The 144179-nt window shown below is 38.9% G+C and overlaps 1 protein-coding gene, 1 long non-coding RNA gene and 1 pseudogene across 4 annotated transcripts; 1 reads left to right on the forward strand and 2 right to left on the reverse strand.

Annotated features, from left to right (window-relative positions):
* Window positions 1–644: 644 nt before the first annotated feature.
* On the reverse strand, window positions 645–96401 carry UTP20 (UTP20 small subunit processome component). Of its 3 annotated transcripts, XM_029953639.1 has the most exons (63): window positions 96211–96401; window positions 95238–95318; window positions 91958–92024; window positions 91705–91837; window positions 91053–91241; window positions 87548–87629; window positions 86754–86891; window positions 85975–86130; window positions 85267–85413; window positions 85049–85183; window positions 83616–83693; window positions 81665–81843; window positions 76820–76975; window positions 76586–76674; window positions 75076–75181; window positions 70870–71020; window positions 70156–70218; window positions 69185–69343; window positions 68038–68114; window positions 64437–64516; window positions 63957–64197; window positions 59725–59907; window positions 55746–55836; window positions 54640–54725; window positions 53944–54069; window positions 50506–50672; window positions 48236–48444; window positions 42861–43004; window positions 42070–42149; window positions 37660–37877; window positions 37018–37162; window positions 35513–35600; window positions 34486–34629; window positions 34241–34291; window positions 33976–34128; window positions 31770–31925; window positions 31305–31445; window positions 30513–30650; window positions 28324–28463; window positions 27989–28071; window positions 25608–25921; window positions 23973–24112; window positions 23386–23542; window positions 20278–20376; window positions 19267–19434; window positions 17796–17962; window positions 16585–16726; window positions 15377–15493; window positions 13288–13458; window positions 12925–13056; window positions 12395–12505; window positions 10483–10562; window positions 9998–10067; window positions 9693–9875; window positions 8598–8729; window positions 8029–8161; window positions 5934–6121; window positions 4996–5067; window positions 2950–3019; window positions 2720–2862; window positions 2406–2532; window positions 1264–1409; window positions 645–983 (listed from the first exon to the last, which is right to left on the reverse strand). In XM_029953639.1, exons 1-63 carry the CDS (start codon window positions 96253–96255, stop codon window positions 828–830), a joined length of 8313 nt encoding a protein of 2770 aa, XP_029809499.1. In that variant the 5' UTR covers window positions 96256–96401; the 3' UTR covers window positions 645–827. The 3 variants fall into 3 exon arrangements, with proteins under 3 accessions (XP_029809499.1, XP_029809498.1, XP_029809497.1); XM_029953638.1 differs by having other exon boundaries at window positions 2720–3019; window positions 25608–25894; XM_029953637.1 differs by having other exon boundaries at window positions 2720–3019.
* LOC115303747 lies at window positions 76829–81325 on the forward strand. Its single transcript, XR_003914222.1, has 3 exons — window positions 76829–76863; window positions 78007–78145; window positions 81203–81325. It is a non-coding gene; the product is annotated as an uncharacterized LOC115303747 (long non-coding RNA).
* A 1583-nt stretch (window positions 96402–97984) lies between the features above and the next one.
* LOC115305091 lies at window positions 97985–99209 on the reverse strand (annotated as a pseudogene).
* Between the last annotated feature and the right edge of the window lie 44970 nt (window positions 99210–144179).

Raw genomic sequence — 144179 nt, forward strand, 5'->3', positions numbered from 1 at the left:
ATTTACTACAGACAGCACTTTTTGTGACTTCTGATATCTGACAAGGAAAAGTCCTACCATGCTATGCCTTTTTTTTTTAAATTTCTTTTTAATGTTTTATTTTTGATACAGAGAGAGACAGAGCATGAGAGGGGGAGGGGCAGAGAGAGAAGGAGACACAGAACCAGAAGCAGGCTCCAGGCTCTGAGCTAGCTGTCAGCACAGAGCCTGACACGGGGCTCGAACCCACGAGTGTGAGATCTGACCTGAGCCGAAGTCGGAGGCTTAACCAACTGAGCCACCCAGGCGCCCCTGCTATGCCTTTTAAGAGCATCATGGCTATTCTCAGCACATCTTCTATATGTATTTTAGAATCTGCTTATTAGGATAATATGAAGAACTCTTGGGATTTTACACAGATATCCCTCTAACCATTGGGATCCAACTTGGGAAGAACTAGCATCTTATGATACTCAATCTTCCTATCCATGAACATGTTTCTTCCTCCATTTGTGCATATCTTTCTTATATTGCCTTTTGATAAAATTTTGTAATTTTCTCCATAAAAGTATTGCAAATCATTTGATTTATTCTTTTTATTTTAAAGTGTTTTTTTAAAAAAAAATATTGTAAGCTTTTTTTATTACTTTTTTAGACATTGAAGATACAGTAATATGAAATGTTTTAATTTAAAAAATACGAGCATGATTATATTATACTGTATAATATACAGTCTATGCCATTTTAATTTAATTTAACAAAGTCTGCTGTGATTTCAAGCTAGCAGATATACTGGGAAGTTCAGGCTTTGGGGTAAATGGAGATACTTTATCAGCAGAGGGAGCACATTACTCCAGTATTGCTAAATCTTTCAGGCTGTGGCTCTTTTGTCTCTTGGCCTTATAGCCTGGACGCAGGAACTCTATCTTTCTCTTCTTGGCTTCACTTTTATTTTTGTGTTTCTTCAGCTTTTTCTTGGCAGCAATATCAGGATTAGTTACAAACTTGAAAAAAGAATAGAAATTTTATATTACTTTAAAAGTAAATATTAAATAAAAACGATATGCAGAAATGGGCCATTTTGTTCACCTTTAAATATCACACATTCAGCACATTCCCATTAAAGAAAATCTGTAGCCCCAGCAATAAAGTCCCACTTCTCAAATACAGCCAATTCCTCTTTCCTCCATGGGTAAGTGGGACACACATGCATGCACACACCCCTGGTTAAAAATATCTACTAAGTCTAAAGGAACACACTATATTTTCAAATAGCAAACATACCTCTAAAGCCTTCCTCTTTTTCCGGAGTGCCCTTTTCTCATTAGCCTGTTTCTGTACAGAGGCAAAGGCTAAGGAGAAGCTCTCAAGCCCAACCAGCTTTTTGAGTAACTCTATGATTTCCTGGGATAAATTCTTCAGCAGAGGATCTAATCACACACAGAGTAATAATTAGTCATGTAGGAAAGGACACATTTACCATCTATAAAATCAAGAACATGCAAAATTGAACTCCTGTGGCATTATCTCCTTTATTATCTGAACATTAAACACTGATCTAAAACCAGCTGCTACGTCCCTGAGATGGGAAACCTGGAAGCATTGGGCATGACACCCCCAGCCCCCACTGTTCATCTGGGGGGCACCAGGAGATCACAGATCACGAAGCCCACTTTCCAGGGGAATCCTGGCTCAGAAGACACTAATTTGAGAAGCTGACAAACACTGTGGGTTACTTTATGAACCTGCTCAACTCTGCAGACAGCAAAGGTAAGTGTATTTTCCAGGCCCTAACTAACTCATGGATCATAGATGTTTAGCTCTGGCCACAATTTTTTTTTTCTGGAGGGTAGGGCAGAGGGTAAGACTCCTGAGAAACTGACAAAAATCTTTGCTTTCTCACCCTTCCCTGCCTTCTGTCTCCCAAATACAAATAACCCACATATTTCCAACCCCTGTTCCCTCTCTTCCTATTATCAAGAGACTTTAGGATCAGTGAGGGAAATGTACAAATAGATGCCCAGGTAAGGAAAATGAAAAATAGTAAAAGTAAACATATTTTTAAAATATTTCATACTTTTGCCTTAAAGTTCACAATAAGAAAATATCATGGCATTTTATTGTTCATTATTGTCCATAGTACTACGGGGTTTAGAACCACCTCAAGTTGTAGTTTCTTTGAATAGTTAATCTATGCTTAGGAGTAAAACATCTTTTAGGAGAGAAACATTCATTCTTAGATATGAGAAAGCACACACAAGACAGTCGTGTATAACACAAAGATGCCTTACTTGTTTGCTATCGTTTTGATACCTAGCAAGTTTTCTTAAACTCTGGCAGGGAAAGAGGCTAGAAAAGAAGGAAGCATTGAGGAGAGAAGTGAGGACTCCTAATGTACAAGTATTCAGAAAACAGGCTGTGGTTACCCTGGTCTGAATAGGTGCTGTTCAGTTCTCGGAACAAAGGAGCTATGATCACTGGGAGATACGGCTTCACCTTGTCTATTCCAAGATCCATTGCTACAGCTCCAAGAAACTTAAAGATGCATGTTCTCTGAAAGTACAGATCATTCATTGTTATTTGAGGTGTTTCTTTTATTAATTTGGAAAACAAAGTCTCTTTGGGGGCAGATATTATTGCTGCAGTTTTGGGTTGAAGTTTATGGAGACTTGGGAGGATTACTAATACCACTGAAATACTTAAAATGACTACTTTCAGGCATTCTGTACATTCTTTGTACCTTTAAGGGGTTTCTAGGTGAGTAGGCAGATTCTAGTTTGGCGATCCGGGACAACTTCTGGATCAGCCACAGCAGTGTGGCTGGCTTGCTGTGTTCTTCCTTTGCCTCCTCGTTCTCTTCTTTGTCAGAGTCCATTTCTTCATCTGCACAGGACTTGTGTTTTTTAATTTTTTTTCTGGTTACCCCAGCTCCTAAAGCTAATTGTTCTTCCGTGTCTTCTTTTATCTCACCTTGCTTATCCTGAGAATCAGCTTCCAGTAAATATAAGACTTTGGCGACAAATAACAAATTCTTAACAACCTTTAAAAATGGAGGGAGAAAAAAGGGAGGAATTGGACTTTGAAACAGATACAGTTCAGTAAAATATAGGTATCCTACAATTAGGAGGAAAAACCCCAAACAACTGGCATTGCACGATTACACTGATGATTGTTACATTTTTTTTTTTTTATAGTTCTTCAGTTCTACCTTGTAGAACTGTACCCAACCCCATTTCATGTAACTTATCTACTTGGCCTAGTGCTACCCTTTAAGATCATAAAGAATAAGCAATTTCATTCCAGACTATCCATTTACATTTTTGAGAGAAATTTCATCCCTCCTCCATTAAATTCCTTCATAGAAATAACAGTTTCCATTTATTGGGCACTGACTCTCTATATAGCATTCTAATTCAACTTCAAAATATCACTATTAAAAAAAATAAAATATCACTATTAGGTACTATTATCAGGAGAGAAAAATCAAGGCTCAGAGTTACTAAATGACTCACCCGAAGTCAAAGCAAGTGGTCAACCAGGGTTGAAAGGTCTTTAGAAGTCAAGCCTAAGTTCTTAAACACTGAGTCTTGTTTCCTCAAATCCCGTCTGATCCAGTTAAATAGCCCAGGGACCAATTTTCGTCTTATAATAATGGACCCATATATTGAGTCCCTACCTCTGAAACCCATGAAATCTCTGACATAGATATTTCACATTGATTATGTGAAGGAGGAAATCAAGTTGGTTTTGAGTTCCTTTACCATCCTGGCTTCTCTGTTAGGAGTGCTGTGTGCCAAAAGTTTCCTCCAAATGTAGTGTTCAGAACCCCACACACTGTCCAAGGCTAGCCTGGCCATCAGTAATTCATTCCAAGATTATAATTTCCTTCTGGAAGCTTGGACTCCCTAAAGACAGTCCCTTTTTCCCTTGTGGCAGCCACTTCACACTGTTAACTTACGATAAGATCACAGTGAACTAAATTCAACTAATTCCTTTCATCTTGGGTTAGTACTAGTAAATCCCTTCCTGTCTCGAGTTTCTATGGTTATATCTGTCAGCCTCTTTTAAGACTGATATTGTGGGATACACCACCTGCTATCTACCCAGGGAGGATTTCTTTGGCTTCACTATGCTATCTACTGAATAGTTATCAATTCCTTCTCTGGCTCTGCCATATTATGAAGTACAGTATATTTTCATATAAAAAGTGATGGAAGTATCAGGGCTTATGGACAACCTACTTGAGATCACTCTCTGGATACAGTGTTCACCTAGTTTCTTTTGTCCCATCACTTAATCTGTATTGTTGCTCCATCGTGTCCATATTGACAAGAGTCATGAACAAGTGCCTTGCTCTTACCCAGACACCGCAAATGTGTATCTCCTCATCTACCAGCCCAAAGGCTTTATTAAAGGAGAAAAAAATAAAGGGAACAGTAGACCCTACTCAAAAGTAATTTACGTTTGCTGCATATTTATAAATGCTTCTCTATATTTACAATTTACTTACAGTTACATTTTCCAGTATGAAAAAATAAAACTTTTTAGTAATTTATCTGTCTTCTGTTAAGGATAGACAATTCTCAGGCCACATGTAGTAATAGTAACATGACTATTATTGCTTTCTCTTCAACTTCCAGGGGTAAGGGAAAGAAATTCAGTACTGTACTTCATTATAGGAACAATCAAAATCAGTCAACCAACCAAAACCCTTCAAAGCTGTGGTCACACCTTTGAGGAGATATTAAAACTGAACATGAAAAGATTAACAGTCAGCCTCTCACTGCATCATCTTTATGGGGTATTTAAATGAAACCAAGAGTAACCCCAACATGGACTCCAGAGTTGATTAATGTTCTAACTGAACATATATTTCAATATATGCCTATATTTCATTTAATTCCCCAAGCATTAAAACAGGAAAACAAAAAACCCCACAAATACCAAATGTAAGTCTATTCCTAGACTTGGTAGAACAGATCCCTTCTATTAAACCAGGAGGATGACAATACTTACCTGCTCTCCTAGAGACTGATCTAAGAATTTGGAATGCAATTGATGGCAAGAGGCCAGGGAGATACTTTTCATCTGTGAAAAGAAAATGGACATTGGCAGACACTATTCAGGATATTTCTCATTGTTTTTATTTTTATTTTTATTTATTTTATTTTTTTTTTCAAGAGTACGCCTGTTTATTAAAAGAAAAAAAAAAGAAATGTACATTTTTGTTCTTCGTTTGTTTGAAGAAATTTGATCAAGTTGCAAGGAAATGTCTGGGCGTGGCTATGGACATCCTCAGCAGGGCCACTGGCCGTGAGGATGGCCGGGCGTGGCATCTGGGTCTTCTGGCCCTCATTGTTTTTAAAAAGTCCAGGTAACCAACCATAATACTGTAACTGAAGTGCGAAATTTTGCTCTGAGTGACTTGGTCTGGAAGGTCCAAGACCAGAAATTGTGTCACTGTTAACTTCTACCTGCCCCAAACACTTTAGCCCAAATAAAGGGGATATTTTCAAGCGTTGGGGAGATTAATAATCCCTCAGATTATTAGTAGAAAACTTTGCAACATTCCAGTGTTTTTCCATTTTCTTCTCCATTTTCCACTCGTTCAGTATTTATGGAGTTCCCACTATGAGTCAGGCATTGTGTTAGGCTCTAGGAAATCAGAGATGGATATACTATGGTCTCTACCTAAGATTTTCATGAACATGATCTCAGTCATCAACAGGTTATGAAGGAGGCAGGACAGACAGTAGTGATCTTTTTTTAATAAATCTTATTTTCCAATGTTGATAAAGAACTTGAACAAATAACAGAAGATGAACATGCTAAATAAAGTTGACTAGACTGATAGTCTAAGAGACTCTCCCAAGGGCCAACCCCCAAATAGTTACATGAACTAGAATGAACAACTCATGTAGATCATGAAGGAAAAGGTTTTAGAGAAACCTTACCTTTTGTTCAAGGTCATTTGTTAGAAATCTTACTGCTACAGGTTCTGAGAACTTCTTTTTAGTTGTTTTGAACTTCAGTTTTCTAGTAAGTTCCTCTGGTTGGCAAGAGGCAAAGAGCAATCCAAAAATCTGGGCTGCAGTGAGCCACACCCAGCTGTGTGGATGTCTCAGGTGACAATGTATATAACCTAAGGGAACCAAAATGCATTTACAGATGTCTATCCCCTTTCCTAACTCTTTGGTGGTAAATATGATTAGGTTAGGCATTCACTATCGATTATGTGCTTGGAGTTAGGAACCAAAGATGAACAAAATAGTCCCCACTTTCCAGAAACTCTCAAGGAGCTAGAGAGAAGTGAGGTGGTGAGACACTGGAAACAACCAAGAAACCAACTCCTAACATGAATGACAGAAGGGGTGTGAGTAAGCCTAAAGACAGATCAGTTCCATTACAATCAATTTCAGGTTCAAAGGAAATATGGTGGCTGTAACATTTACAATTTCTAAATTAGGTAATATAATTCCTAATAATTGTTTCTAATTATTGTAATTGGTGGAGAGTTATTACTAATTTTTTTGATGTTTATTTTTGAGAGAGACACACACAGAATCTGAAGCAGGCTCCAGGCTCTGAGCTGTCAGCACAGAGCTCAATGCGAGGCTCGAACTCAAGAACTGTGAGATCATGACCTGAGCCGAAGTCAGACGCTCAACTCAATGAGCACCCAGGTTCCCCTGGAGAGTTATCATTTATTGAGGCTTTCTGTGTGCCAGGCAGAGGGCTAAGTGTGTTACATATATTTCTTTTAGACCTCACAACAGTTTGTGACCTTAGAACTATCCATTGCGTTTTACAGATGAGGAAATGTTTCAGAGGGGCCAGGTGAGGCACCAAGCTGTAATAGGCAAGACCAGGCCTGGGCCCCAGCTTGAGCTGGCCCCCAACCTTATACTCCCATGTTACATGGCCACTCTCCATATACTACACTTGAAAAATACAGTGGAAACGCCTTGTGGGTTTTAGGGAACAAGATTAAAATTCTGGATGAACCATATCATATCTGAGTTTTAGTCTATGCTGCTATATATTTCATAAGCATGGTTTTCCTTTTGTTTATATATCTTTTATTTTCTAATAACCTGGCCATGTCTCTGTGGAATCATACCAGAGTAGGCCATGTAGTAATTCAGTAATTTCTCATAGGACCACGAGTTCTCTTAAAACAAGTGGGTACTTAAAGCATTCATTCTATGCTAATGAAATGTCTATTTCCTATTAACTAATCAAAATTGAGTATGTTAAATTAAAAATTCTAGGATCTTATTTGTTATTTAAAGAGTGATATGCAGGAGTGCCTGGGTGGCTCAGTCGGTTAAGCATCCAACTTTGGCTCAGGTCATGATCTCATGGTTCAGGAATTCGAGCCCCATGTTGGGCTCTGTGCTGACAGCTCAGAGCCTGGAGCCTGTTTTGGATTCCATGTCCCCCTCTCTCGGTCCCACACTTGCTCGTGCACGCTCTCTCAAAAATAAATATATAAAAAAAGAGTGATACACAATAAGTTGAATGTCTCACAAGGGTTAAATACTTTACTAAATCATGGTATGTTTGCATGGTGGACTACTTGTGACTATTTTAAAAAGCTTTCTACTGAGTGTTTTATAGTATAATAATATTCTTATTTAGGTATAAACAAGATATAAAAGTTTATATGGAATTATGCAATCTCTCTAAAAAGCTTATGTCTATTTAACAAAAAGACAGACTGGATGGAAATAAATACTAATTATCACCAAGCAGCAAGGAAGGCTTTGAGAAACTTTTTTTCCTTTCTTTTACTTTCCCATAATTAATATTCCTTCTTTACAAATGAAATGTATTACGTGTGAAATCATAAACATATATTATTTTTCCTAGAAACATTTTCACTATAATCAGTTTGAAAAGACCTTTTAAATCTTTTTCTCATGGACTTTTCCCCTGACATTACAGACTTTCTAAGTATTTGCATTCTAATTCCCCAAATATGTTTTTAGTAATTCTGTCACAACTAATGTGTTTGTTTTTAGATTTAAATAAAAAGGAAACACTTACTCCAGATTTTATTCAGTGTCTCGGAGGGCTTGGTAAACTGAATAATATTACATTCCTTGATGAGTTTACTAATCAGTGTAAGAAAACTAAACAGAAGGCGATCTGCAGCTTTTTCTTCAGTCTCTTCCATGACCTAAAAACAGGACAGATATAAATCCGTTAAGACAATTTCAGGGTTTCTACCAGTAGTACTACTGCCATTTTGGGTCAGACAGTTTTCTGTTGTGGGTGCTGCCTCTGCACCACGGGTGCATTCATGGTCTCTGTCCACCAGATGCTAGGAGCACTCTCCACGCTCCAGCTGTGACCACAAGTGTCTCCAGATGTTCCTAAGTGTCCAGAGGGGTTGGTGGTGAAATCACCCTGCTGGAGAAACTTCGATCTTCACATATTATGGAAGATAACTTACTTTAAATCTCATTTTAAAAAGAAGATCCAGCTACACTGAATTCTTGCTTTCATTAATAAACATTTTTGAACACAAATAATATTTAAGCTATTAGCTAAACCACACCTTAAGTAAAACTACAAAAATTAGCAGAAGTTTTATTCTCTGGCAAACTACTTACATCTTTAAAGTTTTCGGGATCGATTTCCTTTTCAATCACAGGAAGAACAATTCCAAGTCTTCTCTCAAAAGAGACTCCTTCACTTTCCACAAACAAGCCACAGACAAGGGCAGCTAGTTGTCTATTTAATCTCTACCAAAATAAACCACAAAACACACACAATGTTAATAACAAAACTTGGCATGCTATTTCCAAATTCGTAAAATAAAATGGGCATGACTCTATCTTCAGTATTTCTTTATAATGCCAGAAATCAATAGAATATGGATCTTTGGTGGCTTAAAATAAACAATATGGAGAATCTTCATACCCAAGAATAACATAAAAAAAAAATGGAACTCATCACCCACATTCCCCCATTTTAAATAAAAAAAAGATAAGCACTGAATAATGTACAGAATTGTCAAGATTCAATATGTCATATACCTGAAGCTAATATAACATTGTATGTCAATTATATTTTAATAATGAAAAATTTAATTAAAAAATGGAAATAAGTTTCATAAGTACCCTCCCCATCCTGACTTTTAATACATATTACAGTCAGTATTAGTAAGATACGACACATGTTTATATTCCACAAACATGGGCCACAACTGATGGTGGTAGACTCAGCAAGTGACTGACAAACATTACATTACATTCAATTAACTGAATAAGCAAAACTGAAAACAAAGATATTCATCATTGGAGAATAGATACATTTGATAACATTCATGCAGCAGTGTAACAGGCTGACAATCATGTATAGGGACTACAGTTTTATAACTTCTTATGTTTTCTAAAGTTTTACTATAAGAATATATATTTTTAATTTTATTTCCAATATAGTTAACATACAATGTTAGTTTCAAGTGAACAATATGGTGATTGTCAACAATTCTATACGTTACTCATCGTAAGTATACGCTTTAATCCCATCACCTATTTTACCCACCCCGATCCCCACGCAGCAAGAATACATTATTAACATAATCTACTAACAAAATAAAATTATTTGGGAAAAATTCAACAATGTTTAATATGTATTCTTATTTGAAATGAATACCCAAAGCTAAGACTTTTCATTGAAGTTTGACTAAAAGCAACCTTAACCTTTTTTGCTTCAAACCAGGTGGTAACCATATCAAAGAGCCAATCTTTTTTCTCAAGGTTGATTTTACTGAGTAAGGATTTGATTGTCATGGATGCCATCTTCTTGCACGTGGCAGAATCATCGTTCACCATCATTAGACAAAGAGGAATAAAGAACATTCCACAGTTCTCATTGAGCAGTCCCTAAAAGAAAAAAGGCAGTTAAGAGCACACTCAGACTGCAAGTGTTATAGATGCCCGAACAAGGGAGGACTGTGGGCTCCCAGGGCTCAGGGAGAACACAGCTACGGCATGATTCGTGGTACCTGAGGGAATGTGTCAAAGAGATAGGAGATCATTTCCAAAGCAGACTCTCTCCCGGTCTCATGTTCATAACTAGGCAAGAACATTAGAATAGACTTGTTAGTATCTTTTAAATTACCAATAATTGTTTTTAAAAATTTTAAACATTGTTTTAAAGTGTCAGTCTATTTCTTAAAAAGTGGAAAAAAAATATGCATTTCCCCAATTTTAATACTTGTATAAATTGATCATGCTACTATTCAGCTTTAAATTGGTTAGATTTTTACCATTCTCCTTAAATAGATTCTAATGAAAATCAATGGTCAGACTGAATTCGAAAAGCACGTTACACAACTGTCACATGAAGCTATGCACACTGTCTGATAATCAAATCAATGATTCATATGATAACACCCTAAAGTATGTTTAGATTTTGTCATTTTCAAGATAGGTGCCACATTAAAATGAGAGGAAACTACTCCTTTGCCCCTGTGTAGTTTAAACTTACTTCAGTTGAGCAAGCATGAATTCCAAGTTTGGTCTCAATTTGTCACCCAGGGGATAGTCAAGAATGTATTTCAGAAAAACCTAGGAACAGAAATCACACAGATGATTAGTTGGGTCCTATCTCTCCAGGATTTCTGCTAGCCTGCTGAGATACACTGTTAAATTACAAAGACCTTTCAGAAGAGTGATCAATCCTGAAACAACTGTGCACTTTCCTTTCTTCTCCAGCTTCACTTCCGCAGGTCCCGCCCCAAGTGCCTGGTTAAGAGCCGAGTCCTAGCCTACCCCTGGCACGGCTGTTCTGGGCTCCAAACCTAAGCTCACATGTGAGAAGCGCCTCTCCTCCATATGTAGTGTGGTGTGGCGGTCTGAGAACGGGCTGTGGCTCATCCCTGATTTCCCCTTGAATGACATTGGTGGTTGATATTAATACTGATAATAGTAACAAATTCACTTATTAATTATATGCCAATTAATTCTATATGCCAAGTACTATGCTAAGTGTTTCTCAGTTGCCTGTCATCACTTCCTTGGGAGGTGGGGGATATTATCCCCATTGTACAGATGAAGAGAATGGAGTTGGCACAGAGAGGTGAGTAGCTTGCTCAGGTGACAACGCCAGAATTCCGTGACTGGTCTGTCGGCAACCGAAGGCCCCGCTGCCGAACCGTTATACTGGCCAGCCCCCCGCTGATGACCCGCAGGAGCTAAGGCGCACCATGAAGGGTAAGACCTGTTTCCCCAGCCATACAACGGAGTTGCTATTTCTGCCGAGGGGTAATCACAAATAGAAGTCACGCATGCAAAGTGCTGGACACATACTTAATAAAAGCTGGCCTTCCCTCTTCCCCTTCTTCCTTTTTCTAGAGACATGCTTCCTCCTTTCCACGCTGGCCTCCTCGGCACCCACACCTTCCTTCAACCCTGAGTTCATCTTCCAGTTCAGAGCCCTCTACCTCCTGGGTGTGAAGGCATTCATATAATCAGGGACGAACAAATGTGTCAACACAAATCCGCTCATGTCACTCTCTTCCCTTGGTTTCAATAACTTTCTGCTACTGGAATAAAGCCCTAAGTCTTGAACAAGCACACGAGGTCTTGCCTGACCTGGCTCCCTTCCCCACCTCACCTGACCTTCATTTATCTCCTCCAAGAAGCAAGGCCTCAAGCCCTGGCTGCTCCCTTCACCTGGAAAGCTAAGCCTTATTCTTCCTTCACATTTCTCCTGACAAGCCAATCCTCAGGAAAGCCCTCCCTGATTCTAACACTACGCTGGTCCTTAACCTGATATACTCTTCCATATTTTGTCAATTCTAAGAAGCAGTTTTTCATGTTTAAACAGATCTGAAATTGGGATGTTTTAAAATTGATGGCACCTTACCACTGTGTCATAGTGTTTTCCTTCTCTGAGATATATAAATAAAGGTACGTCTTATAAGTGATGAAATAGGACAGTGCTTTCTCCCTCCTGGCACTTAGGATGTCTGTAATTAAGTAACTAGAATTTTTGCTTTGTGCCTGTCTACTGCAAAAATTTCATTGACTGCTTTTCCGGCAGCACCTGACACACAGAGATATGCACAAGCAGTCGATGACGGGACCAATGGATGGAAAGCTCTGGTGCAGGCTCCCATGCTACAGAAGGAAAATGTACATCTTTACCCGTGTGAAATATCCCACATATGATGGGTTATACTCAAAATGTTCTTTGTTAAGTGAAAATGCCCGTAAGGCAAAGCAGAGATGCTTTTCACACTTGGTAAGTAAATTGGTTCCTGACTCTCATAAGGCAGCAATGCGCCAGAAAATCATCTTCAGAATTCAGTCAATGTTGACATCTATCTATCTAAACATGGAACACAAAAGACAGGGCCAACCCTTGCTATCAGAATAAGGCCTCTTTCTCTACAAACCTGTCTGCACTGGACTCTGGCAGGTTCACTTTGTGCAGAAATTGCCAACTTGGATACTTTCCGCATGACATCATCGATTTCTGGGACTAACAACTTCCTCGATAAAATGGCCTAAAATAAAAGGAAAAGACATCTCGTTTCATGTTCTACTGCAGATTGTTGTAAGCTGAACTACTGTTAAAGAAGTCATAGGCAATTTTCAAAAATAATAAAAGTAACCTTTGGTTTATGCATTTTACAATTAAAAAAAAAACTCCACAAAGTCCAAAATAGTAAATACAAGCATTTTTTAAACCTTTATTTATTTTACTCTATTTTTATAAAAGGCTCTGGAAGTATTAATAGAGTTCACGTTCAAACATTTTAATAAGTAGATGTGTTAGCTTGTAATTAATCCATCAAAATCATCACAATGTTTATAAATTAATTTTGGAAATCTCCAGCTAGTCAAAACACTTTGTTCCACATTATTCTAAGTATCTAATCGGAGGCATATAACTATAAAATTCAACATTCTGGTGACACCATACCTTCAGAAGACCAAATGCAGTGGCCTGTCTTGAAGTATCATAAATGTCTTCTTCAGCATATGCCAGGAGAACTTGAAGCTGCTTCTCAGTTATCTGGTAAGACTTCACTTTCTTCACAACTATGGTCACACACTGTAAATTACACCAGTGAGGTTAATAGCCAGGACATCCCTCGAATGAAGAACCAGTGAAATGATAAGGCCTTAATACAATAACAATACTTTTTCACACAGGATACCAACCTTCTGGCCTTAGCAAATTAATCTGGAAAAAATTCTGAACAGGACCAAAGGACAATGGGGAAACCTAGCTCTGATGTTAAACCTGGTCCTGGCTCTTTCAGTATAACTGAAAACACCTCACCTTGAAACAATTTACTACCAGGTGGAAGTTCTGGCCTCTGGCAGCTCCAAGTTTTGCATAGTCCTTCAGCAACAGGAAGAGGTGTTTTGTCAACTGTTCTGCTTTTGTTTCTATGGAAGGCAGAGGGAACCTCAAGACCCAGATCAGGCATTGTAGAGCACCTGTGATCACCTGAAAAACAAAACCAACCAATTTATGTAGTGATCAAATCCAATAGTTAAGCACCTCAGGCTAATGTTGACTCTATAAGCAACCAAGTTGAAAAAATGAAATACTCTGCTGAGCCTACTCTGGAAGAATTGTACCAAAAGTGTAAGAAGACAAGGAAGTTTCCTGTTTCCTGCAGCAGAACTTATTGCTTCTCCAAAGGACATAAAGATGATGCAAGTAAACAAGAAAGAGTGTTTTGGGGCACCTGGGTGGCTCAGTTGGTTAAGCATCCGGCTTTGGCTCAGGTCATGATCTCACAGTTCGTGGGTTCGAGCCATGTGTTGGGCTCTGTGCTGACAGCTAGCTCAGAGCCTGGAGCCTGTCTTCAGATTCTGTGTCTCCCTCTCTCTGACCCTCCCCTGCTCGCGCTGTCTCTCTCGCTCTCAAAAATAAGTAAAACATTAAAAAAAATAATAAGAAAGAGTGTACCATATTCTTAACCTATATGAGCAAATGGATGGACTGGCCAATTTTATTTTTTTTAATTTTTTAATTTATTTTTGAGAGAGGGAGCAGGGGGGAGGCAGGAAGAGAGAGAATCCCAAGCAGGCTTTGCACTGTCAGCACAGAGCCCAATGTGGAACTCGAACTTATGAACTGTGAGATCATGACCTGAGCTGAAATCAAGAGTCAGATGTTTAACTGACTGAGCCACCCAGCAGGCATCCTGAATTGGCCAATTTTACGAACTTTTTTTTGTTTCTGGAAAAGTATATTGTAAATGACTTTTCTATTTTCTAGAATGGTACTTTAATCCATTCTAAGCAATTGAATACAAGGCACTCTAAAAATCAGAAATGCAAAGATAAAGAGAATACCGTCCCTCTGTTTAGGGAGCACATAGCTGACTCAGAAATTCATCATGGGAACAATACACTATAATTTAATACAGTTAAGTGCTGTGCATAAGATATGAAAAAAGTGTGCTGGGGGTAAGCGATTACATGAGAATCCCTGAACCTCTGGATCAAACCTTAGGAGACTGCTGAGATGAGTGACTTCAACTAGTTCAGCTCTGCCTAATAGACCCACACTCCTCTGGCTGCTGTAAATGGTCTTCTTAGTCTGGATTAGATGAAGCCATAGAGAAGTCACAAAGGCCAGGGCTTAAATCCCAGCTCTGCAGTTTGTTACCTATTCATCTACAGAGATGTTACTTAACCTCCTGGCATCTTCACTGTAAGACAGGCAGTCAGAAAATGAGAGATGTGTAGGCTCTGGAGTCTGAGGGACCGATATCTTACCCTAGATGCGTGATGTAGGCCAAGTCAGCCGATAGCCTAGTTTTCTCACGGATTAAACAGAAGCATTAACAAGATGTGCTTCATAGGTTGTTATGAGGATTCATACCAGTAGGGGTAGTAGTAACAAGGATGATGATGATTAGCATTGACATGGTGACACCATCACTCAGCCTCATGGTGTTGCAAAATTCCAAGGAAACAATGTATCTACCAGGACTTGTAAAACTTAAAAAAAAATTTTTTTTTAATGTTTGTTTATTTTTGAGACAGAGACAGAGTGTGAGTGGAAAGGGGCAGAGAGAGGGGGAGACACAGAATCCAAGCAGGCTCCAGGCTCTAAGTTGTCAGCACAGAGCCTGATGTGCAGCTCAAACTCACAAACCGTGAGATCATGACCTGAGCCTAAATCGGAAGCCTATCCAACTGAGCCACCCAGGCGCCACAAGACTTATAAAACTGTTAAAGGCTATCCAAATATATGGGATTATTAAATTGAAAAGCAATGTAATGTAGGGAACAGAGGTAGTTCACAATATCATAAAGCCACTTAAGAACTCTATCATCTTTTGAAGCAGAGGCCTAGAAGTTCTGGGTATTTTGTGCAACACAGCTCTGTTGAAGGAACAGAAACTCACCTTTACATCCATGGAGACCAGGCAGTCTATGAGGAGAGAGACAAAAGGATCCAACATTTCCAGAACATGTTCACTTGAAGACTTGATCTTGGAAGTCTTCAGACTCAGATGTAGCAGCTAAAAGATTCAAAAAGATATTTCACACCAGTTGCCCATAATACCAAATGAGTTAGGTAAAGGTAAAATGATTTTAAGAGACAACCATGAAACCTTAAGATGCTTCTGTCTCAAGTGACAAAAGGAATGGGAAAGGCCTGGGAGACTCTCAGGAAGTGAAGTGGGGGAGCTCACTGTGTAGCTGAGATGCGAGTTCATTTACCAAATGACCCCTGAGCATTTACGTTGATTGGAGGCACTGGCTTGGCACACGGGGCACAGCGGTGATCAAGATGAACACGGTTCCTGCCTGACGGAGCTTAATCAGGAAGAGACTCGAGCAAATGACTAACTGTACATGCAGTGTGTCTGGGAGTTCTGTGACGGCCCTGGCAAGGGGCGGGGCTGCTGGTCAGGTCCTGGCCTGAGAAGAGTGTGGGGACTACAAAACTGAAGGGAAGCAGGGCGGCGGGGCTGTGTGTTATGAACGGCACAATGTAAGACCAGGCCCCTGTAGCCCAGATGAAGGACCAGGCTCTCAAGAAAAATGGGCGCTAATGAAGGTTTTAAATAGGAAATAAAATGATTAGATTTGTGTTTTTAGAAGCTCACATCTTTTTTAAAAATTCAAAATAATTTAGAGATGCCCATGAACCAATCAACAGTGAACCCATAATAAATGTTAGGTCAGAATCATTAATCCTCAGACTATTATATCATCAAAGTAAGTACTAGAAGAGAGAAATGGTAAATGGACCAATGCACCTTTAAAAAACTAGCCCAGGGGGCACCTGGGTGGTTCAGCTGGTTAAGATCCAACTCTTGGTCTCAGCTCAGGTCAAGATCTTATAGTTCATGGGATCGAGCCCCACATGGGACTCTATGCTGACAGTGTGGAGCCTGCTTAGGAATCTCTCTCTCCCTCTTTCTCCACCCCTTCCCTGCTCACTCTCTCTCCCTCAGACTAAATAAATAAACATCAAGAAAAATAGCCCATAATTTATTTCTGGTAAGGCATTTACAGTGGAATGAGCAGTACTGGAAATTCAGCAGAAGATTGAAAGGCAAACTCTCTGTGGGCCGCAAATCACACGTTTAGGGTTAATTCTTACCCGAAGCCCAGACTCAATAAAAATGTGCATGTTGGTTTTCCTGCTCACGACAGCTTTCTGCCCACCTCGAACTGGAGTTGGGGGGAGCAGAAGACAGCTCTGGGGTGGCAGACGTGGATCCGGTGCAGGAGCCACGGGATTTCTGTCAATCACAAAGGAAAAACAGAGGAGAGAACACTGTATGCGGCACTCTTAAGTCACATGACCCTGTCTGGTGACTGTCTGGCGCTAAGTCATATGCAGTTCACTGTGGGCTTTTTTTCTCCTTTAAACGTGAGAAACAGATTAGTAGGTTGTTGATCAGGGCTGTAGAAGAACGCCAGAAACAAACCTCAGATTGAAGAGCACATGTTTAAATTAAGATGAACAATAAAGCGACACTCCCCTTGATGTTTGAAAACAAACACCAAGGAGTTTCTTTTAGGATCCAACAGCAAAATCTTTATAAAGGAAGTTATTTTAAAACCTTTTCAGTTCTAGATATTTATTTAATCAGAACAAAAGCTATGTATTTAAAATCTATCCTAACTTTGATTCAATAAATAAAAATGGTTATCAGAGAAATGTCAAAATAACTGGCTGCTCTCACAGTTAACTTACTCATTTATCAGAAGAATCATCTCATACTGAGATTTATCACCAGAAGGACTTTAACCCAAACACCACAAAGGAGAACCATCTCATAACACAAATATATATAAGACACATTATACAATTATATGACCATATCTGTATTATGTATACAATTATAACATACAAATACATATAACTGTATATATTATAAATTACACTATTGTATAATATATGTAACATGCATGTGCAGTAAAACCTTGGTTCGTGAGGATAACTCGTTCTGGAAAACGAATTCTGGAATGCTTTTAATCCAAAGCATTTGTGTATCAAAGTGAAATTCAAGAACCATGGGCTCAGTTGTGATGTGACATTTGGCATCAAGGTACTACTTGTGTTGCAACACATCACTCTTTTATCAAGTTAAAGTTTATCCGAAGTGTTTGCTTGTCTTGCAGAGCACTCGCAGACAAGTTACTTGCCATCCAAGGTTTTACTGTTTACATGCACGTGTGATACATATACACACATAGCTCTTGCTAAGGTAAATTACTAACTGCACCCACTTAAGAGTAAATGAAAACTGAATGGCTTACACAGAAGCAAACATCTAAGGGCAGTATTTTTTCTTTCAAACTTACTTTTCTTTCTCTGTTAACAGGGGGAGATTTTCACTGATCAAACCATAACTGAGCAACAGAATGGATTCTGCTGTCATTTCCTGATTTACAATTAATCCCGCTATGATTCGGCGCAAGGTTTCATGAACTTTCCGGGCCAGCTTTAAACTTGTGGTATTTTGTAAGATCTAAAGGCAAACATAAATGTCACAGTGAGGTAACCCAGAAGTGCATTTTCATTTGCTGTGATGGTAGTTTATAAAAAATACATTTCCTTTTTAATATAGGTGTTTTCCTAAGTAAAAAAGAAACATCCTTAATAAAGTTTCAAACAGAGCATACACAGTAACATTTACACATAACCTCAATCCCAGAGACAACCACTATCAGCATCATCTATGCCTCTGGACTTCTCTGTGCTCTGTGCTGGTGAGACTTCAGGGCATAGGCCTGGAGATATGATGTGACACTTGGAAGACATCAACCTTCCACGTGCATTACAGGCAAGCACACACACACACATTAACAAAATGCAGTCAGTACTTATCTGAAACCATGCTAATAAGGTGCCGTGATGGCCAACCCTTAGGGTTGATACTAGCTACTGGGCCGAATCATAGGAACTTAAAGGGAATCCAGGATAATCAACATAACAAAACCCTTAGCACTTTATCAATGTTCCTTTGCACAGGACATGGTATTAATAACTTTAATTATTTTGGAGGGACTTGATAATATACATGACAAATACAAGTACTCTGTTAATTCTTTTTAATCCTCAAAACGTAGCTAACATTCTCAGGTTTAGATAAGATTAGTGCATTGTAGAAAAAAATTATGGAGTTAATCTGACACTGAAACATTTTGAATTATGGTTAATTCATGTCATTAAATAGTGCCTTTGTTCTAGTTTTAGTACATAAAAGTAAAAGTAAACTACAGTCCCTCCCTGATAGAAGGAAGAATGAAAACAGTGCAAAGAACGTGAGCCCTGGATCAGAAAGACCTACAAATAACACGTTACTTTTCTCCTTAACCATGACCCTTCAACCTTTCGTTGAGCCTGCATGTTCTTATCTGTAAGATGAAAGCGCCATTCGTCTCACAGACTGGTTGTGCAGATTAGAAGAGATAATGAAACTTGATGCTTAGCACATTATATATGTTCAACAGATGTCACTTTTCTCCCTCTTGGCAATCTGAGAGCAGCAATCTGTCTTCAAAAGCTATGTTCTTAAGCTGCTAACTTGAGCCAGCAATAAAATTCACTTGAATTTCAATTTTTTACTTCTGCATCACACGGTTTACATCCAGGAATCTGGTTCTTAGTTTAGAATGCCCACCTAGAGCTGCCAGCTGGTGGCACATGGTGCCTGTGCCGTTAGCATCAGAGGAAACCCTGGTGGTCAAGTGCAGCATTACTGCATGGGTCCTTTCAAGAACTCGTGATGCTGTAATATGGGGATCTCCTGTATTACATTCAAGTCCTTACCTCTTTTAAGGGAAGGATAAGTTTTGTAACCTGATCTTTCCCTACAAACTTGCCCAGGATTTCGTAAGAATCGTAACTCTTGCTTCTTCGTGCCTCCATGACTTTGGAGAGGATCTGCTTCACTTCCTTCTCTTCAGCAATGGCACCAAACAACTCATGGTTAAAGACCTTTAAAAGAGAAAAGCCAAATGACAATTATGTGCAACCAGCAAAATATGTCAACGCAGTCTCTGATCCATCCAGATCAGGGGAAGGCAAGTTGGACAGGGCTGAAATTAGATGGCAGGAATTTCTATTAGATTTCACTTTTTCAAGGTAGTTCAGGGACTAATTACTGAAAGACAAGCAAATATAGAAATACCTGAAGGTTTTTACTAAGGGGAAATAAAAGAATACTATATAAACTTATATATATGATTGTAGAACATAGAGACAGGTATTTCTTTGATATTACCAAAGAGTAGCTTCATTTCTCTTTAAGAAACTAATGATATTTGTAACAATTATCAAAACCGATGTGTTTAATACAAAAAGTTTAAATGTCTACATTTTTAAAAGAATGAACAAAGGTAGTATAGCAAATTTAGTCTCTTCCTAATCCCACCCCCCAAATTATCACATTATCAATTTTAACAGTTGATTGTTTGTTAAATTTTTTACTACTGTAAGTAAAGCTCTGGTGCACATACTTTTATATAAACCCCAGACTAAATACATCTCAGATTCTTGGAAGTGGTTGAAATTTTTGCTTAATTTAAAGCTCCTGATACACAACATCAACTTTCTTTCCAGAAAGGTTATACCAAAACTCATGACCTCCTAGCAATGGTAGAGAGTCCACCTCACTTCTGAGTCAGGTTTTTAAGCTTCTCCTAATCTACAAGATGAGAAACACACAGTACATCATTTTCATTTTTAAAAGCTATAGTTATTTCTTATTTTGCGAACAGATTTTCTGTGTCCTTTGCCCAGTTAAAAAACGACACTACACTCCCTTTTTATAAATCTTACCTCAATCATTATATCTAAACAGGAGTCCAAATCCCCAACTTGTAGCTTGTTGGTGAGGCCTTGCAGCAACATATAAACAGTGAAAGTCAGCACATGGACCTAAAATGAAATGTGTAGTTAAGAATATGAGTGGTTAAGTATACCATAGTAGAAAAAAAAAATCTCAGAAGTACTGCAGAGAGCACTCAGAGGTTCCGTCATTACTGTAGGGAGGAGCTTTTACAAATGACACATAATTATATCACCATCTAAAAGACTTTAACCAAATAATTACTTTGTATAAAAGAGACTCAGAAACACATCACCATGCTTGGGGTCTACTACTGTGACTAAACCAGGCCACTGATTTACTTTTATTTTTTATTTTATTTAAAGTTTATTTATTTATATTGAGAGAGAGGGAGAGAAAGACAGGGAGGAGGGAGAGAGAGCAAGTTGGGGAATGGCAAAGAGAGAGGGAAAAAGATAGAATCCCAAACAGACCTCACACTGTCAGCACAGGGCTCGATTCAGGGCTCAAACTCATAAATCATGAAATTATAACCTGAGTGGAAGTCGGCTGCTTAATAACAGAGCCACCCAGGTGCCCCCAAGCCACTGATTTAAAAAGAAAAGGCACAAGAGTCTTGAACTTTAAAAACCACCCTGTGAATTAAGGGGCTTGCCAATGTTAGGTGCAATCAAAGCTGTTATGAAGGAAATAGACAAGCTTTTGCTCTTCATAGTAACCATAGCTAACATTCCTGAGAGCTTACTGTGGGCTATTAATACTATTGTATTAATACCTCACATGTATTAAATCACTTAATCCATTCTCACTGTATCCATGGTGTAAGGTGCTGTGTTATCAGCACTTTTCAGATGAGGAAGCTGAGGCACAGAGAGATCGAGTAACTTGCCCCAGGCTGCATGGACAGCCAGTGGTAGAATCAGGATTTGAAACCATACGGGCTGGTGCCCCAGCTCTGCATCACTACACTGTGTAGCCTCTCAAGCTTTCTGGATTCCTCATACTGTACTGCTTCCAGTGTTACAAATTATCACAGGGCACATCAGATAATGATCATAGGGCAAGGAAACATAATTGGTTGTCAACACATAGATCGGATTTTACTTTTTAAGTAATCTCTATATTGAACGTGGGGCTCGAACTCACAACTCCAAGATCAAGAGTTGCACACTCTAATGACTTAGCCAGTCAGGCAGCCCAGAATGGATTTTAAAGGCATAATAATTTCATATGTATCCACTAGTGACCATTATGTACTTGTATATACTTAACCAAAACCAACACAACTTGGACACATTATAATCAAACTACTAAAGGCCAAGAAAAAGTTCTTAAAGCAGCCAGAGGAAAATGGTGCATTACTTAGAGGGGAAAACTGATCAAATAACTAGATTATTCATCAGAAAGGTCAGAAGGAGGTGATACAACATTTTTAAGAAGTTGAAGGAAGAGTACTAACTGTCAACAGAGAATTAGATATCCAATGACAGTATCTCTCAGGAATAAGGAGAAAAGACAAGCAGAGATGAAAGAAAACTAAGAGCACTTGCTGCCACCACACGTCCTCTACAAGACTGCTGATGCAAATTCTTTAGACTGAAGGGAGATGATACCAGAAAGAAACTTGGAAATTCAGGAATGAAAGAAGAGTAGTTGAAATGATAACTATCTGGGCAAACTAAAAGACTATTCTTCTCCTCTTGAGTTCTTTAAAATATGTTTGACGATTACAAGAATAACTCTAACATTGCCCAATTAAGTTTTCAATATATAGAGATGTAATATACAAACAACTATAAAACAAAAGAAGGGTGAAGAGATCCATATACAGTCGTAAGGTTTCCATATTCCACTTGAAGTTGTAAAACATTGTTTCTAAGTAGATTATTAAAAGTAAGGATGTATATGGTAATTCCTAGAGCAACCATTAAAAAACTACACGAGGAGGGGCGCCTGGGTGGCTCAGTCTGTTAAGCATCTGACTTCGGCTCAGGCCATGATCTCAGGGTTTGTGGGTTCATGCCCCATGTTGGGCTCTTTACTGACAGCTCAGAGCCTGGAGCCTGCTTCAGATTCTGCGTCTCCCTCTCTCTGCCCCTCCCCCGCTTGTGTTCTGTCTCTCAAAAAATAAACATTAAAAAAATTAAAATAAAAAACTATAACAAGCGAGCAGTTAAAATGAATACTGATATTTTTACTGTGTTAGATTTATAATCCACAGAATAGGAAGCTTACTTTTTAGCAAATTTAGATACAGAAGGTAAAGCTAACTACCCAGAATCTTGACTAGGTACTTGAAAAGAACAAGCAACAGTGTTTCTTAAACTTGAGCTCACTCAGGGATCTTACTGAAATGCAGACAGTACAGGTCAGACATAGGGTCCTAAATTGTGCATATCTACCAAGCTCCCAGGCAGTACTGATGGAACAGGTCTAGAATCCACACTTGGAGGAGTTAAGGAGCTGGCCAGCCAAGTCCCTACTCAGAGAGCTCTCTACTCCACCTGAAGATCCTATTATTTTTATTACTTGTATGTTTCAACCTTTAAACAAATGCTATGCTCTTTATTGTTTACATTTGTGGTAATAAATTCAATATGCATTCAATAAGGATATTTTTAAGAACTCCCAAAATACAAAACTTGATATAAAATGATTTGAGAAAAATAGACAGGTTATATAACCCTGGCCTATAAGTATCTTTATAAACATCAAATACAGGAATATTTTAAAAATATGTTTTTAAAATGCTGATTAGAAACTTGTGAATATCCTTTTTTAAAAAATTTTTTTATTTTGATGAAGAGCGCAAGAGAGAGAGAGATTGAGAGAGAGTCCCAAGCAGGCTCCATGCTATCAGTGCAGAGCCTGGCGTGGGGCTTGAACTCATGAACCTATGAGCCAAAATCAAGTGTCAGATCCTTAACCAACTGAGCCACCCAGATGCCCCAAAACTTATGAATATTCTTGATTGCTACCTCAGTGGATCAACTTTACTGAATAGAGACTGAAGGCACCATCACTTGGTAGTGTTCCAATTGCAAATATTTGAATTTCAATGCAACTTGAATGACTGTAAGGCACACAATGCGATTTACCTGATATCCACGGACAAGGGTACTCTGTAATTCTTTTAAAATATACTGTAGATAGTGCACACCCAGGTCTTCTATTATTTTTGCTAGAGTGCTGCGTGCAATGTCTCTGATTTCCTGTGCTCTGTTCTTAAGGAGGGCACACACTTTCAGCAAAATACTAGAAAATGAAAAATTAAAAAGGACTAATCAAAATCAGAAGCAAATAAAAATATAGACATCCTTTGGTCTTTTAACTACTCATTACCCAAGTTTCCCAATTAGGATTCTTAAAAAAAAATTTCTTTTGATGTCTATTTTTGAGAGACACATAGATAGAGACACAGAGCAGGGGAGAGACAGAGAGACAGGGAGACACAGAATCCAGAGGCTCCAGGTTCCGAGCTGTCACCACAGATGTGGGGACTGAATCCACGACACATGTCCTAAGCTTACCAACTGAGCCACCCAGGCACCCCCCCAGTTAGGATTCTAAATCACAGCGAGTTGTGACAGTACTTTTCTTCTTCACAAAAGAGATTCAAGAGTCAGGAAGAAAGAACCAATATTTGAGTTTCACTTAACTTTTCTAACTTGTCATCACAACAAACCTTGGCAGGTTGGCTTCCATAACTTCTTGTGGAAGGGACTGCATTAGTTTAACCATGGCAAAAGCTAAAGGAACTCGAACTACTTCCTCATCATTCACAACCTTGGATTTTATAAGCTTGTGTTCTTCCTCCCTTTTAGTCTGTAAGAAAAATTGAGGTTAAACAAAAACAAAAACAAATGGATTACGGACCTATCAACACTGAAATCTTTCATTTGAAAGATAAACTCTTTTGATATGGCACTTCTAAGTTTACGGTCTTAAAAAACAAACTAAATTATGCAATTTGAGAATAATTCTCTAAGAATTATAAAAATAATAGGTATAATAATTTTTTTTTTCCAAAGAAGAACCGAAATGTCCATCAACTGATGAATGGATAAAGAAAATGTGGTATTTATATACAGTGGAATACTACTTGGCAATGAGAAAGAATGAAATCCTGCCATTTGCAACGACGTGGATAGAACTACAGGGTATTATGTGAAGTGAAATTAGTCAGTCAGAGAAAGACAGGTATCACATGTTTTCACTCATATGTGGAATTTGATAAATTGGTGAAGACCGTGGGGAAAGGGAAGGGGAAAAAGTAGTTTCAAACAGAGAGAGGCAAACATAAGAGCCTCTTAAATACAGAGAACTAAAGGTGGATAGGTGACTGGGGAAGAGGGGAAAATGGGTGATGGGCATTGAGGAGGGCACTTGTTGGGATAACCATGGGGTCTTGTATGTAAGTGATGAAGCATGGGAATCTACTCCTGAAGCCAAGAGCACCCTGTACACACTGGATGTTAGCTAACTTGACAATAAATTACATTAAAAAGAATTAAGGAAGGAAGGAAGGAAAGAAGGAAAGAAAATTTTTTCTAAAGGAATAATAAAAAAATAGTCGTTTTCACTAATATGGATTAAGAGTGTTGTGAAATACCTAAAAAAATCATAAAAACTTTGTATCAATTGGGATTTTCAAGAGTTTGAAAGACACTGTTGGTACATAAGAAATGTAGTGCCTCAAGTAAGAAGTTATATTTACAAATATGCAAAATCTGACCAAGTTAGTATTTTACACCAGGGGCTGGCAAACTTCTATAGAGGGCCAGATAGTATTTTTGGCTTTATAGTTTCTATTGAAGCTACTCAACTCTGCTGTGGTAACACAAAAGCAGAGTTAGACAATATGCAAATTAATGAGTGTAACTGTTTTCCAAAAAAAACTTTAAACCGGCTGCAGGCTAGATCCAGCCCGTGGACCACAGTTTGACAATCCATGATTTACACTGAGAGGGAAAGACTGATTTATGAGAGCTAAATGTTATCCCAGTTAACCAGCAAGAAGATGAATTCTGAACAGCAGAGAAGTGGCCAAGAAGTAGAAAAGTGAAACATATTCTAATTTTTAAAAAGTTTTTTTTTTTTTTTTGAAATGAGAGTTATCTAATTATCTGCTTTGGAGACAAAAGTCATGTATCTACTAGACGAAAATCATACTGAAGAAGCATCGCTGCTTAGCTGCAGCAGGAGATGAAACAAAATCCAAAAGCTGACGTCAATCAATAATAGTTAGGAGCCTCAGTCTGACGGCCCCACAAACACTTAGCTTCACACAGCCATCCTGGGTCCCAAACAGAATGATTACCGTAGATGCCAGGCATTTATGTAGCCTGGGTAGGATATCCCCAGTTATGGTTCCTTGGATATTTTTAATTGTTCTCTCCAATTCTTCCTTATTCCGAGGAAGGGAAGAGATGGACTCAGTGATGCATTCAGGTCCTTTAGCTGATGTCCCTTTACAATCAACTGGATCGGGGTTTCCCAGTTCTTTGTTGTCTGACAAACTCTTGTATTTGTTTTCCTTCTCTTCCTCATCCATATGCTCTAAGTCCATGGTTTCATCCTCTGGCAACTCAATCACTTCTATTGTGTCTATGTTTAGTAAACAACAAAAGTCACCTTAAATCAAATAAGGAAATAACACAGTTGTGTTACAAGTCTTTCCCCTCCACATCTAATAAAAATGATCTAGTCCCCAATTATGGATAGGTAAGATGAAGTACTAAGGAAACAGAACTACATGAGAGGGTTGTGATTTTTTGCTGTCTTACAGTTTGGAGTCAAATGAGGAACAGAGACAGGTAAGCTGATAGTTAAGAGTGTGGGAAAGCAAGTGCAGGCTCCTTTGGGAATACACTTGGAGGCTAGGTGGGGAAGAGGGTCTTAACCAAAAGAAAGCTTCCAAAGTACTGTGGTTGGAGGTTCCCAAAAACAAAAACCAATACTCATGAGCATGAAAACCATAATGGCAGCCAACAGTTCTCATGAGAAATGTCCCTTACTATAGGGTTCAGTTTATTAAAGTTAGGCAGTACAGTACTGTGGGGCAAGTCTGCTAATACGCCATGGGACCCAAGTGAGTTAACCTAAGCCTAGGGGGCTTTGGGTTCTCTTTACCAGTCAGATGGAGAAGGCACCAACTTGCAAGGCTGTTGTCAGGATTCAATGAGAGAAACTCTGTAATGCACCCAAAATACGTTCCTGATACTTCACTGATTTTCAAAACCTGGTAGCCATTAATCTTTATTTTATTTACTGGCCCTATTAGCTTTGGGAAAGTTACATTTCTGAACTGTAATTTCAAATATCAAAAATAATGGGGTAACTAACAACTAAGGTTCTTGTAAAGTTCTTACGAGAACAAAGAAGATAATGTCTAGAAAGGCCCAGGTCATAAGAGGTGTTCAAAAAATGTTTCAAACTTTAGTCATATCTAAGAAAATAGTTAAGCAGATTATTTTAATTCTTAATATTTTTATTTATGCAAAATTGCAAAATGCAGATTCAACTGCCTGAAGATAAACCACTGAGGGACTTTAGTTCATTAATGGTTTAAAACACACATGGTTCCTACAAATTCAAGCTGATCTTTGCTCTTTATTAGTGTGGCTCTTAGGCGATTTTACTATGAATCAAAGAATTAGATAATTTTGAGTAGGAAGGAATGGTGGACTAGTGCAAACTGAGTGCCAGACTATTTCAATGTCTTTTAGCAAGAACAATTAGCCTGCTGGCCTATTTAAGTATTCATCCTCTAACAGGTTAAGGAAATTTCTATTTGTCCCTTATTTTGATATCAGGAATAGATACTGAATTTAACCAAATGTTTCCCTTGTGCCTCTTTAGAGGACCACATGTTTTTTGCATGCTACTGTTAAATTTCATTAACCAATTATACCAATTTCATGAGTTAGTGGAAGATTCCTTTTCATTAATCATCTGAAATAGCTGATATAAGGTTGAAATGATCCATTCCTTAAATATTTGTAGAACTTACCTATAAAGGATTGTGAACCTGGTATTTTCATTAGGAGATTTTTAACTACGTCAATTTTTTAGTAGTTAGAGATACACCCAGATTTTCTATTTCTTCTAAAGCCAGCTTTTGTATTTTTTAAAGAGTCTGTACATCTCACTCAAGTATTCAAATTTGTAACTTTAAAGATCATAATATTATTTTACCTTTTTAATTTAATTGGGACCTTTAAAATTTCCAAATGTTGTTTATTATGGCTATGCCTTCTATTTTCACTGACCAGTCTTGACAGAGGTTTGCCAACTTAGAATCTTTTCATATACCTATTTTTAGCTTTGATGATCCCAACTTATTGTATCTACTTTATATTTCATTAATTGTTGCTCTAATTTAATTCTTTCTTATACCAGCTTTGCTTTCATTGCTTAATGTTCTTTCCATACATGCAGGTGGTAAAATTGGATTTCTATATAAATAATTTACAGCTCAGATTTTTTCACCCATATAATTAGGACTGACCTTCTCTATTGTTAAAAAAGTTTTTGCACAAATGCTCAAAGAATTTGCTTTTAGTTCCTCCTGACTCATTCACTGGTCATTGCTCTAAGCAGAAAAAGGTGATAAGTTGAATTTTGCCATCTTTAATTCATTATTATCAATTATCCAAGAACAGAGAGGAAATCTAGTTTAAAAAAGTTTTAAAAACTTACTTTCTTCATTCTGAATTTTTCTCATTTGTTCTTCAAGAGTTTTGTGGTCAAACTGGAATGCTTCTAATACTATTACTAGCAAACTGTTAAAAAAAGAAAGTACACAGAAATGTCTGATTCATAACATCATTTGATGATTAAAGTGAAGGTTTTAAAGACTTACAAACAGTAAAATTATTTTTTACCAGTTTTAGGTGTTTTTGACTTTAACAAACATTAGCATAACCTCATTAATAACACGGTAAAAGTAACCTGAGATTAGAGAGACCACTTCAGGAAATAATCCAAAATTTATACTTTAAAAACAAAGCAAAGGTAAGTTTGACTATACATACTTGACACCCAACTTTTGATTGATCTGTCCTGTTTGTAAGACATGAATGAAATGTTTCAAGTAATATACATATGCTGACCAAGAGAGATGTTTGCAAATAGCTCCAATAACCTCTGTGGCAGCAATGGTTATATTTTCATGCTGTAAAACAAATCAAGAACATCAACATAGAATAAGTATTTGCTAATAAAGAGCAAATTTCATATATTAAAAAAGCTTACACAATAGGTGATCAGCAATTATAGAAGGGAAAGAATGCCCAAACTATATCCCACTCCCCCCACCAGCTCTAGGAAAAGATGCTATCAATTAAAGGAAAGACCATCTTTAATTAAAGAATATTAACATACTTTGGACTTTTTTCCACTAAGATCTCCCTGATGGGTTCAAGCCTATAGATTGTGAATGAAGTAAAGTCAGTGTGTAGAAGTTAAACACTAACGTTAACTTTAATGCAGAGCTCAGCATTCAATAGTACACTGCCTTGGAGATGTCTCTTTCATACCATCATAGAGAACAGGGGCTGGACTTACCCTTATACTTTAAACTAGAAAAATAGACAAAAATATATGAAACAGCAGTTTTCAGACTTTGGACATCAAAGAGTACAGTACAATGCTCCCTGAGAGAAAGGCAACAAATGAAATGTGTCTTACAATTATCCTAATTCATTGTGTGAAGAGAACGGTCAGGTCACAGCAGAGGAGAAGAAACCCAAAAAGGGCCCAGTGGTCTGCATGAGGTAAGGAGGCAGAGAGGAAGCTGTGGCAGCCTGAGTCCACAGGGCAAAGCACCAGAGAAGAGAGGGTGACACAGAGAAGCAGGCTGCACAGCCATACCAAGAAGCAGAGAAATACCTCTCATGACAAGAAAAATCAACCAGTGGAAACAGACCCCCAAAGGACACAGATAACAGACTTATAGTAGACAAAGAAAGACAACTGATGAGATTACATTCTAAAAGACCATGAAGGGAAAGGAAAGCATAAGCATGTAAGGAGAGGCAAGATATAAAAAAGGCTCAAACTGAATGTTCAGAAATAGAAAAGACAGTTCTGGGAGGGAAGACACACTGGATGGGATTAACTGCTTGGGAGTCTCTCTCCCTCTCTCTGCCCATCCTCTGCTCATGTGTGGTCTTTCTCTCTCCCTCCCTCTCTCTGCCTGTCCTCTGCTCATGCGTGGTCTTTCTCTGTCTCTCCCTCTCTCTCTCTGCCCATCTCCTGCTCATGCGTGGTCTTTCTCTCTCTCTCTTAAAATAAACATTTAAAGAGATACATCATGTTAACATAAACCAAAACGAAATATAATTTTTTTTCCATCCACACCTCTTTCCCAATTTTACTGCCATCAAACTATAAATTGGTTGTGCTTACTGGCTCTTCACATCAGAATTTGCGGGGAGTAGTCTTTTATTTATGTAGGTAATTCTTTAAAATTTTTTGAAACAATAGGGGAAACCTAAACTTACACAAGCCCATGGGATCAACACAGAATAAATTCAAGTCACGGCTCCTGATATCACCTCAAATTTGCCTTAATTTCACTTTTAATGTAATCAATAAATATCACTATTGTACAGTGTGCCAGGCACTGTTTTTTTGGGCACTGTGTAGTCTAACAGTGAAGATATGCATAAGTTCAACTATTGATTCTCATTCTATGTCTTTGAGAAAGAAAACTACCTCACATATTCCCAGTTTACTTTCCTGTAATCTAGTGACAACAATCTCACCCCATCCCCGAAGGACTGAGCTGTGGTGAGGGTGAAGGTAAGATTATGTAGAGGACTTACAATAGGTCCTGTATCTGGTATAGTGCTAAAGAAAGGTAGCTATTGTGTAACTTCATTTCTTATGAGACATGTGGGAAACACTGATTCTGCTTATTAATGGCATTTACCAGAACTAAATCCTATGATACAAAAATAAAAGTATGGTGTAAGTAATATGATCATTTCTAAGAGGGGAAATATTCTGTGGCTGGCCTTTGCCAGCTAATAATAATGAAAATAAAAATAATAGCTACCATTTATAGAGCATTTACTGTGTGCCAAGTTCCATTCTAAGGGCTTCAGAGCAATTCTAAGCCTCTAATTATGGTGACAATATCAATATGGATGTCACCAGCCCCACATGCATTTTGGAAAAGTGTGTCATAGTATGGGCATCGGTTTAATGGTTTCTTTACCTTGAGCATTTTCTCATCAAAAATTGGAGTCATGGCATAAGGCATGATGTAATTCTGGAGAGATTTAGAAGACAGCACAACTTTGCCTTCCATCAGTTGTTTTGCCAGTTTCTTCAAGGCTCTTGCTCTTCTATGGATCTGTGAGTTAGATAAAGTAAGAATTAGCTACTGAATGAATTCATCTATGACCAGCTCCATTTCTGTATCATTTTTTTTAAGTTTATTTAGTTTGAGAGAGGCAGAGACAGTGAAAGTGGGTGAAGGGTAGAGAAAGAGGAGAGAGAGAGAATCCCAGGCAGGCTTCATGCTGCCAGCGCTGAGCCCCATGAGGGACTTGAACCCACGAAACTGTGAGTTCATGACCTGAGCCAAAACCAAGAGCTGGATGCTCAGTTGACTGAACCATCCAGGTGCCCCAGTATCATGTTCCTCTTGCATGAAGAGATTAAAGGAGTGAAAGCCCACGTGTTACATGAGCAAACACCTGTGCCTTGATTTGCTTTCAGAGATATAATCCATAGCATCTGTTTAACAATGGATACTGGAGCATTTAAACTTCTTAGCAAATGGCAGAGAAAGGTGACACTGTTATTGTGGTTTATGATACCATGGAAGAAAATAGACCCCAGAAAAATGATCATTTCCTGTGTTAATTTGATTGATAATCAAGAAGATCAAGGAATGAGAGGCTCAAAACTTTTTGGAAATGTATCTTTTTAAGTGAGACAGAACAGTTTGAAATGCTTATTTTATAGGCAGGGGAAAAAAGAACAGCACAGAACTGTCTTCTACCTGAATGTGTTTCATATTCTCAAAGAAGTCCATTTCTGGATCATGGCAATCAGTAAGCTGTACCAACTCTTTAAATTCTGGTTGATTTGGAAAAGTTTGAATTAAACAGGAAAGCACTGTGGTATAATCCTGTTGAATATTCTGCAAATGCCAAGTTGAGGGAAAAAATTTTTTTTTAAGAATTTGCTTTCTAAATACAAAGAAACAGAACAAAGCCACTACTATAATATATATATATATATATATATAAACCATTCCCACTGTAGACACGAACTGTAAAATCAGAAGTGATTGCTCTTGCTCTCCGTTAAAAGTTTGGTGAGTATTTATATAATCAAGTACTTTAATTAAATGTACTAACAAGACCAACTGCTTTTCAACAACAGCATAGGTAAGGAAAAACAAAAGCAAACTCACAAACAGTAGTACGGAAAAGACAAAAAATACAATTGCAAATGCCAATACCTCTGTCTGGCTCTTCAGTCCTTTCCTCAGTTTCTCCAGGAGTGAGCGATGAATGATTTCCCTATATTCTTTCTCTGTGACGTTCAAGGCGGCTAGCTTTTTGATGATACTCATCAGGCATATGCTGGCATTATCACTTAAAGACATGTCGCCTAACTAGAATCGGGAAAAAAAGCCCCAAATTATTCTGTGCAATATCTGTAATATGGAATGGTATTTCTCAGTGAAAGAGCTTCCCACTCCTCCATGTGAAAATCCCTCCTAATGTCCCACAAGGACATCCTACCTAAGGAAGAACCAAATGTAAGGTGGTGAGGAGCACGCAGGCCCAGCTCAGACACCGCAGCACATGGCAGCAAAGCACCCGCCACAGTGAGGTGGGGGAGATGAATGTTAATGCTTCCCAGGGCACGGAAAAGTTATGTTTACACTATACGGTAGTCTATTAAGTGTGCATTAGCATATGTCTAAAAAAACAAGGTACCTTCATTAGAAAATGTTTACCGTGATCTGTGATTCAGTTAGAATCACTGATTGTAGATCACCATGACAAATATAACAATAATGAAAAAGTTTGAAGTATTGTCGGAAATACCAAATGTGACACAAAGATGCAAAGTAAGCAAGTGCTGTGGGAAAAATGACGCTGACAGACTTGAAGCAGAGCTGCCACAAACCTTCAATCTGTAAAAAACAGCATCTGCAAAGTGTGATAAAATGAGATATGCCTGTGGTACAACGTTAAAAAATCACGCTTACTGAGGAGTCTCACTCCCATTTGGAAAATATGATGCAATAGAGTTTTTGATTAGTTTTATGTCTCAACACAAACAATAACCAGTTTTCAATATTCAGAGTCATGTGACCACTGAGAACACCTAAGTTGGCTGGGGTCATCCTGGTCAGCTGTGCTCCAGTTCCTGCTTCGAACAATGCAGGCAGTGGACGTGGAGAAAGTATTTCCAACCCAGCCAACCAGGCAGTGATTTGGAATCCTGTGTTGGAACTTGACAAAATATATGAAGAATTCGCTCTGAACAGAGAGATTACTTTTTCATAGATTATATCATTGTTGATATCTGATGAATAACTATAAAATGCCACAAAGATATTACTGATTACATGGTCAACTATAAATCAAGTGGTTCCATTTTCCCCATTTTTGGGTTTTAATTCAGTTCAGCAACATGCACTTAATTATAGTCCAAAACCTTTCTATTTCTATATCAATAGAAGAGGGCGAACTGTCAAATAATGTTACAAAACTGCAAAGAACTGAGATATAATTGAAATACTATAAAATTCACTTCTTAAAAAAGTGTCTATTTATTCTGAGAGACAGAAGAGTGTGAGTGGAGGAGGGATAGAGAGACACACAGAGTCTGAAGCAGGCTCCAGACTGAGCTGTCAGCACAGAGCTGGATGCATCGCTCAAACCCACAAACTGTGAGGTCATGACCTGAGTTGAAGTCAGATGCTCAACCGACTGAGCCACCCAGGGGCCCCTAAAATTCACCCTTTTATTTTTATTTATTTAAAAAAATTTTTTAATGTTTATTTTTGAGAGAGAGAGAGAGAGAGAGAGAAATGAGGGGCAGATAGAGAGGGAGACACAGAATCTGAAGCAGGTTCCAGGCTCTGACCTGTGAGCACAGAGCCCAATGTGAGGCTCGAACTCATGGACCATGAGGTCATGACCTGAGCCGAAGTTGGACGCTTAACCAACTGAGCCACGCAGGCACCCCTAAAATTCATCCTTTTAAAGTGTACAATCCAATGGTTTTTAGTATAAAGTCTTTTTGCAAATGTATTCACCACTATCTAACTTCAGAACATTTTCATTACCCTCAAAATAAACCCTGTGCCAATCCGAAGTCCTCCCTTCTCCAATCCCATTCCTCCCTCCCCCAGAAGCCTCTCTTAACACAGCCACTAATACACTTTCTGTCTTTATGAATTTCCCTATTCTAATACACAGCTTCTGGATTTTTCAGAGTGCTTCCACATATATTATTTTATTCAAAGTACTTATCTTCTAAATCAGAATAACAATATGGTCTTCACCATATTGCAAAGTATTCTGCAACTAAAAGAAATTTTACACAAAAGCCTTTGTCCTCAAAACACAAATTAAAACATTTGGTCATCCAGTTGTATTATCAAAACAATGAAAAACAACCCATAAACTTTTGCTATAAAAACCTACCTCCAGATTATAGAAACAATTATGCATAACTGGAATTAGGTAGTTAGCATCCACAGTCTGCATCTCTTTAATATAAGAGGTAATGGTCTGGAATGCTGAGAAGCGAACATCAAAGTTGATATCATCAAGATGTCTTTGATCAAAGGCGTTAAGCTACGAGAAATAAAAACACTGAAACACTGCAAACACAGACGAAAGTATATAAATCTTAAATAAAAAAATGATAATACTTCTGAAGTAAAACAGAAGTAAGACTTTCTCTTACCTGGACAACGTCAGTAATATATTTTAATCCACTCTCAAAATCAGAAAGAGTCTAAATGAAATGAAAACTGTGTATTATTATTGAATAAAACCTTAATTTCTCTGCCCTCCTCCCTCTAACTCCCTCCTTCCACTCAGATTTATACGAAACATCATATTGGCACCAAGAAAGCTGTTAAATATGTTACATATCATAGTTATCTTTTTAAAAAGGGGTGGTTAGGGGTAAAAACGAGTATCACAGACCTGGAAAACTGTACAAAGCAACTGTCTTGACAATTTATTCTTAAGAACTGAGAAGAGTTTTGCTAGAGGCTTAAGGAAGCTTGTAGGCTCCAGACAATGTCTTAACAGGTTTTGTACTGTCACCAAAATATCAACCTCTGTATCCTTAAGAAGAAAGAGAAATCACATTTCAGTAATTTATAAGACTGATCAATTTGGCTTTAATATTTAATTTTTATTATTTAATACTTAATATTATAGCCCAGAAAACATGTAATTATGAATAAGAAGCAAAAGTAGTAATTGGAAAAGTTATTTCATAGTCTTTTAAAAGTTCTTAGCATTGCAATGACATAAATTCCACAACAAAGTCCGTGAACAGTTTCTTCATTAATTCAAATAAAAAACACACAAGGCTTTGGAACATAATTTCTTCTGTGTTTAGTCCAAAAAGAGGAAAAAAAAAAAATGAGCCTGCTGAAAAAGAAATACACACTTCTGGTGTTCTACAGATCGGTGGTCTTCTACCCTGAATTACTATGTGGTAACAGATGCTTACTGTAATGGTTTTAGCCTCATACATGAGTTTGAGCATGGGAAGACTCTTTAACTTGAGATCGAACTAAGGTTTGAAAATCATATCAGAAAATTCTGAGCTATGCCTAAAATTATTATAGTCTGACTTTTCTTTCAGTCTTGCAACTGTGATCTATATTTAAGATTATATGATGTACTTTTTTGGGTTCCAGATTTGTTATTGGTCAAAGTCAGGAAAAAAAGTTTTGAAATGGATTAAAACTAAAGAAGGGAAATGAAGGGGTTAATAACACTTTTTGTTATGACTGATGATGGTGCTTCCACCTTCTTGCTTGCCCTCATTCCCACTTCTGTCCCAATTTTTCTTCTCTATTTTTATTTTTATATTTCTATATAAAGTCTTTTCACAAATACATCACAGAATCTAACCAACAAAGTTATTGTTCACAAATAAACCTAATAATAAAGTGCTGCTTCAGAGACAAAATAAAATAGAACTGCGACTCTGTACCTGAGCAATATTGCTACGGTGGAGGAAAGGGAGGAGAAGCGTAATGAGTAGAGAACTTTGTTCTTTGTCTTTCATGAACTTGCTGATCCTAGAGATGGAAAAAACTGGATATGTAAGTGAGATTGACAACTTAAGAGTACTTTTCTAAGAAGTTCAACTTTTTGTTGAAAAAACATGACACACACACACACACACACACACACACACACACACAGGTGGCTTTTATATGTTCATCTATAAAAAGTTGAAGTGAGAGGCGCCTGGGTGGCTCAGTCGGTTAAGCGCCCAACTTCGGCTCGGGTCATGGTCTCACAGTTCGTGAGTTCGAGTCCTGTGTCAGGCTCTCTGCTGTCAATGCAGAACCTGCTTCAGACACTGTGTTTCCCTCACTCTACTCCTCCTCCAGCCTTTCTCTGTCTCTCAAAAAGAAATAAACATAAAAAAATTTTTTTTAATAAATAAAAAGTTCAAGTGACTTATTTAGCAGTGTTCACTCTTACTTCTCTCCAACTTTAGGCACATTGCTACTATTCTTTGGTAGCATCTGGTTGTGTAGATGATGCTATGATCTGACAATCAGTAATTTCTTACTTTACAAAGAAACAACATTTTAAGTGCCAAGACTTATAGAAGGCTCTCTGTACAGTTTTCACTTTAATTACAATAGCCTTCAATGTAGTAATTATTTTTAGCTCCATTTTGCCCAAAGAAAATGGGAGACTCAGACAAACTGGTGTCACGTCACTAAGAAGTAGCAGAGCAGGACTTTCAAACTCCGGTCCTTCTGGTGCCTGATCTCTCTTCGCCTTTTCACACCACACAGCCTGGATCAAATTTAATGAGAGTATTTTGTGTGGTTTCCCATTCTGCATAATTTAGAAGTACAATAGTATAAAACATTTCAAAGAAGTTCCTAAAAAATTTTCTAATGTATCATTTTTTTGCTGTTGTTGCTGAGGTTAACAGAAAAAATAAACTTTTCACAGCTAAGGCCTGGAACAATTTAGAGTTTAAAATAGAAACATTTTTTGCACTCTGGTTTACCAACCTTGCTATAGAAATCACAGTTACATATTATTAGGTCTACTGCCAAAAAGAATCTTTAAAATCCTTGCAAGATCTTCTTGACTCTTAGAAAACAAAGCGATGACAACCTTATTTTTATCAATTAAACTAAAAAAATAAGGTATGTAATCTCACATACCTCAAAATTCTAGTTGAACAAAATATGCAAAGGCTAACTAAAATCTATTAGTCTACTTTAGAATTTTGAGGACTAGTTTCTTGTAATAAAATGAAGGTAGATGCTTTACATAAAAGTTTTTTAATGAATATTCCAGAAGAGAGAAAGAATTTTACATTAACTTATAATGGAGGGCATTTAAAATACTGAAAATCTTTTCAGCTTATTATCAGATTTAAATAATTGAAAAACTCAATATAATTTAGCAGAATTAAAACCATGGATAATAATGCTGCCTTCTAAGGACCTATATATCACTTACTTTGACATAATGCCAAGTTCCTTACTGACTTGTGCCCTATTCTTCTTCTTTTTCACCTTTTCTGCACTTATTGTGGTTTTGCTGAGATACTGGAGAATTGCAGGTACGTGAGGTAGAATTAATCTTCCTCCGATCGTGATAGACTCTGAAAAAAAGTGATGTTTTGATTTTAATGAATTATTCTCTTAAAGGATAATCACACACTATCTTCATAATGACAAGGAGAGCACTCAATTATCATAAACATTTAATAAATTCCAAGTTTAAAAATGAAATAACTTTTTTCTTAGTCGCAATAGCTGTATCACTAGCTAAATTTAAGTTTATATAAGAGACCCATGAAGCTTTCTTTAACCCATTTTGGGAAGTAGTAAAAGAACTGTTTGTACAATATGATAGGAAGAATTCAGAAACAGGACAGTGGAAGTCATTTGGTATTTCCTGGTGGACAGTTGAGCTTTCTGGAGCAGAAATCATTTGAATTTCTACAACTGCAAAGACAATTCAGGTTTTATAAATTGGTATTAATTTCTATAGAAAAAAAGTTCTCTTAATAATGTAAGTCATTAAAAGGATCAAGTTGTATGGCACAAATGCTAGCTCACAAACCTACGAACCATTTGCTTTGTAGAACACACGTACCATCTGCACTTTCAGTGTATTTGCACCCTGTTACCGGCAAGCTCAGAAGTGTTTCTGTGGGTTCAAAGTCTGGAAGGTTAAGAAGGTCATCAGCTATATCCATCACCAGGGAGGCTGTGGCTTCAGAGAGATTCTTCGCTGACAGAATTCCAAAGACGTTGGTCAAGATATCATACTCTGGGTGCCCAGGTTTCTGTTTAGCCAGTAAAGGGAAATACCTGCAAGGAAAAACACTCAGTCATCGTACTTCTCAGTATGTTTGTTTCTGAAAAAATGTTCCATATGCATTTTCGTAGGGAGGTTTTTTTTTTTTGAATCTGTGCTATCTGAATTTGCCGTTTCCAAGTCTTTCCTTTTTTTAATTTTTTTTTTTAATTTTTGAGAGACAGAGAGACAGAGCTAGCAGGGGAGGGTCGGAGAGAGAGGGAGGCACAGAACCTGAAGCAGGCTCCAGGCTCTGAGTTGGCTGTCAGCACAGAGCCCGGCCCGGGGCTCGAACCCACGAACTGTGAGATCATGACCTGAGCTGAAGTCAGGTGCTTAACCCTCATATGGAGTTTAAATACATATGTGAAGGAACATTAATAAGGTTACTCAAAAGGGAAGTTACTTTAAAATATAAAATATGATGGGTAATTGTAGACACCTCACCAACATTACGTTGTTTAGGCACTTTACGTACATCAATTAAAAGCCTTCTAGAATGTGAATGTTTATATAGCCACATAAAAACCAACATACTACAACACGGGAATTAAAGAGTACAGACCAAACAAGCATTTGCTGTATCAGGATACGCAACATTCAGAGATTAGGATCCTTTTGGGGAGGAGGTGGATGAATCCATCCCCAATGAAAGACTTGCACAAAGGATAAGATCATCCCACCCAGAGGAAACACATCAACGAGGGTAGAGAGCACAAAGGCTTTCCAGCCAATGGCAAACCAGCAAGTGTTTTGCATCAGGGACGTAGTCCTAATAATCAGCAGGAACCGAAAAAATGCAGATAATTTGGCTTTACTGACTAATCATCATTGGAAAAAGAGCTCAAGCATTTTTAGCATACCAACAGACTGAGGAAAAGCTCTAAGAGGTTATATCCATACATCTGTGTCTAAAAGATATTGGGCATAGTGTGGGTAGGCACCAAGCAGGATACTTTACACATTATCACCTCTATTATCCACGAGGTAGATACTTTATTTCCATTCTATAGGTGGTGACACTGTGGCTCAGAAAGGCCAACTCTGTCAAAGAACATGCAGTCATGCTAGGATTTGAAGCTAGGTCTGTGTGATTTTGGAGACTGTTCTCTTAACCACTACTCTATGATGTCTTAACATTTTTTTCAAGCACAAAAGGTGAAGGAACTGCTTCAATTGCTGGTAAAGTCCTTGAAAGAACCCATTCAAATCCAAACCAACATGTAAGTGACCAAACTGCATTTCTTGAACAGCAATGTAACTTGATGTCACAGTGTACTGGGCACACTCCACGCTTAAGTGTGTGGCCCTATCAGAAATTTCAGTCACTCTTTCAACCTGTAATGAATATCAACAAACAATGAATCATGAGGGGGAATAACAGTAATAGTGTGAAATGTCCTCTACCCTCAGGGAGCTTTAGGTAGGTCAGCTGTTAAGAGATGAGTGTAAAAAAGGCAGCAAGTGGTCACAAGCCCAGGACTGGAAAGCTCAGAGGAGGAAGAGGTGGAGCCGTGTTGGGGTCACGGCGGTCCTAACCAGAGCCGCCATGAGAGAGGGTGGCCAGGGACAGTCCTAGTTTATTTTAGTTGTTTTAGCTTAATTATTTATAGCATTTCTCTTCACCCTCAGGAATATAGTTGGGATTATATGACCTCTCTTGTTAATGAGTAAGCTTCTGTTGTTTCAAGTTCACTTAATTTCTGAGACAATTTAACCTTAATTGTAAGCTTAAAGATACTGGCGGTAGTTCAGCTCTACCTCATCTGTCGAAACACAAAGCAAACTAAAATGCTAGACTTCTCTGCAGATGAAAACCTGCTTAAATGTCTAACTGACACTATGTAAACTGTAACCACACTTTGAAATTATTATTATTATTATTTTTTTTTTTACTGAAGAGTAAACCTTACCATCAGTTGGTTCTGAAATACTCATTCTTTAATTCTTCCACACACAGCAACAAATGCATTATTTATTGTCAGGGAGATTTGAAGTGAGATCAGTCCTTCAAAAGATTTCTTTCAGGTTAAGTGTTACATAGAAAATAAGCCACATTACTCTGTGCCTTCTATTTTCTTCCAACCCACAGTGAGAGAAACTGCAGAACACTGGCGAAAGTGGCATCCAGTGATGTGGATCTATACCTTAAGAGAGGACCCAACTAATAAAAAAAGGCAGTCACTATCGCCAAGTCTTCTTATGTGAAAATTCCTTCACGGTTCATTTGCATAAAAATCATACCACTGTAAGACATTTCTCAAGTATGCCTATGAAGTGCTGCTTACAAACGTCCAGTTATAAGACAAGATGTGAAACTGCTTTCTCAAGTTGGGAAATAAATGAAAAGAGTCCTTATTACCAGTAAAAATATTTTAAACAGGTTTTCCTGAGGAAGACAACATCAAGGTCTCTGGTTTATTTCTGATGACTATTTAATACATGGGGAAATGTTCATTATAATAATGTTACATGAAAAAAATCAGAAGCTGGTTATACAGTAGGATACCAATTTTGTACAAATGGATGCCAACATCCTAAGATCACATAGTCAATAATATTTTTTTTTTAATTTCCACCTTTCATTCTTCAAAACAGATCAGGGCAAACTCAAGTCTGTTTCCATCACTGAGATAAACAACAGAGGTCTCTATACTCCTCAGTGAACATGCATTGGGTCGGTAACACAAGCACCTCTATAGCATCTGTACATGAAGGTCCTGTAAATGGCTCATAACGTCCTCAAAAGAATGTTGATTTATGACCATGAGAGCTGTATGTATACTTAGATGTAGCTCTGTCAAGAACAGAGGACATCTAGAAAACATAAAAAGCCTGTGAAATTGTTCTGATTTTAAGTGGGAAGTGGGAAAAAGACATAGAATGCCAATTACAAATCTGTTTTTATTTTTAAGCAAGCATGCAAAAAAAAAAGTCATGTTTATATGCTGGTGTAACTACAGGCAGGCCTGGGTTTTTTGAAAGTTCATGTTATGCCGCTTGGCTTTTATAAAAAAAGCGGTAAGTGAAAACAGCCTTTGCCAATTTGTTCTGCAGTGAGCCATTACGGAGGCGGCGTGCACCCTGAGCCACGAGGAGGCCCCCGCCAGGCTCCTTCACTGGAAACCACACTCACATCTCAGCATCCAGCTGCCACAGCTGTGAATTGTGTCTGTGAGCATCTGGCTTTATCTCAATTTATTTTGTGTATCGCTTGTTAGATGTGACCCAAGGTATCAGAAAAGCCTATGAGAGGTTATTTTTGGATCTAGGAATGCTAAAATTTTTTTCCATGTAAGTTAATAGTAACAGTAATTACTTCTTTGCTTTATGCCATTTTGGCTTATGAAAAGTTTCATAGGACACTCTACTTTCAGAGAGCTGGTGAAACCTGTATCTGCCATGTTTCACATTGTTTTTCCCTTTTCCAGGCCAAACCAAACTACTGAAATAATTACAACACAATGGAGGAACATCTCTATTGATTCCAATACTTTTAATTTTTAATGAAACTATAAAGCTAGCAAAAATGAGTAACTTTTGCTATAATTATGCTCTACAACTCTAACTTAAACTACAAAATGTTATTTTACCTACTTACTTATTCCCCCTTTTTAAAATTTACAAATAAAGACTCCAAAGGTATATCAGAAAAAGTATCTCTTCCCAGCTCTGGGGCACCTAAACCTCCACATGCTACAGTAACATTAATAGTTTCCCATGTATCTCTCTAGACATTTTTTTCTTTAACTTTTTACTTATTTTTGAGAGAGGGAGACACACGTACACACACAGAGCAGTGAGCAGGGGAGTGGCAGGGAGACGGAGAATCCCAAGCGGGGCCTGAGCGGTAAGCATAGAGCCAGACATGTGGCCTGATTCCAAAAACCGTGAGATCGTGACCTGAGCCTAAATCAAGAGTTGGATGCTTAACTGGCTAAGCGACCCAGGTGCCCCTCCTTCTAGACATTTTCTACTTCATTTTATATTTATACACATGTACAGTTATTTTTCTTGGATTATATTGTTCATAGTTTTCTTTAAACTATGTATTTTGAAATTCAGTGACCTTATTCTCTTTAACCATACCAGTCCTACTTCATTGTATGGAAAGACCATAAATTATATTATTAATTCCCTTGACGCATTTTGGCTAGACTGGTCTAAAACACTGTCCTTTTTAAAGGCAGGGAGGAAGGGTCATACCTCGCATTTCTGCTCCAGATACTAATTAGTTTCAGCAGAGGAGTGGGAGAATACTGACTCTCAGATCCAAGCTTTCTGATCTAGGATACAAAATGAAAACAGAATACAAAATAAAATCACATGCAGAATTGTGGAAAAAATAAGTAAAGAGCAGAACTAGTACAAAAATCATACCCGAGGATAAAGAGCCAAAGGACAGAGATTAACATTTAAAGGACAGACGGAAGAAAGAAAGGAAAAAAAAAAGGAGTCCAAAATAACATCCACACAGGGAAAATGGCAAAGGTGGAGCAAGGAAGTGCTAGACTCTGGAAAGGAATGAGGTACTTTATAGGTTTCAATTGGGTAGAAATGACAGAGCTCTAAGTAACTAGAAATCTTTCCTAAAATCAAGCCCCGTTTATTGTCTTTTTAGCTACAGTTATCCAGGTCTGGTCAAAGTGGTTAGAAACAAGGAAATATGTAACAAGAACACCTGTGCATTTTCCCTTACGCTTCTCAAAATACAAAGGCACATTATTGAGGGGATATGACAGTTATATTCCATTTACTTAAGAGACACATCATATTCAAATTAACTTTGCGTATAAATGTCATGGTATTATAGAAACCAGCTCCTGAGCTTTAGGTGGTAGTGGAGGCAAAGAAAAGTGTTCTAAAGCTCCGGAAACAAAGGAAGACTTGGTGTAAAAGAAAAGACCAGGATATGTCTGGGGGTAGACTATGCTGGTTAAAGTAAAAACAAGGCAAGAAGCAGAAGATATCCAGCAGAATGTAGTAACCAAGTTTACCTGGGGCCAAACCACACCATGAAATACAGCATCAATTTCTTCTGTTCTGAATTGGTAAGACTCCCAATCCAAAAAGATGTCAGTTACCATTTTGATTCCAAGCCGTCTTAAATTTTTCAGTGGGTTAATAAACCTGAGCTGTATCTGTAAAAGAAAGATCTTCTTTAAAAAAAAAAATCATATTTCAGGGCACCTGGGTGGTTGTCAGTTAAGCATCTGACTTTGGCTCAGGTCACGATTTCCTGGTTCGTGAGTTTGAGCCCTGTGTCAGACTCTGTGCTCACAGCCCAAAGCCTGGAGCCTGCTTTGGATTCTGTGTCTCTGTCTCTCTGTCCCTCTCCCACTCATGATCTGTCTCTCTCAAAATAAACATAAAAAAAATTAGAAATAAAACAACATATTTCCTTTTTATCCTTGATTCCTCAGGGAGGCACGCTTGCTAAGATGGCTAAGAATCAAATTGGAAATCCTGTTATTAAGTCTATTGCTTTTTTCATTGAACAAGATAGGAAAGCAGAGACTTATAACCCAAATGGGGAGGTGTGCTCCGTTATCACTGCCCAGTAAAATCACATTAAAGTATCCTTAAGGGGAAAAAAACTCACGAGTGTAACAGCTGTTTTGTGTCCTACATTGTTTTATTTCTTTATCCCTGTAACTGTCTCAAATAAAATGCTGATTTCTTCCTATGAACAGAACATTCTAAATAAAACTTTTTTTTTTTTTTGCCATCAGAATGCCTTAGATTAAGGGGGGGAAAAAACCTAACCTAAACCTTTATTTCAAATGAAGTCACTTTCTTGTTTTCAAACTTATTTTTTTTTTTTACTTTTTTTTTTTGAAATGAGGAGTTTTCAATTATTCTTGTTAAAAAATTAGTCTAGGGGACCAAAGAATGTATGGTCTCTCTATATGGTGGGATACTTCACACAGTATAAATTCAGGCATGGGATGATCTGAAAATATATAGTTCAAAGAAAAACACAATATTGAAAAAAAAAAGATCAAAATTTGTCTTTAGATGCACAGAGGCTAGAGTGGGTGGATGTTTGAATTAACAGCAAACTTCCTTCATAACAAATACTGCTACCTCTGCCACATCTCCTTCCATATAAGTTACAAAATTACAGTTAGGTGGCCAGTTTGTTCAGGCTCAGAGTAGAGTAGTTTACTGAGCCCCCACCAATGAGTCCAATGGCATGACAACCATAGTTCTGACCTTAGCTTAAAATCTAACTAAAGGAAAACATACTGTGTGACAGACTGAAAATGCTGAAGACAGTCAATAGGGGAGGAACTATAAATTTGAAAAGAGAAATAAATGCCTCATGGGAGAGGCAGAATTTCTAGGGGATCTTAAAAAATGAAGAGGGTTAGGCCAGGCAGAGAGATAGAGCAAGTTTGCTCCCAAGCATGGAATGGTATTAAGAATCAAACAAATGGGTAAGGTGCAGCCCCTAATTGCTTTCCCATTTCATTAATACACTGTGAGCCCTAGATATATAGTGGCAACTTATTTTTACAAGTGACCTTAATTACCTATGTTGAAACCTAAAAACCACCCCGAAATTTAAGAAAATAACACAACACCCTAATATAATGAATATCAAGCTTTATAGCCATGATATTATGAAGAAAAGTAACGGGGGGTTATGTGTCATGAAAATTGGACACTCTGATCAAGAGAAGTATTTGAATCTAAAACAACACATTTTAAATTCAAGTGAATGAGAACAAAAATATTATTACTTTGCCATGCAAGTCTGAGGAATCATCGTATTTCATATAGCCAGCAGGTTTCTACCATCTATGTGTGGCTAATTATCTCTTTATAGCAATTACAACGACAGGAAATAACAGGCAAAAACAAGGTGATCCAGTTACAGCTCATTCTGCTTTGCTTCAGTTCTGGTGGCACTATTTTCATTACGAGCTCTGTGATGTTTGTTAAAAGATAAAAACTATTACTTACATTTGAAAAAATAGGGTATGATGATCCCCTGGAGCAAGTAAGAAGCTAACCTTAGCAAGTATGATGCCAAATCAGACACCCCCACCTTTTTCCTCTTCCCACTAGGCACCCTCCACATTGGGTACGATCTACACATTCCACTTAATTCGTGTCTACAGTGTCAGCTGCCCAGTTTACTCGATAATTTTAGTAAACTTGAGAAAAGCCCAGAAAGTGAGCAACTGGAGACTTCTGTTCCAAGAGGAATAGTCTTGACAGAGTTCTTGTACATTTAAAGGTTACTCCATTGTTTAATTGTTCCAAAATAATAAAACCAAAACCCTTATCATATATATGTCAGTGTCAATCAATGCTTTAGAGGAACTAAAAGACACACACACACAAATAAAAATCTAAAAAATGTATAACAGTTCAAAGATACAAATGGAGAAGTTTAACTCACTTAAGCAGTATTACTGTGCAATAATTCATTATAGCACCTCAAGGAATTCTTTGAACTTGTCCAAGAACGTTAAAAAAACCCTCCAAGCTGTCAAAAAGCTTGGCACCTCACTAACTAATGATCTACGGAATTGCATAATTGGTCTTTGGAGTTCCTGTTGACTCGAGAGTAAGGCTGCATTACTGGGTAACTGCTTCTAAGGCTTCTAAGTTAGGCAAAAAGTCAGAGAACTTACACAGAGTTTATAAAACCTCTAACCTTTCACAACTTAATATTTCCATGTATATATAAAGTCACTATCACTCCCTACCAAGCATAAATGAAAATTCGCACAGAATTCCTCCTATGGCCCTGAAGCTCTCAAGTAACACAGAGAGAAGAATTTTCCCAGACCTCTTTTCACCTTCCACTGTTGCCCCACCCCACCCCCAAGCCTGTGTTTCCACAAAGCAATCAAAATGAAATTTTAAAAACATCAAACAGACCTCATCACCCCCCGGCTTCAAACCTCTTCGAGGTTTCCCAGTACACTTAGGAGTAAATCCAGCTCAGAGCCTAAGAGGCCCTACCTAGCTCTCGACGTTAACTGTCCCTCCTTGTGCTTTAGCCATCTTGCCCTTGTGTCTGTTCTTAGAATGTGTCATGGCTGTTCTACCTCAGGGACTACTGATGATATCTGCTTAAAATGTTTTCCTCATAGCGCGGGAGATCTAAGTTCAAATACCACCTCCTTAGAGAAGGCACTGACCACCCTAGTGAAAGCAGTGCCATCCACTCTGTTTGTCACTTCCCATCACATCCCGATTTTATTTTAAAATTTTCCCATCCTCATGTCTCTCAACGTGCTCATGTTTTCCTCTACTTTTATGAATATATGGAGGGTATTCCTTTCTAACAGCTGTTTTAAGTTTTTGGCCAATTCTATCATCCATGCCACTGCTGGGTCTGCCTCTACTGTGTTTTCTTTCCTTATTATGAGTAAAATTTTCATCCTCCTTGGCATGGCTGGTAAAACTTGACTGGATGTCAGATACTGTGAATTTTATTTTCATTTAAATCTTTGAAAGCTTTTGAGTTTACTCAAAACACTCAGATGCAGTTACTTTACTTGGGAAATTAGTTTTTGTAAGCTTTGGTAGGTGTTGCCAAGACAGTGAGGCAATCCCCTGCCTAGGACTCTTCCTGGTGCCTCGGGGATTATGAGCTTTCTGCTCTGGCTGCTGGGAATTTGAGCTGCTCCTCGCCTTGAGTTAGTCGGCGGACTGTTCTCTGCCCGCTGTGGTTTTTCCGTGTCTGTTCAAGACGGATCAACAAGGACTAGATCTGGCCTTCCTTCTCAAACAACTAAAACACAGAACAGAAAATATGAAACGATTTCCAGATACTAGACCGCAGGCAGTAAAGGACAATAAGCCCTGGGACAGATGAGGTGAGTCCTTAACATTCCCCAGCTTCCTGCTTGGACTTCCAGGATTAGGTGTGAGAAGGCAGAGCCCAGGCACAGCAGCGAGAATTCGCAGGCAGAGTACCGGGGAGACAGCTCCACAGAGAATGACTCACAGATCTGCAGAGGGTCTCATTTTCCCTCTCCGGACACCCCACAAACTGACATTATTCGAATTGTCTGTGCATTTATTTATTCTTTTTCTCCCCATCACACTGAGTCCTTACCTGTCTCATTCCCCACCTAGAATGATGTCTGATCAATAGTAGGTAGGTGTGAAATAAGTATTTATTGAATAAATGAATGGATGGGAATTTTTGTTTGCTTTGTTCACTGTTCCATCTCCGGTGCTCAGAACAGTACCAATCACATGGCAGGGGCTCAATTAATGTTTGTTGAGGGAATGAATGAAAGAATAAAGAAAACAAAATGGTGCCTGAAAACATATAGGGTGTGTTCTAAATCCCTGGAGCTTGGTAATCAGAGAATATCATTTCATAACTAAAGCAGATTTATATCCACACATAGCCCCCAAAATAGCATCATATTTTGGCTATCAATTTTCAGTGATCATGACCATACCTGAAAGACAGTTCACTATGCATATCCATTAATAAAATGAAACAGATTTTGACCCAATTAAAACTGAGAATCAACAGAAATGGAAGTCTAGATCTTCAAGTCTCACTTCTCTAAGAAGCCTTCAGTCCATAAAGACATTAACTTTCCCTAAACCTCCCAGAGAATATACTTATGCCCATATACTTATTTCAACAGAACATAAATATATTTTTCTTTAATACAATTCTGAAAACATTTACTGAGCACCATCTTGTGAAGCCTCTGGCATTGAGTTAGCTGCCTGGTCTCACTGTTTATCTTTATTCAAAACACTGTACTCACAGTAAACAAGCACGTACTTTTAAAAGACCTCTGGGCAATTCTTATCTCAAAATAACAAGGATGACGGTAACAGTATTCTGTTCATTCTCCAACCATTCTGGATAAATGAGAGTTGGAAGATGTCCAATACCTCTAGGCTCTTGAAATTAAAATGTGAGACATCAGCTCAGCTATCCCCAACTTTAGTTTCTGAGTGTATATAGAACTAACTCACACGCTACCTCTTAAACCTTTTTAAAATATACAAGTGACATACAGCTGACCCTTGAAAAACACAAAGGTTGGGGTGTTGATCTCCTGAGCAATCACAGGTCCATGTGTAACTTTTGACTCCCCCCAAATTTAATTACTAATAGCTTACTGTTGACCGGAAGACTTACCAGCACCATATATCATATGTCAATTAACATATATGTGTATGTATTATGCTTTGTAATTCTGTATTCTTACTTTATAATAAAGTCAGCTAGAGAAAAGGTTATTAAGAAGATTAGGAAGAGAAAGTACATTTACATACTGTACTGTATTTATCAGGAAACAAAAAATCCCTTTTGCAAGTATACCCATGCAATTCAAACCCAGGAAGAAAAACATCTATGGTAAATGTCGCTTACCTTCTCTCGCTGGTCAAGGATGTGTGAGACTGTGGCTGTCATGCACAGCAGTATCTGCAAAATCTTTGGTAAGTAGGCACTGATCAGATGACTAATGTTCTTCAATACTATTTCAAGGCTATTTAAGATACCATGCTGACGACCTAAAGGAAGAACTTTAGACAAATCCAAATCTTCTACTGCTTGAATGACTGCAAACTGGCATTCTCCTAGTGAAACAGAGAGACCAAGTAAAAGAATTATGTTACTCTCCAATTACAGCTTCCCTTTCAATTTCCCTCAGTGATATTTTCTACTGTTAAAACAATTTATAGATGATGATGTACTTTCCTAATATATTTTCTCCTGATTCTCTTATCAAAAATTTATGAGCTAAGCACAGCAGATTTTAGTATTATCACTTTATAGATGAGGAAACTAAGAATAAAAGAGAGAGAAGCTTGTGCCAGAACCTAGTCTCTAAGCCCAGTTCCTACTTAGACTGTTCCTCAAAACCTGAGTTACTAAGTCTTCATTCCCCCTAGCAATTTTCTATATACTCTCAGCTTTCACTGTCTATGGCGATTTGAGCTGTTTCACAGAAAATGTCCCCTATTTAGAAGCTTCTTAAATGCTGAGAATCAAATATTTCCTCTTGTATCCCCTAGTGAGTAAATAAAACAGAAGTTCTTTGTAAATGGGCACCAAAATTGATTTCATAATTTACTTAGAAGACTTGAATTATTGCTTGAGCTTTACTTCAAACCAACTGGCATGAAATCATGAGCTTACTAATTCATACACCTAAATACAGTATGCCTATAAAAGTACCATTTACAGCCACCCTCTTACAATGGAGGCTTTTTCACTGAACAAAAGCCTTTATATTCTTTTGTGGGGCAATATACTGAATGAAAACATTTTAACAGTTGAGTCCATTATCATAAAAAATACAAAACGTAATGCAACACATCACCCTACATATAAATACCTATGTTTGCCTAAAGCAAAGCAATTATGGGATCACAGCAGAAGTTCTCTAGTCAGAAAGATCTACCACTTTCTCCCCTTCTTTTTTTGTTCTTGTCTTTTCTTTCTTTCTCCTTCTTTCCTCCTTCTTTCTTTTAAGATCTACCACTTCCAGGGCACCTGAGTGGCTCACTTGGTTGAGCTTCCAACTCTGGATTTCAGCTCAGGTCAGGTATCTCACAGTTGGTGAGATCGAGTCCCATGTTGAGATTGGGCTTGAGATTCTCTCCCCCGCCGCCCCCGCCCCCCGCCCCGTCCCTACCCTGTTCCTACCCTGCTCACACGCTCACTCTCTCTCTCTCACTCTTTTTAACTTTCAAAATAAACTTAGAAAAAATGATCATTTTCTACCTGAGTGGCTGTAAGTAAAATACTAAACTCTCTAAGCCTAAGTTTCCTCATGTGTAAAATGGGACCAGTCAAGTAATGATATCTCATGTGGTTATTTTAAGGATCAACTGAGTTATATGGAAAGGGACTCACCATAATGCCTGGCATGGAGTAAGTACTCAATAATGTTAGCTATTATTAATATTAATTACTAACACTGCATACCAGAGAACAGACTACAGAGCATTTCAATTCATGTTTATATACTTATTACATCCACTTTACTTAGATGGTGAGGTTAAAGTGTCCAGGTACAGAAGGCATTCAATTAATCATTACTCAATAGATGAATGTCTTAGTGAATGACTAAATATCAAGACAATTAAAATTAATTTATCAGCATGCTCTAAGTTTCTAAGGAGAAACGTATTCATTGCATATGGGTAAGTACCATTTTTCAAATGGCCTAAATGCACAACAACAAAAACGGACATTTTCTTTCTTTCTTTCTCCCTTCCCATTCCCCATTCCCTTTCCCTTTTCCTTTCTTTTCCTTCCTTCCCTCCCTCCCTCCCTCTCTTTCTTTCTTTTTTATTTAAAGATTTTATTTTTTCTAGGTAATCTCTACATTCAACGTGGGGCTTGAACTTACAACCCCAAGATCAAGAGTCACTTGCTCTACCGACTGCACCAGCCAGGCTCCCCCAGAAAAATACACATCTTCTAATCAGGGGCATACTGACACATGGAGGATGATGACCCTCTGCCTATTTCAATCAACATTTCAAATGAATTACACTTCAGCCAAAAGTCTCCCACTGAGATTGGGAGGAGCAGTCCCATGAGAAAGCTGTCCAGGAGCACAGGAAACAGCCTGAGAGAGCACAAATCTGCAGCAGACAACACACATTCAGGGTGGCCGGGAGAGCTACCATTCTTGAAGTGCTTCACGGGGTCAAACAGCAGGTCCAAGAAGGTCTGGATCTCCTCGGGTTGGGTCCCAGCGAGGAACCTCAGAACAATGGACATGCGGGTGCCTGAGGCAGATTTCCCCTGAGTTTTACTCCCAGTCTTATTCTTCATTCGGCCATACAAAATTCTAAAAAGTTAATTCAAAGAATATTATTTTGTTTGCACATGAATCCTGAAACATAATACTAGTCATTTTGTTTTCCTAAAAGCCTAGAATAACAAGTCAACAGACTTAAAAGGATATATTATAAAACAAGGAAGGATGTAAACAGAAATTTGTTACTTAACATACAAAATTTAGAAAAACAACAACCAACAAGGCTGAGGGAAGCAGGAAAAAGGAAATAATTAAGACAAAAGGTCAAAAGGTGGTTCTTTATAGGAAGAAAAAAGCAGTAAAATAGGCAAGCCAACGATAAGTATAATCAAGGAAAAATGAAAACAAGAATATATAGATTAAAAGGAAACAAGTGAATATGACTCTAAGTAAAATAAGGAAACTGGCAAGATTTCAATTAAATGGGGAATTTTCTGGAAAAGAAAAAAATGAAAACACCGAAGTAAAAAGGAACTTAAGAAAACCTGAATAGAACAGTAATCATGAGTAAACATGGAACCCATATAGTTTTTCAGATGAATGTTTTAAACGTTCAAGGAGAACTAATTCCCATGCTATAAAGTTTCATAGCTGAGAGAAAGAAGGAAGTCTTTTTTCATTTATGAAGGTGGTATAACTATGATACTGAGTTCAGCTAAGGAATAAAAATAAAATTATACACCACTCTTGCTTATAAACATAAAATCCATTCTTTTCTTTTTAAAATTTTAAATGTTTATTTATTTTTGAGAGAAAGAGACAGAGAAAGAGTGCGCACACTCATGCACACACACATGCACGAGTAGGGAGGGGAAGAGAGACCAGGAGACACAGAATCCGAAGCAGGCTCCAGGCTCTGAGCTGTCAGCCTGAATGTGGGGCTTGAACTCATGAGTTGTGAGATCATGACCTAAGCAGAAGTCAGACACTTAACCAACTGAGCCACTCAGGTACCTTATAATACTCATTTCTAAATAAAGTATCCAGTGCTGGGTTAAAACAATATTAAAGCTAAATAAGCATTATCCCAGGAATGCAAAATAGAATCACTAGCAAACCTATTAGATTTGGGTGCTTTATACTCTTAAACATTTTTGAGGTCCCCAAAGAGCTTTTGTGTATGTGAGTTTTATCTATAGGCATTTATCACCGTAGAAATAAAAATAAGTTACCATAAATAACATTTTTAATGAAAAATAATTTTGTTTTCCAAATCTCTCCCCACCAAAACTTAGTGGTGGCTAGACGCATGTTTTTTACTTTTTCTTTTTACATTTCTTTATTGTCTTGCTTATTAGAAGATAACTGGATTTTCCTATCAGCTTCTGCACTCAATCAATTGTAATGTACTTTAGCTGAAGAAAATCCAGCCTTTAAACAGATATGTAGGTGGAGAAAGGAAATATATTTTGTAAACTTTCAGATAATAACTGTGGATTTTGCACTTTGATACTACACCAAGCTTCAATGAGTCTTAAAGGGTAGTTGCAATGTGGAATCTGATCCATATTCATAAACCTTGTGATCTGTTACATTAATCTCCAACTGTCTATCTTGCACTTTGAATGGATCTTTACCCACAAATGATTCTGTACCGTGCATCGGTTATTTGGAAAATAGGCCATTTGATGAGACAACCAGTATTCAGCACAAGTGTTTTATGTACACTTCCCACATTGTCATATAAAACAACAAAAAGACAAGAACTCAAGGCTTAAGATTCATCAAGAACATTAAATGAAACTACCGTTTTTGTTTTGTTTTTTTAACTCCAGGTGTGTGGTAATGAAGAATGACTTGTACAGTTTGCAGCCACTGTCCTGATTAGTGGCAGGGCACCAGGAGTTTTACCCACTGTCGCTTCTGCCTGGGAAAAAGTAATGTTTTACTAGTACTGTGGAAAATGTCTTAACCTCACAGACCTCCTGGAGGCATCTCAGCAACAGCCTCTGCCAAGGGGCAGACCACACTTCACGAAGGGCTGCTCTAGAAGCATCCCTGTTAAATCCAGGAGCAAGACAAGGATAACCACACCCACTACCACCACAGCTCGTTCTTATATGCTGTGTGGGTTATGTATGTAAAATAAAAAAACAGAAAAAAATGTTTACTTTTGTTTTTTTTTTTCACCATAAGAGAACTGGGTTTTTTTCACCATAAAAGAACACAAAATTTATTTGACTAACATTTACTCCAGGCCATGGAGTACCTTCTGTCCGGGGAGACAAGTGATAAGAAAGAGGCTACGTCAGACAATTGTGAGGAAAAATAAAGCAAGTAGGGGACTAAAGTGTGGTTAGAGGAAGGTGCGATTTTACACAAAGTGGTCAAAGAAGGCAACATGACAACATGACATCTGAGAGGAGACTGAGCGAAGAAGAGCTAGCCGTCCCGTGTTGTGAGCACAGAGATCAGCAGGTCCACAGACTTGCAAGTGGGCTCTGAGCGGGGCCGTGAACACCAACGCTGTGGCTGGACAGCCAGGCTGCAGCGAGATCATTCCAGGCCCTCGAAGGAGGAGTGAGGACCTTCTACGTTATTTCCAGTAAAATGGAACTTCAAAGGGTTTTTTTAAAATAGGAGACTAAAAATTTGATAACTGTTATTAACTATTTTTCAACCGAGAAAATCCAATGAAAAATATTAAAACAAATATAACAAAGGTTTGTACTGTGGATGGTTCCATTATCAACACCAAAAATCAATAGCTTTTATAACTCATAATTAGTTACATATCAAATGAATGAATTATTTTTACTACTTCTCAATACAATTTAGAGGAAACTGGACTTAATTTTAACATATTATTAAAACACCTCCATGGCAAGATCTTTCTTTATGTTAGGGACAAAATTTACTTTAGATCTTATCTTATCTTAAAGTTTATTTATTTATTTTGAGAGAGGAAATGCAAGCAGGGGAGAGAAAGAGAGAGAGGGGGAGGGAATCCCAAGCAGGCTGCGCAGCACACTGTGTGAGCCCATCATGGGGCTCGAGCTCACAAACTGAAATCTCAATCTGAGCCGAGACCAAGAATTGGGACTCTTAACCAACTGAGCCACCCCTGTGCCCCAGGGACAAATTATTTTAAAATAAGTCTCTATAACAATCTGATTTCCCCAAAAGGTCCATCAAAATAAAAATTAAAATAAAATAAAAAATGAAATATTTCATTTTTATTAAAAGAATTATAACTGAAAGAATAATAATCATACAATTATAAATGAAAGAATCATAATCCGCTGTTCACAAGTATTTTTGCGATCAACTTAAAAATATCAGTTTTAAACAGTATAAATACCTCATCAGAATGGGAAACAGCTCTGCTCGGTGGGCTGTTTTCACTACTGCGTTATCTTCAGAAATGCTAAAATGCACTATCTCTTCCTTAAAGCTTCTGTCCTCAAGCAATCTTTGTAAGTTTTCCCTTTAAAAATAGAATATAGCATAAATCATCACTTAATAATCAATGGTTCTTTTAAAAAACGCAATACAGTACAGTAATCCGAATAGCTGAAATAGGTATTAAGAATACCTATACTTCGTTGATATCTATAAAGGAAAATTTTCACAGAATGACAAGTCTTCAAACTTAAAAAGGTAAAAGTGATTATAAGGAAGTAAGACTGTCAATAATTCAGCTGTTTAAAAGACATTCATAGAAAAGCTTTCCTCGGTTCACACAGAGAGTGATCATTATGATCCTCTATGTAATTCCCAGATTTTGACATTACTGAAGCAACAAAAAATAATATAACCTTCTCAACACATACTTATCAATTAATATTCTCTTTCCTACCTTATTACTATGAAGAATCACTCTTAACACACAAATATACTTTCAGTCTTCATTTCTTACCTGAAGACAGCATTATGATTATGGTAGAAAAGAGGGAAATTTCCTAGGCTTTCAGAAAATTATTTTAGAAGAGGCTCTCAGGTAGAAAGATACAAATCAGCCAAAGAAACAGCATTTCTTTAGCTTCGAATAACTTACCTGTAAGGAAGGATATGTGGATGCTTATATGTCATTATACAATCCAGGGTAATTTTCTGCACCATTTGATCCTGATGCAGCAACAGCTAAGAATGATATTTTATAGAATAAATTAATGAAGTCATATATATACATTCCATGGGATAGTAATTTACTTATGTTAATCTGTTAAAGTAGACTTCTTAGAATTTATGTTTTCAGACATGGGTAAGAGGTGATTCCTGACGACAGCCTTACCTTTTCCTGGAGGTAAAGGAGGGTGAATAGAATACATGCAATGAGCAAAGTGCAAACATAACCTTGACCCCTGAATCCAACATGCTAGGCCCTCGGGTCTATCAGTCAAGGCCAGATCCCCACATAAATTTGGGTTTATATCAGCTGGGCTGGTCCCATGAGGAGGAAGAGCTCCTACAATGCTGTGAGCGTAATGGCAGTCCGCAAGAAGCCAGGAAAGATGAGCCGGTACGTAGGCCGGGTCAGGTCAGTCAATTAAGAACTTTGCTTCCTGTGGCCATCTGAGAGTTTGAGCCCTGGCTTTATAAATAAGTTATATCTTAATTATGAGCAGAACGAAGATAAATTCTGCTGAAATCATGTAGGTTCCCTCTAAAGAAACAACCAAATGAAAGGAAATTTTGGTTCCCCAGATGGCTTAGAATGACAACCATTGCTTAGACGGCTTCTGACATTAAATTTCGTCTGCAATCTTTTCTGTAACTGGAGATCATATACTGTGATTGCAACAGATTCTTATGCCAACTATCAGCTTTCACTCCATCTAACAGATCCTGAAACCCCAGCACTCTGTAAGACTAACTTACTTAGAAGAAAAAGTAGCTAGCTCCTTTTGGCACAACCCCCATTGTTAATACTATTGATTAGTGTTAACCAAGATGTCTGTAAAATCAACAAAATCAGTAGTGCCTAAAACTGTTTCTCAAGATACAGAAAATAATTGTTAATTTTTAAAACATTGTACTGGAAAGGTAGACCTGGACCCTATTCATGAAAAATTATTAAAAACCTAAAAATTATTTTTGATAAAGTAAATGGCAAGAGAAAGTTCTCAAAGAATGATAGTGGCAAGAATTTATTTTACTTACTTGAAGATACAGCTCATATAATCTGGATTCTAGATATAAGGCTCGTGGATTCGAAAACTTTGAGAAAACTTGCAAATGAGCAATTAACTGCCTAAAAACACAGAAAAACAAAAACCAAAGGCAATACAGAATTAAAGAACAGAGATTTTCTTAAGATGATAATGCCCACCAATTTCAGTCTCTCTGACAAGTATGCCAAACACTTAGACTATAGTTAACTCACACACAAGTTTTAATTATTTGCATCTAGGAAATTATCCTACAGAAATTCTCAATCTCAGGCAGAACTTCCAAATCCAGGCTCTCTACCCCAGAAAATCATTCAGGATGTGCTTAGAATGGTTTAAATTAATCAAACATGGGAAGTAATCACACGGCAAAACATTGAAAAGTTAAACACAGGTAATTTCTGGAATGACTCCTTCTCTAGTTTTGATGCAGTAGACAGGAAGGTGGTGAAATATATTCTTCCTCACTTTCATATAACATAAACACTGATGTCAGGAAACAGAGGTCTGTGTTTGGGCAACCACGGCTCCTGATTACCAAGAAGGAGTAAGAAAGAACAATATTCTGCGGTCAAAAGTTAAATACTGGAGATGGGACTACCTCTGAGACACCTATATCATCCACCACAGCCACTAAAAGAGGCTAAGAACAAAGCTTCGGGTATTCGCTCCACTTCCTAATCCACAGGCTTCATGAGGCTTTAAAATAGTGCTTGGGATGGGCACCCAGGTGGCTCAGTCGGTTAAGCGGCCGAGTTCATCACAGGTCATGGTCTCAGTTTGTGGGTTCGAGCCCTGTGTCAGCCCCTGGAGCCTGCTTCTGATTCTGTGTCTCCCTCTCGCTCTGACACTCCCTCGCTCACACTCTGTGTGTCTCTCTCTCTCTCAAAAATAAATAAACATTAAAAAAAAAAAAGTGCTTGGGAAACAAACTGTTTTCTCTCTGTAAAAAAACAACAACACCTGAATGAACAAACTTTATAATTTGAAGAGGTTTTATTTGCCTATTTCAAGACTAAAAGCAGGGAGAAGTGAAGGGAGATGGAAACCAAGCTGCACACGACTTAACATTTCAGAGTCTCAGTTTCCTCATCATGACAAAGACACCACCTCCTGGATTTTCTGCAAGGATTAAACCAAAGGACACAACTTGTGGAGACTTGGCTCCTAAGAGTTTAGTAAACTCTGCTCCCAGGCAAAAGAATGCAAAACTGTAAAAGTCCTACTGGTTAATACAGAGAAAATAATCTGGATGTTATGACTTCCTTACATATTATGGAGAAATGGGGGTAAGCGCAACACTTGTGCTTACGTTTTGCTTCGCTGTGTCGGTTAGTCGTATGTGTCAGCCTATCTAAATTACAGTGGTCAGTTATGTAATGAAACACTAATCTATGTGTTGCAATTAAAGTATTTTGTAGATGGTGACAAAATTGGTTGGCTTTAAATAAAGGAGATCACCCTCAATAATGTGGATCGGACTCATTTGATGAGGCCTTAAGAGCAAAAACAGGTATTTCCCAGAGAAGGAATTCTGCCACAAGACCATGACATAGAAATCCTAGTCTATGAATTTTGTGCTCAAGACTACAACACCAAATCCTGCCTAAGTTTCTAGCCTGCCGTCTTGCCCTACAAATTCTGGACCTACTGGCTCCCATAACCACACGAGCCAATTCAGTAAAATGAATCTTTACACATCCACACACCTTTCATCCTGTCTGTCCGCTTCTCCAGAGCTCTGACTGATACAATGTCCCTAGATACTTATCACTGAGCCCTTGCAGTTTTACAAATAAACTTTTAAGATTTTCTTTGAAAACATCCACTCCTTCCCTCCAACATGTATTATCTTTTTATGCACCATGTGGCCTTAAAGAGTCAAAAGAAACAGGAACTAATTTATGTGTTCCATGAAGGATTATAAATTCAGGACTATGAATTTATGAGACGACACAGGAATGCGAGTACCAATTTACTCACATTTTCTTCTTTCTTTCTTTCTTTCTTTCTTTCTTTTTTTTTTTTTTTAAGTAGGCCCCACACCCAGCGTGGAGCCCAGTGCGGGGCTTGAATTCACAACATTGAGATCCAGACTTGAACTGAGATCGAGAGTTGGACACTTAACTGACTAAGCCACCTAGGCATCCCTTCTCACATTTTCACTGGTATATGTTAGCAGTATTCTAAATTTGGCTACAAGAGGCAGAAAAATTAAGACATGGACCTTATCCTTAAACACTTTCTGATTTACACAGCAGATCTATAAAAAGATCACTAATATCCAAGGCAAGGAGAAGCACCATGACAGAGGCATGAAATGGCTGTTCTGAAACTCTGAAGCTGAGATATGAGAACTTTCAGTTTAAAAGACAAGACAAGCTTCCGTGAAGAAGCAGCACAGGAACAGTTTCTAGAAGCATGAGAAGAATTTCAGTTGGCAGGCGTGAGGCAAGGGCACAGCAGAGAGAGGGGAGGACACAGCAAAGGTCCAGGGGTGAGAAAGGAAGAGGGTAAGTAGCTTATTCATTTATTCAGCAAAGAAATACAAGGACTAATCTTTTACTAGCTCAAGATTTGAAGAAAAAAACAGCAATCTTGGTCTCGGAGGGAGTAGGAGGGGACAGAATGCTCAGAGTTATGAGAAGGCAGAAACAGAAGGAAGTAGTTTCAGAAAGCATGGCCATGCTCTTTCTTGCCCCTATGCTTTATACACTATTTCATTCATTCATTCATTTTGAGAGAGACAGAGAGAGAATGTGAGTGGGGGAGGAGGGCCAGAGAGGGACAGGGAGAGGGAGAGAGAGAAGACGGAGAGGGAGAGGGAATCCCAAGCAGGCTCTGGGCTGTCTGCCAGGTGCAGGGCTCAAACTCACTAACTCAGGTGGGATCATGACATGAGTGGAAATGAAGAGTCAGACACTTAACTGAGCCACCCAGGTGCTCTCACACTGTCGCTATTAGCTGCCAAGACCTTCCCTGCCCGGAGCCGTCCGGCAGCCTTTGTTTCAACTTTCAGCTTCAGTGGGTCCCTCTCCTTTTTAACAGTCTTCTCTTTGTGGTAGAATTAAGTTATTTTTCACTTGCCCCTAGAACTCCTTGTTTTGTTGTTATCGGTGGTGGTGCTGGTGTTTTTGGATTTGTCCTGTCCTAAAACTCCTTTAAAAATACTTCTTCTATAAAAAATTTTGACCAGGCATTAGACTGTGCTTCCTTTGTAGCAGAGGCTAAGCACCCTTCATCTTTGGAGCCCAATACTTATCAAAAGGCACTCAGAACAGCTGCTGAATGGATGAACCAATAACAGCCTCATGGGAAGCCTCAACAAATAGGCAGATCAGTTTGAGAACTAAAGTGCTACAATAACACGGCAGCACAAATACACTGGATCCTTGCAGCCCCAATGCAGACAGTCTTTAAGGAAGCGTCAGGAATTTCTGAGAGCCTGATCACTTCTACTTTTTCTGAGGTTTCTTAACAATTTCGGTAAGTGAACACCCCAGAAGACAGGAAAGAGAATGTAATGGGGTAGGGGGTGGAGGGAAGCAACCAGGAGACAAGTCAAAAGGCAAAGCAAAAGTGCTAACATGTTTATTTATAAGAGATGTTCTATTACGTGTTCCCCTAGTGCACAAAATAACACCCTGATGCCATGAGAGTGAAGGGCAAAGATCAAAGAGCATTCAACCACTCCAGGACTAATTCTCTTGTCTATAAAAGGTACTTATGATTAAATGACCCCAAGAATCCCAACAGCTCTAAAGTTGGAGGCAAAATAAGTAATAATATGTAACTAAAAAACTCAGAAGACTGGAGGGTTTCTTTGGGCTGCAAAAGATGCGGCACTTCTCTAAGTAACTGTCTGAGTGGTTTGCCTTGTTCAAGGCTATGTCACGCTTAGGCCATCAGAGGTCTCTTCCCGTTTCTCCCAGAACCCTGGATCTGTGATCTTCCAGCAATGTTGAACTTACTTTGCTGCAGCTCTTCGGGTCTTCTTCTTCTGTGAGGGTTCATCCAGGGGCTCCGCCTCTTCCTCCAGCTCATCCTCTCCAGCAGCGGGCTCCTCTTCAGTCTCCTCCGCGGCCACCCGTTTGCCTTTCCGGCGCAGATCCTGGGCAGGAGCGACCTGCAGGTCTGCTGGGTAATACTCATTGCTACAGTGGAAAGAGATGCAGTTGAGAAGTCCTAATTCTGTTTATGACAGATGTCTATATGTCCACGGTTTGGTCACACGTCAAAGAGTCACCAAGGCCATCTTCGCCGAACCTCCTCACATTATTCTTTCTTATTCAGCCCCTCTTAAGTTTGGCAGGTTTGGCAAACCTACCACTAATTGTAGTTACACTTTTAAAATCCCACTGTTAGACTGTTAAAAATATTTGAAGTCTCTTTTGGCCTGAGCTCAAATCAGTCTCCTCGTCTCTGGAACCATATGGGGGAGGCGAGCATAGGCGTAGACTCTATTAAATAAGGAAAGCATAACATTAAGACCATGCCAGTCACTTTCCCCCAGACCCACTGTACTTTGCCAACCTCCTTTTGCATATACAGCGCCGCAACAAAATTCAGTCCTCTGGACGTGGTCTGCTAAGACAGATGGACCTTCGACTCCATTGCTTTTGGGGGCAGTCACAACATGACACAAAAACTGAATGTCCAGGCTATGAAAATACTAAGCCTTTGTGTTTTGCCTCTTTAAATTAAGCTTGTGCAGTAGCTATTCACGCTTGTTTTTATTAGATTCCATGCCTTTAATTTCGGTCTGCTGTTCGAAGTAACTAATATTATCTTGAAAGCTGTCACAAAGTGCATTGGTTTTGTGTCATTTTAATTCCATCATCCAACAATTATTCTTTCGTTGTCTGTTTTGTGCATGGGTGGCACTAGGCTACGGACGTAAGAAGTTGATCAGACAGACTTTAAAATCTGTTTGAGGGTAGCAGCCTACCAACACACCTGGAAGCTACTCCAGGTTAACGTGTGTTAAATTAAATTAACACAGGTTAATACACGAAACTAACCCTGGAGAGCTGGGATGCTATACTAGGGTCAACTCTGTATTTTCACCCAGCAGGACACAGCACTTAATATGTACCAAGTGGACAAATAAATAAAATGAACAAAGTTGCTGCGTCAGCTACAAACCATACCATCGTCTACTGAACAGCACCCCTTCTATGCTCCTACCACTCAGTTAACCGTATAGGACATACTCTTAGACTTCATCTCCATGCACGGCATGTTCACTAGTGTTTGTTAAGTCACCCAGAGCACTCACAAGCATGCTTCTAGTACACAGCAGGTTCTCTTAGATGGTACCTATTATCAAGGTACTGTTGTCATTGTTAGTCACTCTTGCCTCTGATTTGGTTCTTCTCAAAGAATGTTTACAAGGAATTCACAAATTAGTTCTAACACTACATTGTTTGAAACAGATTTAGAAATGTAAAATTCTAGTAAAAAAATAAATAAAACAAAGAGCCCATCATATATTTCAAAGTCAAAATGAAAGGCGACATTTGACTCTTCCAGTTTTTTTAGATTATCTATAAAAGTATTTGCCATAGATAATCACTGCCTAATAATGTTAAATATATTTAATTGTGTATCTTCTAAAAATACTGTGTATCTATAGTCTCTAAGTCTTCTTAAACTCAGAAACGATGTCTTATTACAGGCTCCTCTCTCCAGCCCCAGGAATCTATTAGTATTCTCTTTCTTCCGTTAGGGAAAAATTTGGAAAATTAACATGGCAGAAAATTTATTCCTCTTAACACCTTCAGTACTAGCTTGCATATGTATAGCTCTTTGCAATGCACAAAACAACTGATAAACATTATTTTATTTTATGTGATCTTCAAAACAACACAGGGAAGCTAAATATCATTTCCAAGTCATAAATAAATTGCAGCCTGAAGAGTTAGGTGAAAAAAATCATTAGTCTTCCACCACGGTACCTACCGACCTGACTGAGCCTTTGTTTATAACCTCTGTCAGAACGAATTATTCACGTAAACTTTTTTACTTCTGTACTGGATCCTACCCTTAACTATTCAAAGACATGACGTTAGCCATTTTATTCCCTCTCTTACATCACGAATTTCCCCCTCCCTCACTGATCATTCACAACACCAGCATTCCACAGAGGTATGCTGCTTAAATCTTAAACAGCAACCTACTAACAGCAGCTCTCTGGGCTCCCACATCTCCCTCCACCCGTCTGCTTTTTTACAAGAACTATCCACACTTGCTGTTGTCATTTTTCATCTGTTTCCTTTTAAGCTCATTTTAGTCAGGCTTTCATCGTACCAGGTTAACCAAAACAACTCTTAGTAAGATGTCTTCTAAAGCCAATGGTCAAGTCTTATGCTTCATCTGACTGATGTCTCAGGTATGTCTGGTCCAACTAACTACTCCCTTTTCGAAATGCTTACCTCATGTGGCGCCTGGGAGGCTAAACGGTCTTGGTTCTTCAGTCATTCTTTCCTGGCTTCCTTTGCCGGTTCTTTATCTACTAACCTCTAAATCTTGGTTATCAGTCCTTAGAGGTCTCCTCTCTCTACATTTACACCTCATTCCTGGTCTCATGACTTAAAAATCGTGTCTACTGATGACTCTCAAATTTATAATCTTTAGGCCAGACCTTTCCCTCCAACTTTAAACTCCAAATTCCATTGCCTATTCAACATCCCCCCTGAGATGGCTGTTCAGTATCCCACACTTCACACATAGAAAAATGAACTCCTGATCTCCACAAAACTCAAACTGTGCATTCCTCCCAATCTCAGTAAATGGTGACTCTCTTCCTCCAGCTGCTCAGCTCAAAACCTCAGAGACATCCCTAATTCCTCTCCTTTCACCTTCCTGTACCAACATTCCCCTCCTCCCACCCCAAAACACCTATACATCCGATCTGCTGGCCGACCAACAACACAGGCTGTTCTAGGTGTAATCCTCCAAAACTGTATTTTACTGAACTGAAATCCTCCCCCAGATATGCAGGATTCGACCACCCCTCATCAGCTGTACTACTACAACCCTGGTCAAGTCACTGCCATTTCCGGCCTGGACTTCCTTCGTCTCTGAAGCTGGTCTCTCTGCTCTGACCACCCAGACTGTCTATTCTCGACATGACAGCCAGAAAAATCCTTAAGAAAATTTAAGTCATGTCACCCCTCTGTTTAAGCCTTCTGATCGCTTTCTATTTCACTAACAGAAAAAAAACAAGTTCTTTATTGTCACCTAAACGTTCTACAAAATTTGGTCTCCTGTTAAGTTTTTGGCCTGATCTCGAACTACTGTCTCCCAGGGTCACTGCTATAGCCACTCAGACTTTCTTGCTATTCCTTGAACAAGCCAAGCATTCTGTGGTTTGTAGCTTGCTAAGCTATACCTATGGCACTTTCCCATATAATGAATACTATTCAAATAGTATTAGAATACTATTTCAAATACTATTAGAAAACATACTCTTTATTGAATATTAGTCCTATTCTGTACATCATATCCCTTATCTTTAGAGTTTTAAAGTAATCCAACTCGTACACAGCCTATCTACTCAAAACAAAACAATGCTGGGGTTGGGTTACTGGAAAACACATTAGAGCCCCAAGCAGGCAATGAAACAACACACAAGGCAAAAAATAACAAAGCCTTTATACATTGATTTAATTCAATGAGCTTTTCTTATTTTGTAACATGGAATTGTTATTTTTATATCTTTCAATTAAAAAGTCTTTTTAACGTTTATATATTTTTGAGAGAGAGAGAGAGAGAGAGACAGAGAGAGAGACAGAGCGCAAGCAGGGGAGAGGCAGAGACAGAGGGGAGACACAGAATCCAAAGCAGGCTCCAGGCTCTGAGCTGTCAGCGCAGAGCTGAATGCGGGCCTTGAACCCCTGAACTACTGGATGCTTAACTGACTGAGTCACCCGGCTACCCCTTTAGTTTTTTGTTTGTTTGGTTGTTTTTTACCCTGGAATTTTTATGAATACATTTTGAGGGCTAATTTTTGACTTATGTAAAATTAAGTGGCAAAAAACCAAGTTGTTATCTTAGGGAACCAGTGCTTTACAGATGAGCCAATGGTGTGAAAATGTGGTGGACATATTAAAAAAAACTCAACCTGCTTGGGAGCTTAAGACTTTGCATCTTCTCTTCCTCACACTCTACTGGGAACATGTTTCTCGAATGGAATACTTACTTGATAAACCTCAAGAAAAGCGGGGAAAGTTCCCTGGACCGTGGCTCTACCCTCTCAGGGAATTTTGCCAGAGCTCTCCAGAGCAAATATCGAAAGTTGGTGTGGTCCAGTCTTTCCTGACAGTCAGTTTTCAACTCTAACTGCTCATGATAAAGAGCCCCAACATCTCCTTCCTGAGGCTGCTCCCAACATTCATCTCCAATGGACTTCTCATCTCTTACATCATTTTGCAGTTCTTTTTCTGCAAGAAAAAAAGTCATTAGAACCACTAGAGAAGTGGTAACATTTGTCCTATGAGTTTCCTCTTGTGAGGGGATTTCTTGCTCTAGTAATATGAGGAAACAATAAAATATATCTAAAGGTTATCAAGATAATACATTACTCATTTCTGTTTATCTATTTCATGCACAATTAAGCATTAAAAAGTTAAATAGTTAAACAACTTTTTTCCAAGCCTCCCCTTCACTTCCCATTACATACCAGCATGAATAGCTGCTTTTTCTAGATGTTCATAGTAGACTTTCCAAAATTGCTTATTGTCCATTTCATGTGCATGAGAACTAAGAGAAAAGATCACAAAATAAAATATGTGGTAATAATCCTTTTTAAAGATCTCTCATAGGAAGAAGAAAAGTGAAAGGCTAAAACTAAAATTTAATTAGGTTATCCTTGAATATAGGGCTTAAACACCTTTTGTACTTTTTTATGTTTTTCAAAATGCCTGCACTGAGCTGGAATTTTTATTAATTTCAATGCAGTTGACACACACAATGTTACATTAGTTTCAGGTGCATAACCTGATTTGACAGGTTTATACACTGTGCTGTGCTCGTAAGTGTAGCTACCATCTGCCCCATTACATTGCTGTTACAATACCATTGATTGTATTCCTTAAGCTCTGCCTTTCATTCCCATCACTTATTGGTTCCATAACTAGAAACCTGTATCTCTCACTCCCCTTTACCCATGTTGCTCATCCGTCCTCCATTCCCTCCCCTCTGACAACCATCAGTTTTTTCTTTATACTTGTAGGTCTAATTCTGCTTTTTGTTTGTTTATTCATTTTTAAGAAGATTCTATAAGTGGAATCATCTATTTGCTTTTCTCAGGCTGACTTATTTCACTTAGCATAATACCCTCTGGGTCCACCCATGTTGTTGTCTCAAATGGCACGATCTCATCCTTTTTGTGGCTGTGTAATATTCCATCATGCACATATACTAAATTTTTCTCATCCACTCACCTACTGATGGACACTTAGAGCTATTGTAAATAACACTGCAATTAATATCTATCTTTTTGAATTAATGTTTTTGTTGTCTTTGGGTAAACACCCAGTATGGAATCCTTATTTTTTAAATGTTTACTTATTTATTTTGAAAGAGAGAGAGGGAGGGGCAGAGAAAGAGGGAGAGAGAATCCCAAGCGGTCTCCATGTTGTTAATGCAAGCCCAACATGAGGCTCAATCTCATGAACCGTGAGATCATGACCTGAGCTAAAATTAAAGAGTTGGACACTTGGGGCACCTGGGTGGCTCAGTTGGTTAAGTGGCCGACTTCGACTTCGGCTCAGGTGGTTCACGAGTTTAAGCCCCGTGTCAGGCTCTGTGCTGACAGCTCAGAGCCTGGAGCCTGCTTCGGCTTCTGTGTCTCTCTCTCTCTATGTCCCTCCCCTGCTTGTTCTCTCTCAAAAATAAATAAACATTTTTAAAAGAAGAGTTGGGCACTTAACTGACTGAGCCACCCAGGTGCTCCCAGTAGTAGACTTACTGAATCATATGGTATTTCAGTTTTAAGTTTTTGAGGAGGAATTATTTTTGTAGTCATAAAGTACTAGAGGATACTTTTTAAAACATAAGTGGATCCCTTATAAGAAGGCTTTTTTTTAAAGAATCTTTATTTTGAGAGAGACAGAAACAGCACAAGTGGGGAAGGAGCAGAGAGAGGGAGAATTTCAAGCAGGCTCTGTGGTGTCAGTGCAGAGCTCAACGTGGGGCTCAAACTCACTAAACTGTGACACTATGACCTGAGCCAAATCGAGTCAAATACTCAAACAACTGAGCCACCCAGGTGCCCTAAGAAGACTATTTTTAAAGGCAAAGTAATGGGAACGGGGCATCAGGTATGAGGTATGGCACGTGAAAAGAAAGTAGAGGACTCCTTAGCTAACTTTAAAGTGTGTTTTCAGGGATGCCTGGGTGGTTCAGTCAGTTAAGGGTCTGACTTTGGCTCTGGTCATGATCTCGCATTTGTGGGTTCGAGCCCCACATCAGGGAATGTGCTGCCAGCTCAGAGCCTGGAGCTTGCTTTGGATTCTGTGTCTCCCTCTCTCACTGCCTCTCCCCTCCTTGTGCTCTGTCTCTCAAAAAATAAAAGGTTAAAAAAATTTTTTTAAGTTTTGGTTTTCCTCCACCAAAATATACATATCATTAACATAAGGACAAAGTAAATAAACACATGAAACATACCTTTCAGAATTTGAAGAGAAATTAGATGAATCATGTGTTTATATAATATAGTTATCTTAGGAACAAGAGCCTCAGAATCTTTGTGTTTTCTGTCATCACTTTTCTAAGAATATGATTTTTTTCCTGCTAACATTTTACTCTCACCTGTGCCTGACCAGGTGGGCTGCAGGGAGGGGGTAAAAATTCACCAGCACCCAGCCAGGAGCATGAGCGCCCTGGCCCAGCTCTCTGGGGTCACAGACTATGGAGTTTGAAGGAGCAGGTCCGGCCCTTCCTGAGCAGCATGGGATGCCGGGTCAGAGGCACAGGTGAGGGCAAGAGCCTTTTTTTTTTTTTTTTTTTTAATATTTGGAGACTGGATATCATCTTTACTAATGCCACAGCCCAACCCATTTTGCTGCTGCAGCAGGTTGTGATTGATAGAGTGTGTGTGTGTGTGTGTGTGTGTTCCTGAACAGATGAGGGGCCAGGAGAGACTCTTAAGCAGGTCTCAGCCAACAGCTCTACTGAGCAGAAGGCAGTGACACAGGCTGGACTTCTGCCTCCCTTTCTCCTAAGCCACTTTTCAGCATTCTAAGGGCATGTGTGCGGCCCGTGCCAGCCCGGATTAAAGGGCTTCTTAGCAAAGTTCAGTCTCCAGTTCCCAGTCATCACCGCCCCTCGGAGTATAGGGATGTCCCTGGGCAAAGTACAGACTGCTAGGCAAAGGTGGATAACCATTACACAAGCCATGAACTGTATATGCTGCTGACTATCCATGAAAAATAGTTTTCAGACAGACAGATGTATCTAACAGGAAGACGGCCTTGCCAGCCATGGAGAACCATGAAAGGCATGTAGCAACCAAGAAGTCAACATTTTTGATAGTGGGCTATTACTAACACATGTATCAGATTCTTAAGTGCAATAAATGAAATTATGAAGTTGATGTTAGAAGGCCTTGTTTTCAGAAGAATGGTTCGATGATTCTGAAGGGGAGTAAAATGCAAACTGGTTCCAAATTGGAAAGAGATTTGTTTATTCTACTTCTGTCAATAACAACTAATGGTTATGGTTTTCAGAGGTCACACAAGATATATTTCTAATTGGACAAAAAACCAGAGTAGACCATCTGAAGACAGAGGTCTGCAAAAGGACAGACCACATGTGAGGCACCAAATATGTATTTTCTATATGATTATTGAGGTCCTTTTTAGAACTAAGGGAATTTTCGATACTAGATACCTAGAGTTTTAAAAAGTCATTATTTTTAAATTAAAGTTTGGCTCACTGACTCAATACATATAAATAAAATTTTACAATTATTATATAATATCTTGTCACTGTAAAAAAGAATTTAACAATACAGATGTATCATATCAAGTAAACAAAGTCCTCTGAAGTTATTTTAAAGCACAAAGATACATACATGTAACATCTGAACTGCTGAAAAACTTGATATTAGAGAGAATGACTGATGTTTATTGTTTCTTCACCTTGTCCCACAAAGGATTTAAGGTAGCTACAAATATTACACACCGATTCATTTAAATCACACATACCAGGAGTATAATACCGGCCCCATCACTCTGTAGTATTTAACATATAACATCATCCATTTAACCCATTCTTACCTTATGAGTTCAATAACAGGATCCCAGAGGGCACTGAAGTTAACATACAACATGCCTAATAAATAACGAAGCGGCACCTATGGTTATAGGAAACTAGTTTAGTAAATGGGTTAGTAACTACAGAATGCATGAAATATGAATTCCCAACTCAGACAGTCAGAGGTTGGCAAGAAGCTTGTGCTTTAAGTAACAAGTTGTAGGTACCAACCCAAATGTGATGGATAATAATTTTCTGACTCTCCCCAAAATGTCACTCGCTATTTAACAGAGAAGAATCACTAATGCAAAAGTACTCAAACTCACTCCAGATGTTCACAAAGGATATAGCATTTGAATAAACAGATCTGACTCGTGATTAAATTCCCACCTAACAGACACTGCTATTACCATCACCTTGTAAGACAAAACTTGAACAGTAGGCTGCAAAATACAGATACCAAAGAGCCCAAGATGGTACACACGTGGCAGCTGGGGCTCTGAGAGCAGATGGCTGAGTTGTCAACACTGTGCATTGGTGGCATGCAGTTCAGAGGGTCTAAAGTTTTCTCAGTCACCTTTGAGAATGACTGTCATCACTCACATCTCCACGTGCCGGGGAAGTATCGTATAGAATGGTAGTTTTAATATCATTTGGGGGTACAGTGTTTATTAGTATTTTAGCAGCAGAGCCCTTTTTTCCAAATGAAACGTAACACAGGACACTAATATAATAAGACAGGTAAAGAGCAGAACTGCTCTGATCTAACGGGAACGCCTCCACTTGGCCTTACTCCCAAAGGGATCTGTGATCCATCCTCAAGGGTCATGTCCGAAAAATCCCCAACACAGAAGGTAGAGGCCTGACGTCCCGCAGCAGTGAACACACCAGGAGAAGGTCAGGTCTTCAAAGTGCTGCTGAGCACTCACTCCTGTTGCACCTACCTTCACATATTATGCATGTATTCAGAGGGAGGACAGGAAGTTATTTCCACTTCGGGAAAGGATGGCAGAGCCATTTAATTCAAAGTATCTAAGAAAATGGAGACTTACCTAGTTTAAATGAAAAACATTTTTTTTAAACAACTTGGTATGTTTCTCTTTCCAAAAGCCAGCTAAACAGATCAAAAAGCATAAATTAAGTTTTAAAACCATGGCCACTGTTTCATACCTCCTGTAAGGGCCCCTCGGGGACGGCAGCCTGCACCACATCATGTCTGAGTTTTCTTAAATGAAGAAGCTTCTCTCTGTAATCGCTCACAGTTGCTGGAACAAGTTCAGCCTGGCGCAGTATAGCAAAGGCAGACTGACGCTCTGAGAGCCCATGATCCTGAGTGAACGGAGAAAACCAAGGAGGCAGGTCAGTACTTTGATTTCCCAAAAAGAACATGAAATGTGGCCAAAGTTCTAAAAAAGAAAAACTGGAATATGTTCATGTTGTAAATTAAATAAGCAACACTTTTTTGGGGGGTAAATGATTCATTTTTCCTCATGCAAATTATTTTGTTAGAATCTAATTTAAGAATAGTGTCTAGCAAAGAAATGACAAGGAAAAAACAGGAAACTCATTTCCAGAATGACTCAAATCGATTGGCAACATCTGTTGAAATAAAAGTGTACACATTTTTATATCTGTTGAAATAAAAATGTATACACTTCCACTATACGATTCTACTTCTATAATTTCTACTTCTAGATGTAATAATATGCATTATGGGAATATTTCCCTATTCAAATATATCAGCATAAGGATGTTCACTACTATTTTATTGGAAATGCTGCAAAACTCCAAACAACCCACCTAAAAATCCATCAACAGAGAACTGGTTATGTAAGATATTTGAAACACTGGCATCCTTTTAAACTTCAAAAAAAAAGAGGTAGGCTTAGAGGTACTGATAATGGCAAAACCTCCCTGATGCTGTTTAAATTATACATGTGGATACAAAAGATCTGAAAGAATATTCACCAACTACCTGTGAATTTTCAGTGTGGGCGGGAGTAAAAATTGTAACAACAATTTCAGTTTTTAGGATAGGTATTTCTATAACAGTGTTTGAATTTTCTGCAAAAGTATCACTTCAGAAATTAAAAAATGAGTAATGCTTTTAAAAAGTTATCAAAATTGAACAGTTAAAATACCTCCATCAGTTCTGGAAGTCGAACCTCAAAATGGTTTAGGATCCTTATGGTCAAAAGCCGAATCTAGAGAAAGTAAGAGGCATGTTTCAAACTTCAAAGTTTACACGGAAGAAACTGATTAACAGCCAGTGAGATCTAAGTTTTACAGCAGTAAGGAAAATGTAAAACTTGTCAGAGAGATACATGTTATTCTATACATTATTTCATATTGATGTCAACTAAGACCTTAATCAAAGAGTACATGGAACAAGTAATGACCAGAGTAGACGGAGAAGGTAAGGTTGCCCATAGAACCATGTTTTTACTTCAACTACGACAGTACAAGCATCTCTGTAAATAAGGGCAAAGGAGCTGATTAAATTTACAATCCTGTTGCGATTAGTGATTGTTATCCCTATGTAACAAACGTATTCAGTTATTTCTATACACTCGAGCACCCAGCAAAATCACCTAGAGGGCTTTAAAAACTATACAGATTTTTTAGTTTCGGCCCTACTTATCAGAACTCTGGCCTGTGAGGACCCAGATTTGTATTTTTATTAAGCTCCCTGAGTAACCTGGCTGCAATCAGCTTGTAGATCAATTTAGGAATCACTTCTTCAAACAGAATCACCCCCTAGCAGCATTTTCCGATCCAGGAATTCTGACAACCACTGGCAATACATATAGAATCAAAAGATGAGAGACTGAGAACACACCACAAAACACCATTACCTTGGATATGCCAGTCGAAACATTCGCTTGTAACTTGGGAAATAATTCCATTAAAGCTTCCTCAGAAAGTGGCCCTTTGCAGCCACATAAGGATAATCTCTGATAATAGAGATCGGCTAACAGCAACACAGATGGGTCCACAGGAAATGTTCTGCAACAAGATTATTTATTAGACCCAAACTGTGCCACACAGCTGGGTATTTAGACTGTAGCAGAACTACAGAAAATTATCACTGGTAAAGGAATTGTAGAAGAGACCGAGGTGAAAGTCTTATGCAGACATTCGGCACCATTTTAGAGATAAAGAAAGAATCTGAGGCCTTGCAACAGTGAGTAATGAGATCAAGGGCATACGATGGGATGAGCATATGCCATTTTAAAAAATTATTCATTTTTTAAATTTCAATCCAAGTTATAGTTAACACGCAGTGCAATAGTGGCTTCAGGAGTAGAATTTAGTGACTCATCACTTACATATGACACCCAGGGGTCATCCCAACAAGTGCCCTCCTTAATGCCCGTTGCCCATCTAGCCCATCTTCCCACCCAGCACCCCACCGGCAACCCTCAGTTTGTTCCTTGAATATAAGTGTCTCTTATGGTTTGCCTCCCTCTCTGTACCTTATTTTTCCTTCCCTTCCCCTATGTTTGTCTGTTTTGTTTCTTAAATTCCACATGAGTAAATCATATATTTGTCTTTCTCTGACTTATTTCTCTTAGCATAATACACTCTAGTTCCATCCACGTTGTTGCAAATGGCAAGACTTCATAGAATATGCTTTTTTAACTAAAACCCCATTTTTTTTTTAATGTTTATTTATTTTTGAGAGAGAGAGAGAAAACCAAAGCGTGAGTGGGTTAGGGGCTGACAGAGGGGGAAATGCAGAATCTGAAGCAGGGTCCAGGCTCTAAGCTGTCAGCACAGAGCCTGATGCAGGGCTCAAATTCCTAACCATGAAATCATGACCTGAGCCGAAGTCAGAAACACTTAACTGGCTGAGCCACCCAGGTGCCCATAATGCTGCTTTTTTAATCTACACAGTTATAAATGACAATGACATAAAAGGAAATACAGAATATTTACTAAGTGTTTTTCATGTGCCAGGAACTGAGCTAATGAGGACATGGTACAGAGGAGGAGGGTCCAGCACAGGCTCAGGGGTAGGGTCGCCCAAGTTTGAAGCCAGCTCCACTATCCATCAGCAGTGTCCGTCTGCACAAGACTACTTAACTTTTGGGTGTCATCCTCCCTCAACAAATATTTAGTGAGGATCTACTATATGCCAGTGACCTTTCTAGACACTGGATACAGCAGTAAACAAAAAACAAAGTCCCTATTCTCCTGGAGCTTATATTCTAACAAGAGAAGGTAGCCAAGATAATAAACTAATAAAGTATGTATGACACTGATGAGTGGAGAAAAGTAAACAAAGGAAAGTCAAGACTGAGAAACTGGTTGTGCAGGGCAGGAGGAGGGCTGAAAGGGAATAGATTTGATACTGGGGTGGTCATGGCAGGCAGGGCCTGAGGAGGTGAGTGAGACACTGATATCTGGAAGAAAAGCAATTTAGGCAGAGAGAACAGCAATGCCAAGTACCAGACAGGTGTGCTTATTTGAAAGAGGAGCATCAAGCAGACCAGTCCAGCTGGGAGGGAGTTAACAAGGAAGAGTGGCTGGGGGTAAGGTCAGAAGTAGCCAGGGGTTGGATCTTACAGAGCTCTAGGGAACAGGAAAAGGACCAGACTTTATGCTGAGTAAGATGGGTTTCTCATAGCGGCATGACTGACATTTTGGGCCATAAATTTTTCGCTGTGGAAGCCATCCTTTGCTCTGTAGGGTGCTTAGCAACATCCAGGGCCTCCACCTACTAGATTCCAATAGCAACCCCCAGTTGTGACAACCCAAACTATCTCCAGAATCACCGCTAGTTGACAATCACTGTCGGCAAAAGAGTGCCATAATTGGTCCTTCATTTAATAGTACCATACAGTTGGGAGACATAAAACAGAACGGCGGGACAAGGACAGATACAAGGGGGCTTGTTCGGAGGCTAATGCAATAACCCAGGAAAGAGATGGTGCTTTAGACCAGGGTGCCAGCGAGTGCTGAGCAGTTAGATTCTGAACTTACTATGGAACTTTAGTGCACCCATCTATAACGACAGCAATCCCTATACCTCATGGAGCTGCTGTGAGGATTAAATAATGGACATGAAGTACTCAGCACGGAGACTGGCACGTAAGGACACAATAAATGCAATTTGTATGACGCCATGACCGGATGTGGTGTTCAACTTAATACCTACAAGGGAAGTGCTTACTATTCCCTTTTGAGAGAGAATGAAGTTGAGGTTAATAAACCCACCCAAGGCTGCACGGCTGGTAGATGGTAAAGATAAGATTCTAATCCAAGCTGTCTTGGCTGTGAAACCTACGTGCTTACCCAGTAGCTAGCACGGCACCAAGCACAGAGGCTTGCAGCTAAAGCTTTCATGATTGCAAGTTGACGCCTCCACTTTCAAAGCTGGATCTACTCCTGTTAGAGGTTTCCAGGCCTCCAAGGCTAAATGCCACCTGGTTGGGAGGCTGGCTGGCCTTCTGCAGGGGACATACTAATCCCTGTGTTATGTGTGCCTTTTTATTTCAAAACCTCTACAGATGCTTTAAATTGTTTATACCAAAGAATATAGCAGGAGAAGTTTAAACAGATCAATAAAGTGAAAAAGGGAACGTATAATGTGAGATATAGGATATTAGCAAAGAAAAACTTAAAGGAATGTAAACCAATTCGAGGAACCATGAAGAATTGCCAGCTCTGTCCAGATTTGGAAATGGAAAGAGACTCTGGATTACTACAGTAAGTCTCCTAACTGGTCTACTTTGTTCTCAGCACAGCAGCCAGGGTGGTCCCGCTCAAGCCTAGTCATTCTCCTGCCAAAATTCCTCCTATGGCTTCCTTCCCTTTCAGTCAGAGTAGAAGCCAAAGCCCCACAATGGCCACATGTCATACACTGTCGGTCATGGCCACCACCTCATTGTCATCTTCTACTACTCACCCCTCGCTCTGCTCAGCTGCCAATCGCTCCTTGCAGGGTACACCCCGTCCCAACCCCGGGCCCCCCCCCAGTGGTGGCACTCAAGTCCCCCAGGTCAGGAACACAGAGAGCCCCAGAGCCCAGATACCCTCATGATTTACTCCCTTCTGCTCTGGGTTTCTGCTCAGGTCTCCTTCTTGGTGAGGCCTTCTCTATTTAAAATTGTTGTTGTCTCCAACCTCTAAACTCTCCGTATCCTGACTTTCCTTTAGTTTTCTTGCCACTGTCTAATGTGCTATAAATCTCACTTATTTATCGTGCTCAGTGTTTCTTTTTGCTAGAATGGCAGCTCCATGAAGGCAGGGTATTTTGTGTGTTTCATTCACTATGTCTCCCACTGCCTAGAACAGGGCCTGGTACCTAAGCAAAGCAAATGAATATTTACTGAATGAAGTAAATGAATAAATCTGTTTTGAGCCCTGCATCAGGCTCTATGCTGTGGGGCCTGCTTAAGATTCTCTTTCTCCCTCAGCCCCTCCCTCCTCTCCGGGTTGCATGCACTCTCTTAAAAAAAAAGCACAGGACTAAAATGGATTACCCTCTAGAAAAGGAAGCCAACTTTACCAGGTTTTCAAAAGGCATGACCTCTTGAAACCGCACTAAGCTGACAAGAACATGGCTCCCTAGTAACAGCCTTGAACTACTACCAAATTCAAGAGCTGGCTGACACACACTTACAAAAACAAAAAACCTGGGTTGTTTGGGTATGGAGTAAAAGGACCACAGGAAAGTTTTCCGAAATGGTGATCATATCAGGATGAGACAGAATGAGTGTAGTGGAAATGTGTATGTTGGCACCACTCAGGAGTCACAAAAGGTCAACTCTGCAAGTTATACGGTTGGGAATAATCAGCATTATATGCCCTTACCCTCTACAACCCTAGTTCACCCACATCGTAAAATCTCTCTACAAAGATGAATCTGCATTTAAAGACTATGTAAAAAATGTACTTAATTTTAAGGATTTAAATCAATAATAAATTTCTAATATGAGTACAACTTGGGTATAAAATAGATCAAAATAAGGACTTTTATTATGCCCAAGCTTTCGCAACAACAGAAGCTTTTATAAATTACTCATGATTAAGATATGGGAGACATGTTTACTTACAATACTAAATTCTTCACACGTTCCACAGGAACTAAATGCAGAATTTCAGAAGATTCTTCCAAACTTAGCAGCGTATTTACAGCTTGACAAAGAACAAATGAGTTTCCTAAGGGCAGAAAAACAGGAGAGCCCCATAACTTATTCCTGACACAATAACTTCCAGGCATCTCACTTTTCCAACATTTGCTATTTCTAGGAGTTCCTAAATGAAAGTGAAGTGGTAACAAATGTCAAAAGAAACAGGCAGGACCTGAAAAGAGAAGGTTCCCAAGTCTTATATTGTAGCTTTCTTAAGAGAAAAATATATTCAAAAATAGAGACTCGAAACGTTATGTTCCATCAACTAATAAGATGAGGAAGAAGTTCAATGGTTCTACTCACAGGCATTAGCAAAATAGGAGGAGGAGATACTTTTCAAAAGCTAATATATTATTCTTTTAATTAGGCGTTCATTTAATCTTAGACTAGAGGCTGGCAAACTTTGGCCCATAAGTCAGATTCATAGGTAACCTGCTTTTAGATGGTCTATTAGCTAAGAATGTTTTTTTACATTTTTAAAGGGTAGTTTAAAACAACAAACAATAAAGAATATGTCACAAAGACTCAATATGATATACAAAACCTAAAATATTTACTACCTGGTCCTTTACATGAAAATTTTGCCAACCCCTGCTCTAGATACCAGAATGATGCTATCTGATAAAACTTTCTGCAAGGACAGAAATGTTCTATACTTGGGCTACACTCCAATATGGCAGCCACTAGCCACATGCTGCTATTAAGCCTTTCAACTGCAGTGAGTACTTTACTCTCTAATGTGTCTGCTCAGTATTGAACAGAGAACCTAACAAATTAATATGTAAATGAATGAACTATTATACATTACATTAGAAAATACTGTATTAGAATAAAGCAAAACATACTTTCAAACTGCTGTCCTCACACTAGTAGGAGATGTTCAAGTATACAACAGGAAAGGCTGTTCTGGGCAGGGCAGCCCAATTCTGCCAGGAAATCAAGTAGGTGTTCCTGGAGGTGTTGTGCTTGAACTGAGTTTTGAACAAAAATTAAGAGTTCACCAAGTGACAAAGGCCTAGAAAGGTCTGGTAGAAGGAACACATGTAAAAGGGTAGCTGTAAAATGTAGAATCTTGCTTGGGATGAGCAAATGGAAGCAAATGGAGTATAAGGTGTGCACCAGGGATAGAGTACACATGGGAGACAGAGAACAATTATACAAGCTGGGGCTTGAAAATGAGGAGTCATACATCATGGCACCCTCCTAACACTTCCTCTTCAGATTCAGCTTGTGTTCAAGCCGCCCTGAGCCGGTCACGCATTCTGAGGGACAAGCACAACACGGCCATCTTATCTTCTTTCTTCTGTATTTACCACATCGGGGGCTATGCCAGAGCACAATGCTAGCACTATTCTCGGGTATTCTGTGTGTTTATAGTTACTTTGGGTGTGCCAGAAAAGAAAGAAGAGAACAAATGGGGATTGTAACTGACCTTTTGCAAAGCTCCCTCTGTCAACATTCATGAAGAGTGACTCTATGAAGCATGTGACAAGTGGAATCACCTTCTCTTTCTCAAGAGGTCTGTCCGAGAAGTAGGGAGAAAAAAGGGTAAGGTTCAGACCCACAGTCAATGGCTTTTTCAGGGACTAGGAAGGAATGGTTAATATGTGTTTAAATTACCATACTCAGCATCTCTTTAAAAATTACCCACAGTTTATTTTCTTACCTAACATGCGGTAACACAACAAGGGCTGCCCAAGAACGTGAACGGTAAGTGGGATCTTCATTGGTGGGTAACTGAATCAGAGATAAGAGGTGGTCCAGCACTGGGATCTCTTCTCTTCCTCCCCTGGATCTAGTCTTCTTCTGCCTTACACAGGATCTGAAGGAAGAGAAGAAAAATGAATGTTGAAAAGAGGAGGGAATACAATTGCTCTTGCCCTCTGAAGTCTGAAATAAAACTGGCTCTTCTCCATGCGCAGAACATTTGTGGGGAGGCGCAAACTGGGGGCGGAGGTTGAATATAAGTAAACAAATGTGAGATGTTGCCAGACTTTCAGCGAGAGGCTTTTTCAACTCCTTTGGTTCTACTTTCTTCTACTCTCTACCTTTTTTAAAGCTTTTTTCTTTTTTTGGGAGAGTGCGCGCGGGCGTGCCTGAGTATGAGGGAGGAACAGAGAGAGAGGGAGAGAATCTCAAGCAGTCTCTACACTGTCAGCTCAGAGGCCGACGCAGGGCTCACCCTCACCAACCGCGTGAGATCCTGACCTGAGCCAAATTCAAGAGTCGGACACTTAACCAACTGAGCCACCCACGTGCCCCTTCTATTCTCTATTTTAATTTGCTTCATAACTTAAAGCAAGTCTTTTCCAGTTTTAGGTATTATTTCTGATTCCCTCTTTTCTGTACATTCTGCTGATGGACATGTTTTTAAAAACGGGAGAGGTAATTAATTATAATGAACAAACTTCCTCTAGTCCCCCCTTCCTTTTTGACACGAATTTTCTGACTTTACAAATGTAGAATGATGTTGCACATAGTGGTGAATCTGGCAAACGCCACTGAAGTGATTATGATTTAGAAGTAACTTCTAATCTGATGAAGTCTTCCTTGATAACATTTTCTGAAATGACATTTAAGTTTAGTTGTCTGTTGCTTTGGCGCTATTCTTGTTTGCCTCTTTTCCTTTTTGTCAATGAACTACACCTGTACTATTTGAAAGACAGAAATCTAATTGAAAAAAAAGTCATAGAAACAGTAACTAAATCATTTGTTTTGATAATTTAGCCTCCATGTCCAGTTTGGATGAGATTGTTACACAACAGAAGCAAAATACCAGGTTTTTATTACTGCACCCTGTTATCATTAAAATTGACTGAAAAGCTGCAATCTTTTTTGTTTCATTCTTACCAGGATATTGAATGTTCAGAAATTATAATAGATAAATTTCATTGGCGATTTCTGAAAGTCACCGCAGTCTTTTCTAGTAATAACCACCAATCAACAATCTGCAAAAACCTTACAAGAAAACACTGAGCTACTTGAAGAAAAGGTGGGTGGTTCCTTGCCAAGTCATTCCCCTGCTTCATCACACCTGCCGATTAGCTCCTCAGTAAGATCCATACTCTCTGTTTCACCCTAGGAGGCCCCACCCTGGCCTACCTCTCAAGTCCCCCCCCCCCCCCCCCCCCCCCCCCCCCCCCCCCCCCCCCCCCCCCCCCCCCCCCCCCCCGCCCTCCTCCTTGCTTGATGCTCTGTACTCATAGCAGGCAGAGGAAGACTTACTGTAGAGGCTCCTGGACAGAAGTCAGCTCAGTATGTTGAAAAACCAACAAGATTCTGTTAGCTTGTTTTCATAGAGAGAAGCTACTTTTAAGGTCAGCAGGAGAGCAACATGTGAAGAAGAGGAATTCCTCCAGAATCTCAAACTGACCCAGAATCAATAACTAACTCCACTGCGTGACCGTGGGGACGATGACACCCATCTCAAGGAATTCTGTGATACTCTAGAGCTGAGTACTCAGCAAAAACTCAAGAAATGTTCATCTATTCCTACTGTCCCAAAGCAAAACATAAATGCAGGAAGTCTCACGAATGCCAGAAAAATAAGAAATTTAAGGATAAACACATAGGAATGATAAGGGAACTGCCTTCCTCATCTATAATTTATAAAAATACGCCCACAACTAGTTGAAATATGGTAAGCAGAATCCTCTCACATATTTATATAAAACCTCGTTTTCAGCTTCTAAAGGGTATGTATTATTTTTAATGAAATTAAGAAAGTAATCTTTTAAGGCTCCTTTAACAAGTCAAAAGATGCAAAGTTATGTAATCTAAAAGTTAACAGTCACTTCTTTCTTTCCATTCCTGTCCTCCTGACATAAACAAAGTTAAAAGTTTTGTGTATCCTTAGGGAAATGTAAATTCTCCCCTAAACTGATCTATAGATTTAAGGCAATTCCAAACAATATCCCAGCAAAGTTTTTTTATATACATAGACAAGATTTTTCTAAAATTTATATAGAACAGCAAAGACAAGGAATAGCTGAAACAATCTGTAAAAGAATAGAATGGGAGGAATTTTTTTCAAGATTAAGACTTATTTTAGATCTAGTGCAGTAAGACAGTGTGGTATTAGAGGAGGAGAAACACACGGGTCGATGGAAGAGAATAGAGAACCCACAAATAGAGCCATACATACATGCCCGAGTGATCTGACAAAGGTGCAAAGCAGGTCAATGAGGAAGAATAGCCTTTTCAACAAATGTTGCCAGAACAGCAGGCATCCACAAGCAAAAAAGAGGAACTTGACCTAAACCTCACACCTTATATAAAAATTAACTCAAAATGGATCATGGACTTAAATGTAAAACAAAACTATGAAACCTTTAGAAAGTAGGAGAAAATATCTAGGACGTACAGCTAGGCAAAGAATTCTTGAACTTGACATCAAAAGTATACCCATAAAAGGAATGTTGGTCAATTGAACCTCATCAAAATCTAAAGCTGCTCTGCAAAACATCTTAAGGGAACAAAGACCAGCTACCGACTAGAAGAATATATGTACAAACCATTCATCTGACAATAAAACCTTTAACTAGAATATATAATGTGTTCTCAAAACTCAACATGAAGGAAGCGAACAGTCCAGTTAGAAAATGGGCCAAGGAGGGGCGCTTGGGTGGCACAGCTGTTAAGTGTCTGACTCTTGATTTCGGCTCAGGTCATGATCTCAAGGTTTGTGAGATCAACCCCTGTGTTGGGCTCTTCACTGACAGTGCAGTGCCTGCTTAGGATTCTCTCTCATGCTCTTTCTCTGTCCCTCCCCTGTTCATGCACTTGTTCTTCCTCTCAAAATAAATAAACTTAAAAAAAAAAAAAGAAAAAAGAAAAAAAAATGAGCCAAGGAAATTAATAGATATTTCACTAAAGAGGATATATAGATAGAAAATAAACCCATGAAAAGATGGTCAATATCATTAGCCATTAAGGAAATGCAATTTAAAATAACAATGAAATTTCACCATATCCTACCAGACTGGCAAAAAAATTAAAAAACAGCGATGATACCAAATGCTGGAGAGGATACAGAGAAACCAGATCACTCGGGCTGCTGGTGGGAATATAACATGGCACAAACACATTGGATAACTACTGACAGTTTCTCATCAAATGAGACTTGTATGGATGATATAATTCAACAATTCCACTTTTGGGCATTTATCTAAAAGCAACAAAAAGTTACAAACATGAATGTTCATAACAGCTTTTATTCATAATGGCCCCAAACTAGTGGCCCAATGTCTTTCCACAAGGGACTCAGTGAATGGAGTATGCTACATCCATCCACACCATGGGCTGCGACTCAGCAACCAGCACATAAAAACATGTCTAACACAGGGATGGGCTACTGACACGCACAACGTGGATGGGTCTCATGGGAACTGCATGACCCAAAGACAATCTCAAAAGCTGTACTCTTTAATTCCATTTATCTAATACTCTGTTTTTTAATTTTTTTAAATGTTTATTTAAAATTATTTTTTTAAGTGAGAGAGACAGAGTGTGAACAGGGGATGAGCAGAGAGAGGGACACAGAATCAGAAGCAGGCTCCGGCCTCTGAGCTGTCAGCACAGAGCCCAATGTGGGGCTTGAACCCACAAACCAAGATTATGACCTGAGCTGAAGACGGACGCTTAACTGACTGAGCCCCTCAGGCACCCCCATTTATGAAATATTATTGAAATGACACAATCCTAAAAATGGAGACTAGGTTAGTGGTTGCCAGGGGTTAGGAATGGAGAATGGAGAATCAGGGTGAGTGTGGCTATTAAAAGATCGCCCAAGAGACCCTCGTGGTGATGGAAGAGCTCTGGATCTGGACTCCGGTGGCGGTTATGAACCTACACGTGTGAGAGAACTGCACAGACCCCTACAGCCAGATACACACATACCCGGAGAGAAGTGTGTGTAAAACGGATATAATCTGAAAAATGTCAATTTTATGGCTGTGACTCTCAGTTAACTTATGCAAGATGTTACCCCTGGGGGAAGCTGGGGGAAGAATACACAGAACCTCTCTGTCCTATTTCTTTTCTTTTAAAGTGGGCTCCACACCCAACATGGAGCCCATCATGGTGCTCGAACTCGTAACCCTGAGATGGAGACGTGAGCTGAGACCAAGAGTCAGACACTTCACCCACAGAGCCCCCTAGCCGTCCCATGCTATTTCTTTCAACTGCACGTGAATGTACACTTATCTTACAATAAAACGTTAAAAAAATCAATAGTCACTTTTTGCTTTCACATTCCATCCTCCTGTAGTTAACCAAGTTAACCTGTTTGTGTACCCTTGTTGTCTTTTCTGATGCTTATATACACTTTGTTTTAACTTTGCAAAATGGGACCATACTAAACAACTGTTCTACATCTGCTTTTTTCACAGAACAATCTATCATACAGATCTTTTGAGTTAAATACAGAGATCTTAATTTTTACAGTATTCTTGATGCGTTATAAAATGGGGAATCCTACCAACATTATGGGGAATAAAGAGTTAGAACTCACCCCAACATCTGTTGTGAGAAAACCAGAGGGTACTTCTCAATTGCCATCGAGCCAGCGGTAGGAGGTGCTGCTTTGTTCAGAATGAGCTTGGCCAAAATGGCCAGAGCTTCATCTTTGACAGCAGCCTCATCAATCAAGAAGCAATTTTCAATGTATAAGAGAAAGCTGGGTAGGAAAAGCTAAAAATAAAAAGGAAATCACATTTATTAACAGATAGACATTTCAGAACATCTAAGGAAGAGAGGATTCTCATACTTACACAGAGGGAAAAAACAGATCACAAACACAGGATCATATCAAAATGGCATTAGACCTCTTCACAGAAACAATAAAAGCGAGAAGACCTTGAAGCAAAGCCTGAAAAACTGACGGAAAATGACAAAATCTAGAATTCCATAACCAGCCTACTAGCAATATGAATAAAGACATTCCCCAGTGTACTAAATCTCAAAATTTTAATTCTACTCGCCCTTTCTAAAGAACCTCTGGAAAATGTGCACCATCAAAATAAGAGAGTAAAGTATAACAAGGGAAAGAGGTGGGACCCAGGAAATAGCAGAAAAGCAAGAGGAAGTCCTAGTATGCCATCTGTGCAGAGGGCTGAGAAAGCAACCCATTCAGACTTGCACTGCTCGAGCAGGAGTGTGTCCAGGAAAGGAAAAACAACAAACAAACAAACAAACAAAACTCAAGCAGCTAAGCTTTCTGACAGTTTGCCATGTGAAAGGCATTTTAGAATGCTGTTGGAAGAGACACACATTGACCATCTATTCAAGGAAAATAATTTCCAGTTTTTCCTGAATCAGGCAGTCTATAACTTTAGGAAAAATTAAAAGGTATAAAAAAAAAAGGAAACATAATTGTAAAATACTCCGTTTAGAAGGATTAATTATATGGTGAATAGGAATCCAACCAGAATTAGTGCTGTAACTCTATTGAGAAAATGAGACATATAAAAGAACTAGAATCCATCTACCATAAGAAAAGTCTACAGCTGAGGACTAAAACTAATGCAACAAGGAAAAGCAGAATATTCAAATGATTAGAAACTATGAAGTAACAGAAAAAGATAAAACCCAGGCGATACGGTAAGGGAAATGTGAGTGGAAATCAAGTGACCGTCTTTAGCCTTGTTTGACTTTCTGAACTACACACAAGGAGTCCTCTGATAAAAATAAGGTGTTTATTAAAATACCAAAGATACGGCTTCTCAGCCTTTTGTGTAAGATCACGTGAAATATCTGTTCTCATCAGTTTAAAAAGACCAAAGGGTCCAAGAAGGAAACAACATGGTTGCTACAAAACCGAGAGCAAAGTAAAGGGCTCTCACTGGACAGGAACAGGGCTAGGACACGTACAAAGGTTTTTTATTTTTTTATTTTTTATTTTTGGAGGCAAATGATAATATATTAATGACAGTAGGGGAAATCAGAGAACAAACACAAAGACAGGCTTCTGTGAGGCATGCTATGGATGACAGGTTATAAGAGGTGGCAAATGTTTGATGTAAGGGAGGGGAAAGGGATAAAATGAATTCAGGATTTAATGGGAAAGACTTCCACCTCATTAAATCAGGTACTATATTTACTTTGTAGCAATAAAGTGCATTTGTAACCTTCCTGCAACCCAAAATGTTTCAGAGACTATTTTTTTCTATTGCTCCAAATTCACATAAAAGTTTCTTAAACTTTTCCCAATTTTACCACACAATTCTATAACTTCCTCAAGGATTATTAAAAACCAGTTGCTTATCCATTTTAAATGCCTTGGCATATGGAATAAAGTTTTACTTATAAACTAAAATTGGAATATAATTGCATTAAAAAATATGGACTAATATCAAATATTTATTCTATTCCTCTCAAACACACAAAACTCATAGAATCTTACGTTTGATTATTTCATCATGACAGATCCATAACAAAACAAATCCACAACATGAGTTGCTCACCTGCTCAAACTGCTTCATAACAAACATAACTTCAGAAAAATCCAAAATTAGACGTCTTTCAAATCCACTCTCAAAAATCTGTGGACCACAGGTCAAAAACAAACAAATAAAAAACATTAAATATACAGAGTACTTTCCCCATTCCTGAAAATAAAAAACACCCCAAAATTTCAAGGTCCTCTAACTTGCAAGCAGGAAGTGATGGGATGCCTGATGCACGTTAACAGAGTCACAAGAGGCAAAGGGAACTTGACTCTGAATCAGCGATCCCCCAGCTGTGAGACACAGCCCTTCTCCTTGGGAAGGCAGCAGGAATGAGAGCAGCAGGCACACTTCAACCAGTCTTCGGTCCCAAGGCTTGCCCTTCGCCAGAGGAACTTACTTACAGAGGTGAGGGGCGAGGGGTGATTACACAGCACTCTACAGAAGAGCTGCTCAGTTCTTTCCCAGCTACAGAGAATCAGGAAAGGGCAAGCAGCACTATTTTACACCTTTCTTCATACTTCTTAAAAAAGATTTTCTTTTAATGTCTTTAGTTTTGAGAAGAGAGACAGAGAGTGAGCTGGGGAGGGGCAGAGAGAGAGGGAGACACAGAATCTGAAGCAGGCTCCAGGCTTTGAGCTAGCTGTCAGCACAGAGCCTAAGGCGGGGCTCAAACCAACGGACTGTGAGATCATGACCTTACCAGAAGTCGGACGCTCAACCGGCTGAGCCACCCAGGCGCCCCCCTTTCTTTTTATTGCTGCACTGCATAAAGCTAGGAGGAAGCGAACTGGTCTATTTCAATCCCACTTCCCTATAAAACCTCATCAGATCATGACCCTGCTTAAAAATTTTCCAGGGCTTTCCACTATTTGCAGGATAAAACCCAACCTAACTTTTCAAAGCCAAGCAGAGCCTCGCCGGTATACATCACACTTCCTGTGTCCATGTGCCCAGATGGCATACATTTTTGTACTTCCTCAATGTATCTTGTGCTGTTCCCTGGCATTTTTAAGCCTTCTCTGACTGGCAGATGCTATTTAGCCTTCAAGGACTATCCCAAATACAAATTCTTTGAAAAGAATTCTCTGTCCCTCAATCTTAAGCAGAATTAATCATTATGTTTCAATATGACATCAACAGATTATAGTAACTCATTCCTAGGGCCCCACTTCCCTAACAATCAAAAACTGCAGGCACCATATTGTCCACCCTGGAAAACCTAGTCCACACCCAGCACACGGTAAGCTTTATGTGTCTGCTGAATATTTGCCAAACATTTACTTTATCGCATTCTGTTTTGTCTCTTTCTATTACAGCATATAACCGAGGTCTCCTTAACAAGATCATACATTTCCTGAAGGCCACACTTCATTTGTATTCCTCAGGAGGCTTACTCAATGCTAAACATCTTATTAACCACTCAATTAGTACTTGTTGAAGTAAATTACTTTTTGTATGGTTTCTTTGATGAGGGTCTCTGGCAAGGAAACATTTTCACCCAGGATCAAAGCAGAAATTACAGCCAACAGGGTCTCCCGGCAAGTTGTGGAAAGATTGGCTATTTGTATTGTTTGACACAATACCTGTAAAACAGAAGAAAAAACAATGTATACTTAGCAATAGCTTTTAACGAACAGACTCTAAACAAATGAAGTTGGGAACTCACCTCACAAACATCGACAGGTCTGGTTATCTTTGATCCATTCCCATGTTTCACAAGTATTAGATACGTTTCTAACAACCTTCTTATCTGTTCAGAACTTTCCCCACAGTTAGTTGTGGTTACTTTTCTATGTAGATCCAGTAGTGATTCCTGCCAAAAAGGAATGTAACAGAAAAGAACTATCACATATGAAATTTATCTGTTAATCCAATAATGAAAATATTCAGTGAAGCAGTTCAAATTTCATATTCCTTTGTTTTGAAAGAAAAACACATCTACCAGGAGTCACTAAAGATAAGAATAGCTAACATTTTTGAGTGCACGGTCATAAAGTGCTTTGTAAGTATTTACTCACAATCCTGATAGCAACCATGAGGTAGAGAATATGGTCCCCCCAGATGAAAACACTGTAACAAAGATTTAAGTAACTTTTCCAAGTCATGCTAGCAGTGACAGAGCCAAGATTTGAAAAGGGGCAGTCTGCTCTAAAGGCTCTTAGCCATGGTGTTCTATTCCACCTCAAAACATCCAAAACAAAAAACAAACAAACAAAGACCAGGGGAAAGAGGGAAAAAAATATCCTAGTATGTGTGCAACAGTATAAAGACAATTATAAAAACATAATCTCCAGGAGTGGTTTGCTAAACTAACAGCAAGAACAATCAACTCTTAGGCGTATTTCAAACAAATCCTTAAAACTTATAAACTCACCTGCAAACATTCAAAAAGTATACCAAAATGTTCCTTGTAGACATAGGACACAGTGGATTTGACCATGGTTTTGAGCGTTTCTCCAACTAAAATCCATGGTAGCTGTGTTTCTGTTTCAGTAACTGGTCCTAGCTTTTGCAAAATTAGCTTCACTGCCTGTGGAAATCCAATAATCATTAAAATAAACAAGTACACTCTTATTTTAAAATATTATTTATTATTTAAGTTATTTCCCAGTCTAATTATTCCCCACTCTGATTAAGTGATCTTAAAATCTGATCTGGAATAATCAAAGATAGTGTGGCTTTGATTAGGTTAACTACACATCCCAAAAGGAACTGCCAAACTAGGGGGATAATTTTATCATCTAACTGCCCACTCCTCACTCATTAATCGATTTATGTTACCTTCTAGGATACAGATGGAGAAGACAGCAATGAGTTTGTAAGTAAATACTATCTGTAGAGCCTAGGTTAGGTAGGCACTGTTATTAAAGACCTAATGCTCCCCATTTAGTGCTTTTTTTAAAATGTTTTTTACTTTTTTTTTTTTTTTTTTTTTGAGAGAGGGAGACAGAGGATCCAAAGCAGGCCCCAGGCTCTGAGCTGTCAACACAGAGCCTGTCAGCGCTCAACTGACTGAGCCACCCAGGTGCCCCATCCCATTTAGTGCTTTTCATTTACTCTAGGCTATCCTCTCTCCACACCATTTACATAAATATTACCTATTTCCCTTTGAAAATCTTTCACACAGATACAAAGTATTCTCTAGTTATTTACCTTCCCTGTACAGGAATGAAACATATTTCTAACTCCTTTGCACATTTCAAAGAGCAACTGTCCAACTCCTTCTACCTTTTCCGGATGTTCATCAAGATCAAGAAACATTAAATTGAAAAGTGCGTTTTTATCAGAAACCTAAAATACAAAATGCAAATGGAAAACTATATTTTACAAAATAAACAAATCCAAATGAATACATATTATTTACTGTTCCACGGGTTCAGTTAAATGTAATTAGGATAAAATTCTAAAAGGAAGAGAAACTTGTGATGATTTCAAACTACTATAAGAATAGTATACTGCTTCTCATTTCACAGTGATTCAGTGAAATAACATGGTCTGTGCCAAAAAAAACTACATAAGGCAACATTCTATTTTTGAAAGCAAATCATATACTTATAAGAGAAATTAATACCAGTGTTAACCCTCTAAAATTTACTATGAAAACAAACACAAGCAACACTATGAGATCAGTTCTTTCCAGGAAATTATTGTAGAAGTTTCTGTTACTCTCACCATTCATATATTTACTGACTTGAATTCAAGGGCACTTCTGATATACACACACTGAAAGCTACCAAAACCCTAAATAACAATAAACAAGTAACTCAAATTATTTCATATTAGTGAGCAGATGATCTTATGAGATAAACTCAAAATGGTAAAAGGTTTCTTCTTACATATATATATATATAAAATTAGTCCATAAAACCACATTATACAAGGTATGTTTCTGTTCATCAGATTCCTGAGGATTAACGAGCAATAAACATATAAGATATCAGACGAACCTTTCGCATCAAGAAAGTAAAACTTTCAGCAGCAAAATTTCTTATATGCAGTTTTTTATGAGCCAGGAGTGTACTATACATGCTGTAAACGAGAAAATAAGATGTGTTTAATCACATTTTAATATACACTCCATGTCAACTGTACGTCCAACACTGTGCTAGGTATGCAAGGAATACATTTCTTTTTCTTTCTTTTAGTGTTTATTTATGTTTGAAGGGAAGAGAGAGAGAGAGACAGACAGACAGACAGACCATGAGATGGGGAGGCACACAGAGAGAGGGAAACACAGAATCCGAAGTGGGCTCCGGGCTCTGAGCTTTCAGCACATGGCGAGACGCAGGGCTTGAACTCAGGAGCTGATCATGATCTAAGCTGAACTTGGACGCTTAACTGACTGAGCCACCCAGGAACACCAATCATACATTTCAAGTATAAAGAAAGTGCTTTAAACCTCGTTCAATTACCAAGAAAGAAGAAGACGGTCACAGACAAAAATCGTAGGAGTGGTGGTACAGGTCTTACAGAGAAGACTCCATGAAGAGCTGAGTCCTGAATGATGGGAAGAATTCAGGTGGGTCCCGCAGTGCATAGGACTAGAGATAAAAGCAAGAGCAAAGACGCAGCGAGCAGAAACGATCACAGTCAATGAACAAGGAGTGTGGTCTGTCTGGAAGAAAAAGGGTATGTGGCTGGAGTGGGCTGCTGCAGATAAAGCTACTCAAGTAAACTAGTCACTGTGAACACCAAACAGAGGAGTCCAGACTTCAGCGTTCATCTCTGTAAGCACTTTCTGTTACTTCCTCTAAACAACACAACTCCACCGAATGGGTTCTGTTTTCCTGGTTCCACAGATAATGAAACTAACAGAAAGGTCAAGCAACCTGCTCAAGGTCATACAGTCGTGTAGCTCTAACTAATTATCTGAATAATCACATTGTTTAAATTGGTCTCCCCAATGACAGGAGAGCATGGAATGTATGTCTCCTATTTTCGCTGTACCCTCAGTACCTAGCACTTCCTTGCACATAGCAGGTGCTAATCAATACTGGCTGAATAAGAAATTAATATTTCAGAAAGACTAATTTGGTAGCAGGATACAGGATGAAATAAATGAAAAAAGAAGAGGTTGGCTGTCCAGCTAGAAATCTGCTCAAGTCAGGCAAACTTGGGCGAACAAGAGCATGAAAGAGGCTGATGGTAGACTGAAATGGCAAAAGATGGACCCAAGAGACATTTCAAGAGTCCTTGCAGTGGAAGCAAAGACCTTACAGTGCCCACAGGCCTGGGCCCCACTAATACGATGTGGCACTGTCTAATGAGTCTCTGCTTATACACATGGCCCCGCCACCCAGGATTCCTTGCTGTTCCTCACACATGCCAGGCATGCACCCAAGATGTTCCCCTGATAAACTGAAAACTTTGCAAGAAGAGGGATTTTTATCTGTTTTATTTGCAATTGTACCTCAAGTGTTATCAACACAGTGTTCAATACATACTCCCTTAACTGAGTACATGAATAACAGAATCAAGAGGATTTGGGAGTCCTTGAAGACAACTGGGTCAAAAATGACTCTAAGACACCAAACCTCAGTTAACGAGAAGAAATATGGTATCACTGTTGGAAAATGGGCAACCAAATAGGGTGTAACACAGAGTACATATTTACTGAATATATGAATGAATGAAGAGATAGTTTGAGTGGGAATGTGTGGACTTTGATTTTAGTAATACTTATGTGAAAATATCCAGACTGTTGAAGATGTCACACCAACAGCAAACAAATTTCAAAGTGGAAATCTGGCTTAGGGGATATAAAAGTAACAAACAGAAGTCATGAAACCAAATAAGCTATCCAGTGGTTCTCTCTTATCTGTGTTTGACTCAATGGTCTCAGATACCTGCGGTCAACTGTGGCCTGAGATCAGGTGCTCCTCCTACTGACCACTGTCAGCTCACTAGGAGCATAGCACTAATGCCACGACGTCTATCTTGTTGTTCATCTCACTCCATCTCATCACAAGAAGTGTGAGTATAGAATAAGGTATTTTCAAAGAGAGACCACATTCACACAACTGCTGTTACAGTATGCTGTTACAACTATTCTATTTATTATTAGTTATTGCTATTAATCCCTGTGCATTTATAAATTACACTTTATCATAGGTATGTAGGCACAGGGAAAGAAAAATAGCACATACCATACAGAGTTTAGTACTATCTGTGTTTTCAGGAGTCCACTGGGTGTTTCGGAACATAAACCCCAAACATAAGCGGGGAGGGGGGGAATACTGAATACTGCCCCAAGCTGGTTTTGATGAAGTAATCTTGGTTTCTAATACATCTTACCAAAAGCTTCACAGAGAACTAGTAGAGGCTGGAAAAATATTTCTTTCTCATTCTTTATTCAAATAGGATAGAGGGAAGGTGGTTCAACAAAGGGTAGAGTGAAGGGCAGGTGATATAAAATCCCTGTGGCAATTAAAGTATGCAGAAATAATCAGTACACCAAATGGAAAGTTCCATCAAGTTCCAGACTGAAAGTGATTATAAACAATCTTTTCCTTAAACAAAAAGCAACTATGGAATTCATCCTCTTTCCCTATCCACATCTGCTTACAATGCTCCCTGAGTGACTCTTTGGGCTTAATAAATATGTTAGGGGCTGGGTAAATGCAGATATTTAAGACTGGACTCTTGAAGAGTTCACAGGTTTGTAGAGGACATCATTACCATGAACAATTATAATAGTTGTGTAATATTAAATGTATAAAATACCAGCGGGATTCAGAGTACAAGGCTTTCACTTTCGGCTAAGGTGCCCAGAAATGTCTGTGGAGGCTATGGAAACCAAGCGTGACTCTGATGGCAAGAGAAAGGATTTCAATGGCTGGAGACAAGAAAAGATCAAGTCAATGCAGACTGGTAGAACAGACTGTGGAACACCTTGGCTGGAGAACCAACTTCGTATAATTAAAGAATGAGCTGGAAAGCCAGTCTCGAGTCAGACAGAACTCAAGGGAAAAATGATAAAAAAAAAAAAAAATGTCAGAGTCAGGCAGCCATGTCAGCAGGTATGCATGATGGGCAGTGAGCATGTTTAACTAAATACAGGGAGAGAGTGAGCAATCCTGGTTGCCAGCACTGATAAGGACTATGCTTGAACAAAAAATAAAAACTTGCAAAACTCAAATGTTAAAATGTTTCATTACTGAGGAGGACTGATCTATTTAGGAGCCTCAAGGACACAAAGACAATCATGAACATTTAATATATATTTATATTGCTTTTGCTCTCAAAACTGATGCAGATGGGGAGAAGGACTGACTTGTAGACAGACATTAGAAATCTTTTGGGGATGATGGAAATGTTTTTAAAGTGGACTATGGTGATACTTGCACAATTTTATAAATTTACTGGACAGCACTGAATTGTACGTAAGATAAAATAAAATTTAGAAGTGACAAAAATCAAACCAAACCCCAATAAGAAAGTGAAAAGGGTTACCGGTATATATTGGACATGTCCTTCACCATGAGTCTCCACAGGTACTTGTAAAGATATGACAGTGAGGTGAAAGCCCATTCTAGTAATTCTGTGTCCTGAGTCTCCAGGATTGAAGTGATGGTCAGGAAAAAATCCTGAAAATGTGGATAGAAGTCGGTCTGCAGATCTCGTGCCAACTGTACAACCAAACTGGATTAAAGACAAGTAAAGTAACTGATCCTGAGACATACAGGTCAAAAGACAAAGACAGCAAATCTATTTCACAAATGATAGCAGATTGCCTGTGACGCCAGGATTAAATAAAGCTTCCAAACCAAGCCTTGAGAAAGGCATATAATTTTTCGCATTTTAAGAGTTCAGCAAAGAAATTCAGCTGGAGCAAGAAGGTGCATTCTTTTTCCCTCACAAGTTATGCTCATTCCTGTAGCATGAAAGAAAAATGAATTTTCCTACATGTATAAAATAAAAGCAAAAGGAGGATACCTCTAAGATTCTGCTTTTTGGCAGTGCACTAATGTTCTGATCTAACAGAAAAGGTCAATTTGTGTTTCCAAATTACAAACACCAGATTTAAGGCAAATGTAGTATAAAACACAACCTTTCTTATAATTCAGATAAATGTCATTGAGCTTTCTCCCAACATGCTACTTACTCCAAAAGCGGCTGATAAGCAAAACTGTTCTTGATTTGCAGGTGAGTCTTCAAACTCTGAACTATCTCATTTTGATGATAGACCAACTGATTGAAGGACTGGCACTTGTCAATAACTTCTTTGTAAAATTTGCCTAGGTGAAAAAAAAAGAGAGAAAATAGGTTCTGCTTTTCTACCATACCAGTATTAAGTTGTTTAAAATACACAAAGTACAAATGACGGGAGAATAAAATAGAAGCAAAATAGAAAATACCAAAGTGTTCTGTAAGGTTCAATTCTCTCCATTTCAGCAGACCCTCAAAAAAGTAGGTTTCAACTTCCTGCCAAAATTAAAACAGTCCATTAATTAGGCAACTCAAAGAAAAACTATGATCAAAGTAAATAAGAATAATGATACCTTGAGACAATGACAATAGTCAGGAGTTTAAAAGCAATTTTTTAAAGGGGGATAACTAATATACTCAAAAAGCATCAGGTGTATGATACGGGCATAGGATTTATAAAAACAGTGTTTTGTTGATTTGGTTGCAGCAAATGATTCTTTAAAACCTATGTAATAGTCACACTAAAAAGTTTTTTCCCTGTTTTCTACAATTTTAGGCCCAGAAAAATGTGCTGACTCTTACAATTCTTTCATTCTGCTTTTGGAAATATGAGTTACAACCTTTTGGGGAAGTATTCTAGCAATCATTAAAATGAACAAAACAAAACAAAACAAAACAAGTATGCCTTCTGACCCATGAATTCCCACTTTGGAGATATTTTTTATAAAATTACAAATATACCAGTAGAAAGACTTTATTGTAGTGGGTGGAAAACATAAATCAGCATAAATATCCAACAATAGGAAAGTGCCTGTTGTAACTTATGGTCCATAAATACTAAAGTATATTATATGGTATAATATATTATATGTAATTATATTATATTATACCACTAAGAATAGTCGTATCCATATTGAATTGGAAGGATGTTGAGGATACACTCCCAAAATGACAAAAGTAAGTTACGTAGTAAAGCATATGTAGGAACCAATTAAAAAAATAAAAAAAGACCTCTTTAAAAATGCATATTTGCATATATTTGTAAGAGAGAAAAGTACAGAACACATATATACCAAATTGTCTATATTAGTTTCCTTGACAATAAAGGGTAGGAGGGGTGAGATAACAAGTTTTTCTAAGTTCACTAATGCGTTGTCCTACTGTTTAGCTTATTATCCCAGTATATATTACTTTGTACCTTGAAAGGTTAAATCAATAAAATTATTACCATATGTCTGTGTGTGTGTGTGTGTGTGTGTGTGTGAGTGGAATGAGAGTACAAATTAGTACACACACAAACAACATGCCAAATCTTCTACAATCTCAAAAAAAGAACAAACCAATCTTTAAAAAGTAAAAATGAAGAAAAATCAATAGGCAAAATAGAGGGAAAGGAAAAGGATCTCATTAAATTTTGTTCTGTCTCTCTTAAGGCAGAAAGGAAGTACATTTAGCAGTTTAAACCTAAATGAAGAAGGCATTCCTGGTATAGCATAGCAGCTGGCACATGTCAGCCACTTTGTGGCAGACTACGTCCCTGTCCCTTGGCAACCTGACTCACAGCCCCTACCACAAAGGGATGGAGACTAGTTCCTTACTCCTTGAATCTAGCCTGGTTTTCTGCCTTGCTTTGACCAATAATGTGCAACAGAAGTGATCTTGCAACTGCCAAAGTTAGGCTTAAAGAGGCTTTATAACGTCTGCTTTCTCTCTCTTGAAAAGATTCTGCTGTCATGAAAAGAAGCCTAGTCTAGCTTATCGGACAGTAAAAGGCCATGAGGATAACCAAGACTAACAAGCCCCGGTCAAAATGTGATTAAGACCATTCTGGACCATCCAGCCCAAGATCATATCCTAGGCTCTCTTCTCATTCTAACCTGACATTCTACCTCTTAAATCATCTACCTCTCCTGTGGCTTAAATTATAAACCATATACTGAATTCTAATCTATAATTCCACCTCCAAAGTCACCTGTACTCCTCCAGAACCATAGACAGCTTTGGACACCATCATTTGGATGGCCACAGGTACATCAAATTCGGTAAGCCCCAAATGGAATCAACCCTGTGCTTCTCTTCCTACAAGTCTATCTTGATAAGTGATGTCCTCAACCACCCAGTTTGTCAGAACCAAAAATTTGAATCCCCTTCCCTCCATAACCAACAGGTCGCTAGTCCTCTCCATTCTACTTCTTTGGTATCTCTGGAGTCCTTCCCTTCTCTCCATCTTGACTGCTGCTACTGTAATAATTTTTTACGTAGACAACTACCAAATCCTCACAACTGGTTGTCCTGACTCCAATCCTGCTCTTACTTTCACATTAAAGCCAAAGAGATCTAGAACTGAGAACTGATCATGTCACTCACTGCTCTGCCTTACTCCTAGAATGACACCCCATGGCTTCAGGATAAAATCCAAACTTAGCTTGATATATAAAGTTCTTAATGCTCCTTGACTATTTCTTCAGCTTTCTCTCTCTCCAGCTATCTCCTTCCCTTACCCAGTCACTATCAACACACATGAACACTATACATACAATTATAACCACACTGAAATGTTTGGCAGTTTTTTAAATGTCACATGAATTTTCTAGTCTCTGTTCCTTTACATGGGTTTCTCTCTCAACAAGAAACAGTATTTCCTATTCTTTTTGCCATGCTAAAACCTATACATATAACGACTCAATTCAGCTATCATATTGTCTATATTACCTTTTCGACAGCCTACGTGGAATTTAGGTTAGGCTTTGTCAGTATGAGTTGCCAAAGCACTATGTGCTTACGCAAATCACATTATTTAGCACACTGAATTCACACATTGGAATAAGGCATCCAAAGAAACAGACAGCAAAGTCCGACTAGATCCAAGTGAAGAACTATAAGAACTGAAGTTAAACCCCTAAGTTAAAGGCATGTTATAGAGGACCATAACAGGATAGCAGAGAAATAATGACTTGATGCAGCAAAAGCAAGATTTTTAGGTAAAGGTGTGACTGAGTTACAGCATGATTAGAACTGGAAAAAGTTATGTAGTCTAACTCCTTTCGTTTTATAAAGGAGGGAACTAAGCCCCATTAAAGTGATGTTCCCCAAATATCTTAAAAATTGTAGCTTCAGGAATATGAATCTGCACAAGCAATGAGAATGCACATGGAAAAGGGAGAGGCTGGAATCACAGAAGCCTAAGTATCTAAGTATCCAGCCCTTTGTCTAACACAGTATTACCCGATGGAACTTTCTACAATGATTGAAATGTTCCATACCTGCACTTATCCAATACTGTAGCACATATGGCTACTGAGCCCTTGAATTTCTAATTTGCTTTAATTGACATCTAATTTGTCATATGTAGCTACTGTATAAAATCACACAGGTATACTACATTTCATGTTTATTAAGGAATGGCTTGAAAAACCATTCACTTCTACTAAGAGAGACTAGAAAACCCGCTGTGAATACTTGAAGATTGGCTAATAAACATTCTCTTACCTCATCATAGCTTGCAGTTCTATCAATCCGGTGAATAATATCAATATTCACATTCCCCAATCGTTCAGCAAACGTAAGAAACTGTAGAAGAGGAGATATTTAATATACAATCATCCTTTAATACTTATCACATCTTGAAGCTCTGTTTTGAGTTCTGTATAATTGTCTACAATTGCCTTGTGAAAATAGAAAGTTTGAAGTTTCAATAAGCCTTCTCTTGCAATGCTTCTCTCGCAATTTCATACTTGTATTTTCAATCAATTGTAAAACATATAATTGTGTTTTGAAATTAGAAGTAGACATCACTGATGAGTCACAAAAGATAAATGTAAAAACACAAACTCAAAGACATAGTCTTAAATGCCATGTACTACTATATGAAAATAATTAAATACTTCCATGAATGTAGTTGCAAAACTTCAGTTATGTCATTTCAAATACAATTCCCATGCTAAAGTGTGGTGGATCCAGGTTAAAGTGATGTGGCTTCCCTAAGATGTACTGTTGGTTTTATAATCCGCTACAAGCACAGGGATCTGGCTAAGTCGATGCAACACACGGTGAGTACAATAACAAAGAAACTCTCAGAAGACAAACTGAAAGTGGTGTCAGTCATTAGCTGGAAATCACCTCCTCCCGCCGGCTCGACGCCCCCCGCCCCCCCCCCATTTGGTCTTTAAGTAGAAAAGAGCAGTGGAGAACATCTCCTAAGCAATCAGTCTGTACAAATGAATTTAACTCTGGACTAAAGGGAATTCCCAAGCAGGCCAGACCCACAAAACACGGTGCAATGTGCTGTTCTAACGTCTTTCCCCACCCCATGTTTACCACAGCCGCAAAGTCCCTCTCTTTTGCCAGGTAAGTGACTCATGCTCCTCCCAGAACACCTCAGCCCCCAGTGTCTCGCTCAGACCCAGTTCCAAAGCTGAGGCAGCAGGCACCCACAGCTCCTGGCCCAAGTTGCTTCGCTCACCCTGTACGTGTTCTCGGTCTTGTGGGAAACGGGCTTTGTCTTCATGGCTGCAGAAACACAGGGTCCCACGAGCACCTAGGTAAAGGTCGAAAGGATGGAACCGACGGTACGGAGGTAAGCTTGCTCACACACTTGCACTTTCCGATTCCCAGGTGCTCAGACTCCTTCACGTGCGGCTTGGGTCCCTGGGCGCCGCCATATTGGAGGGGGGAGGAGCCTGGGAGGATCACGTGGGCGGAAAAAGCCGACCCAGCAGTCGCAGCCTCCTGGGAAGCCGGCGGCGACGCGGAGGTGTCGTTGGAGTAGGCGTGGGGTGCCTTTTCTCCTTTTAGGGAAGACTTACAAGAAGAATATGTAATTTTATTATAAAAGAAAATCTCCTTGCCAGCATTATCGGCTGACAATCACCACCCTTCACTATGCGCCTTATACCACGCCAAGTTCCTTACATCCAGAATTTCACAGTAAAGCGCACTGTGACACATATGAGGTACATATTTTTAAGCCCCTTTGGCATACGAAGAAAGCAAGATGTGCTGCTGGTAAGTGGCAGTTTAGCAGAAGTCCCTGAGCACCAAAGTCCTATTCTTAACCATTACTGTCTGAATAAAATTGAAAAATAGAAAAGGAGTTTTAAGGAAAAATCTTAATTTCATGCACAGCCAATTAAAATGTTGGTGTTCTTCCTACCACTCTTATGTGGTTGAACATGATTGTACAAGCAGCCGTGTGTGTGGCAGGTTTTTGTTGTTGTTGTTTTTCACTTATTTATTCAACAAGTGTATCTTGAGCATCTACTTGGGCCATATACTTTTGTGTGAGCTGAACAAAACAGACAATAATAATAATCCTGTTTAGAAGTATTTAGTCTGAGGTGCTTACATCTTAGACAAGGAAAGATATTAAATACACAATTGAATACATTCCTGCCCAGAGCTTGGTGTAGAGGTCAAGACTGGAGGTGTGACTTAACTACTGAACCATGTGGAGTATTCATAAAGCCGTGGAACTGGATGAGATAAGTTAGGGAGAGAGCTGTCAAAAGGAGGGTGAAGAAGAGGACCCAGTTGATCCTTGGAGTGCTCTAACATGTAACAAGGGAGCAAGGGAAGGGAGATGGGATAGAGAGCCAGTGAGGAAGATGTGGACTAGTCTTGTCATGGAAGAAGAGCTGGTCAACTATGATGAAAGCTGAGGGTAGGGCAGTAGCTGCCAAATCTGACAAGATGAAGGTCACTGGTGACCTTGACAAGTACAGTCCAGTATTGAAGAAAAGAAGAAAAATATGCACAGACTGTGGAGGGACTCAGGTGAAGAAGTGAAGTAGATCTAACACTTTCATATTATTATTGGCATTACAACATCAATATTTTCTAGGTCATCATGGGGTTGTAAATATTTTTAATAGCTCCATAGCATTTATGGACTTTTTTTTTTGCAGAGGTACACAACTTTAATAACTATAGATTAAGAGAAACAAGATACAATACAGTAAAACAGGTGGAGTAGAGATGGAAGGGACAGAAAGACACTGAATACGATCACAACAATCAGTGGGTGATTCCTTTGGTGCCCTAAGGAGGTCATGAGACACTTGACTCATGTCACCAACAGCTGCAGGTTTAGTAAACCACTAAGTCTGGAAGAGAAGTAGTGGCAGTAATGCTGAGCTTAGGATAGAGGCAGGGGCCCTCTTTGTCACAAAGCGGTAATACTCAAGGGTGTCTGGGCTCTGAGTGTTAGGTCAGCATGTGTCATCAGGGAAGAGCCCTCTTCAGGACACTCTCCTATTCCCTAACACTAGGTGGAGAAACAGGTCCCCTCCACTCAGTAACCAGGCTCCATTATGCCTTGGCCTTTTGATATATACCAGCACTGCGCACCACCGTACCCCATCGCCAGCTTCACTCTCTTTACCAGGCTCCCTTCCTGCAGATGGATTGATTTGAAGCAGAGAGTAAGTAAATTCAGAGGAAATGGGAAGAACTGCAATGGTGGGGTTTGAAGGACAGGAGGTGGCTAGAGGAACTGGTATGCACCATGTTAGTCCCTCCCAGGCATCAGTGAGATTGCGATTGCTCAGGAGCACCTGCTCCCAAGGTTTGAAGCCTGGCATCCCAAGGTAAAGGCAGCTGGCACAGCACAAAGCATTTTACCCAGGTAGAAATTTCTACAAGCCAATTTGGGTTGGGAGCTCCTCTGTTCCCTTGACTTTTCTTTTTCCAGTGCTTCTGGGAGGCCACGGGTGCAATTCTTTTTTCTCATCTCCGCACAAAGGAGCCCACAGGGAAGCTGCATCTTGATTCTTAAAGGCTTCTGGATCCAGCTGCTCATCTGAATCAATGAGATCCATGCTCTCATCCTCCATGTCATTGGCTGAGAGGGTCCAAAGCTTGGCAGCTGCAGAGTCCACAGCAGGCTTCATCAGAGGAGGAGACTTCTTGGCAATATAAAGCTTCAGTTGACTAGAAAAACTCACTTCAAAGTTGGGTTTTTGCCAGCGATCTGTAAAGAAAGCAAGCTGTCACTTAGGTAACAGGTGTTTTTGGACAGACTATCTCTTCAGGGTTCACGGGCTGCTGCAGCTCTTTCACTTCCACAAGACCAGAAAGAGTCAGGGCGAAACACAGTTTAGATGTTGTCCTCCCTTTGCTATTGTTAACTACAGCCGTCTCTACCAGCTCTTTCAGAAAAAAGACATCTACTAGACCAAAGGACCAGGCCATCTCAGCCAAAATTTCAGCACTGTACTGAGTGGTGTTTCCAGGAATTACACCCAACAAAATAATGCCAAAGCTAGATTCTTTGTGGGCAGATTGCCAAAGCTAGATTCTTTGTGGGCAGATTGCAACAGCTAGTTGATGTTTTCCACAGACACTTGGCCCTCATTGCTGGTTAATGTTGGAAGCTTATCTATCAGATCTTTCAGAACCTCCATGAGGATGACTAATCCCAGGCCACTGCACGAACTGGCCAGCTGAGACCCCATAATCTGCCATTCCTGCAGTGCTGATGGACCTAGAAACTGCTGCTTAGGGCTCATTACTGGCTTCTGAATCTTTAATACTCAAGTATATAAGTGCACAATATTTGGCTGGCTTTCAGTAAGCTAACTGGCTTTTTTTCTTTAGGTGAACTTCGCCTTAATTCATCACATGTCTCTTAAGGACTTCTGTGAAAGCTATAGACTTTCTTCCTAGAAAAAAGCAACTACGCTCATTCACACTAAAGTGTGTAGATGATTTCAGAAAATTAGAAGTCTTCAGTCACCTAAAGGTAAGAGCCCCCACTCTAAAGAATACTCCCAGCCTATTGCTAAAACCACCCCCTGGTAATTGTGTCCTTTTCTTTCTCTGTTATTTATTTTTGATGATAGAGTTAATGGGACAATAGGGAATGGAGAGAAAATGAAAATCAAGGACACTAAAAGAACTGAGACTTGCAAGTTACATACACATTGTTACTCATTATATGATCCTCATGTACTAGCATACCTTATTTCATCATGCTTCACTCTTTATTGTGTTACACAGATGTCGCATTGGTTTTTTGTTTGTTTGTTTTTTGTTTTTGCCAATTTAAAATTTGTGTTAACCTTACATAGAGCAAAACTATCAGTACCATTTTCTCAACAGCATTTACTCACTTTATGTCTCTGAGCCACATTTTGGTAATTCTGGCAATTTTTCAAACTGTTTTATTACTATTATATTTCTCCTAGGTATCTGTGATCAGAGATTATGACTTGCTGAAATCTCAAATGATGGTTAGCATTTTGTATCAATAAAGTCTTTTTTAAGGTTTTTATTTAAATGCCGGTTAGTTAACATACAGTGTTATATTAGTTTCAAGTGTACAATATAGTGATTCAGCACTTCCATATGTCACTCAGTGCTCGTCACCAGTGCACTCCAGACCCCCAACACCTATTTAATCCATCTCTCCTCCCACCTCCTCTCTGGTAACCATCAGTTTGTTCTGTATAGTTAAGAGTCTGTTTCTTGGTTTACCCCTCTCTTTCGTTTTTCCCTGAGCTCATTTGCTTTATATCTTCCACATATGAGGGAAACCATATGGTACTTGTCTTTCTCTGACTCAGTTTCATTTAGCATAATACTCTCTAGTTCCATCCGTGTTGTTGCAAATGACAAGATTTTTTTTCATTCATTTGACTCACTTTATTGCAATAGTTGTATTATTGTGATAGACTGGAACTGAACCTGCAATATCTCTGAGGTTGCCTGTATTGACAACTTGATTGAACAACTTATGTATATAATATGATAGTTAAAGAGCATGGACACTGGAACCAGATTGCCTGAGTTTGAGCCAAGCTCTGCCATTTATTAGGGGTGTGACTTCGGGGAAGCTACTTACCCTCTGAGCATAATTTCCTTAAATGTGAAATGAAGCTAACAAAAGCACTTATTTCATAGGGGGCTGTGGTGCAGAATAAATAAGCTAATGGATGAGAGGCACTTAGGATGGTGCAACCTTTAATAAATTACTTAACCTATCCATGACCCAACTTTCTGATTTATTAAGTGGAGATGATGATAATCCCAATCTTTCAAGGTATTGTACTGGCATACAGAAAACAGAATAAATATTTGCTGAATGGACAAATAAGTAACCATTTATTCTTTGGTATGTAGCTACCTAACAAGTTTTTTCAGGGCAGAAATCATGTACTTTTTCAACTTTGCATTGCCAGTGTATCTCTTGAACTTAAGAGTTGTTTAATGAATGTCTGTTGAATTAACAAAACATACAATACTTTATTTAACCCTGAAAATTCAAGGTAATATAACTCCTGCTAAGTAATATAAGTAATATATAAGTAGTAAGTAGTATAATTCCAAAGCTAAGTTTCTCAGGTTCTATGGAATATCTGAAGTAGCCACAAAAAAAACCTCTGTTGTTTTTTTTAAATGTTCATTTATTTTTGAGATAGAGAGATACAGAGTGAGAGCGGGGGAGGAGCAGAGAGAGAGGGAGACAAACAATCTGAAGCAGGCTCCAGGCTCTGAGCTGTCAGCACAGAGCCTGATATGGGGCTTGAACTCACAAACCACGAGATCATGAACTGTGCTGAAGTCAAGACACTTAACTGACTGAGCCAGCCAGGCATCCAAAAATACCTCTGTTTTTATGAGTACCTCCTTGCCTCCAGCTTCCCAACCTCTATGTGAAGGCCTTGAATACCCCACGCTATCCTCTTTTTCCCCCTACTATTGTGCTGCTTGATCCATTTATCCCAGTCAAGAAACTTATAATTCCTTCATTCCTTTCTTCTTAAAATTGACCAGGAGCTCTTGGTACTTTCACCGTTTAATCTTTGTTTCCTTATTGCCTAGCACACTGCAGTTTCAAACCCAGGGGAATATATGATCACCTGAGAGTTTAGACAGCCTAGACATGGAAGTGGAGTCCAGAGAAGGCATCTGGGTAGAGGTGACATCTAAGCTGAGACTCAGAAGATGAATAGAAGTTAGCCAGGAAGAGGAGGCATATGGACATGAATGGTGTTATCTAGGTAAAGGGAACAGTATAAAATGGAGGAAACAGTATATTAATGAGTCAGAATGGTTGTGTACAAATTTGCTTATTTTTAATTCCTCATCCTGAGCCCAGACCCTGTCAAGCTAGCACCGGGCATTGGCATCATCCTTATCATCATCTGGCTAATAACAGCTTCCTGATCTATAAAGTGGGGACAATAGTCATACAGGCTGCTGGAAGGTATTATATGTAATGGTCTGGAAGGGGGTGGGCGGCCTGCCTCGGGGCTCAATAGGTGAAATCAAACCAGAGATGATCCTCACTCAACAAGGGACTAAAGAAGTGAGATCTCAAATGAACAAAGAGGAGTGAAGTGAAAGAGAAGAAGGAGTGGACCAAGGAGGATCTTTTAGTGATCATTCCATTCTTGGGGTGCTTGGGTGGCTCAGTTGGTTGAGCACCAGACTCTTGATTTCAGCTCAGGTCGTGATCCCAGAGTTGTGGGATGGAGCCCCACCTAGGATTCCACACTGAGTGTGGACCCTGCTTGAGATTCTCTCTCTCTCTCTCTCTCTCTCTCTCTCTACCCTTCTTCCCCCACATCTCCCTCAGAAAAAAAGTCAAAGTTTATTCCGTTCTTGAGAGAACTATGTACTGCTTACAGTTGTGTGGCAATCAGGATGCATCCAGAGCGTGGAAGCTGGACCCAGAGGAACAGCTGGGTCCCAGGTGTGGGATTTTCCATGTATTAGCTGATAATGGACTAGTGACCTAATCACTCAGCTTCAGTTTCCTCATCTTTAAAATAAGCACCTGGGTGCTTCTTTAATAGGGGCACCTGGGTGGCTCTGTCAGTTAAGCATTCGACTGCAGCTCAGGTCATGATCTCATGGCTCATGAGTTCAAGCCTCCCATTGGGTGAACACAAGTCCCACATCCAGTGAGCTCAAGTCCTGCTTCGGGCTCCGAGGAATTCTCTCTCTCTCTCTCTCCTTCTCTCTCTCTCTGCCCCTTGGTCACCTGACCCCTCTCTCTCTCTTTCTCTCAAAAAATAATAAAATAAAATAAAATAAAATAAAATAAAATAAGCATAATAACCCAATCTGCTTTTTTATTGTCTGGTTGGTAAGGAGATCTTTGATGTAAAGCAGGTCAAAGTATCCTGTAGTCCATACAGAGCTATACAAAAATTAGTTATTGTTATTGTTTATTTTTCAATTATGTGACCACTTTTTGGCACTGGGACCCCTGAGCTTCTGTTGCTCTTTCCGTTGTTTAAAGCTCAGGCATCAGAGACATCAGACCAGAAATTGCAGATTGGTGGGTTTCTCAATCGCAGTGTAGCCCACTAGTATGTTTTGTTTACAGTATTCTTAAAATATTTTAATTTGTCAAAAATCTAGAGATTTTAGGTGAAAATCCAGATTTCCATCTTCTCTTAAAAAAAAAAAACCCACGAACTCACCCACATTCAGAAAAGTAACAGTCAACTGGAACTGAAAAATGGCAGCCCCTTTGCCTCTGTCCTCACTACTCCTGTCCTGGCCCATAACTACTCTGTGTCCACCTGACACCAGGGGCATTTCAGTTGCAGCCCCTGCATTAGACCCTGCCAAGTATAAGGCTGTTATCTTCAATTTTAAACTTACCTCTTGCAGATAGGTTGTTGCTGCTACTGCTGCTTTTCTTGTTGAATACAGTGAGTTACTTAACTTTTTACAGGGGAGTTGGTATAGTTCTCAGTTGCTGTTAGATTGTGGGGAACACCCTTCAGCATCCTCAGAAACACAACACACACGCACGTACACATATACACACACACACACACACACACACACACACGCACTTGTATGTACACACCAATGCTGTCTATGTTCAGCTTGTTTTCCTTCTTCATTTCCACTCACCATTTGTATTTCTGTAATAAACATTAAATTACTTATTTTCTTTTTAAAGATGCCAGAGGATAACCTAATTTAACCTGCCTTTTGAACAATTTAAACATCTGCATATTTTAACCTATTTTCATGATTTCTACTCTTTATTTTTAAATGTTTACTTACTTATTTTGAGAGAGAGTATGTGAGCAGGGGAGGGGGAGAGAGAGAGAGAGAATGAATCCCAAGCAGGCTCTGCATTGTCAGCACAGAGCTGAGCTCACGAACTGTGAGATCATGACCCGAGCCTAAATCAAGAGCCAGACATTTAACCAACTGAGCCACCCAGGCACCCCCATGATTTCTACTCTATATTTCTGTCCTTAACTAGATCACTCATTCTTCTTAGGAAGGATCAGGAGTCTTATAATTTGGATGTATTTCTCCTTTTCCATTGCCCACTGTCCCTTTGGGTTATGTCTTTGCATCAAATTGGTTTTGTCTTGGTTGTTTTACATCATAGTTGCATCTTTGAATGAGAGGTGAGCTGAGCATGGACTCTGCTGCCAGGACTTCAGGCTCTCTTGCTCTGCCACTACTGTGTGGCCCTCACTTTACTGAGCCAATGCAAGTGCCCCTCATGGGGTTGTTATGAAGATTCAATGACTTAGTAATCTGGTTTTCAAAGTGTGGTTCCCCTACCATGAGCATCAGCACCCAGTGGAAACTTGTTAGAAATGTAAATTCTCAGGCCTCACCACAAAACTACTGAATCAGAAACTCTGGAGATGAGGTTCCTGTGATCATAAGCCTGCCAGAAGATTCTGATGCAGGCTTGAATCTGGGAATCACATGACTTAATGTATAGTAAAGCACCTAGAACCTTAGGCACATACCTTTTTCTTGGTGTCTGAGGTTCAGTTAGGTAACACGGAAGGCTAGGCTGTATTTCTTTGGCCAAGTAACTGGTTCAGAATTGAGTATGTGTCTCAAGCTGGGCTATAAGCCCTATCTGGAACTTTGGCTAGAGCTGTAGGGAAAGAGGAGCTTCTTTATCTTGGACATGTCAAGATAATAGGAGACTGAAGCTGTTGGTTACCATTGTCACTGCCAGGAGAAGTTGGCCTGAAAATGAAGTTTATGCAAAGGAAAATAGAGCTGAGAGAAAAAGGGAAGGAGGGGGGAAGGAGGAGAGGGATAGAGAGATTGAGAGATTAACTACTTTGAGCTACTGGCTCCATCTATTCCTTGGATTTTTCAGTTACCTTACTTGATTAGTTTGCCCTTTAATGCCTAAGGCCATTTCAGTTGGATTCAGTCACTGGAAATCAAAATAATACTTGCACAGCTAATGTAAAATTTTTGTGTTGCTGATAAAAAAGGCTGGAAACTTAAGCTTTCCTCTCAAAAAATATTTATATGAGGGATAAAAATCAAAAAGGTCTGGATGATAGGAGTCAGTGTAATGGATTGGAAGGAATATCAGGCTGGGGTCAGAAAATCTGGGTTCTAATTTTGGGAGGTTCCCTCCACTGTGTGACTTTGCAAAATTAATCCTATGATAATTAAAAATCCCAATTAAAAAATGAGCAAAAGCATTGAATAGACACCTCACCAAAGAAGGTACAGAGATGGCAAATAAACATATGAAAAGATGCTCAACGTTATATGTCATTAAAGAATTGCAAATCAAAATAATATTGACATACCACTACACACCTATAGAATGGCTAAGTTCCAAAATAGTGACAACAACAAACGCAGGAGAGGGTCTGGAGGAACAGGAACTCTCCTTCATTGCAGGTGGGAATGAAAAATGAGACAATTTTGGAGATTTTATTCATTTACTTATTTAAAAGTAATCTCTATACCCAACATGGGGCTCAAACCTACAATTCTGAGATCAAGAGTCCCATGCTCTATGGATTCAGCCAGGCAGGTGCCCTGGGACAGCCATTTTGGAAGACAGTCACCTATTTCTTACAAAGATAAACTAAGGATTATCATACAGTACGGCAATCACTCTCTTAGTTAAGTTAATGAATTGAAAACTTACGTCCATAAAAATCAACACAGGATGTTTATAGCAGCTTTATTCATACTTGCTAAAACTCAGAAGAATTGAGATGTCCTTCAATAAGTGAATGGACACACAAACCATGGTACATCCATATAATACAATATTATTCATCAATAAAAAGAAAGGAGCTCTCAGGTCATGAAAAAACATGAAAGAAGCATAAATGCATATTGCTAAGTGAAGGAAGCCTATTTGAAAAGGCAACATTCTGTATGACTCCAACGGTGTGCTGTCTGGAAAAAAGCAAAATTATAAAGGTAGTAAAAGATCAGTGGTTGCCAAGAACTTGGGATAGGGAGAAAAGACAGGGAGAAAAGAAATAGATGGAGTGCAGGGCAATGAAATTATTCTGTATGGCGTTGTAATGGTGAATACATGGCATTATACCCATAGAACTACTTTACTTTAGGGTTCACAACACAAGGAGTGAACCCTAAAGTAAACTCAGACTTTAGTTAATAATGATGTATCACCATCAGGACATTCATCGTGACAAATTTACCATACGGATGCAAGACACTTATAATGGGAGAAAATGTATAGGACAGAAAGTGGATATGTGGGAATTCTCCGTACTTTCTATCCAATTTTTCTGTAAACTTAAAAGTGCCTCAGGAATAAAGCCAGGGGCACCTGGGTAGCTCAGTCAGTGAAGCATCTGACTTCAGTTAAGGTCATGATCTCACGGTTTGTGAGTTGGAGCCCTGCCTCTAGCTCTGTGATAACAGCTCAGAGCCTGGAGCCTGCTTTGGATTCTGTGTCTCCCCACCCCTCTCTGCCCCTCCCAGCTTCATGCTCTGTCTCTTGCTATTTCTCAATAATAAATAAACGTTAAAATTTAAAAAAATAAATCCAATTAATTTTTTTAAATTACACTCCCTCTTAACTCCTCCTAAACCAGAAGGCCTCTGGTAAACATTATGGCTATCTAATATGGCATCTGGAAGGATGACACCCTACTCTTAAATCCTGAGAATGCCAAGAGGAAGTAGGAATGTCAATATCAGAAACTGGGAAAATTTGGATATGTGAGATCCAAGGTAAATCAGAAAGAGAAATGAGTGCCTAAGAACACCAGAGGAAAAAATTATTTACTCACTAGGTAAGTCAGTATTGAATGCCTACTGTTAGGCACTGAATCTATGGGTTGAAGATACAGCAGTAAAAAAAAAAAAATTTTTTTTAACTTTATGGGGCTCATATTCTAGTGTGGGGAGACAAAAAATAAACATGTAAATCTGTAGACCATGCGACTGTGATAAGTGGTATAGAGATAAATATAAGGGCGCCTGGGTGGCTCAGCGGTTAAGTGTCCAGCTTCGACACAGGTCATGATCTCGTGGTTCGTGGGTTCGAGCCCCGTGTCGGGCTCTGTGCTGACAGCTAGCTCAGAGCCTGGAGACTGCTTCAGATTCTGTATCTCCCTCTCCCTCTGGCCCTCTGCTGATCACACTGTCTCTCTCTGTCTCTAAAAATAATAATAAATAAAGCATTAAAAAAATTAAAAGAGAGAGAGAGATAAATACAGTATGTGGATAGGGAGTGTGGCAGAAACTTTTCAGTTGTTTCACAGAAGTTTTTCTTTTTCATCTTTTAAGAAGAATAACCCCTACCTCAAGTTTTAGCTAGTGATGTGGTCATATATTTCCTCCCCATTTTGCACCTGGGTGTAGCTTTGTGACCAAGGCCAGGCCAATGGATTATGAGTGGAAGTGTTTCATGTAACTTGCAGGTCATTTGCTGAAGGGTAAAGTCACTTGCCTTGGAACCCCTCTTTTTTTTTCCCTCTGGCTCAAAAATGGCATTGACTGAACCATCCTTGGAAATCAAATGTGGAAGATAGCAGAGTCCCCAGCCTTAGAGTGTTCAATTCTTGACTTTGCATGAGAAGGAAATAAACTTCTATCTAATATGAGCCATACCATTTTTGTGTCTTTTGGTCATCACATCTTAGCTGGTACCTAATTTAAGGAGCATCAGAGCAAAGTGGGAAAGGTTTTCTGTGTTACATGAGGTGGTTAGGGAAGCAGAAACCTGAAGGAAGCAAGTGAGGGAAGGAGTCATGGGGCTATTTGGGTGAAGATAATTTCAGGCAGAAGGACAGTAAGTGCAAAGGCCCCGAGGCAGGATTAAACTCTGGACTGGCGTAGGACTAGCCAGAACCCCAGCTTGTCTGGAGGAAAAGAAGTCAGGGTTGGTGTTGGGGAGCAGATTGCATAGGGCCTTTTTCTTTTGAGAGAGGGTGCAAGTGAATGGGGGGGAGAAAGAGAGAGAGAGAGAGAGAGAGAGAAGCAGGTGCACCTGAAGTGGGGCTCATGCTCATAAACTATGAGATCATGACCAGATCTGAAGTCAGATGCTTAACTGAGTGAGCCCCCCAAGCACACCTGCATAGGTCCTTGCAGACTATAGTAAGAAATTGCTGAAAAAGCCTTTTAGAAAGACCTGACAGAGTCTCAAGGCAAGGCCAATGGAAGAGGGTCCATAGAAGAGGAAATTGCCAGATGCCTTGTAGGACTGAAGAAAGGAAGACTGTTGTCTTCTTCTAGAGCATTTATAAGTTGGTCTGTGCTTGAATTTATGGGGAACTACAGAGACAAAGACATTGTGGTTCAACATATACTCTTGGATGTATTCTCTTACTCAAATATTATGTTTATGATAAAATGCCATCCAGGAAGAGATTCAGTGGGGATATAACCCAAATGATGAGTAATCCTCCACCTAGAAACAATCAGAACCCTAATGCCTAGGAACTTCTCAGTCAAAAGAACCATGCAGTTACAACATAGCAAATGTGCCTCATTTTACAGTCTAGGGAACCTCAAAGAAATAAAATGACTCACCCAAAATGACACAATAAGTTAATGGCAGAACCAGGAACTAAAATCCAGATGTTCTGACCCCAATTTAGTACCCTTTCCATTACAATCACCTTTACTTCATGTTAAGCATCAAGGTGGCGGTGGATGTTTCAAATCTTAAAATAATCCTGTTGACTTTTGAACTGGGTTTGGTTGAGGAGTCCATTATTTTATTTCAACAACAGATTTTCTTTCCTGATGATTCCTTATTCAAAGCAGCATCAGATGAAAAACGTCTCTGCTCACACACAAATCAGATAATCTGGATTGGGCTAATTAGTATTAATAAAGGACTTGGAGCTTTCAAAGTAGTTAGAACTCATCATCGCCTCTGATCCTATGGCAGCCCTGTGAGGTAAGCAGAATAGATATGATTTCCGTCATATTATAAATGAAGAAATAAAATAATCCTGGAGACAATAAGTGACTCAGCCAAGGTCACACATCTTTGATACATGGCGCCACACTTTCTTACCCCAGGTTCAAAGGACTTGTTGCCACATGCATCCTCCCAGATGATTAACAGCTGACGCTTTACAATTCTTACCACATACTAGATACTGTTCCAAGTGCTTTGTACATAATGACTCATTTACTCTTCCTGCAAGGTAAATTCCATAATCGCCACATACTGCTGGGAAAACAGGCATAGAAAGACGAGGGAACTTCCCCAAAGTCACATAGTGTCCTAAAGCAATAAGAGCACGAACCCAAACACCTGCAGACTGTATCCAGAATCTGTGCTCTTAGCCACTGCACTATGCTCCCTCTCTGATAAGGACTTGGAACCAATTTTATGATTCAGGTAGATTATGGGTACACTTCAGGAGTCTTTGAGATGTCTTTTAGTTAGAATTCAGTCACATGGCTACACCTCAGTGCAAAGGAGGGTGAGTGTGATCTAACTGAGTGCCCTGGAAGAAGAGAAAATGGGTTTTGATGATTGGCTATCAGTTTGTGCTATTGTGCCTTAAACATGGGAAAACTTAATTTTTCAATAGTTCAGTTTTCTCATTTCTGAATTAGGGTAATGATTGCACCTCCTTCCTAGGACTGTTTTAAGGATGAAATGTGTTGGTACTAGAAAGACTTTAGAACATTTTTTTGCACATAGCCCACATCCCATCAAAATTAGCTGCTATTATGATAAACCATAGATGTTACTTCCTGTGTCAAACTTTTCTTCTTCCATTTTGGTTTTGTCTTTCTCTGACTGACTGATTTCACTTAGCATAATACCATCTAGTTCTATCCGCATAGTTGTAAATGGCAAGATTTCATTCTTTTTGATTGCTCCATTGTCTATATATACCACATCTTCTTTATCCATTCACCCATCAATGGACATTTGGGCTCTTTCCATACTTTGGCTATTGTTGATGGTGCGCCTCTAAATATCAGGGTGCATGTGTCCCTTTGAAATAGTATACCTGTATCCCTTGGATAAATACCTAAGTAGTGCAATTGCTGGGTCGTAAGGTAGTTCTATTTTTAATTTTTTCCAGAGTGGCTATACCAGTTTGCATTCTCACCAGCAGTACAAAAGAGATCCTCTTTCTCTGCATCCTCGTCAATATCTGTTGTTGCCTGAGTTGTTAACGTTAACCATTCTGATGTGTGCAAGATGGTATCCCATTGTGGTTTTGATTTGTATTTCCCACTGTCTTTATTCCATTGAATATTCTTTCCTGCTTTGTCCAAGATGAGTTGGCAATATGTTTGTGGGTCCATTTCCGGGTTCTCTATTCTGTTCCATTGATCTGAGTGTCTGTTCTTACGCCAGTACCATACTGTCTTGATGCTTACAGGTTTGTAATAGAGCTTGAAGTCCAGGATTGTGATGCCTCCTGCTTTGGTTTTCTTTTTCAAGATAGCTTTCGCTATTCGGGGTGTTTCTGGTTCCATACAAATTTTAGGATTGTTTGTTCTAGAATACCCACTAAATATTTATTGGAAAACCACGTCCAGATCAACATCTTGTCATGGGTATATTCATGAAAGGTCAGTCTGGTAAGCTGCAGAGCAACTTTAGTAGTCACCATATCCCAGGTCCCAGAGGGTCACTTGATACTTATGCCAGCTCAGGATCAAGGCCGTTTGCATCACCTTCATGCCTTGCATCTGATGCCCCTTGAACACTGCTTGGCATCCTCTCAGCCTAGCTTGACTCCAGCCATTGCTGCAGCACCCAGCCACCAGAGGTGTGAGCCTCTGTCCCTCACCTCAGATGTACTGTAGCTCCTTCTGCCCTGGGGCTGTTCTTACTCCTCTTCTTTGAACACCTGCAGAAATGTGTTTTGGCTTCCACATATGCAAACATGCAAGGGAGATGGCATCTGTCTCACAGGGCAACCTAACCAATGAAGGACTGTAGCTAGTGAATAAATGTTCCCCTCTTCTGGCTTTGGGCAGATGATCTGAGGGTGGCCAACTGATCCTAATAGTCCCAGAACTTTTCTAGGTTTTTTTGCACAGAAAGTTCCATGTCATAAGAACACCCTAATTCTGAAAGGTATCGTTTAAAACTCCTCCTGGGGTTGCAGGAGTTTGATAAAACACCTTTCCTGATTCTCCCTGATCCCCCAGATTACGTCCCCAAATAAACTACCTCCACACAAGCGCCATCTCAAGCTCTGCTTTTTGTTGGCCTTTGAATTGGGTAGCCCTGAGCTTACCTGTGCAGTGATGAGTGTTTTAAGCTTAAGAAAACAAAAAAGGCAGAGACAAAGGAAATGAGTCAGTGCCCAAAACAGCCAAATTATCACTTTCCTGATGTTGCTACAAAATTAATCTGGAAGATGTGGTGCGGTTCAAAGATATTATCGTGAAATGTTTATTATATGGTTTAATTGCTTTAACAGCAAGGTGTTAGAAAGAACTCCAGACAGGCAGAAGACTTAGCTTTTAGTTTCAGTTGGAGTATTTTTTTTTTAATTTTCTAATGTTTATTTATTTTTGAGACATAGAGATACAGAGCGTGAGCAGGGGAAGGGCAGAGAGAGAAGGAGACCAGACTCTGAAGCAGGCTCCAGGCTCTGAGCTGTCTGCACAGAGCCCAACACAGGGCCTGAACCCACGAACTACGAGTTCATGACCTGAGCTGAAGTCAGCCGCTTAACCAACTGAGCCACCCCAAATCCTGTATAACTCATCACTTTTCTTCTACTTGGGCTTCAGTTTCCTATCCGTGAAATGAAGAGGTTGGACTAATCCTTTTTGCTCTTACCTGTTGTCCTCTCCTTGGCTGTTGCAGTTACTCATGCAGTGGAGGGAGGGCAGAGGCTTGAGGGGGGTTAACAGGGCTAGTGGTAGGGAGAGACAGGGGCTGAGGATTCATACCCATATCAGTAGTTGAGTACATGATGCAGAAAGATTTTGTGGACTATGAAGAACCCTTAACTCATTCCTGTAACATCCTCGAGATTTAACAGTCTCAAGTCTTTTGCCCATAGTGCCAACTAGACAAGATTTCAGGGCCCAGAATATTTGCCTCTGAATTTTAAGAAAAATCTCTGTAGTACCCAAAGGACTTCAGGCCATGACCATCATAGCCAAGTTAACATCCAGCCAGTGATATGCTGGAATGGCTAATACCTGTTTGTAGGAGCTGATTGCTGAATATTCAGGAATTTTGTGAGCCAAGCAGCTGTGGATGCTTGAAACCAATCATGATAGGGGTGTTGACAGCGTAGAAGTTGGAAAACACTACAAACTGGGGCTCTCTCTGCCCGACAAACTGTTAACCAGCACATCTGTTAACTAGCTACACTGGCAGCTTCTTCTCTGAGGCAGCTTCTTATCTGGCTGAATTAAATACATGTCGCTTAAATTTTTTTTCTCTTGCTTTTTGGTTTGTAGACACAATGAGCAGAGCCATTAAAACCCGTCTTTTGGTCTTTTCAATAGTGGCTTTCCTTACAGCTTCTATGAATCTAAATGATGCAAATTCCTGCAGAGTTGAGGCAAGTTTCCACAACTCCAAGCCTTGCAGGCTCTGACAGGGGCTGGCCCTGCCAGGAAACTCTCAGAACCTGCCGCTTCAAGGGAGTATGTCCTCTTGACTTGCCTATTTGGTGGCTTTGGATAATATTTTTAAAGGATTTTGGAAGCCTGGTTAGAACACTTGTGCCACTTGGGAGCTCTGTGACAGGGTTATGTTTAACCATACTGAGCTTCCTTGTATGTAGAATGGGTATTACATGCTTGAGAGGATTTATGGGTTTACCAGGAAGCTAAGAAAGTTTAGCTTGTATGGGCACCTTATAGGGAGTCATAGGCATGTTGTATTTTAAATTTTATAATCTAAAAGATCTCCCCCCCCCCCCCCCCCGCAGAGTGTGTAATCTTCAGAGTATCACATAACTTGGATCAGCTCCTGCTTGTGGAAATGAATCACATAACACAGGCAAAGCATTTATCCCAGAGTCTGGCCCATTAGGAGAGCTTCATAACTAGATAAATAGTTATTATTGTGAGACAGCAACTTTCCCTCCATTACCACATATCCCACCTGATTTTCCTCCACTCCCGAGGTGTCATCACTCAACTGCATTCTGTTCATACTTTGCCTTTCTTCCACCTGTAACATTGTTTTTTACCAATCATGTGTCACTTGGCCAAACTTATTCCATAAATTGCAGCATCCAATGTGCCACTATGTTCATTTTCATGATGGGGAAACAATGTTTAGCAATTATGGTCTTAGTGATGTGATGGCAAGGAGAGATATTAAATAAATTGCCCAAACCTATGGTGTGATGAGGAATCAAAGTCATATTAATGCTTAACAAAACATCCAACAGGACAAGGAAACAAAGGGCAATTGAGGCAATGCTGTGATGTTTGCCAGTTGTTAAACTAAGAGGCCAATTGTCAGTCAAGCATGATGTAGAGACGCTTCCCTTAAGGGAATGTATATCTCAGAATTATCAAAGAACTGTAAGTCACCCTAATAATGGGCTTTTACCACAAGCAGAGAGAATGAAAGCCACATTTAGTCTTAAAAGAGGCAGGACTTTGCACTGCAGCTATAACAAGATTCTTATAGGTATTCGTCTTTACTCAGGGTGAGTAAAGGGGTGAGTGGATGGCTGTGAGGCTCACATGGCACTCTTGCCCTGAGCTGTAACAAAGGAACTTGACTCAGATGCAATTTAGGGGCAACCATTATTTACAGCCTATTATGCAAGGTGCCTGAGTGGTGAAGAGTACAATCAAGTCTCTGGTGCTTTCTACCATGTGGTGCTGAAAGCCGTTTGGGCAAGTGGAGAGAGTGTGGTCTTTGGGATTAGATGAGTTTAATTTAATTCTGGTTTTTCTTTGTACCAGTATGTGATTTAAACTATTTTTGTAACCCTCTTGAACCTCAAGTTTTCTCATCTGTAAAAATGGGAATAATAGCACTCACCTTGCAGGATTGCGGACACATAGCAAGTACTCAATAAATGTTAATTTTCTTACCTCCTGAAAGCCATAGAATCTAAGTGCAATTTTGGTACTCTCCAAAGCTATTTATGTAGCTTTTCTGAATCTTGTGTTATTTTAGTAGTTGAAACATTTTTTTCTTATTACAAAAGCAATACATCAAAGCAAGAAGTATAATAGGTAAGCAAAACTTAAAAAATTAAAAATTATACACATATCCAATATGTAGTTATAACTTCAATTAATACCATTGGATATATCCATCCAAAACACTTTTATGCCTATAAATATATACATTATTAAAAATATAATTATATAATACATATAATTTTATAACCTGCTCTTCTCAGTACAAAAGATCATTATTATGGGAAATCCTTGGGGAAATTTTTTTTGTGACAAGGTCAGGTAACAGTTTTTCCTTGTCAAGGAAAGAAGTTGAGATTAACACACTATGACAACTGTCTATTGTTACTAAGTAAGTTATACCAAAATTTTGGTGCCTCTTAAGTCTGTGTAGCTAATATAAGGCAAGAAAACAAGTAACATCTACAAATTCTATCTTGAAGCCCCTTTATCTAGAAATCATGCTTATTTTCTTTCAGCAGTGTTATAAAAACTAGAAAGGAACCTATCCCTTTGTATTTAAAACAAGGCAAAAAAATTATGATTGGATGTTGTCTTAGCTTGGGCTGCTGTAACAAAATCCCATAAGCCTGGGTAGCTTAAACAAGACACTTATTTTCTCACACATCTGAAGAGTTGAAGTCCGAGATCGGGATGCCAGCCAGTATGGCTCCTGGTTAAGACTCTGTTCCTGTTTGTACATGGTCAGCTTGTAGATGTGTCCATATGTGGTGACAAGACAGAGCTCTGGTTTCTTCTTCTTATAAATCATTAATCCCACTGTGTGGGCTCTACCCTCATGATCTCAGCTCAACCTAATTACCTCAAAGGCCCACTTTCTAATGCCACTATAATGGTGGTTATGACTTCAATATATAAATTGGGGAGAGGATACAAATATTTGCATCATAACAGATGTTATAGACCCATAACTTCTGCCCTAGAGAAGATGATAAATGGGGGGACAAAATACCTCTCTGATCCATCTTGTTAGAAAAATTACTACATTGACACAAAAAGCAGCCAGTCTACTGTTTGGATGGTTGTTGAGGAATCTTATCCCTGACTGAGAGATGGAAGCAGTACAGGTAGCATTGGTATATTACTTATTGAAGCATTTCATTTGGAACCGAGGTAGAGTGGCATCTATTGGTCCCTCTGCTATCTTATGTGCCCTCAATTGCCTTTCTCATTAAAAGAAAAAAGAAGAATCAAAATAAAATATTGTTATAAGAGGAGCTATTTCCCTAATTTGGGCAAGTTGTTCCCTAATCCTATCTCCCATACAATGCATATAATGTTTGCACAGTATGCAGTTGTAAAGATTGTTCCTCAATTCCTAATGAAGATGAGGATTAAGAGAATGATCCTTCTATTTATAAAAATCCTGCATTCCAGCGATTGCCTCCTACTGTAGGAGTATAGTAGGTTTGGACCCCTACTATATTCCAGGTACTGCTTCATGTGCTGAGGATACTGTGGTAAACAAGATAGGCAATATTTCATGCAACTTACGTCCTGCTATTTGCTGACATAAACTATGGTAAGACAAACTTAGTACTGATAACTTTAAGATTTCCACTTAGCGTTGATGAGTGATGAGTGATGATGAGTGATGAGTGATGTTGAGCATTTTTTCATGTGTCGGTTGGGCATCTGGATGTCTTCTTTGGAGACATGTCTGTTTATGTCTTTTCCCATTTCTTCGCTGGATAATATGGTTTTTGGGTGTTGAGTTTGGTAAGTTCTGTATAGATTTTGGTTACTAACCCCTTATCTGATATGTTATTTACAAATATCTTCTCCTATTCTGTCATTTGCCTTTTAGTTTTGCCGATTGTTTTCTTCGCTGTGCAAAAGCTTTTTATTTTGATAAGGTTCCAATTGTTCATGTTTGCTTTTGTTTCCCTTGCCTCTGGAGATGTGTTGAGTAGGAAGCTGCTACAGCCAAGATCAGAGGGGTTTTTTCCTGCTTTCTTCTCAAGGATTCTGATAGCTTCCTGTCTTACATTTAGGTCTTTCATCCATTTTGAGTTTATTTTTGTGTATGGTGTAATAAAGTGGTCCAGGTTCATTTTTCTGCATGTTGCTGTCCAGTTTTCCCAGCACCACTTGCTGAAGAGACTGTCTTTATTCCATTGAATAGTGTTTTTTTGCTTTGTCAAAGATGAGTTGACCGTACGTTTGTGGGTCCATTTCTGGGTTCACTATTCTGTTCCATTGATCTGAGTGTCTGTTCTTGTGCCAGCACCATACTATCATGATGATTACTGTCTTGATGACTGCAGCTTTGTAATACAGCTTGAGGTACGGGATTGTGATGCCTCCTGTTTTTTGGCTTTCTTTTTCAAGATTTCTTTGGCTAGTCAGGGTCTTTTCTGGTTCCATACAAATTTTAGGATTGTATGTTCTAGCTCTGTTAAGAATGCCGGTGTTATTTTGATCGGGATTACATTAAAGATGTAGATTGCTTTGGGTAGTATTGACATTTTAACAATATTTGTTCTTCCTATCCAGGAGCATGGAATATTTTTCCTTTGTGTATGTCATCTTCAATTTCTTTCATAAGCTTTCTATAGTTTTCAGTATATAGATGTTTTACCTCTTTGGTTAGATTTATTCCTAGATATTTTATGGTTTTCGTGCAATTGTAAATGGGAATAATTCCTTGATTTCTCTTTCTGTTGCTTCATTTTTGGTATATAGGAATGCAACCAGTTTCTGAGCATTGATTTTATATCCTGCCACTTTGCTGAATTCATAGATCAGTCCTAGAAGTTTTTTTATGGAATCTTTTGGGTCTTCCATATAGAGTATAATGTTATCTGAAAGAGTGAAAGTTTACCTCTTCCTGGCTGATTTGGATACATTTTATTTCTTTGTGTTGTCTGATTGCTGAGGCTAAGACTTCCAATACTATGTTGAATAACAGTGGTGAATGTGGACGTCCCTGTCTTGTTCCTGACATTAGAGGGAAAGCTCTCAGTTTTTCCCCATTGAGGATGATATTAGTGTTGGATCTTTTGTTAATTCATTTTTTTATCCCAAGAATCTAGTATAGGTCCTGCCAAATAAGTAGCTGCTGTATGACTATTATATTTATTGCCTTTCTTATCTTTGGTAAAAATTGATAGTACAGGCATCTTCAGTTATGCATATTTGCAGATCAGATTCCCTGGGAAGCAGACTCTGAAATGGAGTTTTATGTAGAGGAAATTAATTGGGGACAGCTGTCAGGATCAATACATATGGAGTAATGAATGAAATGTGCCAGAGAAATGAATGTGCCAGAGAAGGAACTTGGGAAATAAGGCTGCCACAACAAAGGCCTAGGCTAATCCCTTTGGAGAAGAAATGGCCCTGCAGAGTTGTCCTGAGTTGTCATGAATTGGAGCAAGAGATCAAGCCTTTTCACTCAAAATGTGCAGGCTGCCCTGAGAAGGGGCCTGATCTTAAATGCAGAGGCTGTCTTCAGCTGAGGATAGCGTGAGCTATTAGCCTCTAGCTAATAGCTAGAGGGTAGTGTGGCTATTAGCCATTATAGCCTCTGCAGCTGAGGGAATGCGAGGGGAGGGGAGATGGGATGATATACTCCTGTGTCCATCATAGTCCATGCCTGATGCTGAATCCACCTCTTTCCAATAAAGAGGTTTTCTTTAATAGCAAACATGAGTATGCTCTTCCCTAAAATGTTTATGCCCCAGCAGGGGTAAGTACATTCTGGTTTACACATCAATCTTTTATCAGCTGGTGAATATGAGTTTTGTCTAGGTAGGTTTCTGAACCTAAATCTTGAGAACAAGATTTTGAATCTTAGCCTGCCAAGATATTTGGAAGCCCTTTGAAGGCATTTATGAGACTTTTCATTTAGCTATAGTTCTATGAAAGTAATAGAAATTTCTTCAAAATAAAGTAATCTGTGAGAACATTTAAAATGAATACACACACACACACACAACCTTTGAGACTGTAAGTTTTGTTGCTTAAATCCATGCAAAATAGATCTTGGACTACAGACACCCTTGAACCCCTGGTCCTGAAAGTACTTTGCAAAGTCCTATCTGAACAGCAGGCTGGATTCTCCCTTATTGAAATCTCTATTTGAATGTTAAACTTCAAAAACTAAAGATGGTGACCAAAGCAAAGTGAAACTGTGAATTTGGACATGCACCCTCTTAGGTCTGTGGAGACAGTTTGAGAGCACTGAAGTTTCAGTGGTTGGTGAGAGAAGCAAAGAGGATTAAACCAAGTTTCTGTGTGCAAGTCTTTAGTGAAATTAGAGTTGGCATAGTTTCCTTTGACTCTGAATCTGAGCCATATTCTGAAAACAAGGTGGGGCCACTGCCAAGAATAACCTGTTCTTTGGCCACTGGGTATAAAGTAACTGAATAAGTTTTTGCAAATGTCTTAGGGTTTCTAGTCTCAGATCGGCTTCCTGCTGGATTGCTGGTCAAATTGAGGTGATCAGGCTCAAATGAGATCACTGGGGGAGACTCTAATCCAATATGACTGATGTCCTTATAAAAAGCTTGGAAATTTGGAGAGAGACACATGGAGAGACTGCCAAACGAACATGAAAGTGGCCATCTACAGGCCAGAACATGAAAGTGGCCATCTACAGGCCAAGGAGAGAGGCCTGGAATAGATCCTTCCCTCAAGGCCCTCAGAAGGAATAATCCTTGCCAACATCTCGATTTTGGACTTCTAACCTCACCCAGTTTGTGGCATTTTGTTACAGAAGCCTTAACAAACTAGTACCTGAATGGACTCTTTCCCATTTCTCACAGAGAATCATAAACTGTATGGGACAGGTCTTCTGGTAGCAGGTAAAAAAAAGAACTTCAGTGAAACTAGCTCAAACTAGTTTAAGGAGAAGTGGGAATTTTTTTTATAAGGGCAGATGGTCTTCTTAGAAACCCAAGCGCCAAGGTATGGGATGGGCCACAGGGACAAACTGGAACCAGCATCTCACTTATTATCAGGGCTGGTTCTATCTCTGCAGAGGGACTAGCTTCGAGTTTCCAGACTTTGTAGCAGGACAAACAGATAGGTTCCCAAGTTTACATAGTTGAGGTTCAGTTACCAGAGAATGACCAAAATCTCATAGTACCAAACCAGGGGGAGGGACACTAGCTCAACTATAATCACTGGTTTTACTCCGTTTGTCCCTCCTTTAGACCAGTCCCATATGAACATTGCTGCCAAAAGTTTCCTCTGTAACCATGTGGGTTATGAAGGGAAAGGGGCAGGCCAATTCATTTCTTAGGGTGGCTGTAACAAATTATCACAAACTACATGGCTTAAAACAACAGAAATTTACTCTCTCACATTCTGAAGGCTGGAAATCCAAGATCGATCAAGGTGTCAGCACGACCATGCTGTCTCTGAAGGCCCTAGGGAAGAGTAATTGCTGGTGGTGACCAACAATCCTTAGAATTATTTGATTTGTAGCAGCATCACTCCCTCTTATCTCTATGTTTTCCCCTGGGGATCTCTCCTCTGTCTCTGTGTTCAAATTTCCCTCTTCATATAAGGATACCAGTCATTGCATTAGGGCTCACCTTAATCCATTATGACCTCATTCTAACTCAATTACATTTGCAAAGACCCTAGTTGCAAAATGCCCATTTTCCATTTCCTTAAGCAAAAACACACCCCCAAAATACATATCTTCTAAAAAAACCTTTGTGACTGGGGTTGTAGAAGAGGGTAAAAGAACTAACATTTATTTATGTAAAGCAGGCATCCTGGGAGCATGACCGTGCTCTGTGACTCACCTGCAAAGAAAGGATAAATAATATGGGGAGTGTACTGAGGTTCCCCGGTGCCAGCTCTTCCTGAATATGCATTTGTGCAGCTGTCAGAACTGCCAGCACTGGCAGCACATGGTGACACCAGGATGGGGCTTGGTGTGGGAACACACAGTTCCTGGAATTTGCCCTGTTGGTCTCCCATGGGGCAGCCTCTGTCCTGCTTTCCAAAAATCTTCCTCCAGCTAGTCTGAAGCCAGGATAATGAAGCTACAATTATTTGCTTGGAGAATTCTGACTCTATTCCAGCTAAATCTTGTTTTTTAAGTTTATTTATTTTGAGAGAGAGAGAGAGAGAGAGAGAGCGTGCGCAAGTGCTCATGTGTGCCCAAGTGGGGGAAGGGGAGAGAGAGAGAGAGAGAGAGAGAGAGAGAGAGAGAGAGAGAGGGAGGGAGAGAGAGAGAATCCCAAGCAGGCCCCACGCTGTCAGTGTGGAGTTCAATGCGGGGCCTGAACTCACAAACTGGGAGATCATGACCTGAGCTAAAGTTGGATGCTTAACCAACTGAGCCACCCAGTGCGCCCCCCTTAAATCTTTTGTATATATTGTTAAGTCATTTGCATTATTAGAAGGGCCAGGGGGCTCCTTTTCATTTTATTTTTAATTTATTTTATTATTTTTTTCCTTTTCATTTTATTTAAAAGGAATTGATGGGAGCTTTTTCACTTTGCATTAAGGAGAAGATTGTGGAAGGGGGAGAGGAGGGTAAAAGAACTAACATTTATTTAGTACTTTATGTCTGGAAGTTTATATATGTTGTCTTTGGGGAACTTTAAGGTCTGTGAGGCCAAGGCCACCTCTTTACCTGTCTATACATGTACTGCAGCAACTAGCACACTGTCTTGTCTAGAGTAAGTGCTCCATGTGCTGACTGCTATGAACATATACACATGACATATGCGCATGTCTATCTACCTAGTACTAACTAAAGCTCATGTCATTTAAAATTGTAATTACCTTGGTCTCAGTGAAAGACCGTCCCATAGTTTCCATGTCAAGTAATTGATTTTATACTTAACTACCTTGTGATAACTGCAGAGCTAATTAATTTATTATTTAAAAAAATTTTATGTCTTTATTTTGAGAGAGAGAAACAGAGAGTGAGCAGGGGAGGGGCAGAGAGAGGGAGACAGAATCTGAAGCAGGTTCCAGGCTCTGAGCTGTCAGCACAGCCTGATGTAGGGCTCAAGCCCATGGACTGTGAGATCACTACCTGAGCCGAAGTTGGATGCTTAACTGACTGAGACACCCAGGCGCCCCTAATTAACTTGTTACTATAGTCCTTTTTGAGCATGAGGATGTCATCAGTGGTGTAGATTGAATTCATCTGTGGGTTTGATAAAACTAACTTTTCAATTAAAATGGTAACATTGACCTTATTTTCATCATCCATAAAACAGAACTTCCCTATCTTCTTATGATAAAATTCGGGCATTGAAGAGCAGTTGGAGATGAAGCATGTATATTGGAAAGTTGAATGGGTGGAGAAATAAAGTGGGGTCATATTAGGAAAGTGAATTGGCATCTCAGGTTTCACCTGTCTCTACATGTCTTAACTATTTTGGGTCAGGATTCAGAATTGAGATGAACTAATTGGAGAATGGTTTGATGGACCTGTCCCGAACATGGGCTCACAATCCTGATGATGTTTCTGGACTTAAGAGTTCTTCTTCCTAGAGGTCTTCAAGCTATTATCTGTAGCTGTCAGTGTGTTCTCCAGATAGGTTTTGGTAGTTTTCCTTGATGCAATGCAGGTTTCTCATCTCTTCTGCAGTTCACAGATGCTTTGAGTCAAGGGCTGCATAAATTCACTTGATAAAGGATTATAGATTAGCATAAACTACATGCCATTAGTGAAGTTGCATTAAATGCATATTTAACTTGCATGAAAGAAAGTACAAATTGGAATCATGCCCCAATTGCCATGGTTGGTCTTTAGCAAGGCTTCTTCTGAGGCTGCCCTCAGTTCTACTACCTCTGGAAATTTGGGGGGCTATAAAATAAATAAATTAGATCGCTTCTTCTCTTAAGTTTCATAGAGTAGATAGTGTGGTGTGGTGTGTGTGTGTGTGTGTGTGTGAATCTCTGTCACTGAATTTTTTCCCCCAGAGGGGTTAGATGAACCTTATTCTGACTTCATTGGTTTATCGTCATCAGAATCCTGGGGGGATGTCTCCGTTCTTGAATGGACTAGAACTCTTTCAGTTCAGGTTCATTGCCATCCACCCTGCATATTCTCCAGTCTATTACTATGAGAGAACATAAAATGCACATTCTTATCAATATGTATCTATACTTGACCTCATAAATATGACGTCTAGGAATCAGAAATTTTGTTTTTCTTAAATGTGCTTAAAAGTGCATTGGCACATTTCATATGGTAATTAAATATTTCTAGATGCAATTTTAGATATCAATTATGGATTTCCTTTCATGTGCAAAAATTAAAGTGTAGATTACACACTAGCAGAAATAATAAGAGCTCTTTATCCATCACTTAGAAAGCACTTACATGTCCTAGACTCTGTTCTAAATTGCTTTATAATAACTCATTTCAAATTTATCACAAACTTATGAGCACTTACGATGTGATTGTAAAGACTGTACTTTATTACATTACTTCTTATTCTCACAATAATCCTTGGAGATACTTAGCATTATTCCCAATGTTGTGACCATTCCTAAGAAACAGGAGGGACCTCCACCCCAAATTGGGTTTGCATGTCAAGACTAAGACTAATGATGGCACATATTTACCAAGAGTGTATGAAAAATTTATCACTCACATAATGAGGCTTTCTGGGGGAAATCCGTGCATTTCCCAAGGAGATTTTTAAAATGGCTTGAGAGAGAGCAGGGGAATGAGATTGGCTTGGGTGTTTTGGGCTGTTGTTGTTGTTGGTGGTGGTGGTGGTGGTTAGGGGGTTGGGCCAGGGTGAGGGTTTAGGGAATTTTGAATTTCCCATCAACATCAAAAGAGGGAGTATCTTGCCTTTGTTACCAGTTGTCCCAGATATAGGGCAGAGGGAAAGAAGTAAAAGCTGTCAGTAGTCAAACTTCAAAAAATGGAGTCAGATTGTTTAACCAATTTTACCAATGAAGAAACTGGGATTCTATGATATTATGTTTTGAATTAGGCATGACATTAGATTAATCCTTGTATGTGTAATTTAGTCTACATTGTTCTGTGGTCACATGCTAGGTACTCATCTTGAAAATGCATAGCCCTGGTCATTGAAGAGGAATGAGAGACATAGGAAAGCCAAAAACACCATTGCAAATCTATCTATACCAGAGACACTGGAAAAATAATGTAGCTTGGCATGGTGCAAGGAGCATAGGCTTTTCAATTAGATTACTGTTTGGCTTTGCCTTGCTTTGCTTTGGCTTTATTCACCTTGATGATTCTTAGTGATACAGAGTATCTCCAGTGACATGGAACTCTATGAGGCATCTCATTCCATTTTAGGGAGTTTTCTTGGAAAGTTCTTTAATAATGGTACTTGGCTACATTGTTTGGCCTGTGTATACATTCTTTGAACCCTGGCATATCAAGGAAGGTTTTCGGGAATTCTAAAGTATGAAGACACACTGACCATCTGGAAAAAATATTAAATAGGAGTTTGGGTAGTAGAGAGTAGATACAGGAACAGTAATCAAGCTCTGTAACAACAGGTGAGAGGACGGTTATCCTCAGCCTGTCAGAAATCCATAAGACACTGGAAACTACCCCAAGTGAGGAGAAAGTTGAAGTACCTAGGACATTCATTGATTACTAGCAATAGTTTTGGTACAACACTGGGATTTGCTATTGAAATGTTACTTCAAACCTGTCCCAAGAGAGTTTAATTCTTAGCTTGTCTCTACATCCTACAATTTTACAAGCCCCAAAGTAAATGTCTCTTTTGTAATTGTGCTGGAAAAAGTCCCAGGGCGGACTCTCATTGATCCAAATTGGGTCACGTGCCACATACCTGTCAATGAACTAATCACTGTTTTAATCATAGAACGATCACTCTTATTTGCTAGGCCTGAGTCACTCATTTGTTCGCCCGTGGTGTCTTGTGGTCAGCTTACCTGACCTGCATGAACTGAGAGTATGGGAGAGTAGATACCCAAGAAAACTAAACTGCTGTTCCCCAAAGAGTGAGAAGGTAATGCTGAGCAGGCACAACACCAGACACTCCTGACAATTCTCCAAAGAGTGACCTCACTCTTCCAGTTTTCATATATTTCTGTGTGAGAACTCAGCATCTTCCTCAGGGGCCACATTCACTCAGAGTATGATGGAAATGGAGACCCTGGATTTTTACAATGCTTTCCTCTTCTTCCTCTCTCCCTGCTACCATTATTTCTTCAGCTTCTGGTCTTAATAGGTTTTCAATAGACGGAAGGGAGATAGAGCTCAAAGCACAGGCTTCCACAGAGATACTGGGATTTCAGGCAAGTCCCACTGCTAATGAGTCCCAGTGCATAGGACCTAGTTGCCAAGTCTTTAGGCTGTTGATTCAGACCTTCCAGCACCTACACGTGCTTTCTCTATGACAGAGAAAACTGCTACTAACTTTATCTTCAGAACTGTCTTGTATTTATCATAAGTCATGCGTGTCTCTGATAATAATAGCAGTCATCATTTAATGAGTGCTTAGCAATGAGTTTTTGGAACATTGCCATTCATAAGCTGAAAATTGCCTGTGAATTTGGAAATGTGTGCCATCATTAACCTAACTAGACATGCTGTTTTGGTCATAAACCAATAGGGTTTTATTTTCTTATTCCTCTGTTTGGCTGAAATAAACTCCTTTGCTCTAAGCTATTCAACAGTAGATCTAGAAGTCTTCTTTCTCTATTCTGTCCCATAACCTCAGAAGGGTAACATCTAAACTGGAGGTAAGATGGAGATAAAGGTAGAATTTGTAGGCTAAAGGGAAAATGATATGTTCTATCTATTCATATAGTAAGTAATGTACTGTCTATACTATATAAAATATAAAAATGCACATGTACAAATATACATTATATGTGTTATATATGATATATAATTTCCTTTCCTTCCAAGCTTTAAGTTTGTGGTGTATCTTTGATTTTAACCAATTTATCTTGCCTTTTGTGATATGTCTCTTAAGAATTTACAGGGGAATCCAAATAGATGACTAGTGTAAAGTAAATTTAAAGTGCTCGATAGAAAAAAAATAAAGTACTTGACCATCAATATTCTTTTTTTTCTTTTTTATTCAAATGAAATTTACTTAAAAAATTTATTTATTTAAATTCAAGTTAGTTAGCATACAGTGTAGTATTGGTTTCAGGAGTAGAACCCAGTGATTCATCACTTATATATAGCACCCAGGGATTATCCCAACAAGTGCCCTCCTTAATGCCCATCATCCATTTAAGCTCCCCCCCAACCTTCCCTCCAGCAACCCTCAGTTTGTTCTTTGTATTAAGAATCTCTTGGGGCGCCTGGGTGGCTCAGTCGGTTAAGCGTCTGGCATTGGCTCTTGTCATGATCTCACAGTTTATGGGTTCGAGCCCCGCATCAGGTTCTGTGCTGTCAGCTAGCTCAGAGCCTGGAGCCTGCTTCAGATTCTGTGTCTCCCTCTCTCTCTGACCCTCCCCTGATCGAGCTGTCTCTCTCTCTCTCTCTCAAAACTTAATTAAAATAAAAACAGAAAAAAAATTAAAAAAGAATCCCTTATGGTTTGCTTCCCTCTCCACTTATATCTTATTTTTCCTTTTCTTCCCCTATGTTCATAGGCTGCATGTTTCTCAATTTGACATATGAGTGAAATCATATGATATGTGTCTTTCTCTGACTGACTTATGTCATTTTTAAAAACCATCTTTTTACCAAACTATAATGTGCATTGTAATATGTACATATCATAAGAGTACAGATGGATGAATTTTCATAAATTGAGTGTACCCTTAGAACCAGCACCCAGATTTAGAAATATTACCATTACCACAAAAGTCCTGCTGCATGCTCTTTTTCAGTCATTATCCACACTTCCCTGGCCTGTCAGGAAGAACCACTGCCACTTCTACCAACATTGATTAGCTTTGCCTATTTTAATATTTTATATAAAAGGAACAGTAGAGGCACCTGGGTGGCTCAGTCAGTTAAGCATCTGACTTCGGCTCAGGTCATGATCTCGCAGTTCACGAGTTCAAGCCCTGCATTGGGCTCTGTGCTGACAGCTCAGAGCCTGGAGCTGCTTCAGATTCTGTGCCCCACCTCCCCCCACTCTCTGCACCTTCCCCTGCTTGTGCTCTCTCTCACTCTCTCTCTCTCTCAAAAATAAATCAACATTAAAAAAAAAGAAAGAAACAATAGTATATGCTCCCTATTGGGTTCAGCTTCTTTTCCCAACATTATGTTTCTAAGATTCATTCATATTGCTATTGTATTTCTAAATGTTTCATTAATATTTCTGTATAGAATTTCGTTGTGTAAGTATATTACAATTTATTTATCCATTCTACTACTCATGGGCACTTGGAAATTTTCCATTTAGGGGCTACTGTTTAGAGTGCTGCTACAAACATGCTAGCACATGGCTTTTGGTGAACATGTATGGGTTTTTGTCAGGTATATACATAGGGGTAGAATTGCATATGTTAACATTAGGGCCAAACAGTTTTCTGAGAGGTGGTGTCAGTTTACACACCTGTTATTTGGTGTATGTGGATTCTGGTTGCTGCAAATCTTTGCCGAATGTTAGTATTTTTCATCTTTTTCATTTTAGCCATTCTGGTGGGCTAGTTGTAATATCATATTATGGTTTTAAATTTCTAATTCCCTGATAACTTGTAAAGATGTACACTTTTTAATATGCTTACTAGCTAGATATTTGGATGTCCTTTTCTTTAAGTAACTATGCCTGTTGTACTATTGTCTTTTTCTTATTAATTTGTAGTTCCTTACATATTCTGGATATGTCATTTGTCCAATATAATTATTGCAAATACCTTCTCCAGCTTTATGGTTGCTTTTTCATTATTAACCATGTCTTTTGATGAACAACATTCTCAACTGTAATATCCTATTGTGTTTAGTGGGTTTTATGTTCTATTTACGAAACCTTTGCAAAATTAATTACAGCAATGTCTTATAATTTATTAGTGTTATTTTAGGCACCACAAATTCAGGTAACTTTTCATTAATTATAGACATCAATTTAGGTTGATATTTCAGTTACTTTTGAAAGATCCTTGGATTTTTTGTTTGTGGGTACAGACTAATAGACAACAGATGTTACATTTCAGTAAAATATTATTTTCACCTTATTTTTTGGGAGTGATCCCTTTTAGTTCTCAAATTGGGAAGAAAACTCAAAATGTCTTTTACTCAACTTTATGACAGCTTGGCCTAAGGAGAAAAGCATCCATTTAGTACAATAAACTTTTGTCAGGTGCTTTTTAGTAGCCAATCATTCACTCTCTCTGAGCCACAGTAACCTCTTCTATAAAAGTTGGGGCATAATTCTGCCATGTCAGTATCACAGTGTTGTTATGAAAATAACAGTAGCAATAATAACAATAACAGTAATATGACCAAATGCCTACAATGCACCAATACTTCAGAGTAGCTACCATGGGAACACACACTACCAAGAACTTTCACAAATAAGAGTGAGTATGACACAGACTCTGAGGTTTACTGCCCACCAGGAATGACAGGAAAGCATAAAAAATGAATGCAATTATGAGGAAAAGACAGTCTCTTCCAAAAATGGTGCTGGGAATACTGGAAAGCTACTTGCAAAGCAATGAAACTGAATCATTTTCTTATACTATACATGAAAATGAAGTCAAAGTAGATTAAAGAGTTAAATGTGAGACCTGAAACCATAAAATTCCAGAAGAGAACACAGGCAGTAATTTCTCTGACATTGGCCATAAAAACACCTTTATAGCAATATCTCTTCAGGCAAGGAGCAAAAATGAACTATTGGGACTATACCAAATAAAAAAGCTTTTGTGCAGTGAGGGAGACCATCAACAAAACAAAAAGTCAGCCTGCTGAATTGGAGAAGATATTTGCAAATTATATATCTGGTATGGGGTTAATATCAAAAATATATGAAGAACTTCTATAACTCAATGCTGATTCCCCAATAATCTGATTAAAATATGGGCAGAGAACCTGAATAGACGTTTCCAAAGAAGATGTACAGAGAGCTAACAGACACGTGAAAAGATGCTCAACACCGCTAATCATTATGGAAATGCAAAACCACAATGAGATATCACATTACACCTGTCAGAATAACTAGTATCAAAAAGACAAGAAATAATAAGTGTTGGTGAGGATGTAGAGGAAAAGGAACTATCATGCACTATTGGTGGGAATGCAAATTGTTGCAGCCACTGTGCAGAACAGTTTGGAGGTTCATCAAAAAATTAAAAATAGAATTACCACACAATCCAGTAATTCCACACTGGACACTAACCTAAAGATAACAAAAACACTATTTTGAAAAGATATATGCATCCTTATGTTTATTGCAACATCATTTACAATAGTCAAGATATGGAAGCAACTCAAGTGTCCATCCATGAATGAATGGAAAAGGAGATGGGGGGGTGGAATATTACTCAGCCATAAAAAAGGATGAAATCTTGGGGGGAAAAAAGGCATGAAACCCTTTGCAACAACATGGATACCTCTAGACAGCATAATGCTAAGTGAAATAAGTCAGAAAAAGATGAAAACTATATGATTTCACACATGTTGAATTAAAAAAGTAAAAATAAATAAAAAGCAAAACAAAGAAAGAAACAAACAAACAAATATAAAACCAGGCTTTTAAATACAGAGAACAAACTGGTGGCTGCCAGAAGGGAGGTGGGTGGGGGTGGGTGGGTGAAATAGATCAAGGGGATTAAGAGTATACTTTTGATGAGCACTGAGCAGTGTATAGAATTGTTGAGTCATTATATTGTACACTTGAAATTAATATAAAATTGTAAATTATGCTTCAATCATAAAAAAAGATACTTGAAAAGAAAGGAAGCAGGAAAGGCTGTATAGAGAACAGGGTCAGTGATCCTGTTTTGTTTTGTTTCACTTGCCAAGAGCCTTCATTATTCTGCTGAGCTGAAAGCTTTCTGCTGAAATCTTCCTATTTCAATAAACCCTGAGCTTTAAAAATTTTTTTAAGTTTATTTTGAGAGAGAGAAAGCATGCTTGAGAAGGGAGGGGGCAGAGAGAGGGAGAGAAAGAGAATTCCATAGCCTGATGCAGAACTTGAAATCAGGAGCCATGAGATCATGACCTGAGCCCAGTCACCCGGAGACCCCAACCCAGAGCTTTCTCAGAAAAAAAAAGATTGCAATTTTTCAAGGAGAAAGTTAATTTATCAGGGGGTAAGCTCATTTGTATCGCTAGAGAAATCTTTCTTATATACTTCTTTCCAAAGAACAGCAAAAGACTTTATAGTTATATATGCAAATGATAAAACTAAGCCAAATATAGAACCAAATATATAAGAGGTTTAGTAGTTAAATGGAAATCTTTAATCTGACATAAACATTTGATACCTTATACAAACATGTGGCTCTGTTTTGTTAGTTTTGGCTCAGAATCTGGCTTTTCATTGATTATTTTGGGAGGCTAAATACTTTTTCAAAGACTGCCATTGATTAAAGCCATTTTGGAAAACTCGAAGCAGAGAGCCAGTTTACAAGGCCTAATTAGAAAACCTGTCTGCTTAGTGTTTAATGTTATTTTAAACCAAAAGTGGCATTACCCTTTTTGGCATCACCTCACTTTGAAAGACTTTAGACTGTGTCTGAAATCACAATTACCTTCCATGAAAGACTGTCATCAGTTAAGTTGTTTACAGAGTTAGCAAACAAAAGTACAGGATGCCCAAGTTAAATCTGAATTTCAGATAAATAAATACTTTTTAATATAAGTATGTTCCATACTTATACTAAATTCAGATTTAACTGGGAGCCTTGTAATTTATCAGTTCTCCCTACCCAGGTGTTGAACATAATTCAAAGAAAAGGATTTTTAAAATTGTTTTATACAACAGTGGCATTACAGAATGACAATATACATCTAAATTATAAGATTTTTAAAAGAAGGGATCACCTCTTATTATCAGACTTCATAATATTATAGCCAGGAAAAGAAAAGCAAGCAGCAGGAGGTAACAAATATGTGGATTTCATTAGTGTATGTTATGTATTATACTTTGACCAGCTTCTTAAATTAATAAACAAATAGTTCCTTGTAACCTCTCTGAATTCAACTTAAGCTTATTTAGTGAGTCAGATTGACTGTTTTTTTTTTTTTTTTTAGAAAACCACTTTATTGAGGTTTGATTGACATGTAAAAAGCCATACGTATTTACTGTAAACAACACAATGAATTTGGGTAGCTCAACTGGATTTGTCAGAATATCCTAGGAAATAATGAATAAAACAAATAGAAAAGTTGTACTAATACAATAATAAATGAAATGGGGAATTCCCCTTTGAAGATTGACTTTAACTTTGACCAGTTCCTGGTCTCAAATTTGTATCTTCTGACTTCAGCGGTGGAGAGGAACAAGAATTTGTAAGGGAGCACCCTAGTACATCACGCTTTGTTTCACCATTATCTAGTATTAGCAACTTGTTACTACATAACCCAAGCAGTAAAAAACACCACCAGCACACAAAAGACATCTAGAAATGAGAGAGCTGGTGCTGTAATGTATGAGGCGTACCTTCAGGTATTTTGTATCCTTTCAAGTATGTTAATAATGTTTTTATATAGTCAATGTTTTCCTGACACAATATACCTTCTGTACTCATCATGGATTTCCTTTGAATTATATTTCTTTGTGCTTTCAGTAGTTTCCAGTTTTATTTTTAAAAGTGAAAAGTTCCTTTTCTGCGGAAAGAAATCAATATTTTGTCAGAAAGTAAGAAATAGTCTTTTCTTGTTCTATCAATATGAAGTGTTTTTTAAAACCTTAGACTTTTTTTGATTAGCCAATTATTTTTCTCAAGAATTGTATCTCACAGAGTACAAAGTGAGATTCCTAAAAGTTAGAAAAAGTTGAAGATCATTACTTCTTTTGCAGATCTGAGTCTTGCAAATCTAAATCTTGCCTGAGGACAGAGGGTAATTGGGACATTAAAGATAAAAGAATTGCTAAGAGGTTCAAAGAAAATAAATGAAAAAGAAAAGAGAGAGAAGCAATAATTAATTCTAGGAAAAGTAAAAATTTACATAAGAAAGTCAGTTTCTTCTTAATACACTATGTGACTTGACTATGAATAATCATATAGTTATAATAAAATATATGCTGAATTTTCTCCAACAAAAAATTATGGTGTTTATCTATTGGGAAAACTGGGGGCAGGAAGTGTTGTATGTGTATGTGAAGATGGAGAGAGGAGGGACCTGATAAATGCACTAAATCCTCAGATTCCCTGGTAAGAAGGTACTAGAACATACCCAGACCATAAGATATCAAGAAATAGCGATAGTACATGGCTACTTAGAAACATGGGGGTCAGTACTAGAAGAAACAACTAAAAGAATAGGAAGTGGTTTTTCAGGAATGAGGACTTCTGGGAGGGGCCTATTGCTGTTTTGGTTATAAGCCTTGTAGTCCCATTTGACTTTTTTTTTTTTTTTACCATATACATGTATTAAACTTATTAAAATGTTAATTAAATTAAGATTTTAATAAAATCAGGGACCCCTTCCAAATAAAACTAATACCAAATTTTAAAAATAATAAAACAAAAGGAGGGGACTCTTTCAGGGCAGGGTGTGGAAAATATTCTTAGTTCCAAACAAGTTTTATAAATAAATAAGACTTTAGGTATAATGTAGATATCCAGATATATGTGAGAGAGAGAGAGAGAGAGAGAGGGGAATATATTCAGCCACAAAAGAGAAAGAAATTTTGCCATTTGTGACAAGTAGATGAACCTAGAGGGTATTATGCTAAGTGAAATAAGTCAGAGAACAACAAATATCATATGATATCATTTGTACATGGAACCTAAAAAATAAAACAAACAAAAAGCAGAAATAAACCCATAAATACAGGGAACAAATTGATGTCTGCCAGAGGGAAGGGGGTGGGAGGATGGGTAAAATGGGTGAAGAGGAGTGGGAGACACAAGCTTCCAGTTATGGAATAAATAAGTCATAGGGATAAAAGGTGGATCATAGGGAATATAGTCAATTGTATTATGATAGGGTTGTATAGTGACAGAATGCAGCTACACTTGTGAGCATAGCATAAATGTGTTGATTTGTTGAATCACTATGTTGTACACCTGAAACTGATGTCACATTGTATGTCAACTATACCTTAATTAAAGAAATACAAAAAAAAATAGACCTTAGGAAAATAATCTGTTCCTAAGGATGGGACTTCCTACCTTTCAGTCTCAGTAATGGTATGAGATCTGCCATAGGAGAGTCTGTTAGATATAGCCTGGCTTCCCCTTTCTCCTTTGTTCAATCTTTTTTTTAATATATATTTATTTTTGAGAGAGAAAGAAAGAGAATGCAAGCAGAAGTGGGGAAGGGGCAGAGAGAGGGAGACACAGAATCCAAAGTAGGCTCCTGGCTCTGAGTTGTCAGCACAGAGCTTGATCCGGGGCGTGAACCCAAGGGCTGTGAGATCATGACCTGAGCCGAAGTCGGGATGCTTAACTGACTGAGCCACCCACGCGCTCCTCCTTTGTTCAGTCTTTTTCTGTTACACGTTGCCAGTGAATAGCATTGCCTTTTGGAGGATTGCAAAGCATCAGTCTTAACAAAGCTAATGTTTCTAGGACCATCTAACTCAGCTTTCCTAGAAATAAGCATGGGAATGAAGTTCTGAGACCTAACAGGCCCTCTTCTGATCTGAGAATGAACAGGGAAATTTAAACCTCCTTCCTTTCTTTGCTCTTTTCAGGGAGGTGAAGGGGCTTGTGATGGAAACCTTTTGCCAGTTAAGCACACAGGGTGCTATGGAAAATAAGTAAAATTGACGATAGATTCAACTTACTGAGAGTTTAACAACTTCCAGAATTCTTCAGTCAATCATCAAATTTGTGGGACAAGAGTCTACTAGGTGTACACGTGGGTTTAGATTGGGGTGCAAGTGTTTCTCCACTTGGCTAGCAAAATTCCTCCAACTGCTAAGATTGGTAAGCAGCCAGGGCTGAGCTGGGAGCATTTCTCACAACCATGCGAAGCCAAGTTTCCTTCAGGAACCGATTATCCTTTGGCATCAAACAACCATTGGCCAATGAAAGTTCCAATATGCCACCTGTTCCAGGTAGCTCCCTTTTTTGGTGAAGAAAGGGGCAGAGGGGATATTCAGAGTGCCAGTGACCAGAGCTCTTGCAATGTGGGGAGACATTCCTTCTCTTCTACCTTCACAAGAAAGGAAATTTGGAGTGTTTGCTCTCTGCTGTTGGCCCTTCTCGTCATTGAGGCTCCCGGCCCATTTGCTATAGTAGGTTGTTCTGTGCTTGTTCTGTTGCTGAGAGGACAACTACCCTAAGAACGATTTTCTGCTATTATAGATATTTTTGCTTTCTTCTAAAGTTCTATCTCCACAATGAGAATATAAGATCCTTGAAGTCAAGGATTATGTGATGTGTTTCTTCATCTGTTTCTGTCCTAGATCTTACACAGTGTAGATACTCAATATATGCTGTGTGTTGATGATGACATTTACAAATACTTTCCTCTATTTATACAAAATATGGGAGAATGCCCATCAAAAAAAAAAAAACCTGGGTTAGACTATGAGTATAACGTCTTCTTTTTGCTTATCTCCTTTTTTAAAGTTTTCTACAGTAGTTGGGGGTGGAGGAAAACCTCTGCCCTCAACAACCACCTCCTCCCTCCTATAGGAAATAGGGGCCACAAATGTATTTGAATGTAAAACTAACTAAATACATACATAAATACATTAAAAAAACAAACAAACAGCCAAAGCTAGTTTTTATTGAGCCCTTACTATATGCCAGGAACTACTTTAAGTACTTTACATGTGTTAGCTCATTTAATCCTAAAAATGATTCTTCTAATCACATGTGTCTCACATTGTCTTAAACATCCTATGCTCAAAAGCTGGGTTATTTCCTGATTTTACGCAAGCCGGGTTATTTCCTGACATACTTACTCTATAATACCAGTCATGATGATACAGTAACAACTGTACATTCATTTGAAAGATTTCTGGGAAATGGCGCAAAGGTGTGCCTTCACTTCATCATGAAAGTGGGGCTTGTGTATGTCACAAGTAAAGATGCAAATGAACTAAAGAAATTATTTCTAATCATTAGAGATTTGAAACCGAGAGTCTACTGGGTCCCACATCACTGCTGCATGGCGTCAGGAGAGCTTGCTCACCAGATGAGAATCCTCCAGGTATCACTGTGCTGAGCTAATTCATCTTAAGAAACATGGAATGACCCAATGTGCCTTAAAATGATTCTATTTAAAGTGAAATACAGCCTGTAACATACAGAGTTTTTGAGGTTGTCTTCTCGCTCTGAAGATTCCCCCTTCAGATGGGCAGCAGAAGCAGCCTGAGATTCTCTTATGTTTCCAGGGAAGCAAAAATCATATGTAATGAAAGCAGAGAAGGGCCAACTCACCACCCCACCCAAACCAGAAAAGCAGGAGCTTGATGCCAAGGAATGTACTAATTCCTCTCACCAACCATCAGCTGGACTCAGGGCTTTCTGACGTGATCCTGGAGTTTAGGGTGAATGGAATTAAGAGAATAGGTCACACCATCACTGTCAAAAACTGGAACCATCACTGCAAGCATAACATAATACATCACTTTAAAGAAAAAAAATCATAAAAATTATGAGTAATGAAAATAATCCTATTTAGATTGGCCTACTGTCATCCTAAAGCATTTCTGTGCTCCAGCCCAGAGTAGAGAACTGACACTACAGAGGGAAGAAGTAGGTTCTGCTGTTGTTGGCAGAAAGGACAATCAAGATTTTAAGCTGGGAAGTCATAAGGCCTTTTGTTTCCAAAAGAAGAAACAGAGGCACTGAGAGATTCAGAGATTTACCTAAGATCACACAGCACAGTCAGTACTAGAATCTGACTTCCAGTTCAGTGTGTTTTCACTTCAGACATTTCATTTTTTTAAAAAATAAGACAGTGTAACATTTCAGAAAATGGAAAATTTAGCAAAAACAAAAACCAAAAATTACCTGTAATCACAACTTTTGTTGTGAATGTTGTGAAAAATGAGAATTTTCAATTTTATTTTCCCTCAACATGTTGCTATTTTCATTTCTTTAACATAACTATAGTTACTCATCAATCATATGTTTCTATTTTTTCAAAACAAAAGAATAAGTATTTTCTCACTTAAAATTTAAGTGAATTTTGGGGGCACCTGGCTGGCTCAGTTGGTTAAGCATCTGACTCTTGATTTCGGCTTAGGTCATGATCTCATGGTTGTGAGATTGAGCCCCACTCTAGTGGAGCCTGCTTGGGATTCTCTCTTGCTTTCTCTCTCTGCCCCTCCCCCATTTGCATGTGCTCTCTTGGTCTCAAAATAAATAAATATTAAAAAACTTTTAAGTGAATTTTGTATGTTCATTCATGTTTATTTTAATTTTTTGTTCCAAGTTTGTATTTAAATTCGTTTGTTAATGTATAGTGTAATAGTAGTTTCAGGAGGAGAATTTAGTGATTCATCACTTCCATACAACACCCAGTGCTCATCACAACAAGTGTCCTCCTTAATCCCCATCACCTATTTAGCCCATACCACCACCCACTTCCCCTCCAGCAACCCTCAGTTTGGTTCCCTATAGTTAAGAGTCTGTTTTTATGGTTTGCCTCTCTCTCTCTTTTTCTTCCTTCCCATATGTTTATCTGTTTTGTTTCTTAAATTCCACATATGAGTGAAATTATGTGTTTATTACTGAATGTCTACATTCACCAGTGTACTGTTATAAATAACATAATCCCTGTGCCACAGAACTAACACTCTAACGGCCTAGATATAAAATATATAAATAACCAAGTAATGTACAATGTTCCCCAACCAATGAGGATAATTTGTTTTTGAATAAAGGCCCTTGTGGGGGAAAATACAGCTCATTTTATCATATGCTGAAATTGTAACTAGCATCAATTTTAACAGGAAAAACATTTTTTTTCTCTAGATCCCCCAAATTAACTCCCATTTATTCCAAAAACAACACCAATCCCATTAAAATAGACACAATTCTGTCATAGGTAAATAACTAGCATAGGACCGTGCTCACAAAGCATTCATATGCTACCCAATGTTTATGTAATTAAATGTTTAAGAAAAAAATGAGCAATAAAAATAAAGATGTGGATAAAGATGGTGCACAAAATGAATACTTCCATAAGAATTTTAAAAGGAGAAACTCAAGGAGCACCTGGGTGGCTCAGTTGGTTAAGCATCTGGCTCTTGATTTTGGCTCAGGTCATTATCTCATGGTTTGTGAGTTTGAGCCCCACATTGGGCTCTGGCCAGACAGCACAGAGCCTGCTTGGGATTCTCTCTCTCCCTCTCTCTCTTTCTCTGCCCCTCCCCTGTTCTCCTCTCCTCTCTCTCTCTCTCTGTCTCAAAACAAATAAATAAATAAACACTAAAAATAAATAAAAAGAGAAACTTGAGACAACCCCCATCATTTTCAAGACTGCAAGGATGACACATGGGCACCTATGCTAAATATGCCCAGGGACTTCCTAACTCAAGAAATTCAGATCCATCTTCCTCAATGTGAAGAATGATTCATAAGCTGAAATGAAGATATCATGTCTTGTAACACTCCCTCACCCCCACCACAAACAGTTCTATCCAGGCCAACAGGAATTAAGAGTATAATGGCAGGTAGTGATAAGTGGTAAAGAAACAAAAAAACAAAAAAATTTAATATATTTAAATATATACATATGACTTAAGTTTCACTCAGGAAGCTACCAGGTGGTGTGTGCAGCCAAGACAAAGGCATGTACCAAAGAAGAAACATGAGATTCAGGTAATAAGAGATCAACTGGATAGACTGGAAAAATCCCTGGAGTATGATAAACTGAGATCCCAAAGCAGCAACTGTGTAGCAGTTCTAGAGAGCAAACAGTTTACAGTGATTACCCAATACACTGAGACATATTGAGTAGAGGTTTATACTCTTGGGGAAGAATTTGGGAAAGACATGCATAGGGGAAGGATGCAGAGGGTCTTCTTTTTTTGAATATGTATACATTCCCTTAGTCCGCCAAATTTCAGTATAAAAGCTAGGCTACAGTTGTATCCAGTGTCCTCTGTTTAGAGTCTCTCTGGTTTACCGTCTTCTGGGAGTGAAATTCAGGCTTTGGCTAGGGTTGGGGAGGGGCTGTTGCCCACCTGCCCAGGGTAAGTATAAAATGCACATATGTAGATTTTCTTGTCCTTTTTTTTTTTTTTTTTTTGGTGAGATAGAGTGAGTGGGGAAAGAGGGCAGACAAAAAGAGAGAGAGAATCTTAAGCAGGCTCCACACTCAGCACTCAACAGACTGATCCACCCAGTGGTGCCCCCTCATATATACACTTTCAACTAATTCTATTTTCAGCCTCCCTCCCCAGCATCCTCTTCCCTTTGAGAACTATTACTACCTCCAATTTCTGATCGTTGGGGCTTCTAAAGCACAAATCAGCCTGCTTCCAGGCTTCCTACTCTGTCAGCTTGAATTTCGGCTTCCTTTTGTTTTCTTTTTCTTTTTTCTTTTTAGATGAAATCTTCAGTTTTATTTTTTATTTTTAGTTTTTAAATATAATTTATCGTGGGGCGCCTGGGTTGCTCAGTCGGTTAAGCCTCCGACTTCAGCTTAGGTCAGATCTCACGTTCATGGGTTTGAGCCCTGCATCAGGCTCTGTGCTGACAGCTAGCTCAGAGCCTGGAGCCTGCTTCCTGTTCTGTGTCTCCTTCTCTCTCTGCCCCTCCCCTTCTCATGCTCTGTCTCTTTCTGTATCAAAAAAAAACATTAAATGTAATTTATCGTCAAATTGGTTTCCATACAACACCCAGTGCTCATGCCAACACGTGCCCTCCTCAATGCCCATCACTCACTTTCCCCTTCCCCACCCCCCATCAACCCTCAGTTGCTCATTATTTGAGTCTCCTATGGTTTGCCTCCCTCCCTCTCTGTAACTTTTTTTCCCCTCCCCCTCCCCATGGTCTTCTGTTAAGTTTCTCAAGATCCACATAAGAGTTTTAAAGTAAGTATCTTCTTATTCATCTGCTTTCTATAACTTTATTCCTGTTCTTTTGTCTTTCACTCTGTTTATCTTTTATGGGTTGTGTTTTTGTTCCACTACACTCATGTCAGTAAGGTTTGAGAGGGAACAAAAGGTGAATGTATGTTCAGTCATGCTGCTTAAAACCCAGTTTTCTTTTAAATTGTAAAATATTTGCATACAGTTAATGAATAATTATAAAGTGAACAATCATTGACCAATACTCAAATCAAAAAATAAAACATTGCCAGAACCCTAAAAGCTCTCTATGTGTCCCTTCCTGGTGGCAACTAGCCACCTCTCCCTAGAGATAACATGATTCTACCTTTTATGATTACAGCTTCTTTTTTTGTTGTTGTTGTTGTTTTTTAATGGTTTTACCACTACTTACACTTACTGTGAAACAACACAGTCTAGTTTGGTCTGTTTTAGAATTTCATATAAATAGAATCATACAGTGAATATTCTTTTGTGTCTGACTTTTTTAGTCAACTCTATAAAATTGAACCACATTGGGGTGCCTGGGTGGCTCAGTCAGTTAAGTGTTGGACTTCGGCTCAGGTCATGATCTCACAGTTTGTGGGTTCAAGCCCCACGTCGGGTTCTGTGCTGAACACTTGCTTGAGCCTGGAGCCTGCTTTGGGTTCTGTGTCTCCTTCTCTCTCTGCCCCTCTCCACTCATGCTCTGTCTCACTCTATCTCTCAAAAATAAATAATTGTAAAAAAGTTTTTAAAAATTCAACCAGGGTGCCTGGGTGTCTCAGTCGGTTAAGCGTCTGGCTTCAGCTCAGGTCATGATCTCATGGTTCATGGATTCGAGCCCTGCATCGGACTCTGTGCTGACAGCTAGCTCAGAGCCTGGAGCTGCCTCACTCAGATTCTGTGCCTCCCTCTCTCTCTGACCCTTCCCGGCGCTCACTGTCTCTCTCTGTCTCTAAAAAAATAAATAAAAAGCATTAAAAAAATTTTTTTAATTAAAAATTCAACCATATTATTGCACACATCCATTTTGATGATATGGGTATCCCACAAACTGTTTATCCATGATACCATGGATGTACCTTTGGCTTGTTTCCAGTTTGAAATAAGTCTTATTGCGATGGACTTTCTTGTGCATACTCCCTGGTGCACAGATACACATTTGGTATACTACAGGAAGTGAAAAATTTGTGTCACAGTGCATGAATATCTTCAACCTTATATTACCAATCATTTCCAAAGTACTTATATCAATATTATATGCAATTTCCCACCACTCCACAGTCTCACCAACATTCAGTATTATGACTCTAGTTTTTGCCAATTTGGTAGCTGTGCAACCAAACATATTTAGAAGGAAGTACAGTTGACCCTTGAACACCATGGATTTGAGCTGTGTATGTCCACTTAAATGCAGATTTTTCAATAAACATAAAACTGTACTATAAATGCATTTTCTCTCCTTTATGATTTTCTAAATAACATTTTCTCTTCTCTAGCTTACTCTTTTGTAAAAATACAGTATGTTATATATATATATATACATATATATATATCATGCAAACTATGTGTTAATTGACTATTAATGTTATTGGTAAGGCCTCCTGTCAACGGTAGGCTATTACTCAGGGATACAAAAATTAGCTGCGGATTTCTACTGTGCAGGAGGGATAGCACCCTAACCCCCACATTGTTCAAGGGTCAACTGTACTGTCCTTAGTTTTCCATGTACCTGCCATCACTTTATCACCCCATGTTTTGAAAGAATTTTTAAAACTCTCTCATAAAGCTCAAATTGTAAGACGATCTATATGTTCCATTGTTTTTTCTTGGATGTGTTCTACATGGAGCTTCCTCGTCTCTCTGGATCTCCTGTTTCCCTGCTCTCATCTCTCCCTCTTTCTTCATTTTCTCGCTGTTTTCATAGAGCACATTCTCCAGAAGCTACTTAAGAAATGGTGTCTAGAAAATACAATGTGGAGGATCTTGCATGTTTAAAAACATCCTTATTCTCCTCTCACACTTGCTTGATAGTTTGATTGGGTTAGAATTTTAGGTTGGATATAATTTTCTAAAGAATTTTGTAGGTATTTTATTGTCCTCTAGTTTACAATGCTGCTGTTGAGAAGTCTGATGCCATCTGATTTTTGATCTTTGTATATGACTTTTTTCTTTGTTTTTTAAATCTCTGGAAGCATTTAGAATGGTCTAATATGGAGTCCTGACATTTTAGAATGTTGGGTCTTGAGATGGGTCTTTTAAAATTTACTTTCTATATATTTGGTGAACAGTTTCAGTCTGAGGAATCATGTTCTTAAGATTTTGGGAAGTTTCCTTGAATTATCCTTTGATAATTTCCTTGCCCCCCTTCTCTCTCTAGAATTCCTGTAGTCATGTTTTTTACTTTCAAGACTGAACTTCTACATTTCTTTTCTGTTAGCTCTGATTTTTCCTCTCTGTGTATTTTTGTTCTGCTTTACAGAAGGTTTCTTCAACTTTATCTTCTGACCTTTTGCCGATTCTATATATATTTTTTATTTCTAAGAGCACCTTCTCATTATCTGTGAAATTTAAAAGCAAACTCCTCATATTTCACAAATTTCCTTGTTTTCTCAGAAAATAATAACTCTAGGGTTTCCCTTTGCTTCCTGCTTTGACTGTGAGGGGTTTTTTCCTCCTAGTTTGTTGATGGGAGGCCTTCATGTTCGTATGATCAGGTAGGGACTCTGCTTTTTTATAGGACCCCTAAATGCCAGCATTCTCTTGGGCTGCTTGGTTTCTTCAGAAAAAATCCTGTCCAGTCCTGCCTGAGAAAGTATACAAATCTGGGAATCCACATTCTGGGGGCCTAGTAGGGAAAAACATGAGGAGGGTATCTCACCATTCATTAGACAAAATTTTCTAATCCCTATCTTCCAGGAAAATGCCTCACTCTAGCCCTTAGCCATGACTGGTGTCCTTAGCCAGAGTTGTGTTTTGTTTTGTTTTGTTTTGTTTTTTTACTTTAACCTCTCTGGACGGTATCTGTAGTTTTCTACTAAGGAGAAGGGAGAGGCACTATTGCCAGTCCCAGAGCACTCCTTATATGTCTTCTGGTTTTTCATTCTACCTCATATCCCCACTTTTAAAAGTATATGGCCCCTCTGAGTTCTGCCTTTTCCTGGGGGTATTACTGTACAAATTACTTTGGTCTTATCAGCTTCCTTTTCTAAGGTATTTCACAAGTGAAGAAAGGTGAAACCCAGGTCACTTTCCACTTGTCTGTTTGCATTCATTTTTCCAAAACTGTGGTAAGCCTTTTATTGGTGGTCATCCCGTCTTGCCTTCTTTCTGCCCTTCTGGGCTGACACCTTTGTTTGCTCCTTTGATGCCATTTTCGTGGGGATTTAGGATGCACTGGGGATATGTGCAATGAATATATTTTATTGCATTTTTCCTTCTTTGGGTGTAACTTTCTGTATCCAGAAGAAAGTTCGAGATTAATTGCAATGAAAGATATATATGTAGAAAAGGTTAAGATTTGGAGAAAACAACAAAAATCAAGTAGTAAAAGGAGGGAAATCTCTGTGCCAGAGAGCCAGGCTAAGGATCTGGGCTGAGATGGCACAAAAGTTGGCCTTACTAAGGTGCTGTGGCAGTTCTGCTAGAAGGAGAAATATGAGGAATTTCAGAACCCTTATTATTTAGCAGGAAGCATGCTGGGACATTAGATAAAACCTCACCTACTAAATGTGTTGGGTTGGTTGATTCTATTATTTAATAAAAGCACCTAGTACTACAACTCAGAATTGATTACATTGAATTGGTTAGAGTGAGGCCCAGTTAAGAAAGGAACAAAAGATGTGTGTGGAGTAGAGATGCTAAGTACTGACTCATATACATCTGTCCTAACTCAAACCATGTGATGACAATGGTAATTGTACTCACCTGAAATTTCCAACTTTACTTAGTGTTCCCAAGTGGAATGATGTTAAGAAAGTACTCTGTGGAGGAATTTGTATGCTCTTATCTTCCTTTGCCATTTCAGAAGGATATACTCAGAGCCTTCTACTAACTGTAATTGTGATTTCAAGGTAAAGAATGGGCAGATAGTAAAGAATTGTGTTGGCAGTACATTTTCTTTTACTTTTCCTCTCAAAAACAAGAGAAACAAGAGAAAAGAGTGCCCCTCCCCCCACCTCCTATAGGTAAGCATATGGGTAAATCTAGATTCAGGATCCAATAAGATTGCTCTCAGATTTCCAGATTTCACTTTTAGAAATTTGGGAGAATTCCCAATGCCAACAAGCATTGTAAAGTGGGGTCAATACAATAGGTTAACATTTTCTTTAAGCACTAAACAGTGCTAGGTTCTGGGGGTTTGCAAAGCTGAGCAAGCACAGTCCCTTTTTCCAAGGAGTTTATCTTCCACCCACAGGAGATAATAAAATGACACAGATGTTTAAGAGAGGAGACACCTTTCAAAGTTTACCATCCTCCTATGTGGAGAACTGGTCCCTCTTCCCAACTCTCAGGGTGAATCTGTGCAGCCTACAGTGAGAGGCCCTCCCTTCTGGCCAGAGATGATTGGATTAAGGGTCTGGGGACATGTGACCAAAGTTGCACCAATCGGATTTCTTCTCCCAGTGATTTAAAATTAGAATTCAGGGGCACCTGGGTGGCTCAGTCAGTTAAACATCCGACTTAGGCTCAGGTCATCATCTCACTGTTTGTGAGTTTGAGCCCAAGTTTGAGCCCCCTGTCAGGCTCTGTGCTGAGAGCTCAGAGCCTAGAACTTGCTTCAGATGCTGTGTCTTCCTCTCTCTCTGCCTCTCCCTCATTTGTGCTCTATCTCTCTCTTAAAAATAAATAAACATTAAAAAATATTAAAAAAAATAAAGTTAGAATTCAAAGGTGCTAATGGGTTTCGGCTGTCCACTGAATTAAGGGCAGATAATCACTAGCTTGAACGTTTTTGACCACATACATACCCGTGGCAATGCAGAGAAGGCGTCTGGAGAAAGAGAGGAAAAACTGAGGCAGGCATGTGGATGGCTTTCCTGCTTTTGGACTCATGGAATCCATAAGATGCTCCTGCATTAACAGTGTTGATCAAAACAACTGCAATACGGTATCACCATGAAGGCCAATAAATGAGAATAAACTTGCTAAGAGTGCTGAAGAAGGAAAGAGACTGTTATGAAACAGATAGGATTAGGAGTAGTAAACTCTTTCATGAAAACTTTGACAATTTGAGTCCACCTTAAATTATGGGTATTATTATAACATGAAGAAATGGGATAAGATTATTTACAAGTGAAAGGATCCCATAGGAGAGAGAAAACTTGGGGGCCATGTTGCAATATAAGCAGGGATGGTTATGTCCTCTTGTGAAAATTCAGGAACTCTTTGACCAGCTTCTATCCTCACATGAGCTGTAACAAATAGTGCATTCAAGGTCCTTTTTCCACTTGAAAACAATTTATGTATCAGTCCATTCTCATTGGCTCCCCTCTAGCTATTTTTCTTTAAAAAAATTACAGAGGTTATTCAGAAAAACCCCTACATTCTATAAAGAAAAGTTACTCCAAAAAGTGGTAAAGTAACTAATCATGCAATGCTGTAATTTCCAATATAAATTCCATTCTTGTTTCCTTATCTTTTTTTAAAATTTTAATTAATTAATTTTTTTTATTTTTGAGACACAGAGAGAGACAGAATGAGCAGGGGAGGGTGAGAGAGAGAGGGAGATACGGAATCTGAAGCAGGCTCCAGGCTCTAAGCTAGCTGTCAGCACAGAGCCTGATGCAGGGCTCGAACCCATGAACTGTGAAATCATGACCTGAGCCAAAGCCAGATGCTTAACCAACTGATCCACCCAGACACCCCACTTGTTTCCTTATCTTAAGATAGGTGGCAAATAAACATTTCCAGTAGAATCAGTTGAGTTATAAACAATTCAGTCCTGGGGTTCCTGGGTGGCTCAGTTGGTTAAGCATCCAACTCTTGATTTCAGCTCAGGTCATGATCTCCTGTTTGAGCCCCTCATTGGCCTCCGTGCTTACAGTGCAGAGCC

The sequence above is a fragment of the Suricata suricatta genome, chromosome 10, assembly GCF_006229205.1.
Source record: "Suricata suricatta isolate VVHF042 chromosome 10, meerkat_22Aug2017_6uvM2_HiC, whole genome shotgun sequence".
Classification (NCBI taxonomy): Eukaryota; Metazoa; Chordata; class Mammalia; order Carnivora; family Herpestidae; genus Suricata; species Suricata suricatta.

Coding starts and splice junctions, on each gene's coding strand:
- UTP20 (XM_029953637.1), bottom strand. CDS start 96,255: ATGAAGACAAAGCCCGTTTCCCACAAGACCGAGAACACGTACAGG. Junction 42,150..42,860: donor ATGGTGTGGTTTGGCCCCAG/GTAAACTTGGTT, acceptor TTTGTATCCTAG/ATCAGAAAGCTTGGATCTGA. Junction 24,113..25,607: donor ATAAATGCCTGGCATCTACG/GTAATCATTCTG, acceptor TTTTTCTTACAG/ACTAAAAGGGAGGAAGAACA.